Below are 103,688 nucleotides of genomic sequence, written 5' to 3'. Positions count from 1 at the left end.
GATGCGGGCTCTTTTTTGGTTCCATATGAACTTTAAAGTAGTTTTTTCCAATTCAGTGAAGAAAGTCATTGGTAGCTTGATGGGGATGGCATTGAGTCTGTAAATTACCTTGGGCAGTATGGCCATTTTCACGATATTGATTCTTCCTACCCATGAGTATGGAATGTTCTTCCATTTGTTTGTATCCTCTTTTATTTCCTTGAGCAGTGGTTTGTAGTTCTCTTTGAAGAGGTCCTTCACGTCCCTTGTAAGTTGGATTCCTAGGTATTTTATTCTCTTTGAAGCAATTGTGAATGGGAATTCACTCATGATTTGGCTCTCTGTTAGTCTGTTGTTGGTGTATAAGAATGCTTGTGATTTTGGTACATTGATTTTGTATCCTGAGACTTTGCTGAAGTTGCTTATCAGCTTAAGGAGATTTTGGGCTGAGACAATGGGGTTTTCTAGATATACAATCATGTTGTCTACAAAGAGGGACAATTTGACTTCCTCTTTTCCTAATTGAATACCCTTTATTTCCTTCTCCTGCCTAATTGCCCTGCTGAGAACTTCCAACACTATGTTGAATAGGAGTGGTGAAAGAGGGCATCCCTGTCTTGTGCCAGTTTTCAAAGGGGAATGCTTCCAGTTTTTGCCCATTCAGTATGATATTGGCTGTGGGTTTGTCATAGATAGCTCTTATTATTTTGAGATATGTCCCATCAATACCTAATTTATTGAGAGTTTTTAGCACGAAGGTTGTTGAGTTTTGTCAAAGGCCTTTTCTGCATCTATTGAGATAATCATGTGGTTTTTGTCTTTGGTTCTGTTTATATGCTGGATTACATTTATTGATTTGCGTATATTGAACCAGCCTTGCATCCCAGGGATGAAGCCCACTTGATCATGGTGGATAAGCTTTTTGATGTGCTGCTGGATTCTCTTTGCCAGTATTTTATTGAGGATTTTTGCATCAATGTTCATCAAGGATATTGGTCTAAAATTCTCTTTTTTGATTGTGTCTCTGCCCAGCTTTGGTATCAGGATGATGCTGGCCTCATAAAATGAGTTAGGGAGGATTCCCTCTTTTTCTATTGATTGGAATAGTTTCTGAAGGAATGGTACCAGTTCCTCCTTGTACCTCTGGTAGAATTCGGCTGTGAATCCATCTGGTCCTGGACTCTTTTTGGTTGGTAAGCTGTTGATTATTGCCACAATTTCAGAGCCTGTTACTGGTCTATTCAGAGATTCAACTTCTTCCTGGTTTTGTCTTGGGAGGGTGTATGTGTCAAGGAATTTATCCATTTCTTCTAGATTTTCTAGTTTATTTGCGTAGAGGTGTTTGTAATATTCTCTGATGGTAGTTTGTATTTCTGTGGCATCGGTGGTGATATCCCCTTCATCATTTTTTATTGCATCTATTTGATTCTTCTCTCTTTTTTTCTTTATTAATCTTGCTAGCGGTGTATCAATTTTGTTGATCCTTTCAAAAAACCAGCTCCTGGAGTCATTAATTTTTTGAAGGGTTTTTGTGTCCCTATTTCCTTCAGTTCTGCTCTGATTTTAGTTATTTCTTGCCTTCTGCTAGCTTTTGAATGTGTTTGCTCTTGCTTTTCTAGTTCTTTTAATTGTGATGTTAGGGTGTCAATTTTGGATCTTTCCTGCTTTCTCTTGTGGGCATTTAGTGCTATAAATTTCCCTCTACACACCTCTTTGAATGCATCCCAGAGATTCTGGTATGTTGTGTCTTGGTTCTCATTGGTTTCAAAGAACATCTTTATTTCTGCCTTCATTTCGTTATGTACCCAGTAGTCATTCAGGAGCAGGTTGTTCAGTTTCCATGTAGTTGAGTGGTTTTGAGTGAGATTCTTAATGCTGAGTTCTAGCTTGATTGCACTGTGATCTGAGAGATAGTTTGTTATAATTTCTGTTCTTTTACATTTACTGAGGAGAGCTTTACTTCCAAGTATGTGGTCAATTTTGGAATAGGTGTGGTGTGGTGCTGAAAAAAATGTATATTCTGTTGATTTGGGGTGGAGAGTTCTGTAGATGTCTATTAGGTCTGCTTGGTGCAGAGCTGAGTTCAATTCCTGGGTATCCTTGTTAACTTTCTGTCTCATTTATCTGTCTAATGTTGACAGTGGGGTGTTAAATTCTCCTATTATTAATGTGTGGGAGTCTAAGTCTCTTTGTAGGTCACTCAGGACTTGCTTTATGAATCTGGTTGCTCCTGTATTGGGTGCATATATATTTAGGATAGTTAGCTCTTATTATTGAATCGATCCCTTTACCATTATGTAATGGCCTTCTTTGTCTCTTTTGATCTTTGTTGGTTTAAAGTCTGTTTTATCAGAGACTAGGATTGAAACCCCTGCCTTTTTTTGCTATCCATTTGCTTGGTAGATCTTCCTCCATCCTTTTATTTTGAGCCTATGTGTATCTCTGCATATGAGATGGGTTTCCTGAATACAGCACACTGATGGGTCTTGAGTCTTTATCCAATTTGCCAGTCTGTGTCTTTTAATTGGACCTTTTAGTCAATTTACATTTAAAGTTAATATTGTTATGTGTGAATTTGATCCTGTCAGTATGATGTTAGCTGGTTATTTTGCTCGTTAGTTGATGCAGTCTCTTCCTAGTCACGATGGTCTTTACATTTTGCCATGATTTTGCAGCGGCTGGTACCAGTTGTTCCTTTCCATGTTTAGCACTTCCTTCAGGAGCTCTTTTAGGGCAGGCGTGGTGGTGACAAAATCTCTCAGCATTTGATTGTTTGTAAAGTATTTTATTTCTCCTTCACTTATGAAGCTTAGTTTGGCTGGATATGAAATGCTGGGTTGAAAATTCTTTTCTTTAAGAATGTTGAATATTGGCCCCCACTTTCTTCTGGCTTGTAGAGTTTGTGCTGCGAGATCCACTGTTAGTCTGATGGGCTTCCCTTTGAGGGTAACCTGACCTTTCTCTCTGGCTGCCCTTAACATTTTTTCCTTCATTTCAAATTTGGTGAATCTGACAATTATGTGTCTTGGAGTTGCTCTTCTTGAGGAGTATCTTTGTGGCGTTCTCTGTATTTGCTGATTCTCAATGTTGGCCTGCCTTGCTAGATTGGGGACGTTCACCTGGATAATATCCTGCAAAGTGTTTTCCAACTTGGTTCCATTCTCCCTGTCACTTTCAGGTACACCAATCAGACGTAGATTTGGGCTTTTCACATAGTCCCATATTTCTTGGAGGCTTTGCTCATTTCTTTTTATTCTTTTTTCTCTAAACTTCCCTTCTTGCTTCATTTCATTGATTTCATCTTCCATCACTGATACCCTTTCTTCCAGTTGATCACATCAGCTCCTGAGGCTTCCGCATTCTTCACGTAGTTCTTGAGCCTTGGTTTTCAGCTCCATCAGCTCCTTTAAGCACTTCTCTGTATTGGTTATTCTAGTTATACATTCTTCTAAATTTTTTCAATGTTTTCAACTTCTTTGTATTTGGTTTGAATATCCTCCCATAGCTCAGAGTAATTTGATCATCTGAAGCCTTCTTCTCTCAGCTCGTCAAAGTCATTCTCTGTCCAGCTTTGTTTCATTGCTGGTGAGGAACTGCGTTCCTTTGGAGGAGGAGAGGCGCTCTGCTTTTTAGAGTTTCCAGTTTTTCTGTTCTGTTTTTTCCCCATCTTTGTGGTTTTATCTGCTTTTAGTCTTTGATGAGGGTGATGTACAGATGGGTTTTTGGTGTGGATGTCCTTTCTGTTTGTTAGTTTTCCTTCTATCAGACAGGACCCTCAGCTGCAGGTCTGTTGGAGTACCTGGCCGGCAGTATGAGGTGTCAGTCTGCCCCTGCTGGGGGGTGCCTCCTAGTTAGGCTGCTCAGGGGTCAGGCGTCAGGGACCCACTTGAGGAGGCAGTCTGCCCATTCTCAGATCTCCAGCTGCATGCTGGGAGAACCACTGCTCTCTTCAAAGCTGTCAGACAGGGACATTTAAGTCTGCAGAGGTTACTGCTGTCTTTTTGTTTGTCTCCGCCATGCCCCCAGAGGTGGAGCCTACAGAGGCAGGCAGGCCTCCTTGAGCTCTGGTGGGCTCCACCCAGTTCGAGCTTCCAGGCTGCTTTGTTTACCTAAGCAAGCCTGGATAGTGGCGGGCGCCCCTCCCCCAGCCTCGCTGCCGCCTTGCAGTTTGATCTCAGACTGCTGTGCCAGCAGTCAGCGAGACTCCGTGGGCATAGGACCCTCTGAGCAAGGTGCCGGATATAATCTGCTGGTGTGCCATTTTTTAAGCCCATCTGAAAAGCGCAGTATTCGAGTGGGAGTGACCCAATTTTCCAGGTGCTGTCTGTCACCCCTTTCTTTGACTAGGAAAGGGAACTCCCTGACCCCTTGTGTTTCCCAAGTGAGGCAATGCCTCGCCCTTCTCCGGCTTGCGCACGGTGCGTGCATCCACTGACCTGTGCCCACTGTCTGGCACTCCCTAGTGAGATGAACCCGGTACCTCAGATGGAAATGCAGAAATCGCCTGACTTCTGCATCGCTCACGCTGGGAGCTGTAGACTGGAGCTGTTCCTATTTGGCCATCTTGGCTCCCACCTCTCGTGCAATCACTGCTCTGTGTTTTATTTCTGAATCAATCTTCCCTCCCTCCCAAATATTTTCAATGTGACTTCTGGAAACCTCATTAGAGGACATTGACTCCATTTCTTTGCTTTAATTAGTGTTTAGGTATCTCTATGGGGACATTGCTTCCCTTGACATGTGCACCACTGAAGGCTAGTCATTTTCCCAAAGGCTAAGGTGTCATAGAATTTATTTAGTAGAAGTCGGTTGGCATAATTTTAGCTCCATATTTCCTATTCCCAAGCACTATTCCTCTATTTTAATACAAAAGCCCCTTCTTTACTGTCTATCCATCTAACTATAATGTCTTCTAACTATAATGTCTTCTAACAACTGCCACATTTATTCCAGAACTTCCTCTCCACCCAAGCAACATCATTTTCTCATTTGGCCTCCCTTTCACACTCATGTGGTTGACTCATTTAACACCTTAACCTCATAGGTTCTTTGTTTCCTCAGCTCTGAGACTTTTTCTTGAATTCAGCCTTCCACTGCCTATGTATTAGACATTTTTTTAATGGCCTCAACTGTTCCATGTAAATAACTATAAGCTTAAATATCCATATTCTCTTACCCTTATTTTGATCTTTTAAAATACTTGTTGAGTATCCCTTATTGAAAATGCGTGGGACCAGAAGTATTTTGGATTTTGGATATTTTTCGGATTTTGGAATATATGCATTATACTTACCAGTTGAGTATCCTTAATTTGAAAATCTGAAATCTGAAATGCTCCAATGAACATTTCCTTTGAGCATCATGTAAGTGCTCTAAAACTTTCAGATTTTGAAGCATTTCAGATTCAGTAACAGTGTGCAGTTGTGATAAACAAATTATATATGGAACTGACATGATCATACAACATAAACTCTTTGAGAACTGAGGCTGTGTATTTTTTAGATTAGTAGATACTTGGCAATTTTTTTTAATGGAGTCTCACTCTTCTGCCCAGGCTGGAGTGCAGTGGCATTGTCTCAGCTCACTGCAACCTCTGCCTCCTGGGTTCAAGTGATTCTCCTGCCTCAGTCTCCCGAGTACCTGGGATTACAGGCATGCGCTACCATGCCTGAATATTTTTTGTATTTTTAGTAGAGCCAGGGTTTCACCATGTTGATGATGCTGGTCTCGAAATCCTGACCTCAAGTGATCTGCCTGCCTCAGTCTCCCAAAGTGCTGGGATTACAGGCATGAGCCACCTCGCCTGGCAATCTTCTTTCAACTTAATCAGCCCTTATACACTCAAAGAGTTGCTTGGGTGCATGCTTTCTCATTATCTATTTTCCTCATTGCATATATCTGAGGAAGGATAATGAGACTCTACTATCAGTAGAAGGATGCTTGGATTATCAAGTGCAACACTTTATAGCCTATCTTGACTTTTCTCCCAAACTTCATAGAAGAAAAGATGAGATTTTCTGACTCTTTTTAACTTCCTAGGACTAGAGAGCCAGGAAGGCAGAAAAAAGGGGCAAAAGGGGCCTTACTTTTAACTTGGTACAAAGTTTATAATGGGGACATAATAGCTCCAGAAAGCAGAATAGAAGAATCTTATTAAAGAAACCAAGACAGGGAGCTTCATTAACATTCTGCTCTTGAACTCATGCTTTTATTATATACTTATGTTTAGGGCCATTCTGAGGACCTACTATTCATTTTTTTCAAATAATTCATAGTTTAATGTATTTAGATAAGTAATTTACATGACATTATTTTTAGAAATCACGACCTATTTCAACCTGTCATTGTTATCTATGGCTTAATTTCTGTGAAAAGCAATGAAGTCTGTCTGCAATATAGCTATGATGATCTCTAATTTTGTAGTTCTCTAATTTGTTCACACATTTAGAATGACCTTTTATGCCTTTTCAACTATGGCATCTTCTATTGTTATATGATTTGGGTTCAAATGTTCACCAATATATAGTGCTTGAAATGCGTATTAAAAAAAGTATGAACAAGGGAGAATAGAAGTTGATACAGAAGCAATAATACACAGTGTTCTCAAACAATCCACCTAAGTTGCCATTTCTAGTTTCATATCTCATAATTCAAAATCCTGGGGAGCTGCCACTGAATCATTTCTTCTCCTAATCATAAATACCTAGACCCAATACACCAGGGAATACCAGGATCTTGAAAAAGATGAAAGAATGGAATAAAAAATTGGCCTCAGGAAAGCAGCCTAAATATATTTGAAGATGACAGGTTGGTAGGTAGGTAGGTAGAGGTAGGTAGGTAGATAGTTACCTAGATAGATAGATAGACAGAGAGACAGATAGATAGATAGATATTCCAAGACTATAAAACTATGAACCAATTTTTAAAATCATATAATCTTCTAATATTATGCTGAGCTGTGATCATCTGCTTATATAAAATTCAAGACACATTCGAAGAGATCCTTCAGTGATAATTTTTTAATCAGAAGGAAAAAGTTTTAGATGCTACTTGAGAAAAGGACAAAGTATAGGTGGAGTTTCTCTTTTTTGCCAGTTGTTATTACTTAATTACACTATCTTTCTGGCCATAAAATGAACAAAAGGATTCACTCACTTGTCTCATTAGGTATTAAGCTTCAGTTGTCGATTCATTCATTTCATGCATTTCACTAGTGACACTGAATACTGCAGAGCCAAAGATGAAAGGGGAAGCAATTCACAGGCCGATGAGAAGATGCACGATTGCCATTCAGGTACTGAGGGCTGCAACGGAGGAAGGGTGGTGACAGCACTAATGAATTCTTGCTATGTTCTGGTCATTGTCTCATCCTAATAACAGCTCCCTGGAAAAGGTACTATTAATCCCTAAAGAAACTAAAATTCAGAGAGATTAAATGACTTTCCCAAAATCACAAAACCAATATGCAATAGAGCCATAAATCCAATTCAGGCCTGTCTCATATCACAATTATTTTCTATCTGCTACACCAAGTGGCATCCTTGAGTTTTGCAAGATGCCCTCAGTGCCAAGGCATGAGCCCTTACCAGGGAAACTTTCTTTCTTTCTTTCTCTCTTTCTTTCTTTTTTTGATGGAGTCTCACTCTGTAGCCCAAGGTGGAGTGCAGTGGTGCAGTCTTGGCTCACTGCAACCTCTGCCTCCCAGGCTCAAGTAATTCTCCTGCCTCAGCCTCCAGAGCAGCTGGAATTACAGTCATGTGCCACCATACCTGGTGAGTTTTTTGCATTTTAGTAAAGATGGGGTTTCACCATGTTGCCCAGGGCAGTCTCGAACTCCTGAGCTCAGGCGATCCACCTGCCTCGGCCTCCCAAAGTGCTGAGATTCAGAGAAATTTTCATGGAGAGGGGACAGATGGAGTCAATTCTTGTGGGGTGAACATGAGTACCACAGGTAGATTGAGGTTGGGAAAGATTTTCCAGACAATTGGAAGAGCATGTGAAAGACACAGATTTTGAGAAATGTCAAGTCTAGGGAACTGCAAGCCTTTTGGCACAAGAAAGCCACTGTGGACTATAGAGGCAGGATGCCTAGATTCAAATCCCAACTGCTACACTTCTAAGCTTTGTAATTTTGGCAAGATTTACCCTCTATTTTCTTATCTATAAAATATAGATTATATATATATAGATATAGATATATAGATAGATAATAATTGTACCTGCCTAATAAAGTTGTCAAAGATTAAATGTTATATGTGAAGTATTTTGTACAGTGATAGGAACCCAGGAAAGGCCCTATGAATATTATATATTATTACTATTATAAAGTAGCTGGAATACAATTCTCAAAGGAGATAGTGGCAGGAGATAAGTTTGAATTGAAAGATTGAGGCCAGAACATAAAGTGCCTCCTATATTATATTTTATATAATTGGAACATCATTGAAAGATTTAAGTATTATTTATGTGTGTATGTGTGTTTTATATAATTAATTCTAGTTCATCATTTTAAAATATCTTTCTGATGTCACTGTGAACAACAGATGAGAAGAAGTGAATCCTGAGTTAAGGAGACCAGCTCTCTGATTACTGCAATAACCCAAGGAGGGTACCATAAGGATTTCAACTGGAAGTGAGTCCATCATGATGGAGAGGAAGGACAGGGCTGAAAAATACTTAGGAAGCAGTATCAGTAGGACTTGGTTAAGAGAGAGCAGAGGCAGGCTACAGGGGTTGGAGGTGGCAATCACAGAGATAGGGAAAATGGGAGGAGAAGCAGGCTTTGAAAAAGTGGCTTGTCTTGTAAAATTATATCCTGTTAAAACAGTAAAAGAAATTAATATATTCAATCCCAAAATACAGGTACAATTCTTTCTGAAAGAGTTACCCAGATAATCTTGCTTGAAGTTTTCAGTTAAAGAAATTTCTTGTTAACAAGTAATGTAGTCATAGAAGAAAACACTTAAAACTTTATTGAATAAAGCTAATAAATCATTTAATATAATTTATAGGAAACTGTTACATAACACACACATTCAATACTTTTTGCTAAAGTATAAATTAATGGAAGGAGAGCACACACACACAGGTTGAATTATGTTTATGACTTTATTAGTCAAGAATACAAAATTGAGTAGCTACATCAAGCATAAGCACATGCTTTACAATCCAGCACAGAATCCCTTGACTTCCAAACTCCCGAAACAGACACATAAATACAGATGACATTGTCAGAATGAAATAGGGTCTCACCAGACCTGTAATGTTCTTTTCTTGATATAAATATGCACATGAATTGCATACGGTCATATGGTGCCAATTACCATTATTTCCTCTGGGCTTAGCTATCCATATAAGGAGAATTTACACCAACACTGTACTTCTACTTGCAAGAATATATGAAAGCATAGTTAACTTCTGGCTTAGGACCCCAACTCAGGATCAACAAAGCAATCCTCTTGGGGGAAGCCCATTTTGCTACAATTTAAAGTCATTATAAGCATTAAATAAAAGCTACATACTTGTAATCAAGTGTGTTATAATGCAGTTAGGGAATTAGATTTCAAGTGTTTATTTTTAACACAAATCCATTAATTCTGATGCCTAAGGCAAATGCTAGTCAACATGAATGGAGAAACTTTTGATTAGTGGTATATGTTTTCAGATTTCTGGAACATTCATAGACTCTTCAATGTCTTATGTACTGAAATTTTTTAAACCATTGTTTTCTCTAGAAACTAATGAAACTCATCATAAACTCATTTTTCAATATTAAAACATAGTCATAAGTAGAATATTAATCTTATATTAATTAAGATGTTAACATATGTGAAATTTAATACTTCCTTTAAGGTATGAACACTTATCCAATTCATAATTTCAATGAAAGGAAATGTCTAAAAGAAACTGTTTTAATTCTTCAACCGCAAGGACTACACAGAGCAGTTTCAGCACCAGGGATAGTTTTCTTCCTGGATAACAGCGAATGCTCTAGTACTGATGAGTAAATCCCGTGTGTCTAACTTCAAATTAATTGTTAGGCTTATATGAATGAGTATAACATGATAGTTAGGAGCATAGGCACAAAGGAAACATTCAAATTTGTTGTTGTTGTTCTTGCTATTATTCTTGTTGTATGTGAGGCTGACATGATAAAAGATACTGATTTAGGTCAAATACACATATTACTTGTGGCAAATTAATAACTCTAATTAAATATTTCTTGTTTCATACACATTAATTTTAAATACAGCCCAACAATGGACCACTATTTCTCAATACAAGAAAGTAATACATAAAAATCATGAAGTTCTTCAATCAAACTTAAATAATGCTTATTGCAAACATAAAACATAAAAAAACACATTTTTAAAGAAATATTATCTTTCCAAACATAGCCATATAATTCCTCTGTATTAGAATTTTTCACAGGAATTTTAACTAGTATATTTTTTGTACATGCTTTAAAGAATAAAAAAATTTGAACTGTTGACCAAATGTGATATATTATATACTGTTGTGTGTATTTTAAAGTGAGGGTAAAAAAAGACACCAAAGCCTCTGGGAAGTTAAACTATAAATTAACTTACAGAATTAATTAATTAGGAAGTTAAACTATAATTAACTTACAGAAGTTACCAAGAAGTGTTAATGCCTACCCTAGGAATGACTATAAATCTATTAGTTAGAATTTCCATATATCTCAATTTTTAATATGTAATTGTTTTGAAAAATTTGGCCAATTTGAAAAAAACCATTAATATGTAAATAAATATATCTACATTAATACTTATTCTTTATTAATTCTTTATTAGATACTAATCTGGGTTCTGCACAATTTTGTATCTGGCCATTTATTTGTTTTATATGCCAGTAACAAATATACAATTTTTTGAAACCACCAATACCAATATATTTTTAATGGATGGAGCCATCTCTATGCTGATATATCACGGTTACTACACCGATTTATAGTTAAGAGATATCTGAATGTGATGTTGGACCTAGGAAACTAGTACTTATAAACCCAATCACCAGGAATGCATCGCTGAATGGCCAAAATTCAGGAAACGTACAGGTGGATAAACCAATAGATCCATTAACCTAACAGTATAATGGTTCCCAGGAACCAAGGGGAACAAAATTGGTTGGAGAAGAAATATATGATACTTGCAGGAAAAAAAACAACTTGCTGCTAAGGCCAGGTTCCTTACTGGCATGCCACCCCTCCATCCTGGGGGTGGCCAGTTTTGAGTGAGCCTGGACTGAGGTCCGCTGGTAATCACTACACATGTCTAACTAGTGGCATTCCTTGGTCAGTTTTGAATGTAGAGATAGAAAGCAAACAAACAGTTACCTAAAGACAGTAATATCTCTCCCATCCACAGGAGGGTTTTGCCTAGCATTCAATGCATGTTGCTACAATACAATTGATTCATTAATTAACTTTAGCCAATTACTTAGTAAACTCAGGTCAACAAGAAAGGAGGCAATGCTTTCATTCCTAGCTGAGACCATACATACTGAGGATCTAATAATGAGTGCATACATCGACGATTGAGTATTTTTACTTTCAAAATACTTTGTGGTATCATGGAAACATGGCATAAGTCCCAAGGGAAATTTGTCTAGAGATTTGATGAAGTTTTATCTTGCTGTCCAATTAGAAAATGGATGACTGGAAAGATTCTTCTAAAAACTGGCTAAGATATTTATTGCCAGAATTTTCTTGAGGAGAAAGTGTTGGTTCAGCTCCACCTACATTCCCTTACCTCAGTCATGTAATTCTGAGCACCTGCTCCTCAAGAGTCAATGCTTTCCTTCAAAGGATCCTTATACATACACTGGAGCTGATGCACAAAACTGCCTTGCTGCATTTTTGAAGATCTCAAATTTGGCCTCTTGTTTACATTATCCTTCGTTTTGTTCATCACATTTCCAGATTCCTGACTGTTTACCAAACTTTATATTGCCTTCCTATTCTGTTCTTGAGGATCCATGGTCACTGCAACTGTCTTTTCAGGTTTGCCCCAACTGTGACTTGTGTGACTAGTTTTGATTCCTTGCCATTTGATTCCTGACCACTAGCTCTGGGCGTGGAATCTTCCTAGCTCTGATTTTTTTTTTGAGACGGAGTCTTGCTCTGTTGTCCAGGCCAGAGTGCAGTGGCCACTGCAACCTCTGCCTCCCAGGTTCAAGCGATTCACCTGCCTCAGCCTCCTGAGTAGCTGGGACTGCAGGCATGCACCACCACACCCGGCTTATTTTTGTATTTTTAGTAGAGACGGGATATCCCCATGTTGGCCAGGCTGGTCTCGAACTTCCTACCTCAGTTGATCCGCCCGCCTCGGCCTCCCAAAGTGCTGGGATTATGGGTGTGAGCCACCATGCCTGGCCCTGCCTAGCTCCTTTTAACATCCCCCACAACTTGTCACACACTTTATCCAAACCAGTTCCCTGCTCTGAGTCTACAGCCATGACTCACTACTGCCTGTATTTCCAGATGACTGGAATTACTACTCCATTCCAGACTGCTGCCAGAATTAATGCTATTGCTTCTCTGTAATACTTTGTACTTTTCAAAGGATCATCATTTATCTCATTTGTGCTTACAACCCCTTTCTACAATGAGAGCTGTTCATTCCTATGCTCTCATTCCTATTTCATTGGTAAGAAAATCAAGACTCCAAGAGGCCAAATAATTTACTTAACACAACAATGATGGTTTAATACTTTGAATGCTAGTTTTGAGGACCATATTACTCCCCCAAAATCATGTTTTAGGGAATTTAACAGTCCTTTAGAGGAATGATTTTATTCTGACTTTAAAACTTTTTGTTTTTCTTCCTTTAATATGTGGCATTGCCTTGTAAGGTAAGTAATCTGTATCAAACTATTGAATGTATTGAATTTTTAGAATTTTTACCTTTATTTCCTCTTTTCTTTCCTTAATTGAGACATTTATCAAGTATTTACCATGTATCAATCAATGAGCATAGCTTATTGCTGAAGAGTTTATTTATAAGCTATAGTCCCTGCCTTCAAGTAGTGCTAAGGTAGTCAGGAAAAAATTGTATAACAAATTACTACAAGACTATATTTTTTTCATAGAAATAAATACCATAAAAAGTATCATTTTCTGAAATCATATTATTTATATACATTTTACTAGTTTATTGTCTGTGACCTGTATTAGAACATAAGCTATATGAGGACAGGGACTTTGTTTCATTTACAGCTATATTTCCTGTACCTTGAAACCACACATGGCTTGCAAAATACATTAATAGATACGTGTAGTAAGGAATAAAATGTTAGTTCTCCTTTAGGCTTTTAAGGGCACCTGTAGTCCCAGCTACTCGGGAGGCTGAGGCAGGAGAATGGCGTGAACCCCGGGGGGCGGAGCCTGCAGAGAGCCGAGATCGCGCCACTGCACTCCAGCCTGGGCGACAGAGCGAGACTCCGTCTCAAAAAAAAAAAAAAAAAAAAAAAAAAAAAAAAAAAAAAATTCTCTTATGTTTCTAGTGAATGAAGACTATTTATTAGATACCACTCATTGCATGACTGGCACTCATTGCATAATCGGTCAGTAGATTTACTTTTACATCTATCTTTTGAGTGGTCCCAGCAATAATTAGTGAAACATAGTGTAAGAACCAACCATTACCCTTGTTTTATAAATGACGAAACATACTCCAAGATTATGTGAATGGAAAAGGAAACATGGGAAAATCATATTTCTCAACATGATTTGTACAATTATAGGTTTTCCTTTAGGAAGACTCACTATTAAATGTGTGTGAGTGTGTGTGTGCCTGTGTGTGTATGTTTTTATTATAATAGTATATGTGCTCATTGCAAATCATTTAAAAATATATGTGAAGAAGAAACGGAAAGTCGCCAGTAATCTCATTGCTCCACGGTCACTTTGTAAACATTTGACATTTGTTAAATCTATTATTTATGTCCTGTATTCAAAGTAGTGTGGAGGTAGGCAAGATCACTGGACTAGTCAGGAAATTTGAATGTTCTACCTGTCTGTTACCTTAGTTTTTGACCTTGGTGTAGGGATACCATGATTACCAACATTTAATTTTTAAAATTATTTCTTACCTTACCTTCTTCTCCAGTTTCTACTGTTATTTCTACTAAGTAAATATGACTTTGTTTTCCAGTCAGATAACTAGATTAACAACATTGCCTTTATAGTCAGTGAAGAATAAAAGATGATGTTTCACATAGCTCATGTAGTTCTAGGTCTCAAGAATATGATATGTGATACTTTTTGAAATATTAAAAGTCATTTAAATAGTATCCATTTGGCTCTACAAAAGCCTAGCTAGGCTCTCCACGAAGGGAGCAATTCAAATAGATGGTTTGTAACATCTTTTTCAGTTTTAAAATATGGATACTCTGATTCCTTTGCACATTGATATATGAACCCACTCTTCCTTATTATTATTCCCCAAGTGGTAATTATTTTGCTTCTAGACCAGCAAGCTAATATATCAAAAACTCTTACATGTAAATGTAGTTGTTTAAAAATATTTATGGAGAGGAGCCAAGATGGCCAAATAGGAACAGCTCCGGTCTACAGCTCCCAGCGTGAGCAACGCAGAAGACAGGTGATTTCTGCATTTCCATCTGAGGTACCGGGTTCATCTCACTAGGGAGTGCCAGACAGTGGGCGCAGGTCAGTGGATGCATGCACCGTGCGCCAGCCAAAGAAGGGCGAGGCATTGCCTCACTCGGGAAGCGCAAGGGGTCAGGGAGTTCCCTTTCCTAGTCAAAGAAAGGGGTGACAGATGGCACCTGGAAAATCGGGACACTCCCACCCAAATACTGCGCTTTTTGGACGGGCTTAAGAAACTAAGAAACGGCGCACCAGGAGATTGTATCTCGCACCTGGCTCAGACGGCCCTATGCCCACGGAGTCTCACTGATAGCTAGCACAGCAGTCTGAGATGAAACTGCAAGGTGGCAGCAAGGCTGGGGGAGGGGCGCCCGCCATTGCCCAGGCTTGCTTAGGTAAACAAAGCAGCTGGGAAGCTCGAACTGGGTGGAGCCCACCAGAGCTCAAGGAGGCCTGCCTGCCTCTGTAGGCTCCACCTCTGGGGGCAGGGCACAGACAAACAAAAAGACAGAGTAACCTCTGCAGACTTAAATGTCCCTGTCTGACAGCTTTGAAGAGAGCAGTGGTTCTCCCAGCACGCAGCTGGAGATCTGAGAATGGGCAGACTGCCTCCTCAAGTGGGTCCCTGACCCCTGACCCCCGAGCAGCCTAACTGGGAGGCACCCCCCAGCAGCGGCAGACTGACACCTCATACTGCTGGCCAGGTACTCCAACAGACCTGCAGCTGAGGGTCCTGTCTGTTAGAAGGAAAACTAACAAACAGAAAGGACATCCACACCAAAAACCCATCTGTACATCACCCTCATCAAAGACCAAAAGTAGATAAAACCACAAAGATGGGGAAAAGACAGAGCAGAAAAACTGGAAACTCTAAAAAGCAGAGCACCTCTCCTCCTCCAAAGGAACGCAGTTCCTCACCAGCAACGGATCAAAGCTAGATGGAGAATGACTTTGACGAGCTGAGAGAAGAAGGCTTCAGACTATCAAATTACTCCGAGCTATGGGAGGATATTCAAACCAAAGGCAAAGAAGTTGAAAACTTTGAAAAAAATTTAGAAGAATATATAACTAGAATAACCAATACAGAGAAGTGTTTAAAGGAGCTCATGGAGCTGAAAACCAAGGCTCGAGAACTACGTGAAGAATGCAGAAGCCTCAGGAGCTGATGCGATCAAATGGAAGAAACGGTATCAGCCCTGGAAGATGAAATGAATGAAATGAAGTGAGAAGGGAAGTTTAGAGAAAAAAGAATAAAAAGAAATGAGCAAAGCCTCCAAGAAATATGGGACTATGTGAAAAGACCAAATCTACGTCTGATTGGTGTACCTGAAAGTGACAGGGAGAATGGAACCAAGTTGGAAAACACTCTGCAGGATATTATCCAGGAGAACTTCCCCAATCTAGCAAGGCAGGACAACATTCAGATTCAGGAAATACAGAGAACGCCACAAAGATACTCCTCGAGAAGAGCAACTCCAAGACACATAATTGTCAGATTCACCAAAGTTGAAATGAAGGAAAAAATGTTAAGGGCAGCCAGAGAGAAAGGTCGGGTTACCCACAAAGGGAAGCCCATCAGACTAACAGTGGATCTCTCGGCAGAAACTCTACAAGCCAGAAGAGAGTAGGGGCCAATATTCAACATTCTTAAAGAAAAGAATTTTCAACCCAGCATTTCATATCCAGCCAAACTAAGCTTCATAAGTGAAGGAGAAATAAAATACTTTACAGACAAGCAAATGCTGAGAGACTTTGTCACCACCAGGCCTGCCCTAAAAGAGCTCCTGAAGGAAATGATAAACATGGAAAGGCACAACCGGTACCAGCCGCTGCAAAATCATGCCAAAATGTAAAGACCATCAAGACTAAGAAGAGACTGCATCAACTAATGAGCAAAATAACCAGCTAACATCATAATGACAGGATCAAATTCACACATAACAATATTAACTTTAAATGTAAATGGACTAAATGCTCCAATTAAAAGACACAGACTGGCAAATTGGATAAAGAGTCAAGATCCATCAGTGTGCTGTATTCAGGAAACCCATCTCACGTGCAGAGACACACATAGGCTCAAAATAAAAGGATGGAGGAAGATCTACCAAGCAAATGGAAAACAAAAAAAGGCAGGGGTCGCAATCCTAGTCTCTGATAAAACAGACTTTAAACCAACAAAGATCAAAAGAGACAAAATAGGCCATTACATAATGGTAAAGGGATCAATTCAACAAGAAGAGCTAACTATCCTAAATATATATGCACCCAATACAGGAGCACCCAGATTCATAAAGCAAGTCCCGAGTGACCTACAAAGAGACTTAGACTCCCACACATTAATAATGGGAGACTTTAACACCCCACTGTCAAGATGAGACAGATCAACGAGACAGAAAGTCAACAAGGATACCCAGGAATTGAACTCAGCTCTGCACCAAGTGGACCTAATAGATATCTACAGAACTCTCCACCCCAAATCAACAGAATATACATTTTTTTCAGCACCACACCACACCTATTCCAAAATTGACCACATAGTTGGAAGTAAAGCTCTCCTCAATAAACGTAAAAGAACAGAAATTATAACAAACTATCTCTCAGATCACAGTGCAATCAAGCTAGAACTCAGCATTAAGAATCTCACTCAAAACCACTCAAGTACATGGAAACTGAACAACCTGCTCCTGAATGACTACTGGGTACATAACGAAATGAAGGCAGAAATAAAGATGTTCTTTGAAACCAACGAGAACCAAGACACAACATACCAGAATCTCTGGGATGCATTCAAAGCAGTGTGTAGAGGGAAATTTATAGCACTAAATGCCCACAAGAGAAAGCAGGAAAGATCCAAAATTGACACCCTAACGTCACAATTAAAAGAACTAGAAAAGCAAGAGCAAATGCATTCGAAAGCTAGCAGAAGGCAAGAAATAACTAAAATCAGAGCAGAACTGAAGGAAATAGAGACACAAAGAAACCTTCAAAAAGTTAATGAATCCAGGAGCTGGTTTTTTGAAAGGATCAACAAAATTGATACACCGCTAGCAAGACTAATAAAGAAAAAAAGAGAGAAGAATCAAATAGATGCAATAAAAAATGGTAAAGGAGATATCACCACCGATCCCACAGAAATACCAACTACCATCAGAGAATACTACAAACACCTCTATGCAAATAAACTAGAAAATCTAGAAGAAATGGATAAATTCCTCGACACATACACCCTCCCAAGACAAAACCAGGAAGAAGTTGAATCTCTGAATAGACCAGTAACAGGCTCTGAAATTGTGGCAATAATCAATAGCCTACCAACCAAAAAGAGTCCAGGACCAGATGGATTCACAGCCAAATTCTACCAGAGGTACAAGGAGGAACTGGTACCATTCCTTCAGAAACTATTCCAATCAATAGAAAAAGAGGGAATCCTCCCTAACTCATTTTATGAGGCCAGCATCATCCTGATACCAAAGCTGGGCAGAGACACAACTGAAAAAGAGAATTTTAGGCCAATATCCTTGATGAGTATTGATGCAAAAATCCTCAATAAAATACTGGCAAACCAAATCCAGCAGCACATCAAAAAGCTTATCCACCATGATCAAGTGGGCTTCATCCCTGGGATGCAAGGCTGGTTCAATATACACAAATCAATAAATGTAATCCAGCATATAAACAGAACCAAAAACAAAAACCACATGATTATCTCAATAGATGCAGAAAAGGCCTTTGACTAAGTTCAACAACACTTCATGCTAAAAACTCTCAATAAATTAGGTATTGATGGGACGTATCTCAAAATAGTAAGAGCTATCTATGACAAACCCACAGCAATATCATACTGAATGGGCAAAAACTGGAAGCATTCCCTTTGAAAACTGGCACAAGACAGGAATGCCCTCTCTCACCACTCCTATTCAACATAGTGTTGGAAGTTCTCGGCAGGGCAATTAGGCAGGAGAAGGAAATAAAGGGTATTCAATTAGGAAAAGAGGAAGTCAAATTGTCCCTGTTTGCAGATGACATGATTGTATATCTAGAAAACCTCATCGTCTCAGCCCAAAATCTCCTTAAGCTGATAAGCAACTTCAGCAAAGTTTCAGGATACAAAATCAATGTACCAAAATCACAAGCATTCTTATACACCAACAACAGACAAACAGAGAGCCAAATCATGAGTGAACTCCCATTCACAATTGCTTCAAAGAGAATAAAATACCTAGGAATCCAACTTACAAGGGACGTGAAGGACCTCTTCAAAGAGAACTACAAACCACTGCTCAAGGAAATAAAAGAGGATACAAACAAATGGAAGAACATTCCATGCTCATGGGTAGGAAGAATCAATATCGTGAAAATGGCCATACTGCCCAAGGTAATTTACAGACTCAATGCCATCCCCATCAAGCTACCAATGACTTTCTTCACAGAATTGGAAAAAACTACTTTAAAGTTCATATGGAATGAAAAAAGAGCCCGCATCACCAAGTCAATCCTAAGCCAAAAGAACAAAGCTGGAGGCATCACACTACCTGACTTCAAACTATACTACAAGGCAAAACAGCATGGTACTGGTACCAAAACAGAGACATAGATCAATGGAACAGAACAGAGCCCTCAGAAATAATGCCGCATATCTACAACTATCTGATCTTTGACAAACCTGACAAAAATAAGCAATGGGGAAAGGATTCCCTATTTAATAAATGGTGCTGGGAAAACTGGCTAGCCATATGTAGAAAGCTGAAACTGGATTCCTTCCTTACACCTTATACAAAAATCAATTCAAGATGTATTAAAGACTTAAACGTTAGACCTAAAACCATAAAAACCCTAGAAGAAAACATTGGCATTACCATTCAGGACATAGGCATGGGCAAGGACTTCATGTCTAAAACACCAAAAGCAATGGCAACAAAAGCCAAAATTGACAAATGGGATCTAATTAAACTGAAGAGCTTCTGCACAGCAAAAGAAACTACCATCAGAGTGAACAGGCAACCTACAAATTGGGAGAAAACTTTCTCAACCTGCTCATCTGACAAAGGGCTAATATCCAGAATCTACAATGAACTCCAACAAATTTACAAGAAAAAAACAAAAAAACCCGTCAAAAAGTAGGTGAGGGACATGAACAGACACTTCTCAAAAGAAGACATTTATGCAGCCAAAAAACACATGATAAAATGCTCACCATCACTGGCCATCAGGGAAATGCAAATCAAAACCACAATGAGATACCATCTCACACCAGTTAGAATGGCAATCATTAAAAAGTCAGGAAACAACAGGTGCTGGAGAGGATGTGGAGAAATAGGAACACTTTTACACTGTTGGTGGGACTGTAAACTAGTTCAACCCTTCTGGAAGTCAGTGTGGTGATTCCTCAGGGATCTAGAACTAGAAATTGCATTTGACCCAGCTATCCCATTACTAGGTATATACCCAAAGGACTATAAATCATGCTGCTATAAAGACACATGCACACGTATGTTTATTGCGGCATTATTCACAATAGCAAAGACTTGGAACCAACCCAAATGTCCAACAATGATAGACTGGATTAAGAAAATGTGACACATATACACCATGGAATACTATGAAGCCAGAATAAATGATGAGTTCATGTCCTTTGTAGGGACATGGATGAAATTGGAAATCATCATTCTCCATAAACTATCACAAGAATAAAAAACCAAACACCACATATTCTCACTCATAGGTGGAAATTGAACAATGAGAACACATGGACACAGGAAGGGGATCATCACACTCTGGGGACTGTTGTGAGGTGGGAGGAGGGGGGAGGGATAGCATTGGGAGATATACCTAATGCTAGATGACGAGTTAGTGGGTGCAGTGCACCAGCATGGCACATGTATACATATGTAACTAACCTGCACATTGCGCACCTGTACCCTATAACCTAAAGTATAATAATGATAAATAAATAAAATAAAAAAAGAGGAAAAAAAATACTTATGCTGTGTAATATCAGTAATTTATGAGTTATAGGCATGATATCCATTATATTTTTGCCTAATAATTCATTTTTAGGAAAAACTAAGAATAAAGTTATTCTTTGTATTTTTACAAATCTTTTCCCAACCAAGTGTTACTGAAACTGTAATCCCAAAATCTTTTTACCTTTTAAGGTTCTCACTTTTGAGCCTGAGAACTATGAAGCTAGTATTCAAATTTGCATTCATTGTTGTAATTTCTGGCAGCATGTCAAATTTATTTCTACTGTTAGGTGCTTGTTTATCGTACTTATGAAGAACTAAGAAGGATTTTCTAGTAGCCCAGAGTTATGTTATTTTTTGCTTAGTGACAATTTTTACAAGAGACCTTATTGTAATGAAACCAATGAAATGCATCACAGTATCTTTTTCAGAGTGCCATTGGCTTATGAGATATTTTTTGATGTAAACTTGTTAAAGCCATGTAACTAACCAAACTTATATCCTTACTGTAGAACTGCAGACATATTATATATATTTATAACAAACAAAATTGGTGTAAGAATCCTTCATTTGTTCTATTTTTTGGTCAGTCAATAAATATATTTTTAAAAATTTGTGTCTGTGGCTGGTTTTGGTAACAGGGTAATAGTGGCCTCATAGAATGAGTTTGGAAGTATTCCTTACTCCTCTATTTGGAAGTATGCCCTTATCCTCTATTTTTCAGAATAGTTTGAGTGGGATTAATATTAGTTCTTTAAATGTTTGGTTAGAATTCAGCAGTGAAGCTATCATTTCCAAGACCTTTCTTTACTGGGAGACTTTTATTACAACTTCAGTCTTGTAACTTGTTATTAGTCTGTTCAGGTTTTGGATTTCTTCCTGGTTCAATCTTGGTAGTTGTATGTGTGTAGCAATTCATAAATTTCTTCTAGATTTTCCAATTAATTTGCGTGTAGTTGCCCACAGTAGCCGCTAATGATCCTTTGAATTTTTGCAGTATCAGTTGTAATGTCTCCTTTTTTATTTCTGATTTTCTTTATTTGGATCCTCTCTCTTAGTCTGGCTAAAGATTTGTCAATTTTGGTTAGCTTTCCAAAAAATAAACTTTTCATTTCTTCGATCTTTTGTTTTTTTTATTTCAATTTTATTTATTTCTGCTCTGATCTTTATTATTTCTTTTCTTCTGTTAATTTTGGATTTGGTGTGCTCTTAATCATTCAGTTCGTTAAGATGCAGCATTTGATTGTTTATTTGTTATTTTTCCTCTTTTTTGATATTGGCACTTATAAACATCCCTCTTAGTACAACTGTTGTTGTATCCCATAGATTTTGGTATGTTGTGTTTCTATTATTATTTGTTTCAAGAAATTTTTCAATTTCCTGCTTAATTTCTTCATTGACCCACTTGTCATTCAGGAGCATATTGTTTGATTTCCATGTATTTGTATAGTTTCTGAAATTTCTCTTGGTATTTCTAGTTTTATTCCATTGTTGTCAGAGAAGATGCTTTATATTATTTCATTTTTTTGGAATGTTTCAAGATTTGTTTTGTGACCTAACATATGGTCTGTCTTTTCAACTGATCCATGTGCTAAGGAAAATAATGTGTATTCTGCAGCTTCTGGATGAATTGTTCTGTAAATATCTATTAGCTCAATTTGGTCAGTAGTTTAGATTAATTCTGATGTTTCTTTGTTTTCTTTGTGGAAGATGTGTCCAATGCTGAAAGTGAGGTTTTGAAGTCTGAAGATATTATGGAGCCTATAGCTGTCTTTAGCTGTAATAATATTTCCTTTGTATATCTGGGTGCTCCAGTGTTGGGTGCATATATATTGAAATTATTATATCCTCTTGCTTAATTGACCCCCTTATCTTTATATAGTGACCTTCTTTGTCTCTTTTTATAGTTAGTTTTGGTCTTGAAATTTCTTTTGTCTGATATAAGTATAGTGACTTCTCCTCTTTTTTTGGTTTTCTTTGGCATGGGATATCTTTTTCCATCTTTTTTTTTCAGTCTTTTTGTGTCTCTATAGGTGAAGTGTGTTTCTTTTAGGCAACAGATCTATAGGTCTTGTTTTTTCATCCATTTAGTTAGTCTGTGTCTTTTGATTGGAGAGTTTAGTGTATTTACATTCACTGTTATTATTAAGTAAGGATCTACTCTTGCCATTTTGTTTTTGGTTTTCTGGTCTTCTTTCTTGCATTCTTGTGTTCCTCTAGTGAAGATGATTTTCTCTGGTGATTTAGTTTCTTGATTTTTAATTTTTTTTGTGTCCATTGTATGTTTTTTGGTTTGAGGTTACCATGAGCCTTGCAAATGCTATCTTACCGCTCGTTATTTTAACCTGATAACATGACACTATTTGCATAAGCAAACAAGCAAAAAGAAAGCTAGTAAAAACTTGCCTTAACCTCATTTCCTTGCTTTTTAACTTTTCATTGTTTCTGTTTATACCTTATTATACTGCCTATGTCTTGAAAAGTTGTTGCAGTTATTATTGTTGTTTAATTCATCATTTAGTCTTTCTACCTAGAATAAGAGTAGTTTGCAAACCACAGTAACAGTGTTTATAATATTCTGTATTTTTCTGTGTACTTATATTACCATTGAATTTTGTATTTTCAGGTGATCATTTATTGCTCATTAATGCCCTTTTCTTTCTGATTGAAGTAACCCCTTTAGCATTTCTTGTAGGACAGGTCTGGTGTTGCTGAAATCCCTTAGTTTTATTTGGTTGGGAAAGTCTTTATTTCCTTTTCATGGTCAAATGGTATTTTCACTGGATATACTATTCTAGGGTAAAAGATTTTTTCCCTCAGCAATTTAAATATGTCATGCCACTGTCTCCTGGCATATAAGGTTTACACTGAAAAGTCTGCTGCCAGATGTATTGGGGCTCCTTTTTATGTTATTGTTTCTTTTCTCTTGCAGCTTTTAGGATTCTTATTTATTTCTTGACCTTTGGGTGTTTGATTATTAAATGTCTTGAGGTAGTCTTCTTTGGGTTAAATCTGCTTGGTATTCTATAACCTTCTTGTACTTGGATATTTTCTCTAGGTTTTGGGTAGTTCTCTGTTATTTGAAGGTTTACTCAAACTTTCTAACCCTGTTATCTACCTCTTTTTCAAGGCCAATACCTCTTAGATTTGCCCTTTTGAGGCTATTCCCTAGATCGTGTAAGCGTGTGTCATTGGTTTTTATTCTTTTTTCTCCTCTGCGTGTTTTCAAATAGCCTTTCTACAGAAGCTCATTAATTCTTTCCTCTGCTTGATCCAGTTTGCTCTTGAAGGACTTGATGCATTCTTAAGTATGCCAATTGCATTTTTGAGCTCCAGAATTTCTGCTGGAGTTTTAAAAATTATTTCAATATCTTTGTTAAATTTATCTGATAGGATTCTGAATCCCTTCTCTGTGTTATCTTGAATTTCTTTGAGTTTCCTCAACACAGCTATTTTGAATTCTCCATGCGAAAGTTCACATATCTTTGTTTCTCGAGGATTGATTCTTGGTGCCTTATTTAGTTCATTTTGTGAGGTCATGTTTTTCTGGATGGTGTTAATGCTAGTAGATGTTCCTTGGGGCTTGAGCAGTGAAGAGTTAGGTATTTATTGTACTCTTCATTGCCTGAGCTTATTTGTAGCCATCCTTCTTGGGAAGGCTTTCTAGTGACACTGTGGTTCTTGTAGACTTGTAGAGGTACTGCCTTGATGACATTGGATAAGATCTGGAATAATTCTCTAGATTACCAGGCAGAGTCTCTTTTTCCCTTCCCTTACTTTCTCCTAAGCACACACAGTCTCTTTCTCTGTTCTGAGATACCTAAAGCTAGGGCTGGTATGATGTATGATACAAGCACCCCTATGACCACCACCACCATGACTGTGCTGGGTCACACCTGAAGCAAGCACAGTGCTGGGTCTTTCCCAAGGCCTGCCTTAATCATTCCTTGGCTATAGCCTATGTTCACTCAAGGCCCTGGGGCTCTACAATTAGCAGGTAGCAAAGTCAGCTGGGCCTGTGTACTTCTCTTCAGGGTGGCAAAATCCCCCTGGCCACCAGTGGGTCCAGAGATGCCATACAGGAGTCAGGGACTAGAGTCAAAAACCTTAGAAATCTACCTGGCACTATGTTGCATTGTGGCTGAGCTGGCACTCAAACCACAAGACACAATCCTTCCCACTCTTTCCACTTTTTCCCCTTTCCAAAAGCTGAGAAGCCTCACCCTGTAGCCACCGCCACTCCTGGCAATGAGGAGTACTGCCAAAGTACCACCAATGTTCCCTTAAGGATCAAGGGCTCTTATATCAGCTTGTGGTGATATACTGCCTGGCCTGGGAGTCACCCGCCAGGGCAGTGGGCTCCCCTTTGGCCCAGGGGAGGTCTAGAAATACTGTCCAAGAGTCAAGTCCTAGAATTGGGGACCCCAAGAGCCCACTTGGTGCTCTACCCCACTGTGGTGGTGTTGGTACCTAAGACGCAAGACAAAGTCTCCTTTACTCTTCCTTGTCTTTTTAGCAAGCAGAAGGAGTTTTGCCCCATAGCCACCACAGCTGGTAATGTGCATAGTCTCACCTGAAGCCAACAAGTCTCAGAAGCTCACCAAGGCCCTCAACATAGTACCTGGGTATCACTGCTGGTTATTCAGGACCCAAGGTCTCTTCAGTTAGCAGATGATGAATGCTGCCAGGACTGAGTCCTTTCCTTCAAGGCAGTGGGTTTCCTTCTGGCCCAGGGTGTATCTAGAAATGTCATCCCAGAGCTAGATCCTGGAACAAGGGCCTCATGACCTCAAGGTGCCCTGTCCTTCTGTGGCAGAGCTGATAAGCAAGATGCAAGACAAACTCCTCCCAACTCTTCCGTCTCCTCTTCTCAAGTGGAAGGAAGGGGTTTCTTTTGGATCCACAAGCTGTGCAGTCTGGGGTTAGGGGAGAGGTGATGCCAGCATTCCCTTAGCTGCCCCAGCTGGTATCTCAATATGTCCCATGCCACTTTAATCCATTGTCTTTGGGCCTAGTTCAGCACTAGGACTCACCTATGAGGTGCAATCCGTATGGCCTAGACTACCTTTCAAGTTTACTTAGACAACAAGAGCACTGTGGCCTTTGGTACTGAGGTTTGTGGGCAGTCAGGTTTGGACCGCTGGTATCAGTTATTGCACTCTGGCTAAGGCTGGTTGAGATGCCCTCTTTTGGGTGGACTTCAGCTTAGTTTGGTCAGCTTTTCCTTTTTGCTGCAACAAAACGGCACTGAGTTCAGTGCTTCACAATTGCTCTGTTCTCCCTTCACCAGCGCCCAGAGATGCTCTTGGCACCAAGCCATGCTGCTGGGGTCTGGGAGGGGTGGTGTCAGAGACTCAGAACTGTTTTCCTTTCTTTTCAGTGTCTCAGTGATACGAGGTTAAAACCAGGTACTGTGAGTGCTCACCTGATTTTTAGCTCTTATGAAGATGCTTTTTTCTGTGTAGTTGTTTGATAACTTAGTATCCTTATGGTAGGGGTAGGGGGATGATCTGTGGAGTTTTCTGTTCCACCATCTTGTCTCACCTCCCTCCTAAAATAATATTCTGAAATAAGGTTGTAATGTTTGTATGAACTTGCATGAAGCCAGACTTCTTGTGCTTGGATCCTGGGTCTCTTACCCGTTTTGTAATGTTCTTCAACATACTTACAACTCTGTGCCTATGATTCCTTCTCTGTAAAATGAAGATAATAATAGTGTCATAATGGGTGTAAAATCTTTAAAACAGTACTAAATGCCATGTAAGTTTAGGTGGTGGTATTATTACTATTTATCTTATTTATATCATATTCTGTGGTGATCTGTCAGTATTTGTGAATACCTTTCAGTGTTAGGAAATTAATTCTACTTCTTGATCCTAATTCTACTCCCTGTCTGTTCCTAATCTTGTTTTTCCTTGGCTTCCTCTTTTCTCATCTACTCATATTTTATGCCTTCCTTCATGCTTTATGTAACTTGTAGCCACCTTCAGTGCTGTTTTGGAATCAAGTAGTGTATGCATACATACATATAAATCTTTGTTCCTAGAATTTAGCACTGTTAGGGCATGATATTTATCTTGGATGTTCATATATTCTAGTTCCCAAAACAGTAACTTCTAGACTTTAATAAATTATTTATTGAATGAACAAAGGAATTAATGACTTCAAATTTGTGAGGTGTTGTATATGATTATTATTTTATTCCTAAATCTTATCACTCTTTAGGCCAAAAGGATATCCAGTTTGACAGTGTTCTTTTTTAAGAATGATGCTTATTCTCCATCCAGTTTTGTTCCGTTGCTGGTGAGGAACTGCTTTCCTTTGGAGGAGGAGAGGCGCTCTGCTTTTTAGAGTTTCCAGTTTTTCTGCTCTGTTTTTTCCCCATCTTTGTGGTTTTATCTACTTTTGGTCTTTGATGATGGTGATGTACAGATGGGTTTTTGGTGTGGATGTCCTTTCTGTTTGTTAGTTTTCCTTCTAACAGACAGGACCCTCAGCTGCCGGTCTGTTGGACTTTGATGAGTTGAGAGAAGAAGGCTTCAGAAGATCAAACTACTCCGAGCTACAGAAGGAAATTCAAACCAAAGGCAAAGAAGTTGAAAACTTTGAAAAAAATTTAGATGAATGTATAACTAGAATAACCAATACAGAGAAGTGCTTAAAGGAGCTCATGGAGCTGAAAGCCAAGGCTTGAGAACTACATGAAGAATGCAGAAGCCTCAGGAGCCCATGCGATCAAATGGAAGAAAGGGTATCAGTGATGGAAGATGGAATGAATGAAATGAAGTGAGAAGGGAAGTTTAGACAAAAAAGAATAAAAAGAAATGAACAAAGCCTCCAAGAAATATGGGACTATGTGAAAAGACCAAATCTACATCTGATTGGTGTACCTGAAAGTGACGGGGAGAATGGAACCAAGTTGGAAAACACTCTGCAGGATATTATCCAGGAGAACTTCCCCAATCTAGCAAGGCAGGCCAACATTCAGATTCAGGAAATACAGAGAACGCCACAAAGATACTCCTCAAGAAGAGCAACTCCAAGACACATAATTATGAGATTCACCAAAGCTGAAATGAAGGAAAAAATGTTAAGGGCATCCAGAGAGAAAGGTCGGGTTACCATCAAAGGGAAGCCCATCAGACTAACAGTGGATCTCTCAGCAGAAACTCTACAAGCCAGAAGAGAGTGGGGGCCAATAGTCAACATTCTTAAAGAAAAGAATTTTCAACCCAGCATTTCATATACAGCCAAACTAAGCTTCATAAGTGAAGGAGAAATAAAATACTTTACAGCCAAGCAAATACTGAGAGATTTTGTCACCACCCGGCCTGCCCTAAAAGAGCTCCTGAAGTAAGCAATAAACATGGAAAGGCACAACCAGTACCAGCCACTGCAAAATCATGGCAAAATGTAAAGACCATCAAGACTAGGAGGAGACTGCATCAACTAATGAGCAAAATAACCAGCTAACATCATAATGACAGGATCAAATTCACACATAACAATATTAACTTTAAATGTAAATGGACTAAGTGCTCCAATTAAAGGACACAGACTGGCAAATTGGATAAAGACTCAAGACCCATCAATGTGCTGTATTCAGGAAACCCATCTCACGTGCAGAGACACACATAGGCTCAAAATAAAAGGATGGAGGAAGATCTACCAAGCAAATGGAAAACAAAAAATGGCAGGGGTTGCAATCCTAGTCTCTGATAAAACAGGGTTTAAACCAACAAAGATCAAAAGAGACAAGGAAGGCCATTATATAATGGTAAAGGGATCAATTCAACAAGAAGAGCTAACTATCCTAAATATATATGCACCCAATACAGGAGCACCCAGATTCATAAAACAAGTCCTGAGTGACCTACAAAGAGACTTAGACTCCCACACATTAATAATGGGAGACTTTAACACCCCACTGTCAACATTAGACAGATCAACGAGACAGAAAGTCAACAAGGATACCCAGGAATTGAACTCAGCTCTGCACCAAGCAGACCTAATAGACATCTACAGAACTCTCCACCCCAAATCAACAGAATATACATTCTTTTCAGCACCACACCACACCTATTCCAAAATTGACCACATAGTTGGAAGTAAAGCTCTCCTCAGTAAATGTAAAAGAACAGAAATTATAACAAACTATCTCTCAGATCACAGTGCAATCAAGCTAGAACTCAGCATTAAGAATCTCACTCAAAATCACTCAAGTACATGGAAACTGAACAACCTGCTCCTGAATGACTACTGGGTACATAACGAAATGAAGGCAGAAATAAAGATGTTCTTTGAAACCAACGAGAACCAAGACACAACATACCAGAATCTCTGGGATGCATTCAAAGCAGTGTGTAGAGGGAAATTTATAGCACTAAATGCCCACAAGAGAAAGCAGGAAAGATCCAAAATTGACACCCTAACATCACAATTAAAAGAACTAGAAAAGCAAGAGCAAACACATTCAAAAGCTAGCAGAAGGCAAGAAATAACTAAAATCAGAGCAGAACTGAAGGAAATAGACACACAAAAAACCCTTCAAAAAATTAATGAATCCAGGAGCTGGCTTTTTGAAAGGATCAACAAAATTGATAGACCACTAGCAAGATTAATAAAGAAAAAAAGAGAGAAGAATCAAATAGATGCAATAAAGAATGATAAAGGGGATATCACCACTGATCCCACAGAAATACAAACTACCATCAGAGAATACTACAAACACCTCTATGCAAATAAACTAGAAAATCTAGAAGAAATGGATAAATTCCTCGACACATACACACTCCCAAGACAAAACCAGGAAGAAGTTGAATCTCTGAATAGACCAGTAACAGGCTCTGAAATTGTGGCAATAATCAATAGCTTACCAACCAAAAAGAGTCCAGGACCAGATGGATTCACAGCCGAATTCTACCAGAGGTACAAGGAGGAACTGGTACCATTCCTTCAGAAACTATTCCAATCAATAGAAAAAGAGGGAATCCTCCCTAACTCATTTTATGAGGCCAGCATCATCCTGATACCAAAGCTGGGCAGAGACACAACTGAAAAAGAGAAGTTTAGACCAATCTCCTTGATGAATATTGATGCAAAAATCCTCAATAAAATACTGGCAAACCGAATCCAGCAGCACATCAAAAAGCTTATCCACCATGATCAAGTGGGCTTCATCCCTGGGATGCAAGGCTGGTTCAATATACACAAATCAATAAATGTAATCCAGCATATAAACAGAACCAAAGACAAAAACCACATGATTATCTCAATAGATGCAGAAAAGGCCTTTGACTAAATTCAACAACACTTCATGCTAAAAACTCTCAATAAATTAGGTATTGATGGGACATACCTCAAAATAATAAGAGCTATCTATGACAAACCCACAGCCAACATCATACTGAATGGGCAAAAACTGGAAGCATTCCCTCTGAAAACTGGCACAAGACAGGGATGCCCTCTCTCACCACTCCTATTCAACATTGTGTTGGAAGTTCTGGCCAGGGCAATTAGACAGGAGAAGGAAATAAAGGGTATTCAATTAGGAAAAGAGGAAGTCAAATTGTCCTTGTTTGCAGATGACATGACTGTATATCTAGAAAACCCCATTGTCTCAGCCCAAAATCTCCTTAAGCTGATAAGCAACTTCAGCAAAGTCTCAGGATACAAAATCAATGCACAAAAATCACAAGCATTCTTATACACAAATTACAGACCAACAGAGAGCCAAATCATGAGTGAACTCCCATTCACAATTGCTTCAAAGAGAATAAAATACTTAGGAATCCAACTTACAAGGGATGTAAAGGACCTCTTCAAGGAGAACTACAAACAACTGCTTAATGAAATAAAAGAGGATACAAACAAATGGAAGAACATTCCATGCTCATGGGTAGGAAGAATCAATATCGTGAAAATGGCCATACTGCCCAAGGTAATTTACAGATTCAATGCCATCCCTATCAAGCTACCAATGACTTTCTTCACAGAATTGGAAAAAACTACTTTAAAGTTCATATGGAATCAAAAAAGAGCCTACATTGCCAAGTCAATCCTAAGCCAAAAGAACAAAGCTGGAGGCATCACGCTACCTGACTTCAAACTATACTACAAGGCTACAGTAACCAAAACAGCATGGTAGTGGTACCAAAACAGAGATATAGATCAATGGAACAGAACAGAGCCCTCAGAAATAACACTGCATATCTAAAACTATCTGATCTTTGACAAACCTGAAAAAAATAAGCAATGGGGAAAGGATTCCCTATTTAATAAATGGTGCTGGGAAAACTGGCTAGCCATATGTAGAAAGCTGAAACTGGATCCCTTCCTTACACCTTATACAAAAATTAATTCAGGATGGATTAAAGACTTAAACATTAGACCTAAAACCATAGAAACCCTAGAAGAAAACCTAGGCATTGCCATTCAGGACATAGGCATGGGCAAGGACTTCATGTCTAAAACACCAAAAGCAATGGCAACAAAAGCCAAAATTGACAAATGGGATCTAATTAAACTAAAGAGCTTCTGCACAGCAAAAGAAACTACCATCAGAGTGAACAGGCAACCTACAAAATGGGAGAAAATTTTCACAACCTACTCATCTGACAAAGGGCTAATATCCAGAATCTACAATGAACTGAAACAAATTTACCAGAAAAAAACAAACAACCCCATCAAAAAGTGGGCGAAGGATATGAACAGATGCTTCTGAAAAGAAGACATTTATATAGCCAAAAGAGACATGAAAAAATGCTCATCATCACTGGCCATCAGAGAAATGCAAATCAAAACCACAATGAGATACCATCTCACACCAGTTAGAATGGCAATCATTAAAAAGTCAGGAAACAACAGGTGCTGGAGAGGATGTGGAGAAATAGGAACACTTTTACACTGTTGGTGGGACTGTGAACCAGTTCAACCCTTGTGGAAGTCAGTGTGGCGATTCCTCAGGGATCTAGAACTAGAAATACCATTTGACCCAGCCATCCCATTACTGGGTATATACCCAAAGGACTATAAATCATGCTGCTATAAAGACACATGCACATGTATGTTTATTGCAGCATTATTCACAATAGCAAAGACTTGGAACCAACCCAAATGTCCAACAGTGATAGACTGGATGAAGAAAATGTGGCACATATACACCATGGAATACTATGCAGCCATAAAAAATGACGAGTTCATGTCCTTTGTAGGGACATGGATGAAATTGGAAATCATCATTCTCAGTAAACTATCGCAAGGACAAAAAACCAAATACTGTATGTTCTCACTCATAGATGGGAATTGAACAATGAGAACACATGGACACAGGAAGGGGAACATCACATTCTGGGGACTGTTGTGGGGTGGGGGTATGGGGGAGGGATAGCATTAGGAGATATACCTAATGCTAAATGATGAGTTAATGGGTGCAGCACACCAACATGGCACATGTATACATATGTAACTAACCTGCACATTGTGCACATGTACCCTAAAACTTAAAGTATAATAAAAAAAAGAATGATGCTTATAACTGAATATAATAGTTACTATGGGATTCGATGAACAGAGAGTAACAGAGTATTATTATGTTATTTTATTCTGTATTTGTCTATTAGTGTACTTAAAATACCAAACGGGAGGGGCAGTATGACTTTGGTCTCATTTGCCATAATGCTGAAGTCAAATGTGTTGCTGTTAAATCAGCTTTCTTTACCGAATTCAGATTTGTGCTTAAAAGAAAAAAAAGCATTACAAGACCTTACATATTTCTGTTCAACTTATTTTTAACATTCATTTCATTATTGCAACATTTATTGTAAGTTGTATCAGTTTCATATTTCTTCATCTTCTATATATGGAGATTATGTCCCAGTTACATCTCTTTATCTGTAAGACTAGTAATATCAAAAAAGAAAATTAATTTCGTGTCTTAAAATTTATCCTTAGTAAATTCTATATTTTCTGTTGATTATCACTTTTAATGGCCAAACCCTCTTTTTAGGAATTTTTCCTGAATCCCACCCAGGAATCACATGCTGTAGTTTGCTCTGATTTACTAGATTTGAAATCACCGTTTCCCATTTATGTGAAAATTAGATTTCTGTTAGTAGGGAAAAGAGAGATAAGACTGTTACTGTGTCTATGTAGAAAGGGAACACATAAGAAATTCCATTTTGACCTGTACCTTGAACATTGCTTCGTTGAGATGCTGTTAATTTGTAACTTTGCCCCAGCCACTTTGCCCCAACATTGAGCTCACGAAAACATGTGTTGTATGGAATCAAGGTTTAAGGGATCTAGGGCTGTGCAGGACATGCCTTGTTAACAAAATGTTCACAAGCAGTATGCTTGGTAAAAGTCATCGCCATTCTCTAGTCTTGATAAACAAGGGACACAGTGCACTGCGGAAAGCCACAGGGACCTCAGCCCTGGAAAGCCGGGTATTGTCCAAGTTTTCTCCCTATGTGATAGTCTGAAATATGGCCTCATGGGATGAGAAAGACCTGACCGTCCCCCAGCCTGACACCCGTGTATGGTCTGTGCTGAGGTGGATCAGTAAAAGAGGAAAGCCTCTTGCAGTTGAGACAGAGGAAGGCCATTGTCTCCTGCCTGCCCCTGGGAACTGAGTGTCTCGATATAAAACTCTATTGTACATTTGTTCAGTTCCGAGATAGGAGAAAAACTGCCCTATGGCAGGAGGCGAGACACGTTGGCAGCAATGCTGCCTTGTTATTCTTTACTCCACTGAGATGTTTGGGCAGAGAGAAACATAAATCTGGCCTATGTGCACATCCAGGCATAGTACCTCCCCTTGAACTTAATTATGACATAGATTCTTTTGCTTACATTTTTTTTGTTGACCTTCTCCTTATTATCACCCTGCTCTCCTACCACATTCCTCTTGCTGAGATAATGAAAATAATAATCAATAAAAACTGAGGGAACTCAGAGACCGGTGCCGGTGCAGGTCCTTGGTATGCTGAGTGCTGGTCTCCTGGGCCCACTGTTGTTTCTCTATGCTTTGTCTCTGTGTCTTATTTCTTTTCTCAGTCTCTCGTCCCACCTGATGAGATATCCCACAGGTGTAGAGGGGCAGGCCACCCCTTCAGTGTTCACTAGTTTCAATGCTTACAATGCCTGTCATTTATCTGTAGCTCTTATACTTTTTATAAAAAATAATTTTATACCAAAAGCCTTGAAATTTTTTTAGAGTAGTAGCTTTGAATTCTTGTTATTATTTTATTCTACTGTTATCAGTAACCTCCCATGTTAACACTATTGTTTCTTTCTGTTTACTTTCAGCTGGTTGGCGGATGATTTGAACTGGAGATGAACTTTATTATCCAGGATGCTGAGAGTATAACATGCATGACAGAACTTTTAGAGCACAGTGATGTAACATGTCAAGCAGAAATAGGGAGCATGTTTACAGCCATTCTATGAAAAATTGTTCAGAATGTGCAGACTAGCACAGAAGCTGGGCTAATTGAACAAGTATTGCTGAAAATGAGTGCTGTAGATGACATGATAGCAGGTATGGGGTTGTCTGTCAGGAAAGTATAACTTAAATGTTTATAAAGTTTCACATACTTCTCTTTATATTCTGTAGGTAATGTAGATTTGTTGACACTGCTTTGATTTAAAATAAATGGAAATGTATGGAAATTTTACTTTTTATATTAATGGAAAACCTGAAAAGTGAAAGAAGAAAAACAATTACTATAGTAGACAAACATAATTACTAAAGTTGTTTTCTAAATTTTAGAAAATCTTAGTACCACGGAGTGCTATGAAATCTATCAGAAAAATAAACAGTATATTTTTATGTAGTATTTCATTAAGCTTTTACATAATTAAAATGCCACAATAGGTATTACAGTTCTGTATAATGAGCATTTTACCAAATTCCCCTAGTTCTGTGCCCCTCAGTCTGGTGTATATGCAACTATGACAGGAGGTACTAAAAGCCTTAGATAAGCATGGTGTATCTTTTTTTTTTCCCATGTATATTTTTGTTGTTTTTTGTTTTTTTCTGTAAAATATCGCAGTTCTTCCATAACTTACAAACATGATTTATACCTAGGAAATGGGAAAGTGGATGGGGCAGGGTGGACTGACCAGGGATGGGGAAGCTCCTTTCGCTGCCCCCTCGGGGTGGGCCCAGGCCCTTTGGAGGATGGGGATGCCAGGACACTCCTCTCTGAGGTTGTCTGGCCACCTCTGCCCCTGGTGCTCAGAATCCTGCGTGCCCCTCAATTCCAGAATCCCTCCCGGGACCCCAGGCCCACTGGGCACGCTGCCCCTGGTACTCAGAATCCCGAAGCGCCATTCGGTTCCAGAATCCCCTCCTCAGCTGCTGGGGTGGCGGGGTCCCTCCTTTCCGATGCCCCCCCCGACCCCCGAGGGGGGAGGGAAGGGAGGGGGGCTCAGGTCTCCCCTCTGTGGCAGGGGGAGGTGGAGGTGGAGGTGGAATCAGAAGGGTGTGGAAGGCAGGGGCCAGGAGGGCTCAGACGATGGTGAGGCCAAAGCCACACTGGAACTTGTTCTTGCAGTGATTCAGGAAGGCCCCAAGGGCCAGTGTCAGGAGCAGGGGCGGGAGCTTCTTCTCCAGCGTGGCACCCATGATCCAGTTGCTATCCACAGAGCCTTTGGCCATGGGCAGGTCCAGCTGGTATCCAAAGGAGACGCTGGTGTCCTGCATCCTTGTGCTAGTCTCAAAATCCACACCCACCTGCAGCTGGTCACTGGCTTTGTGGTAGTATGTTGCGTGCATGCCCGCCTGGCCCAACGTTACCATTGCCAACCAGTTGTTCAATGTATATTTCCCAGCTAGAGACGTGACAGTGCCCTCCTCTCCAGGCTGCTGGTGGTAGACCAGCTCTCTGCCCAGGGCCAGGCAAGGCGTGATACTCTGGAGGTAGTGGGCTACGAGGATTCCTGAACCCACGAGGACGTCTGAGTTCCCCAGGGTGATGGCTGCTGTGAGTCAGAGCCCCAATACTCCCTGTCCACCTGCCAGTTCACAAACTTTGACTGCTGGGTCTGGATGGCCATCTTGGACCTGAGACCGGGGCCCAGCTGGTGAATGACCTGAGCGTTGAGACTGCCGCTGTTGTCCATGTCACCCACCAGTACGGAGAACGCCTCTGTGGGACTCAGCTGCTTTGTCCCCACATACGTGACCCCGAAGTGGTATTTGGACTCCCTGATTGTGCTGAGGGCTACTGTGTGGTTCACCTGGAAATGGTTACTCAACCCTTTGTTGACTGTGAGCTTGACACCCTCCATCTGAATGGGAAACAGCTCCTTGCACTTCCGGTGTCACTCCTCGAATGTGCTCGGGTTGGGCAGGCAGCCGCAGGCCCCATCCTCGGCTGCCCCTGAGGCGCTGGCCGTTGCAGCCCCGGAGGTCGGTTCCGAACCTCGACTCGTACTGGTGCCGGCGCCCAGGCCGCCTCCCAGCGGCCGCAGCGTGAAGCCCGGCGGCGAGGACGGAGGTGGCGGCACAGGCGGCGGTGGCGGCCCTGCAGGCGGCGAGCTGGCAGCCAACACGTTCCCCATGGTCGCTGGCGGCGGCGCCTTCTCCCGGCCTGGGCTCCGCTCCCACCCCGTGCCCCACGCGCAACCGAACCCGCTGCCGCCGCCGCCACCACCGTCGCCAGCATGGTGTATCTTTTGGACATGTCCATTTTGGAAGAAATTTTGTGTTAATATAAACTAATATATTATGGGCTAGAACATAAAATTCACCAAGAATTTCAAGATAAAAATACTAATGTTTTGCTTGTTTGGGTTATTTCAAACAATAACTTTGAAATCTATAATTTTTTCACCACCAACCCTTTACCTCCTTACATGCTCATTCTCCCGTGTGGCTAGATGCATTTCAGAAAAGTGTTTTGAATATTATTCCAGAGCAAGTATCATTCCAGAAAATAAGTTTAAAATTTGAAATGTTTACTTTTTGTAACCCATGAATCTTCAGCTTAAGTATCTTCTGACCTAAAAGCATTTTCATAATTATAAAAGTGCTGATATTACTCTCCACAGTATTATATCTGATCCTGCAAAGTAATTCAGATACCAGAGAATACTCTTAAACATTTTGACTTATGCATTTAATTATTTTTAAAATTTATGGAACAAGACATTAAATGAGAAAGAATGGAATGAAAAATGGGTTAAAAGAATGCAAAATTGCAAAAAGAATGCTTTGAATTTAAATATTTCCAAAAATTTGATTTTCTGAGAAAATATATTAAAAATCATATCCAATTACCTTCAGGGTGGCATGTGCCTTTTTTTTTTTTTTTTGCTAATTTTTTTTTTTCTTCTTCTTCTTCTTCTTCTTATTATACTTTAGGCTCTATGGTACATGTGCACAACGTGCAGGTAAGTTACATATGTATACATGTGCCATGCTGGTGCGCTGCACCCACCAACTCGTCATCTAGCATTAGGTATATCTCCCAGTGCTCTCCCTCCCCCCTCCCCCCACCCCACAACAGTCCCCGAAGTGTGATGTTCCCCTTCCTGTGTCCATGTGTTCTCATTGTTCAATTCCCACCTATGAGTGAGAATATGCGGTGTTCGGTTTTTTGTTCTTGCGATAGTTTACTGAGAATGATGATTTCCAATTTCATCCATGTCCCTACAAAGGACGTGAACTCATCATTTTTTATGGCTGCATAGTATTCCATGGTGTATATGTGCCACATTTTCTTAATCCAGTCTATCATTGTTGGACATTTGGGTTGGTTCCAAGTCTTTGCTATTGTGAATAATGCCGCAATAAACATACGTGTGCATGTGTCTTTATAGCAGCATGATTTATAGTCCTTTGGGTATATACCCAGTAATGGGATGGCTGGGTCAAATGGAATTTCTAGTTCTAGATCCCTGAGGAATCGCCACACTGACTTCCACAAGGGTTGAACTAGTTTACAGTCCCACCAACAGTGTAAAAGTGTTCCTATTTCTCCACATCCTCTCCAGCACCTGTTGTTTCCTGACTTTTTAATGATTGCCATTCTAACTGGTGTGAGATGGTATCTCATTGTGGTTTTGATTTGCATTTCTCTGATGGCCAGTGATGGTGAGCATTTTTTCATGTGTTTTTTGGCTACATAAACGTCTTCTTTTGAGAAGTGTCTGTTCATGTCCTTTGACCACTTTTTGATGGGATTGTTTGTTTTTTTCTTGTAAATTTGTTGGAGTTCATTGTAGATTCTGGATATTAGCCCTTTGTCAGATGAGTAGTTTGCGAAAATTTTCTCCCATTTTGTAGGTTGCCTGTTCACTCTGATGGTAGTTTCCTTTGCTGTGCAGAAGCTCTTTAGTTTAATTAGATCCCATTTGTCAATTTTGGCTTTTGTTGCCATTGCTTTTGGTGTTTTAGACATGAAGTCCTTGCCCATGCGTATGTCCTGAATGGTATTGCCTAGGTTTTCTTCTAGGGTTTTTATGGTTTTAGGTCTAACATTTAAGTCTTTAATCCATCTTGAATTGATTTTTGCATAAGGTGTAAGGAAGGGATCCAGTTTCAGCTTTCTACATATGGCTAGCCAGTTTTCCCAGCACCATTTATTAAATAGGGAATCCTTTCCCCATTGCTTGTTTTTCTCAGGTTTGTCAAAGATCAGATAGTTGTAGATATGTGGCATTATTTCTGATGGCTCTGTTCTGTTCCATTGATCTATGTCTCTGTTTTGGTACCAGTACCATGCTGTTTTGGTTACTGTAGCCTTGTAGTATAGTTTGAAGTCAGGTAGCATGATGCCTCCAGCTTTGTTCTTTTGGCTTAGGATTGACTTGGTGATGCGGGCTCTTTTTTGGTTCCATATGAACTTTAAAGTAGTTTTTTCCAATTCTGTGAAGAAAGTCATTGGTAACTTGATGGGGATGGCATTGAATCTGTAAATTACCTTGGGAAGGATGGCCATTTTCATGATATTGATTCTTCCTACCCGTGAGCATGGATGTTCTTCCATTTGTTTGTATCCTCTTTTATTTCCTTGAGCAGTGGTTTGTAGTTCTCCTTGAAGAGGTCCTTCACATCCCTTGTAAGTTGGATTCCTAGGTATTTTATTCTCTTTGAAGCAATTGTGAATGGGAGTTCATTCATGATTTGGCTCTCTGTTTGTCTGTTATTGATGTATAAGAATGCTTGTGATTTTGGTACATTGATTTTGTATCCTGAGACTTTGCTGAAGTTGCTTATCAGCTTAAGGAGATTTTGGGCTGAGACAATGGGGTTTTCTAGATATACTATCATGTCATCTGCAAACAGGGACAATTTGACTTCCTCTTTTCCTAATTGAATACCCTTGATTTCCTTCTCTTGCCTAATTGCCCTGGCCAGAACTTCCAACACTATGTTGAATAGAAGTGGTGAGAGAGGGCATCCCTGTCTTGTGCCCGTTTTCAAAGGGAATGCTTCCAGTTTTTGCCCATTCAGTATGATATTGGCTGTGGGTTTGTCATAAATAGCTCTTATTATTTTGAGATACAACCCATCAATACCTAATTTGTTGAGAGTTTTTAGCATGAAGTGTTGTTGAATTTCGTCAAAGACCTTTTCTGCATCTATTGAGATAATCATGTGGTTTTTGACTTTGGTTCTGTTTATATGCTGGATTACATTTATTGATTTGCGTATATTGAACCAGCCTTGCATCCCAGGGATGAAGCCCACTTGATCATGGTGGATAAGCTTTTTGATGTGCTGCTGGATTCGGTTTGCCAGTATTTTATTGAGGATTTTTGCATCAATGTTCATCAAGGATATTGGTCTAAAATTCTCTTTTTTTGTTGTGTCTCTGCCAGGCTTTAGTATCAGGATGATGCTGGCCTCATAAAATGAGTTAGGGAGGATTCCCTCTTTTTCTATTGATTGGAATAGTTTCTGAAGGAATGGTACCAGCTCCTCCTTGTACCTCTGGTAGAATTCGGCTGTGAACCCATCTGGTCCTGGACTCTTTTTGGTTGGTAAGCTATTGATTATTGCCACAATTCCAGCTCCTGTTATTGGTCTATTCAGAGATTCAACTTCTTCCTGGTTTAGTCTTGGGAGGGTGTATGTGTTGAGGAATTTATCCATTTCTTCTAGATTTTCTAGTTTATTTGCGTAGAGGTGTTTGTAATATTCTCTGATGGTAGTTTGTATTTCTGTGGGATCGGTGGTGATATCCCCTTTATCATTTTTTATTGCATCTATTTGATTCTTCTCTCTTTTTTTCTTTATTAATCTTGCTAGTGGTGTATCAATTTTGTTGATCCTTTCAAAAAACCAGCTCCTGGATTCATTAATTTTTTGAAGGGTTTTTTGTGTCTCTATTTCCTTCAGTTCTGCTCTGATTTTAGTTATTTCTTGCCTTCTGCTAGCTTTCGAATGTGTTTGCTCTTGCTTTTCTAGTTCTTTTAATTGTGATGTTAGGGTGTCAATTTTGGATCTTTCCTGCTTTCTCTTGTGGGCATTTAGTGCTATAAATTTCCCTCTACACACTGCTTTGAATGCATCCCAGAGATTCTGGTATGTTGTGTCTTGGTTCTCGTTGGTTTCAAAGAACATCTTTATTTCTGCCTTCATTTCGTTATGTACCCAGTAGTCATTCAGGAGCAGGTTGTTCAGTTTCCATGTAGTTGAGCGGTTTTGAGTGAGATTCTTAATCCTGAGTTCTAGCTTGATTGCACTGTGATCTGAGAGATAGTTTGTTATAATTTCTGTTCTTTTACATTTATTGAGGAGAGCTTTACTTCCAAGTATATGGTCAATTTTGGAATAGGTGTGGTGTGGTGCTGAAAAAAATGTATATTCTGTTGATTTGGGGTGGAGAGTTCTGTAGATGTCTATTAGGTCTGCTTGGTGCAGAGCTGAGTTCAATTCCTGGGTATCCTTGTTGATTTCCTGTTTCGTTGATCTGTCTAATGTTGACAGTGGGGTGTTAAAGTCTCCCATTATTAATGTGTGGGAGTCTAAGTCTCTTTGTAGGTCACGCAGGACTTGCTTTATGAATCTGGGTGCTCCTGTATTGGGTGCATATATATTTAGGATAGGTATCTCTTCTTGTTGAATTAATCCCTTTACCATTATGTAATGGCCTTCTTTGTCTCTTTTGATCTTTGTTGGTTTAAAGTCTGTTTTATCAGAGACTAGGATTGCAACCCCTGCCTTTTTTTGTTTTCCATTTGCTTGGTAGATCTTCCTCCATCCTTTTATTTTGAGCCTATGTGTGTCTCTGCACGTGAGATGGGTTTCCTGAATACAGCACACTGATGGGTCTTGAGTCTTTATCCAATTTGCCAGTTTGTGTCTTTTAATTGGAGCATTTAGTCCATTTACATTTAAAGTTAATATTCTTATGTGTGAGTCTGATCCTGTCATTATGATGTTAGCTGGTTATTTTGCTCGTTAGTTGATGCAGTCTCTTCCTAGTCTCGGTGGTCTTTAGATTTCGGTATGATTTTGCAGTGGCTGGTACCAGTTGTGCCTTTCCATGTTTAGCACTTCCTTCAGGAGCTCTTTTAGGGCAGGCCTGGTGGTGACAAAATCCGTCAGCATTTGCTTGTCTGTAAAGTATTTTATTTCTCCTTCACTTATGAAGCTTAGTTTGGCAGGATATGAAATTCTGGGTTGAAAATTCTTTTCTTTAAGAATGTTGAATATTGGCCCCCACTCTCTTCTGGCTTGTAGGGTTTCTGCTGAGAGATCCGCTGTTAGTCTGATGGGCTTCCCTTTGATGGTAACCCGACCTTTCTCTCTGGCTGCCCTTAACATTTTTTCCTTCATTTCAACTTTGGTGAATCTGACAATTATGTGTCTTGGAGTTGCTCTTCTCGAGGAGTATCTTTGTGGCGTTCTCTGTATTTCCTGAATCTGAATGTTGTTGGCCTGCCTTGCTAGATTGGGGAGGTTCTCCTGGATAATATCCTGCAGAGTGTTTTCCAACTTGTTTCCATTCTCCCCGTCACTTTCAGGTACACCAATCAGACATAGATTTGGTCTTTTCACATAGTCCCACATTTCTTGGAGGCTTTGCTCGTTTCTTTTTATTCTTTTTTCTCTAAACTTCCCTTCTTGCTTCATATCATTCATTTCATCTTCCAGGGCTGATACCCTTTCTTCCATTTGATCGCATGGGCTCCTGAGGCTTCTGCATTCTTCATGTAGTTCTCGAGCCTTGGTTTTCAGCTCCATCAGCTCCTTTAGGCACTTCTCTGTATTGGTTATTCTAGTTATACATTCTTCTAAATTTTTTTCAAAGTTTTCAACTTCTTTGCCTTTGGTTTGAATATCCTCCCATAGCTCGGAGTAATTTGATTGTCTGAAGCCTTCTTCTCTCAGCTCATCAAAGTCATTCTCCATCCAGCTTTGTTCCATTGCCGGTGAGGAACTGCGTTCCTTTGGAGGAGGAGAGGTACTCTGCTTTTTAGAGTTTCCAGTTTTTCTGCTCTGTTTTTTCCCCATCTTTGTGGTTTTATCTACTTTTGATCTTTGATGATGGTGATGTACAGATGGGTTTTTGGTGTGGATGTCCTTTCTGTTAGTTTTCCTTCTAACAGACAGGACCCTCAGCTGCAGGTCTGTTGGAGTACCTGGCCGGCCGTGTGAGGTGTCAGTCTGCCCCTGCTGGGGGGTGCCTCCCAGTTAGGCTGCTCGGGGGTCAGGGGTCAGGGACCCACTTGCGGAGGCAGTCAGCCTGTTCTCAGATCTCCAGTTGCGTGCTGGGAGAACCACTGCTCTCCTCAAAGCTGTCAGACAGGGACATTTAAGTCTGCAGAGGTTACTGCTGTCTTTTTGTTTGTCTGTGCCCTGCCCCCAGAGGTGGAGCCTACAGAGGCAGGCAGGCCTCCTTGAGCTGTGGTGGGCTCCACCCAGTTCAAGCTTCCAGGCTGCTTTGTTTACTTAAGCGAGCCTGGGCAATGGCGGGCGCCCCTCCCCCAGCCTCGCTTCCGACTTGCTGTTTGACCTCAGACTTCTGTGCTAGCAATCAGCGAGACTCCGTGGGCGTAGGACCCTCTGAGCTAGGTGCGGGCTATACTCTCCTGGGGCACCATTTCCTAAGCCCGTCGGAAAAGCACAGTATTTGGGTGGGAGTGGCCCGATTTTCCAGGTGCAGTCTGTCACCCCTGGAAAGGGAACTCCCTGACCCCTTGCACTTCCTGAGTGAGGCAATGCCTCGCCCCTGCTTTGGCTGGCACACGGTGCACTCACCCACTGACCTGCACCCACGGTGTGGCACTCCCTAGTGAGATGAACACGGTACCTCAGATGGAAATGCAGAAAGCACCCATCTTCTGCATCGCTCACGCTGGGAGCTGTAGACCGGAGCTGTTCCTATTCGGCCATCTTGGCTCCTCCCCCCGTCTCTTTTTTATAATGACCTAGCACCCCTGTATTGGGGACTGATGGCTAACTTGGTGAAAAATGAGATTCAGAAATCTATTTCTTAAAATACCTTTTTAATACAGATATGTTAATAGTAGCATTTCTATAAATTCTGGAGTTACTTGATAGGAATTTATTAATATAGACTTATGTGTACACATGTTTTATAGAACATCATATGATCCTTCAATTCTTATATCTGAGTTTAAGCTCTTAATTTTTTTTTTTTTTGTAAATTGCCTGCTGCTCTATGGAGTGCAGTTTAGAAAATGAGCCAAAATTACATGCATCGTAGTTTACTGGTACATAATTCATCAACACTGAAATGTAAAAGTCACAGTAAGGGTGATTGTACCATAGAAGTTCATATTTTGACATTGCTATTATATAAAGCTTCTTAATTCTCCTATCTTTTTCTCAGTAATAATATTAATAACACAAAATTTTTCACTTTTTGTAATTTCTAGTATTTCCCTTCAAAAGAGCTTGATGATGGAAGGATATGAGAAGGGAATAAATGTCAGAAAAATACCTCTGTCTTGCTTTTTAACAGAGAAATTAAACTTTAAATATTATACTAAGGAAGAACCAGTAGCCACCAAAACACTACTAACTGTTCACATCTGAATGTATTGTAGTATGTTAAGTTCAATGGGGTACTTTTTATTTAATAATGTAGTAAGTGTGTCACTACAAGGTGGCTAAATTAAACATTTATAGCAAATTGATAAGAAAAGTTATATTGGTTGATAATAAAATGCTATTTATATTGTATGATAATAAAACTGCCTGAACTAGTTGCTTACACACAAAAATCTGAAAGGTTAACATAGGGTTTAGCTCATTTGAAATAGTGTGTATGTGTGCACGCACGTGTATGTGCGTGTGTATGTGTATTTTTTTTCATGGCAAGCACTTAGAATTCTTTGACTACTTTGAAATTATTTATTGGCCACCTACAGAGTATTTTCTATATCTTCAGCCATTACGTTTGGAGTAGATTACATTCCTTACTCTTGAAGAACTCTGATGGCTAGGCATGCAAATACAGCTTGTTTTATAAATGATACTGTAGATTTAGGTACTCAAAACTATGGGGACACAATTGAAAAGAGAAACCAAGCTAGGTTGAAGTCCAGAAAAGCTTCACAGATGAGGAACATATTAGTCTGCTATTAAAGAATAATTGAGATTTTGTTGGAAGGAAGAATGATTTGGATAGAAGCAACGTGATGTATAGGAAGAGGAACTGTAAAAGAACAAGTGGAATAGCTGGTATATTTAGATGTACTTTGGAATGTGGGGTTGGGTACTAGAGGAGGATAAAATCGAAAGGGTTTGTTGGAGCCATAGCATGCGGGAAGTCTTGTATAACCTGAAGAAATTAAAATTTTATTCTGAATGCAGAAGATTTTTGACATGGAAGGTCCATGTTGTATTTGAGAAAGGCCATTATCAGCAACGTGAAGGATCTGTTTGGGGAACAGATTAATTTTAAAGTCATAATGGGTAATTATCTTTCATGTAGAATTTGGATAAAGTCTAGGAAGATAAATAAATCCATTCAGATGTTTCTTGAAGTCAGGTGAAATAATCAGCTACTTTCTCATTTATTTCTTAGAAAGGCTACATTTTATTTGATTGCTATTTTCAAGGGAGTCCTATATTATTCCTTTTCTGCTTATGAATGGATTTAAATCTTTTTGGTTATAAATATCAGTGGTTATGTTTCTGAGTAATAAATGTCATGTTTTGCCTTTCTTGGTTTCAATGTTGTTAACATTATGAACATTATCTCTTAATGCTTGCATTTCTTCAATATTGATTCCATTAACTTTCTCTAGCTCAGTCATTTTTGACTTTAAATATTCAATCTCCTTTAACCAAATGGATTACTACTGAAAACCACTACAATGAGTTGATCAACTTAACAATGTGTTGATCTGTAAGGATTGAAACCTCGGTAATTTTAGTATGCCAGTAATGCACAGTACTGCATACTTACCAATAAAAACATCAAACATTCATTGATTGCCATTCTATATGCTAGGCATTGTAAGTGTTTATATGCATGAACTCATTTAATACTTGCAATACTCTGAAATAAGACTGCCTGTGTTCAAGTTCTGGCTTCACCACCTACTATTCACCTTGTACTTTTGGAGTCTTCAACTATAAAATGAGGATAGGAATAGTGCCTATCCCATAGGATTTAATGAGAGAATCATATTTAAAGCCCTTTTATAATGGCTGGGTCAGAAATGTGAGCACAGAAATATGTGAGCTATTACTATCTTTTAAGCTCTATTATAAAATATTATATATGGATAATAAGAGAGCAAGTTTTAAATAAGCAGCTGAACTTCCAAACATAAATGGGGTTGAACTTCAAAGTGGTCATTTTGGGAGATTATACATTAATTTCAGTGGTACCTTCATTTTTCAATGATTACACATTTTTCTACCCCATGATTAAATTTACAGCTAAGGGGAATGCTCCTGTAGAAGAAAAAAACTATATTTCATAGTTATATCTTTTTAATTTTTTAAACTAAAAATGTACTGCTTCGCTCGATCAACTGCGGTATTTATCAAACTTGACTATGACCAAGTTTTTTTTTTTTCTTTTTTCTTTTTAATTTGTACGCTATTTTCAAAGGTATACCAGAATTAGAGAGCAGCTTGTTATTTAAAATGTGAACTTTGTATAAATGTGTTCTGTATTTGCTGATTGCAAATGGTCCTTAAAGGTAGATAAAGTCTACTTGGTGGTAGGCTTTTGTTGGCAATTAATTTGTTTTTATGTATTTCTGAGATTTTAGATTGAAATACTAAGAGCTTCCATAGTCTTTTATTTCCTAGTTTAAATTTCTTATATTTACTTATAACTAAACCTTTTATATTTTTGTTTAGTTTTTATTTGACACATATTAAACTCCTTCTACCATACAGGGAAATAACTTTTATTTTTATAAGAATGTTTAATAACCATTAGGTGTTTAGTTCTTTTTATCAGAGGATATTATACTATTCTCAGTTGTCTTTACAGTTTTCATACTAGTAAAGGAGTTGGTTACTCTGCTCATTTTGTTGGCAACTGTTTTATAGTCACATCACTGAAGTCCAAAGGAAAATGTTTTCAGCATTGTGTGAAATATGATTTTCAACCATGTAAGGTAGGTAAAAGTAAATATTTTGATAACTCACTTGTTATGACAGAATTCTTAACTGTCCTTTTATGACCTGTGTAGTATTCTCTTTCACTGGATTTCCTATGCTTTTAATGGTTTTCTCTTATCCTTGTTTGCATTTTCTTTTTACTTTTATGTCTAATTTTTGTCTTCTATAAGATCAGTGCTTTGATCTCTTGTGGTGTATTTCTCTTACATTCTCTCATTATCTCAGCCTGATCTGTTCTATGGCATTCTTTCAATAGATAAACTTATTATTTACTGAGTATTGGACACCATTGAAGGCACTAGGGACTTATAAATCTTTGCCTCTTTTTTAAAAAAGTTAAATGTTAAACCCCCAGATTAAGCAATGCACAGATACTTTTCTTGTGGGAGATTCACCTAATCCTAGTAGTTCTGAATCTTGTTTCCTAAGATTGGAGGTTTTGTTAATTTCTGATGCTTTAATAATGCTGGCTTCAAGGAGTGGAATGTTGCTGTACTGTTAGTTTTGGCTCATGAAATATGTCTTTACTTAATATCCCAAATAATAGCAAAAACAAGGTCAAAACATATTTTAAAAACTGCTGTAAAGAGAAAATGCAGAGAAATATGCAACTGTATAATTAGAATTATAAGAGATAATTCATTCACAATCAGGTGGCATTTTCTAGAGAGATTTTCCTGCCTGCGTACCAGACTCCATCTTTGTGTCAGAGTAGCAAACCATCTGAAAGTCCAGATGAAAGAAAACAAGGACAGAGTGAATAGCAGTTCCCATCACACATGTTTAAGGCTTTTTTTCCCCTTCCAGGTTCAGGGTTCTTTCTTGGGTATATGACAGTGAGATTTTCAATGTTTTTTAGGGCACACTGCCTCCTCCTAACAGAAATATCGCCTTACCCTTTGTGACTAATGGTACAATCATAATAGATATGATGAATCCAAATGTGGTGAGGGGGAGGTCTTTATATCTTTTTCATATCTTTTTTGTTTGTTTTCTTGTTGCTTATATGATCTGATGTGTGTCTTGTCATATACAGAAAAAAATATTTTGGGTGATATTTTCAAAAATTTGTTTAGATTTTATATAATTCTAATGACAATATTTGTTTTATATTTAATGTCAGTAATTGTGGTTTCTATTAAAGAATATCAATTTAACAATAATTCATCAATATATACTTAGAAAACAGTTTAAAAAGCAATGATCTGAATAAATATATTCATTCATTATAATGGTGTATTCTTTCTTTTTCAATACAAATTGATTACTTTAATACCAATCATATTGCCTTTGCTCTGGAAATTCTGTTTTATTAAAACTAAGATAAGACCAAGATAGATTGCTAAAATTGCCAAATTATTCTGAATTTCAGTGGAATTGATTAGAAGTACAGATTGTTGGTATTATAATTTTTCATGTTAGGATTGTGTGTTTTTAATGAATATTCTAGGTAACTTTCTCATCAGACAGTTTTAGGAAACACTGGTTTAAAGAATATACATGCAAACAATTAGAGTGAAGTTATAACCAAATGAAATTGTCATTAACCAATAAAAAGCACTTTAACCCATTTGTTCTCACTTTTTCTGTTTTGTGTTTTCTTCACTGTTTACTTGTGGAAAACACATTCTCCTTTGTAAAGCTCTCAGTATGCAATGATTCTAAGGGGTCTCATTAGGAGCAGGGCCAGAGAATGATGATGTGGATTTTAAAAAGTCTTCTGTGAAGATTCTCACAAACCTTGAAAAGTCATAATTATTTGCTTTTATTGTGTTTCATTTTTCAAAACAAATTTATTCTCTTATTTCTTCCTTTCTTTAATTTCCCAAAAATGCCCTAGCTAAGTATTTGTTATCCTTCCTAATAAGAGATTTACTGGCCTTTCAAAAAGAAATCTTTACATTAAAACTTTTGCTTTCCCAGATGCACCACTTACAGCTGTTAGAACTTGTGAAAATGGATATAAACCATTAGCATGTTACCTAATGGTAATATGTGCTCTAGACATATTAGCTACTATTGATATCACCTGTACTTTTTTATCTTCAATTTATTTCCCTATCTTCAATTTGTAATATATATCTTGCAGATTCTTAATATGGATCTTTTTTTTTTCCTTATTCCTGGATGTGTCCTTCTTTTATAAATTTCTTTTTGAGTCTCAAACTAAATGCAGACTTCACTAAATATACATAATATCACTATGCACAGGTAGTTTCCAAGTTTATTTTTATTTTCTTTAGTTAACATATATCAGGTCAAAAGTTAGGCATTTTTTAACCATTGAAAAACTCACTTGTGTCTGTTATCTGTAGAGTACAGTTTGATGTACCAAGGAAAGAGAAAATTTACTTTTCTTATATATAAGTACTATGGTCTTAACAGATCAGTTCATTAATTCATCAGTGCATTCATTTATTCATTCATTTAATTTTATCATGTATTATTGTTACAGCCAAAAGCAAACCTTGATAAACTCCAAATCTGATTAATTTTCCTGTATTAATGATCTTAAATTAATGGTACCCTTACCCATCTAAGTGAAAATTGGAAGCCATCTTAGACTCCCCTGTTGTATGTTAACACGTCCTATCAGTTCTGTTAGTTAATTCCCATCCTCATTTTAAAATTACTAATGACTTTGTCTTAGTTCAGTGGCTTATGGTGTCTTACCTAAACCTTTGCAGTGGTTTTTCAGTTTTATCTTTGTCCACACTTGCCTACCTATCTCACCTCCACATTGCTGCCAGGTATTTTCCTTAACTATGAAGCTGATCATTTAACTTTCCTGCTCAAAATTATTTAGTTATACCACATTATGCAAAAAACAAAGGCCAGTTTCCTAAAGGTCTGTTTACAATCTGGTCTTTGCCTGTTTTTGTTTTTGTTTTTTCCTGCTAAACCTACACACTGAAGAAAGTTTTGTCAAGCATCTGTGCTGTATCATATTAAGATTCCACCTGGAATGTTTTTTTTACACCTGTCTACTGAACTATTCCTTTTCATCCTTCAAGCATAGTCTTATGGTTCATTTTATTCTTTTAGTGAATACTTCTATGATAGTCTTTCTTCTCTATTTGTCTTTCCTTCCCTGTTACTTATAGTAATTACTTTTATTACTCTCAAATCTGTATTTTAGCTATTCTCTATTGTTCTCATACTGTTTCTTTAGTGAAACTTCCTTGAGTGTGTGGATGTTGTCTGTCTTTATATATCCATCATCCAAGGTTGGGACAGGGCACTTGGCATAAAGTAGGCTCTTAGTGCATTTTTTTGAATGAATGAATGACTCTGAAAGGTAAATAATAATCAATTTTAGCATAAATGAACCTCATCATGAGGACATAGTAGATAAAATCAAAGTAGTAGTTTAGTTGATGGTATGTTATTTATGAGTGCCAAATACATTGGGAACTTTTCTTCATAGTTTTCATACATTATCTGTTTATAATATTCAGAAGGAATCCACAAAGTAGGCACTATTATTCCCCTTTTTCAGAGATGAAAATAGTTTCAGAGATGCTAAGTAATTTGCCAAAAGCCATAGAGCTAGTAATTTGGGAACCCAATTCATGTCTTTAGGAAGTAAAATTTATGCTGCCCAGTACATTAAGTTATCTGAAGTAGTAAGAACTCAGTAAGTATTGTTTGAATGAGTACTTTTTTTATTGTAAGTACATCAATAAGTATGATAATACATCTAGTATTTATCTTAAAATTGTCTTTGGGCAGGAAATCTTTGCCTATATATAGGTATTTATTTGTGTCTCTTCTCTTTAGAAATGTAAAGTTTTTACACATTTTACTCCAGAATATAAAGATTGTGTCTTCTGTGTTATTTAGATAGCATTCTGGTTGGGTAGTTTCAAACTCAGTGAAGGTAATATGTGCAAACTTTAATTCTTATACATGTAAAATTCTATAAGATTTTCCTTAAATTTATTTGAAGCTCTTTTTTTATGGTTTCTTCTTGATAATTTTGTAATATTTAGAAACAGTGGTTAACTGACTACATTAAAGATTTTCTCTTCTAATTTTAATCAGGGCTAACATATATGTCAGTTTCGAATCAAGTGAAAGACTTAGTTTGCAATAAATTAATGATTACCTGGAATGAAAACCTTAAAAAAGGGTGTGCATTTTAGACAGTTAAATGTCTGGACCTGACCTTGCTTTTATAGAAGCACATTGTTGTTTTGTATTACTGACTTTTTTGAGTTGTTTAACACACTATTTTTTTTCTTTTTCTTTTACTTGTTCTTTTTCCTTTTTTTTTTTTTTTTGAGACAGAGTCTTGCTCTGTCGCCCAGGCTGGAGTGCAGTGGTGCAGTCTTGGCTCACTGCAACCTCTGCCTCCCAGGTTCAAGTGATTCTTGTGCCTCAGCCTCCCGAGTAGCTGGGATTACAGGCAGATGCCACCACGCCTGGCTAATTTTCTGTATTTTTAGTAGAGACGGGATTACACCATGTTGGCCAGGCTGGTCTCAAACTTCTGACATCAGTTGATCTGTGCACTTTGGCCTCCCAAAGTGCTGGAATTACAGGCAAGAGCCACCGTTCCCAGCCTATTTTTATTTTCTAAATTGAAATGAACAAAATTGAATTTTGCTCAAAGTATTTTAGATACCTTGAAATGACTAATATTTTAGTGATTAAGGATTATTATAACTTTTTATTTCTCAAAATATATATGAAATAATTGAATAGTGCATTCAAGTAATCTGTAGAACAATGTTTGTATTTTATATTTTGGTGGGAGGGAGAAACCAGTTAATTTTCCCCTCTTAACTTCAGAAAGCATAGTTGTTCAAATGTTTATAAATCATTTGTATTTTTCTATGCTTTAGAAAAAAATATTTCTATATTCTCTATTTTAGGATATTAACTCTCAAGAGACTAAAGATTGTTTCAGAAATCAAACCATCCATATCAAAATAGATACTTAAAATGCTATTTGACAGCAGTAACTATAAAATGGGCACTTAATATGAACTCATTCATTGATTCTTAATAAACACACATTATTAAGTTATTAAATATAGAATTATCACTGGATTTACTAAATCTTAATTGTGAAATTGAAACTACCTAAATCATATTATAAATGCTAAAATGTTGTTTCTTTGACAGATGTTTCCTGACCATGCAATCCAAAGTAGAATCCTAGTTTATTCTTTTTCAGTTTATACTGTTCTTTTTCTCCTCACTGTAATCACCATGATTTATAATTCTACATTTGTTTAATTGTGTCATATATATTTCTTTTTTAGCTCATAAATTCTAGGAGAACTGGACAGCCTTGGGTATCTGCAGTGCCTGGCACAGTGTAAATTTTAAATGAATGAACACAAATGAATTGTATTTCTGCAATTTTGAATCTTGGTATAGTGGAAAGAATATCATTCTGGAGGTCAAGGGGCTGTAGTTCTTGTCTTCTCCATGAATATTCTTTATGTGCCACTTCTACCATCTGTGAAATGAGAGATGGGAGGGGGAACTTGAGGAAGTGGTATTAGATGATCATTAATAGTCCTGTCAGCATATTCTTGTAGGGTTTTATGAATGTTATAATTGCATTTTAGACCATAATAACCAAACATTACATATTGATATATTTAATTTTTTTATTTAAGTGGCACATGATCAGCATTGTCCACATTTACAATCGATGGAGGAACAGTGAAATTCAGTGTTATATTAATGGACAACTGGTATCTTATGGTGATATGGTTTGACATGTTAACACAAATGATGTAAGTCTTTATTTTTCTGTCTGTGTTTTAATTTGTTTGAGAGTATGATCTATCATTACAAAATGAACTGAATAATAAAATAGTTTGGTAGAAACTTAAAACTTTGAAAGTTTATTCCTTTTATTAAATAAATCTCTCATTGTTAAATTTAGTATAAGAAAATTGCTAAAAGACATGATTACTGATACAAAAACAGGAACATTTGGCCAAAGTTTTTAAGTTTTTTAGATAAAAAACCATGAATCCCGTATTATATTTATTCCAGCATCAAGCACTAAAAAATGTGGTTTACCCCTTATTTAGATATAGAAAGAAGACCCTAAACAGAAGTGTAACATATAGTCACTATTATTAATTACACAGTGATGAATGCTATGGAGAAAATAAATTGGGGCTACAGAAAGTGTAGTTGTAGGGAAGGGAGGAGCCGGATGGTCCAGAGATGATTTTAGCAGGAAGAGTTGAGCAAGAGAGGTATGTGGGGGAACTTCTATTCAGTGGGAACTGTGAGTGCAAAAGCTTTGAGGCAGAATAGGAAAGTTCAAGGAAAAGGCAATTTGTCTGGAGCAGAGGTAGGTAGAAGCAGAATAATATTAAGAGACGAGGTTAGGCAGAAATCATTTTGGCCTTCATAAGCAAATATAAGGCCTGGGCTTTTGCATCTTACTCAGCTTAAAAATCCTTGGAAGGTTTTCAGCAGACAAGTGATGTGTGCTTATATTTTAAAAGCATCAGTCTGCCTGCAGTATTGAGAATATTTTGAAGGGAAATTACAGAAGCAGGAAGATCACTTAAATGGCTTATTGCAATAAAACAAAGAGATTATATTAGTTTCTACCAGTATGTTAGCAGTGGAAGAAGTGACACAGTTGGATTCTAGGTAGAGAACAACTCGAATTAAAACCTCAAGGGTCCTTACGGTTTCTCTACTTTGGGCTTTCCATTGTCTATATTCCGGCCTGTCAGAGCCAAAGTAAAAGGTTTGTTTTAATGCTGAAAGTACCTCCAAGCTCAATAATATACAACCCTTCAAGCATACCTGGTTTTATAAGAACTTACCTCTGAAACACAATTCATTTCTCAGTTTTGTTTGCATGTCTATAGGCTTTAATCTCCCGAAGGGCAGGGATTTGCTTATCCTGTCTTGTATTCTTTTAACTAGCACTGCGTGTATGGTCCATAGGTTGTCCCCTAGATCGGGGCTTGGCAGACTACACCCTATGAGCCAAATCTGACCCTCTCCCTGTTTCTGGTTTTGTGTAAGCTAAGGGCTAAGACTCTTGGCTTTTAATTTTTAAAGGTTTTTTGTTTGTTTGTTTGTTTTCTTGAGACACAAACAAAATCAAAGAAGAATGGGACAGCAACCAGGTGTGGCAAGCAAAGTTTAAAATGCTTTCTGTCTGTCCCTTTATAGAAAAATTTGCTTTTCCCTGCCATAGAAACTCATGGTTGTGCCACAACCAATAAATATTTAATGGAATGTTGTTTTCAGAATTAGAATACACAGATGAAATTCTGCTTTTTATCTTCTCTCCAGAGGAGATCTTCTCTCCAGAGTCTTTTTATTATAGAGTGGGAGAAATCCCAGTGGTCTTCTTGACTCATTCAATGATAAGACAGTATCTTGGAAAGAAAAGACTTAGTTTTTTGGTTATTCATAATAGTGCCCTAAGAAGTGGAGAGTTCTAGATAATAACACATATATGCATAGTTTATGCAGTTAAAGTTTAAGTTCCTATACTTCTAATTAAAGATTGGGTATTTAATGACGACAGTTCTTTTTGCCTTTGTATGCATTCACAATTTATTTTTGTTACTTTATCGGAGTACCAAAAGTACTTCTTACATATATAATTCTTGCTTATTCATTCTAAGGTGTGAAATAGCCTTTGGGGATAGGTGAAGGGAACTGAGCCATGACTGGTTTCCCTGGTTTGGGTGGGTGGGTTGTAAGAAGTAAAGGCTGGAAAGATCTTGTTAAGCTTTTGGCTTCTTCAGTGCTGAATTCCTCAATGTGGAGAGCACTGTACCATCCGCATTAAGCAGTAGATTTTAGTCTTATTGTTTATTTGATTCTGTGTAGTTCCTACTCATATATGAGAGGGGATTTATTTTCTTTGTGTCTTTTACTAAATATGGAGGAATAGAGGAATAGATTCATAATTTCAAAAATAAAGTAGAATAAAAAAATTAGACCCTATGTGTTCATGATTACATTTTGGAACAGTCATTCCCTTGATTCAGATCAATCTCTCTATATATGGATAATTATACATCATTACAGTTTTAAATTATTTTAATGTTTGTAAATAAATAATTGTAAGCTCTTTTGCCTTTAACTATAATATTTGAAAAGTGGCAAGTCGGAAGATTGAGTAGGTAGCTATTGTTTGTTTGCTTAAACATAAGTGTAAAACATGTAATTGATCATTTTTCCCAAAAAACTTGACTGGCATTTATTATTTAAATAATAAAGTCTTAATTGATGCTTTCTTCTATTATTATTGTTATATTTTAAAATATTTATTAAGGCTGATTTAAGGATTTTAACCTTTTCATCATTAAAAATGATGCATTTTTTAATGACTTTTAAAAATGGAGCTATGACAAGTGCTTTCTTGGATCATCAGAAACTGCTGATGCAAATAGGGTATTCTGTGGTCAACTTGGTGCCATGTATGTGTTCAGTGAAGCACTCAACCCAGCACAGATATTTGCAATTCATCAGTTAGGACCTAGATATAAGGTAGTAATAACTGTAATTTTATAAATTCTATGGCATGTTCTAGATGTAAAATGTGATGTAATATAATTTTTAGTGAAAATCTTTCTTTAATACAGTTTGAGTCATTTCTATTTTTGGAATGTAGTCAGTTTTTATTATGTGTTTCTTTTCGGTTCAAAGATGCTTTTTTTCTCAACTGTTTTCTCTTTATAAACTTTTTTATTCTTCAGAATATTTCCTAATATTGATAGCATGCCTTTTGTTAAAAATTCTGAAATAATAAATCTTATAAAACTATTTTGCTTAATGTAGTATTTAAAATACAAAAATTTGAAATATATATATTACATAATGAACATAATAAATAACTTGTTAATATTACTGGTAACTTGGAAAGAAGAGTTAAAGATTTAGAAGGAATCTAAGATAATATACTTCATGGGCCTGAAATTATTTAATTTTAGTTTATATTTTTGCTTTAATTGCAGTGAGGAAGTAGGTACAGTAGTGAGTAAACTAATTTAGCAAAACTAATTATTTAATGTAATTTATCATATTCTTTCTGTTTTTTAAGCTTTAAGAACAAAGAATCTAGGTAAGATATAGCACGCACATATATGAGTTAGTTTTAAATGTGCAGTACACCTGGCTAGGAGAATATATAAAGGTTCTGTTTAAATCACATTGGGAATTGTGAAGTCTCAAACTACTTGGAGTTGAAGGAGAATTACACATTATAGTCAAAGTGTTTATAATTCTGAAGGAGTACTTGTCTTGTATGGAAGCGTGGTTTATTTATTGAACTCAATTTAAATAATTAATGTGAAGATTGTGTTATGGAAAGGAAAAACATTTAAAAAATTCCCTCTTTGGCCTTTGTATTTTTGCATTGGTATTTCTCTTTTTATTTTTATGTCATACACACACACACACACACACACACACACACATATATAGAGAGAGAGGAAAGTTTGAATTTACCTATATTAAAAGATCTTTTTTTTCTGTGACTTTAATAACCATAATAATATTGAAGAGTAATAATGTTATTATTTTTATGTCAAGGTAACAATACTTGCTATCATATATTTTCCACATCATTTTTGTTTTTGTCTTACTGGCTCTAGAAATGAATTTGTGCTTGTCCAGCTACTTCTTCTTTCATGTGTCTTTTTGTTGGGTTTGCATCCTGGTTCTGCCATTGTCGATCTTGCATAGGAATATTTTTGTAATTCACATTTTTTATTAATATGCTGCCTGCTTTTCTTTCCTACTTCTTTGAGTTGTTTCATAAAATACTTGCAGTGTCTTTTTAAGCTCTAGTAGAATGATATTAAATAGAGTGACAAGCAAACAAATGAAATATAAAAAGGTAGAATATCAAGAAAATACAAATCCAATATGATTGCTAATGTGAAATTTCAGAATTGATGGGAGCTTCCTGGCAACATCAAGGAAAAAGGCCGAATATAAGCAATTTTGTAATTCTATTCACAAAGAAGCAAACTTTGTCGTGAACACCTTTGCAAACTCTGTAGTTTGTAGTACTCTTTTCACACGTCTTTCTTGTCATTCTTTTTAACAACAGTGATAATGAGCAGTAACCCGGTCATCATGTGTGCACAGCTCATGTGACATAGAGTATCCTTAGTATCCTAACACACAGTAGAGTACCTAAAATCAGAACTTTTAAGAGATATACCTGTAAATTTGGGCATTACATCAGATAGCATTTTATTAAGTTTTGAAAGTTCTCAGCTTACTGCACTCTTGTTGTTAGTGGGGGTTGCTGATAAATCCACAGGTACATGCATTTTCCCAATTTGTAAATATTATAAGTACAATTGCACCATGACAGGCATCAGCAAATTTTTTTATATTAAAAAGCTTTTTTTTTTTTTAGAAATTCAGAGAACATGGAGAAGGAGGAATGCAAATGATCAGACTGTGTTTTGACAGAAAAGCTGAGTAGTTCACACATCATAGTCACAATTATCTAAGTAAAGTCACTCTCTGTGAGAGAAGGGGTAGAGGGCTACAGTGGAATTTTTAAGGTGTAGAGAATATAATAATTAATGGACATTTGGATAAATCACAAATGGAGTTTAAATTACTTAGTGTTGTATAATAACATAGTATTTATATTTAGTGCCTTAAGTTATATGGAACTTTCTTTCATTGTAATGGTCAGACAAAATTTATGATTCTGAGCTTAGTGTGGATAGCATGTCAACATATGGGCTTTGAAGTTAATAAAATAAGTTAATTCTACCTTCAAATAATGTCATCAAACTATATATTCAATAGAGCCTCTCACAAATGATTTTGACCTGTTTGTCACTGTAGTGCTAGGTAAATTTTTTTCTGTCGAATATTTGGTTTTGAGCATTGCAGCTTATCAGTAAATATTCTGTACTTGGTTATTTTCTGGAAATGGTAAATAAGTTAGGGTATCACTTATTAACTAAATAAACCATTCAGTTTGGAAAATACAGAAATACAGAAAATATTTAAAATACAGAAAATCTCACTGTAGATTTGTCTAGTATAGTAAAATTTACTACCAGATAAGTTTACTGTGGATCTCTATTTGGGGTTATTTAATGTCTTCAAGATTCTGTATGAGGTGGCCCTTTGACATAAGCTTGCAAATCAGATATTAACAAAGTTTGTATATTTTATAATTATTACTAGACATTTTCTCATTGTTCTGTTAATCCCTTGTAGCAAGCAGTTAGTCTTCATGGCCAGATATTTGAAAATTTAGCTTTGAGTTCTCTCTTTCATTTATGAATATGATAGCATAATGGTTTTTATAATTTGCTATATCATAATAAAGTTCTAACTGATAAGAGAAAAAGTATAACACAACCTCCAATATTAAAAATCACTTCAGAGGATTTCCAATACTTGTGTGGAGGGGTGAGCTCCTAACAAACTGATCTTCTCACAAATAACCATTTGTAAACTCTGCACATAATATAGATAACATCTATCTGAGGGTTGTGGAGATTGAATAAAATCAGGCAAGCTTTGGAGGGTAGTCAAAATATGGAAGAGTCAGTCTACATGGACTGATATCCCCATTTTTTGCTTTATAGGAAACTTTCTGGCCAGAAAGTTTCTCCATAATATTGTACAGAGTAATAGTCACACTATTTAGCATATAATCCAAAAGTACTTATTCTAAAAATGGTCAGGAAAATGTGACTTATTCTCAAGGGAAGAGAAAATCATCATATACCAACTCTAAGATAACCCACATGTTGGAAATATCACATGAGGTCTATTGTAACTAGCGAGGTAGAGAAAAGTTTACTTATAATGAATTAAAAGACAGAAAGTATCAGCCATGAAATAAAACAAAATCAGATGGCAATTCTAGAACTGAAAAATATATCAGAATTAAAAATAAGCTGTATGGGCTTATTAGCAGAATTAATATTATAGAGAAGTAAATGAACTTGAATATAGATTGATAGAAAATCTGAAGAGAGTTATGAAAGATTGGGGTGAAAAAATAGAACCCCAGAGATGTATGGGGGCAGTTTTGAAAGGTCTAATAGGCACAGTGTAAGAGAAAGAGCCAGAAGAATATTTGAATAAATGATGATAAAAAACTTCTCAGATTTGGTAAAAGGATTACATTTATAGATTGAAGAAACTCTGAAAACTCCAACCAAAATAAATGCAAAGAGAACCAAAGTAGGCACATTACAGTCAAAGTGTGGAAAACCAAAGATAAAGAGAAAATCTTGATAGCAGGCAGAGGAAAACTAGATACTGATAAGGGAACAATAATTTGAATTTCTGTACACATCTCATCAGAAAGCAGGGAAGCCGTAGAGGTGGAACAAAATCTTTAAAGTTCTGAAAGGAAGAAAAAAATCTGTCAACCTAGAATTTTTTATCCAGTGAAAATATTCTTTAAGTCTTTTGAAAGAAAATTTAAAAAATTTGTTGTTATTTGACTCTCATTACTGACTGAAGAAGAAAACCTGGAAGATTCAGAGTATATACATGTAATACATATGATAACAGAAAGATTTGGGGAGAGGCTATACATGCACCTATGTAGTTGAAAAGTTATGTATTTTGCAATGTGTCTTGATAGAATGATGTTGACTACAATTCAATGGCTAAAACAAAATTATCAAAGTCAAAATTGCGTGTCTTTTCTGGAATGATATGTATGTATCCAGTATTTCATTTACCCACAGCATATGCTGTAGACCCCTCTTTCAAATTAAAGATAACAACAGCCCAGTTGAAAGAAAAAACAAAATAAATCAATGCTAACTAAATACAAATAATTAGCCTTCACTAATTCATCCATTCATTCTTTTATTAAACAGTTGGGCACTGTTCTAGATGCTAGGGACATAACAATTAAACAAAACCAACAAAAACCCCATGTCTGTATTTTGGAGAAGTAGGGTTTGCAGTATCATGGGAGAAGACATAACAAAACAAAAGAAAAATATATAGTGTCTATATGGTGATAAGAGCTATGAGACACACAAAGCAGGTAAAAAAGATGGAAGTTGATGCTAGCCAAGTGGATATCCGGGGAAGAGCTTTAGGGGTAAATGCCAGAGCAAGAATGAAGGCCATTAGCAGAAGCTTACTTCACAGATTAAAGAACACTGTGACTACGTTTTCCTGTGACTGTCACAGAAGGAGCAAGGCAGAGAGTCAAAGAAGATTAATTCAGAGAACAACTATATGCTTCCAGAGGATTGTTATGACTTTATTTTTGCGCTTGAGTGAGAGGGACAGCCATTGAAAAGTTTTGAGTGTCCTGGCCTGATACCAATTTGAAAAGGATCACTCTGGTTACTATGGTAAATAGGGAGAAAAGATGGAAATAGGCAGACTAGTTAGGGGGCTGTTGCAGTTATTTAGTGAAAGAGCTCTGGAAAGTATTGAGACTTGATTAGATTTTTGATAAAGCATATCTAAAATATCTAAGACTCTAAAAGGTCAGCTTTTGGATATACTTTGGAGGTAGTGCCAGTAGGATTTTCTGTCACTGTGAACATGGGGTAAGGGAGCAAGAGAGGATTGAGAAGAGCAAGTAACCCCATGAATTTCAGCCTGAACAACTGAGCTGATGGAGTTGTCATTTACTGACATGGGAGGACTATGAAGAAATAAGTTTTGGCAGAGAAGATCAAATATTAGGTTGTGGACATAGGTTATGGGCATAGTTGTTTGAGATGCCCGATAAACATCTAAATGGAAAAATGAAGTAAGTCTGGAGTTTAGAGGTGACATCTAGGTTGGAGATAGAAATTTGGCATTGGCAGGATATGGACAGGATTTAAAGGTAAAGGACTGGATTTAGGTGCCAATGAAGTGAGTTCAGAGAAAAAGATAACTGAGAAATGAGTCCTTGGGAAAGCCAGCGTTTGTAGGTTGAGGAGATGCAGAGGAACCAGCAAAGGAGAAAGAAGAGAGCAAAGGAATAAGGAGAAAAAGCAGGAGAGTGTGGTGTTTTAACTTGACCTACTTGAAGTTAAATCTCCTTTCTTCATTGAGGAGACTGACTGTCAAATACACACAGGATAATAGATTAGAAAATCCCATAATTATACACAAAGAACAGCCTCAGAATAATAATACCAATAATGCCCAATTGTTAAATTACTGAAAATACAGTTAATTTGTTTTTTTATGTGTTCTCTTCATTCTCCCTCTTGCCATTTTTAAAATGATTGAGGCATGTTACAAGGTAAATTATGTTCCCCTACAATTCATTAAAATTCTCACCCTCAGTAGCCTGAAATGTGACTGTTTTTGGAGACGGGTCTTTAAAGAGGTAATTAAGATTAAGTGAGGTCATTTTGGTTATTGGGTCCTAATCCAGTATAACTGTATCCTTATAAAGAGGAGGAAATTAGGACTCAGACACATGCAAAAGAAAGACCATGTGAAGACACAGGGAAGAAAATGTAGTTAGGCTGTCTTCAAACCAAGGAGAGAGCCTTCAGAAGAAAACCCTGCTTACACCCATATGTTAGACTTACAGCCTCCAGAACTATGAGAAAATAAACAACTTTTATTTAAGCCATCCAGACTCTGGTACTTTGTCATAGCAGACCCAGCAAGCTAATACAAGGTCTTATCTACATTGTGAGCACACACAGTTATTACATACCATTCTCTCTTAACTCTTATTTAATCATAGTCCTATAAGTACCTGTGTGTTTAAGGCTTATATTATTTCCTTATATTGATGTGTTTTAGCTGCATTTTAGCTCTTTCTGTAGTAGATTCCTCAGGAAGAGTTCAGGGAAACAGTATTTCTTGAGAAATGCATTTTGATACTTGTTTGTAAGGTGCTTTATATTTTTTACTTGAAAGTCATTTTGCCTGGCTACAAAACCCTTGACTTTTCTTTCTCTCTTTGGATGTCTTAAATATGCTACTAATTTTTCCCTGGCATGAGGTATTAGTATTGAAAGTCTGTTGACAATGTAATATCTTCTCCATTACAAGACACTCAGTCTTATTAGATGTTCAAAGGACTTTTTTTTCTTTTTCCTTAAATCTAGTAATTTTGGTAGATATGTCTTGGTGTTGGTCATTCTGAGTTAATTTCTCAGGTATGTGGTGGGCACTTTCATATGTAGTTTGCATCTTTTCATATTTTAAGAAATTGTTCTTATACTATACTTTTAGAATTTCTTCTATTTCCTTGCTTTGGTTTTCTTCTCCAGAGACTTGACTATGCATGTTTATTTACTTTGCTTATCTTTAACATTTCTCTTAAATCACTTATTTTATTTCACTTTCTCTTAAATCTTTATCTCCTTCTTTATTTCTCTCTCATTTTTAAATTTAAAAGTAAAATAAAAATTACGGAAAAGCTACAAGCACTATGCCAGTCAGTTTTTTTCCTGAACTATGAGAGTAACTACTGACATGATGATCCATCATTCCTGAATGTCATGTTCCTACAAACAAGAACATTCTTTCACAAATTATTCTGTAACATAAAATCAAGAGATTAGCAATGATTTGTTACTACCATTTAATTCTCAGACTCCATTAAAATTTTGCTAATTGTTGTATATTTTATAGTAAAAAGATCCAATTTACTGCATTTACATTATAATGCATCAAACAGCTTCTCAGTCTTTCCTGCATTTTCCATATGGATGCCCTCTTCACCTGAGGCAGGTGTTGGCTTCTTTTCTGGTTACCTTCCATCATGGATGCCCTCTTAAACCTTCCTCAGTTCTAGCACAATACACTGAGCTAGGCTGTTGAGCTGATGCCTTCCCTATATCCTTCTGGAGCCCCAGGTTTCTTTACCTCCTGCTGGGAAGCCCTCTTATTCAGATGCTACCCTCTCTCTAGAACTATTGACACCCCATCCTGGCTTACTCCTTTAGGCAATGTGCTCCCTGCCCTGCTGGTGTTGTGCCTTCCCTTGCCTGGTTGCTTCCCTTTATGCATATTTTCTCATCTTCTTCAGGCTACAACAAACTGAGCCAGGCAACCCCCTGTGAGGATGCCCTTCTCTGGCTGCCCAGACTCCAATATGTCAAGCCACACACCAAATGAATGATTTTCAACCCCCACTCTAGGTTCAGCTGCCTCCCATGGTTTGCCCTCTCCTCTCAGGCAGATGCCTTCTCACCCTTTTCAGGCTCTGACTCTCTACACAGAGAAGCCCTTAGTGTGCCTAACCTTCCTTACCTTGCACATACTCAGAAACTTTATGTCAAGGCACAACCCACTTGCCTCTTCCTTATTGTTTCAGGTAGATGCCTTATCACTTTTTTGGAATTCTGACTTCATGAACTGGGCAGCTCTCCTACCTACCCTTCTTACCCTTCTTATGCTCTGACATCCTGCAACAAATTGCACTATGTTGTTGGCTGTAGGTTTTTTATAGATGCTTTTTTTTTGGTAGTTAGAAGTTCCATTCTATTCCTAGTTTGTTCAATGCTTCTTATAAAAAGTGTTAGATTCTGTCAAATAGGTTTTGTGTATCTGTTGAGATAATAATATTAATATGTTAATCAGTCTAGGTACAGGCTTGTTAGTAGTGTTGATCTTTTCAAAGAACTGGCTTTTGATTTTATTGTGTTTTCACAGTTGTTTTCTTATTCTCTATTTCATTAAGTTCTTCTATAATTCTTTTTATTTTTTTCTTTCTGCTTGTTTTATGTTTAGTTTGCTTTTTTGCTTCCAGGGTCATAAGGTGGGAGGTTTAGTTGTTGATTTGAAATCCTCTTTTTAAATAAAAACATTTACATGTATAAGTTTCTAAGTGCCTTAACTGCTTATATTTTGGTATTTGTGCCTTTATTCATCTCAAAATATTTTGTAATTTCCCTTTTGATTATTTCTTCTTTGACACATTGGTTATTTAGGAATGTGTTTATTTCCACATATTTGTGAATTCCTCAAATTCCTGTTTATTATTGGTTTCTAACATTCCAGTTTGGACAGATAATATACTTTGTATTATATCTGTCTTCATAAATTTATTGAGGTTTGTTTTATGACCTGAGTTTGGTCTATCCAGGAGAATGTTTTGTGTGTATGTATTTTTTGGAAACAGGGTCTCTCCTTCTGTCACCTAAGCTGGAGTGCAGTGGTGCAGTCCTAGCACACTGGAGCCTTAGACTCCTGGGCTCAAGTGATCCTCCTGCCTCAGCCTCCTGAGTAGCTGGGACTATAGGCACAAGCCACTGTGTCTGACTAATTTTTCAGTTTTTTATAGAGACAGGGTCTTGCTAGTTCAGGCTAGTTTTGAACTCCTGGCCTCAAGTGATCTTCCTACCTCAGCCTCCCAAAGTGTTGGGATTACAGGCATAAGCCACTTAGCCCAGCTATGTGTACTTTAGAAGAATGTGTATTCTGCTGCTTTGGGATGGTGTGTTCTAGAGTTGACTGTTAGTTCTGTTTGGTTTTTGTTCAAATCTTCAGTTTCTTTCTTGATTTTATGAATGGAAAGTTGAGTATTGAGGTGCCCAACTATTATTGTTAACTTCTTTTCTCCATTTCTCCCTTCATTTCTCCAGATGTTTCTTCATGTATTTTGACACTCTGCTGTTAGGTGCGTATATGTTTACAATTGCTATATCCTCCTCATGATTGGCCCTTTTATCATTATCCAATGTCTTTTTAATATCTAGTAATATATCTTGTTTTAAAGTCTGTTTTGTCTGATATTAGCACAGCCATTCCAGCTTTCTTGTGATTTATTTTTTTCCCATTTACTTTAAATATGTTCTTATCTTTGAATATTCTATAAACAGTATGTTATTGAATCTTACTTTATTATCCAGTCTGACAATCTCTGCCTTTTGATTGGATTGGTTATTTCATTCATCTTTAATGTGATTATTGATAGGTTTCCATGTGTCATTTTACTTTTTGTTAGCTATGTGTCTCATGTTCTTTTTATTTCTTTATTTCTTCTTTACAGCTTTCTTTGGATTATGTGCTTATTTTCTTATATAGCATTTTCAATTTTTAAATAATTTTTTTCACTTAAAAAAACATTTCCTTAGTGATTGCACTAAGGCTTACCATATACATCTTAACTCACTGGAATCAGCCTCAGATTTATACTAATTTTATCCTAGTGAGTTATATAAATGTCACTTCTATATAGCTCTATTTGTTTTCTGTTTTTTGTGACATTATTGTTGTACATATAGTATCTGTATATGTTACAAACCCAACATGACATAATTATTACTTCATATAATTGTGTATTTTAAAGAAGCTGAGAGAAGAAAGGAGATACAGTATATGTTTGTAGATTTTATTATATTGATCTTCTGATTTATCATTTATGAATCCCTTCATTTGTTTCTGTGGATTCAGTTACCACTTGGAATCGTTTCCTTAGCTCAGTATAACTTTGCTTCCACCCACCTTCTTTGTTATGCTGAAGTGATCCGTATTGAAAAGCATGCATAATACTCTATTCATTTGAGTATAATTGGTACAAAATATATTCATACCTTCTTTTCTTCTTTTAAAATAATTATAACAGTTTTATTGAAGTGTAATTTACATGCCATACAACTCATTAATGTTAAGTGTACAAGTCAATTATTTTTTATAAACTTACAAAGTTGTGCACACATCACTACAATTTAATTTTAGAACATTTCTATCACCCCAGATGGATCCTACCTGCCTATTTGCAGTCACTCCTCATTCTCATCCATGTCCTGTTCATACAGTTTTATATAACAATTCTTCCTCTGAAAATCCTTCTGAAAGAAATAATACAATAAATATTGATATTTATATAAAGGCTTATACTTTTATGTAAAATTTTTTCTTTTTAAATTTTTTTTAGAGTCAGGGTCTCACTGTGTCACTGAGGGTGGAGTGCAGTGGTATGATCATGGCTCATTGTGGCCTCAAAATCCTGGGCTCAGTGATCCTTCCACTTCACCTCCTGAAAAGCTGGGACTACAGGCATGTGACACCACACTCGGCTAATTTTTAATTTTTTGGTAGAGATGGGGTCTTTCTCTGTGTTGCCCAGGTTGATCTCAAACTCCTGGCCTCAAGTGATCCTCCCACCTTGGCCTCTCAAAGTGCTAAGATTACAGGTGTGAGCCATTGCCCATGTCTGCCTTTATATATAAATTTAAAGACATAGAAATAACCTAATACTACAAATAAGGGAAGATAAGAAAATTATCTTTATTTAATGGATTCTATGTTTATATTTAAATTACATTATACACTTTTTTTAACCCAAAAGTGTTAGATTTAATTACATAAACTTGTTTTCCTCCTACAAACCAAAATAGGGTATGGTATGTGTCATGGACTCAGAAAAACTAAGACCAATGTATTTCCAAATAAGAATAGGTTTTATTAGACATCTTACATTTCCACAAAAGTATTTCAAATCTTTTAAGATAATATATTAAAACTTAATTCCAGTGTAAGCAATATGAACAAAATGAAAGCAAGAGTTTTGTTCTAGACAATGGGATGTACAAATGTTTCAGCAGTGGTAAAATGCAGACACGGAAAGCTGATTTAGTGTTTAACAACATATCTTGTGTGTTTTAATTCAGTCATTGTTTTTTTGAATGCAGATATGCTTTCTTAAGCATTCTAGTGATAACACTACCCTCCTCATTCAAAAAAAAGTATTATCAATGAAATACTTCAGACTACAGCCTACACGAATTTTTAATTATTCATGTTGCTCTTGTCTTGACACATGCCTAATAATTAATAGTTTGCATCCAGTTTTGTATTAGTCTCTACACACTAGTCCAGAAGTAAAAACTGACATGATTGGTCTTCACAGTGTTAAAATGTTTGAATTAAATTTTAAAATATAGAGCTTTTAGATAAAAATTCGGATTTCATGTTTCTCTTGAAAAATATGGAAGAATTAGCAACATTGAACAATTGACTTGAGCTGAGGAGTAGGGGCCACTTTTAGAAAGGACATTCTCTAGTTTGAGGAAGTCCCCATCTGGCCAAATTCACTTACATGCGTATCTGTGTGCCTCCTGTGAGAACTTGAGTTTGGGACATTTGATTTAACCTTATTATAACATTGAGTGAGAAAATTGGAGCCACATCAGCTAAATGACTTCCTAAGCTTGAAAAAGATAATTAGTGGCAGAGTCAGGATTTTAAGATGATTTCACTAGCGATACATTGAATATGGACTATAAATCAGAAGACTTAGAATTACATGCTGGCCCCTTCCCTTCTACATCTTAATTTCTTAACATTAAGCTTTCATAGTTGTAAGTTGAAAGTAATAGTAATATTGATATGTGATTATTGCAAAGGTTAAATATCATTTATCATTATTAGACTCCTATCTGCAGAGCAATTTTAACCACGTCTAACAATACCTTTCTTGTTATCGATGGCATATGTTTAGTTGTCTTTCATAAAAAGTAATAACATGTTTTAACAAACTTCTCTTCTGAGTTTAGCATGTATATTGTGATATTATTGTCGAGTAGCATTGGTATTTCATAGGTTGATTTGCTTTTGAGTAAAGATATGAATATTTTTGCATATTAACTTTTTATAGCCTCAAATGATAGTCATTTTTATAAGTAATTCATGTGTCAGGCACTGTTTATTTACATAAATACTTTTTAAAGTGTTAACAAGAAAAATTAAACTTATGCTATGATATAGTCAAGTAAAATCCTATTATATATAATATCAGGTTTGATATTTTTTTCTAATGAAATGATTTTGCCAGTAATCAAAAACTTTAAATTAGAAAATGAAGATCTGAGCATCTTTATTGGCATAATAAAACTTAACTCTCATTAAATTGAAGTGACAATAACAAAGTAACACCACTGAATAGTCCCTGACACATGAAAGGTACACAAGTACTTTCTTATTGCAAATGTTTCTCTGCTTTAAAACTTTTGTGTTTTAATTGTTGCTTTTAAAAAGAGTGTTTACCTTAGTTTTATTTTTTCAGAGTACCTTCAAGTTTAAATCTGAGAGTGATATTCATTTGGCAGAACATCATAAACAGGTTTTATACGATGGGAAACTTTCAAGTAGCATTGTCTTTACATATAATGCTAAGGCCACTGATGCTCAACTCTGCCTGGAATCATCACCAAAAGAGGATGCATCAATTTTTGTGCATTCCCAACATGCTCTAATGCTTCACGTGGGTGAATCGTGGCTTTGTTTTCATGTTGTTGTCAGAATTTAACAGTATCTTTATTTTATATATCAAACATTGCTCATCTATAAATCTGTGACTTTTTGTTTCTTTTTGGCTTTTGCAGATCTTTTAAGTGAAACTTTAAAGAATGTCTATCTTTTCTGTAGCAATATGCTTTACCCTGGCCTTGTCTCCTTAGTAGGAAATCTGTCATATCTATTATCTTACATATTATACAGCCTTTCAAATTAAATCAATTAACTGAATAAGTTAGTTGTTAGATATAAAAATATACTTTGCTTTAAGATTGTATTACTAATATTCTGTAACATTAAAATTACTTGTCTTTAAATCCATCAATAGTATTTCTGATTTTAAAATAATATTTGATTTTAACTTCATATTTTTAGTGTAAAAATGTCTCAACCTAAGATTTGAAATTTAAAAGTGATTAGCAAAGGTACTCACTTTTTTGTCTTATATGTGTATAAAAATTATAATTGAAGCCTTAAAAAATGTCCAACTATGTTATTTAATTCCCTTATAAAGGTATTTGGACCAAGGAAATAGTGATGAAAATCATTCTATAGAAGTTTAATAAACATTTTTGGTTTTAGACATAGGATGTGAAAGGGATAGTAACACATTCAATTCATAGTGCAATTCATTCAATTGGACAGATTCAAGTGCTTTTTCCACTGTTTCCCCAATTGGATAGTTGGCAGCTCAATGACAGTCAAGTGGAAACAACTGTCTGGTAAGTTTTCTTTACATGTGCAATTGCTGGTATTTTATACACACTTAGACTATGCATGATGTACTCATGCTGTGTAAATGTATTACAGTATTTGGGTTCTGCCCTTAAAGTGCTAATAAATTTTTTAGAACTAATGCAGATAGATATTTATACAATAAATAAAGAAAACCCTGACACTTAGGTTGTTATATCATAAAGGAATGCCGTTTGTGACAATAAATAGAAAATTCTTAACAAAGATAGCATAGTGATTATAATATGTAGTTGAGGGAAAATATGAATCCTGACCTTACATTTGCATATACTCATGGTTCAAATTGTCCATGAAACTCTGTCAGGTTGAAGAAAATTACTAGGGTAAAATTATTCAGAAGAATAATATTTATTAGCAATTACATAATTTATATCTTAAAGAGTGGTATTATTTTATGATGCTTTTGTCGTGGCATAAGTCTAGCATAATATTAATTGACATCAACCCTTATTTATATATAGTTTATGTTTGAGGACTCAAATCTAACTAGTGGCAAATCCAAGTTTATGTAAAAATTAAATCTCTTCTAATGAGTGTAATTTCATGTGCACTTTTATAGTTTCTCTTTTATTTAAAAAAACCTTATGTGCCAGACTCTAATTTACTGTTATATCTTAGAATTATATATACAAGAATTTAAAAATAAATTCTAGTAGCTATTTTGACTATACCCATTGCCATGCTTGGGGATTTTAATGGGCAAGTTATATAGATAAGCATTAATTTTTATTCCAAAAGTAACATAGTAGTGCTTCATACATGAGCTCCTTCATGGGTTATCTAATTTTGAATTGATGGTGAATCTAGTGAATGAAGGTATGGGAAAAATTTAAGGTACAATGAAGTGTAATACATGCTTTTCCTCATAAGTATTATCTAAATTAGCTATTAATGAAATTCAATTTTAGTATTTCTAATAATATTATTTCTGTTTTGGGAACATCTTTATGTAAAGTATAAATCTAAATATAGATAAGAGATTCGTACATTTATAACATTACCTCCCGTCTATGGGTCTTGCTGCCTTTTATATCAATATAGTGTAAAGGTTGGAGTTTTGAAAGTAAAAAACTTTGAAGTGAAAAGGAATCCTGAGGTTATGTCCTGCTGTGATACTATTTTGTTTGTGAGATCTTAAATAATCTAATTGGAAGGTAGCTCAGCTTAGTGGAAAAATCAAACTTAAAATTTCTGTCCTTTATTTAAATTCAAAATGTTTTGCTATTTATCATCTCAGTGAACTAAGACACATTATGATCAGTAATTTAAAATCTAGTCAGTACTATGAAAAGAAGTGGGAGATGAAGTAGCCACTAGAAAAATCCACGTATAATTTAAATATTTCTTATGAAATATGAAATACATATAATCAAATCTTATTAGAAAAATCCATGTATAAATATTTCTTATGAAATAATATGAAATACATATATTATCAAATCTTACTGCTAAAACCATATGTAATAGGTTATCTGGTTCATTAATACAAGATGCATGGTTACTTTTTACTGACCTTCCTCAAAACTCATTTAATATGTATATCATATCTTGGTATTTAAATTGTATTTATTTCATCATGGAGATAAAAGTGTGAGGAGTCAGCATACTTATTTTCATTTTGATTTTAGTTCTTTTATATCATTCATCCTAATATTCCCTGTATTAACTAATTCCAACTTTTTCAGTGATGCCTATTATGTCTTTAGTTTCTTTCTTTATTTATTTAAGATGGACTCTTACTCTGTCGTCCAGGCTGGAGTGCAGTGCTGTGATCTCTTGACTCACCGCAACCTCGGTTTCCCAGACTCAAGCAATTCTCCTGACTCAGCCTCCCAAGTAGCTGGTGAGGCACCTGGGGCAGAGAAAAAAAAAAAAAAAACGCGCGTGCACAGAAGTGGGGCCTGGGTCCCCCACAGACGAAAGTGCCTTCCCATCAGCCCCTTGGCTGGGCCCAGTGGACCCTGGCGTCCCTGTTTCAACCCCAGGGTGCGCCTCAGGCCCCTAGGGGTACCTCAAGGCGGACAAACGGCCCATGAAGGGAAGGTGAGTTTTGAGGGAGGATAGGTGAGGCACCTGTGGCAGAAAAAAAAAAAAAAAAGCGCCACGGAGAAGGGGGGCCTGGGTCCCCCACGGACGAAAATGCCTTCCCATCAGCCCTTGCGCTGGGCCCCGTGGACCCTGGCAACACTGGTTCGAGCACAGGGTGTGCCTCCGGCCTGATAGGGGTACCCCAAGGAGGGCAGAAAGCCCATGAGGGGAAGGTGAGGCACCTGGGGCAGAGAAAAAAAAAAGCGCGCCGTGGAGAAGCGGGGCCTGGGTCCCCCACGGACGAAATTGCCTTCGCATCATGCCCTGCGCTTGGCCCTGTGGACCCTGGCGTCCCTGGTTTGAGACCAGGGTGAGCCTTGGGCCGCAAGGTGGACCCCAAAGCGGGCAGAAGGCCCATGAGGGGAAGGTGAGGCACCTGGGGCAGAGAAAAAAAAAAAAAGCGCCGCTAAGCGGTGTCTGGGTCATCCAGGGACGAAAGTGTCTTCCCATCAGCCCTTGCGCTGGGCCCCAGGGACCCTGGCATCCCTGGTTCGCGCCCAGGGTGCGCCTCGGGCCACCAGGGGTACCCCAACTTGGACAGAAGGCCCATGAGGGGAAGTTGAAGTTTGTGGGAGGAGAGGTGAGACACCAGCGGCAGGAAAAAAAAAAAAAAAAAAAAACAGGACCGCGCCTCAGAGAAGCGGGGCCTGGGTCCCCCACGGATGAAAGTGCCTTCCCATCAGGCCCTACGCTGGGCCCGGTGGAACCTGGCGACCCTGGTTCGAGCCCAGGGTGCGCCTCGGGACCGCTTGGGGTACCACAAAGCGAACAAAAGGTCCATGAGGGGAAGGTGAGGCACCTGAGGCAGAAAGAAAAAAAAACGCGCTGCCGAGAAGCGGTGCCTGGGTCCCCCACGGATGAAAGTGTCATCCCATCAGCCCCTTCGCTGGGCCCTGGGGACCCTGGCGTCCTTGGTTTGACCCCAGGGTATGCCTCGGGCCACTAGGGGTACCCCAAGGTGGGCAGAAAGCCCCTAAGGGGAAGGTGCGGCACCTGGGGCAGAGAAAAAAAAAATACTTCGCCGCCGAGAAGCGCGGCCTGGGTCCCCCACGGACGAAAGTGTCTTCCCATCAGTCCCTGCACTGGGACCTGGGGACCCTGGTGTCCCTGGTTCGAGCTCAGGGTGCGCCTCAGCTGCTAAGTGCACCCCAAGGGTGGCTTTGGGGGCACAAAGCCCATGAGGGGAAGGTGAGTTTTGAGGGAGGAGAGGTGAGGCACCTGTCACAGAAAAAGAAAAAAAAAAAAAACCCGCGCCACGGAGAAGCGGGGCCTGGGTCCCCCACGGACGAAAGCGCCTTCCCATCAGCCCCTGCACTGGACCCTGTGGACCCTGGTGACACTGGTTCGAGCCCCGGGTGCGCCTTGGGTCTGCTAGGAGTGCCCAAAGGCGGGCGGAAAACCCATGAGGGGAAGGTGAGTTTTGAGGGAGGAGAGGTGAAGCACTTGTCACAGAAAAAGAAAAAAAAACGAGCCACAGAGAAGTGGGGCCTGGGTCCCCCACGGACGAAAGTGCCTTCCCATCAGCCCCTGCACTGGGCCCCATGGACCCTGGCGACCCTGATTCGAGCCCCAGGTGCGCCTCGGGCCCGCTAGGGGTACCCAGAAGCCGGCAGAAGGCCCACCAGGGGAAGGTGAGGCACCTGGGGCAGAGGAAAAAAAACCGCGCTGCAGAAAAGCGGGACCTGGGTCCTCCACGGACGAAGGTGCCTTCCCATCAGCCCCCGCGCTGGGCCCCGGGGAACCTGGGGTCCCTGGTTTGAGCCCAGGGAGAGCCTCGGGCCGCTAGGGGTACCCTAACGCCGGTGGAAAGCCCGTGAGAGGAAGGTGAGCTGTGAGGGAGGAGAGGTGAGGCACTTGTGGCAGAAAAAAAAAAAAAAAACCAAAAACCGTGCCACGGAGAAGCGGGGCCTGGGTCTCCCACGGAAAAAAGTGCCTTCCCATCAGCCCCTGCGCTGGGCCCCGTGGACCTAGGCGACCCTGGTTCTAGGCCTGGGTGCGCCTCGGGCCCGCTAGGTGTACCCCAAAGCTGGCAGAAGGCCCATGAGGGGAAGGTGAGGTTTGAGGGATGAGAGGTGAGGCACCTGCGGCAGGAAAAAAAAAACAAAAAACAAAAACCGTGCCGAGGAGAAGCGGGGCCTGGGTCCCCCACGGACTAAAGTGCCTTCTCATCAGCCCCTGCACTGGGCCCCCTGGACCCTGGCGACCCTGGTTCAAGGGCCAGAAGGGACTCCGGCACGCTAGGGGTACCCTGAGGAAGCCAGAAATCCCATGAGGGGAAGGTGAGGTTTGAGGGAGGAGAGGTGAGTCACCTGTGGCAGAAAAAAAAAATATATCAGCGCCTCGGAGAAGCCGGGCCTGGGTCCCCACCGACGAAAGTGCCTTCCCATCAGCTCCTGCGCTAGCCCCGAGAACCTGGCGACCCTAGTTCGAGACCCGGGAGCGCCTCGGGCCTGCTCGTGGTACCCCAAAGCAGGCAGAAGGCCAATGAGGGGAAGGTGAGGCACCTGGGGCGGAGAAAAAAAAAACGCACCTTTGAGAAGCGGGGCCTGGGTACCCACGGACGAAGGTACCTTCCCATCAGCCCCTGCGCTGGGCCCCGGCGACCCTAGTGTCCATGGTTCGAGTCCAGGGAGCGCCTTGGGCTGCTAGGGATACCCCAAGTCGGGCAGAAAGCCCGTGATGGGAAGTTGACGTTTGAGGGAGGAGAGGTGAGGCACCTGTGGCAGAAAAAAAAAAAACAACAAAAAAACAAGCCGCGCCTAGGAGAAGCTGGGCCTGGGTACCCCACGGAGGAAAATGCCTTCCCATCAGCCCCTGCGCTGGGCCCTGTGGACCCTGGAGACCCTGGTTCGAGCCCCGGGAACGCCTCGGGCCCACTAGGGGTACCCCAAGGCGGGCAGAAATCCCATGAGGGACAGTTGAGGTTTGAGGAAGGAGAGGTGAGGCACCTGTGGCAGAAACAAAACAAAACAAAACAAAACACCGCACCACGGAGAAGCGGAGCCTGAGTCCCCAACAGACGAAAGTGTCTTCCCATTAGCCCTTGCGCTGGTCCCAGGGGACCCTGGCGTTCCTGGTTCGAGACCAGGGTGCGCTTCAGGCCGCTAGGGGTACCCGAAAGCGGGCAGAAGGCCCATGAGGGGAAGGTGACGCACCTGGGGCAGAGAAAAAAAAAAAACAACCGCGCCGCAGATAAGCGGGGCCTGGGTCCCCCACAGAAGAAACTGTCTTCCCGTCAGCGCTTGCGCTGCCTCCCGGGGACCCTGGTATCCCTGGCTCGAGCCCAGGGTGCGCCTCGGCCTGCTAGGGGTACCCCAAGGCAGACAGAAGGCCCATGAGGGAAAGGTGAGACACCTGGGGCAGAGAAAAAAATAAAAAACTGCGCCGCCCAGAAGTGGCGCCTGGGACCCCACGGACGAACGTCCCTACCCATCAGCCCTTCACTGGGCGCCGGAGACCCTAGCGTCCCTGGCTCGAATCCAGGGTGCGCCTCTGGCCTGCTAGGGGTAACCCAAAGCGGGCAAAGGCCCATGAGGGGAAGGTGAGTCACCTGGGGCAGAGAAAAAAAAAAACAAAAAAAAACGCGCTGCGGAGAAGCGGGGCCTGGGTCCCCCTCGGGTGAAAGTGTCTTCCCATCAACCCTTGCGCTGTGCCCTGGGGACCCTGGCGATCCTTATTCGAGCCCAACGTGTGCCTGAGGCCGTTAGGGGTACGCCAAAGTGGGCAGAAGGCCCATGAGGGGAAGGTGACCCACCTGGGGCAGAGGAAAAAAAAAAAAACGCGCCTCGGAGAAGCGGGGCCTGGGTCCCCCACGGAAGAAAGTGTCTCCCCATCAGCCCTTGCGCTGCGCCCTGGGGACCCTGGCATCCCTGGTTCGAGCCCAGGGTGCGCCTCGGGCCGCTAGGGGTACCCCAAGGTGGACAGAACGCCCATGAGGGGAAGGTGAGGCACCTGGGGCAGAGAAAAAAAAAACAACTGCGCCGCCGAGAAGCGGGGACTGGGTTCCCCACGGACGAAAGTGTATTCCCATGAACCCTTGCGCTGAGCCCCAGGGAACCTGGCATCCCTGGTTCGAGTCCAGTGTGCGCCTAGGGTGGCTAGGGGTACCCCAAGTTGGACAGAAGGCCCATGAGGGGAAGTGAGGTTTCAGGGAGTAGAGGTGAGGTACCATCTGTAAACTGTTTATGCATGTGAGCCCTGATGTCCACCAGGGGCTGGATGTCCCCCTGGGGCTAGATGTTCGCCTGGAGCCTGGTGTCTACCTGGGGCCCGATATCCAGGAGAGGCTTAGTTATCCACCTATGGCCATCTGGAGCCAGATGCCCACCTGAGGTTTGGTGTACACCTAAGGCCTGATATCTACCTGGGGCTTGGATGTTCATGTGGGGCCTGATGTCCACCTAAGACTATGTGTTCACCTGGACCCTGGGTGACCATCTGGGTTATGATGTTCAGCTGGGGCCCAGAGTTCAGCTGGGGACTGGGTCAACCTTCTGCCTGATGCACACCTGGGGACTAGGTACCCACCGGGGCTCCCATGTTCACTGGAGCCTGATGTCTACCTGGGGTCTTGTATTTACCTAGGACCAATTCATCCACCTGGGGTCTGAGTGCCCTCATGGAGCCTGGAGTTTTCCTGGGGCCTGGGGTCTGCCTTAGGCTTAAGTGTACATCTGTGGCCTGATGTCCACCTTGGGATGGATGTCCACCTGGGGATGGATATTCAGTAGGGGCCTGAGTGTCCACCTGGTTTGTGATGTCTACCTGGGGCCTGGTTTTCATCTGAGGTTTGATATCCACCTGGGGCCTGGATAATTACCTGGAACCTGATGTACAGCTGGTGCCTGAAGTTCATCTATGCCTGGTGTCCCCCTGGGTCCAGGTAGTCAACACGAGGCCTGAAGACCTTCTAGAGTTCAGTGTTCACCTGGGGCCTGAAGTCCACCTAGGGCTTGGGTATCCAAATAGGGCCTGGTGTCAGCTTGAGATTTGTGTATTTACCTAGGGCCTGGTTGTCCACTTGGGGCTTGATTTTTTACTTGTTTTTTGTGTTAATCTGGGGTCTAGTGTCCACCTGGGGCCTAGGTATCCACCTAGGGACTATTGTCTAGCTGGAGACTAATGACTACCTATGGCCTGGTAATCACCTAAGGCTTTGTTTCACTTAGGTACTTGGTGCCAGACTGTTGCCTGCTGTTCACCTGGGCTATGGTGTCCACCTAGGGCATATTGTCCACCTGGGGTCTGGATGTCAGCCTAGGGCTTGTTGTATACCTGTATCTTAGATATCCAGATAGGAGAATGTTTTCTGCTTAGGTGCAGCAGTCCATCTGGTGCTTGAGTGTCAACCTAAGGCCTGATGTCTATGTTGGACCTAGGGTTCACCTGAGGCCTGATATCCACCTGGGGCCTCAATGTCCAAATGGGGCCTGATGCCCATCTGGGCCCTGGGTGTCCACCTGCAGCATGGATGTCCACTGGTACTTTATGTCCACCAGGGGCCTAATGTCCACCTAAGACCTGGTGTTCACCTGGGGTCTGATGTTCAGCTGAAGACCGGGTGTCCACCTGGAGCCAAGGAATCCACCCAGGGACTGGTGTTGATCTGGGGTCTGATGACCACCTGGGGACAAGGTATACACCAGGCTTGATGTCCACCTGTCACCAGATGTCCACCTTAGTCCTGATGTCCATCTTGATCCTGGGTGTCCACATTAGGCCTGATGTCCAGCTGGGGCCTAGGTACCCACTGGGGGCTTCCTGTTAACTTGGGGACTGGTGTCATTCTGGGGCCTAATGACCACCTGGGTTGTATTATTCACCTAGGGCCTGGTGTCCACCTGGGGCTTGAGTGTAACCCTGGACCTGGCATCCACATAAGACTTGGGTATCAAACTGGCCCCATGGTGTCCAGTTAAGACATCATGTAAACCTGGCGCCTCAGTGTCCACATGGGGCCAAATGACTACTGGGGGCCTGAATGTCAACCTAGGCTCTGAGGTTTACTAGGGGCCTAGGTATCCACCTGGGGCCTAATGTCCACCTGAGCCTGGGTGTCAACCTGGGGCCTGATGTAAACCTCTAGTTCAGTGTCCACCTTGGGCTTGATGTCAACCTGGAGCCTGATGTCCACCTGAGTACTAATGTTCACCTTTGACCTGATGTCCACCTGTGGACTGTTTACCACACATGGCCTGATGTTCACCTGGGGATGAATGTCCAACTGTGACCTGTTGTGCACCTGGAACCTAGGCATCCACCTGCGGCCTGATGTTCAGCTGGGCTGGGACCCGGAGTTCACCTGAGGCACGATGTCCACCTGAAGCTTGATGTTCAGCTGGGGGCTGGGTGTCCACTTGGGGCCCAATATCCACCTGGAGACTAGGTACCCACCTGGGATCTGGTGTTCACTCAAGATTGGTGTTCAGCTGTGGCCTAATGACCACCTGGGTCATGGTGTCTACCTTGGACTGGGTGTTCACCTGGAGCCAGTGTTCACTGGGGGCCTAGTGTGCACCTGAGACTGGGGGATGCACCTGAGGTCTGGTGTCTACCTGGTGCCTAGGTATCCACTTGGGGCCTAATGTTCATCTGGAATCTGATATCCACCTGGGGCCTTGTAATTACCTGAGGTCTGGGCATCCACCTAGGGCTTGAGTATCCTCCTGGGGCCTTGAGTATCCTCCTGGGGCCTTGAGTTTTACTGGGGACTCGTGTCTGCCTTGGACCTGGGTGTACATCTGTTGCCTAATGTACACCTTGACAGTGATGTCAACCTGGGGACGGATGTCCTCTTGGGGTCTGAGTGTGCACCTGGTGCCTGATGTCTGCCTGGGGACTTGTGTTCACCTGAGACCTGATATCCACCTGGGGCCTGGGCATCCACAAGGGGCTGATGTTCAGCTGGAGACTGGATATTCACCTGGGGCTTAGGGATCCATCCAGAAACTGATGTCAAACTGGGGCCTGATGTCTACTTGGGGACTAGGTATCCATATGAGGCTTGATGTTCATCCGCGGCCAGACGTCCATCTGATGCTTGATGTCCACCTTAGTCCTGGGTGTCTACTGGAGACCACATGTCCAACTAGAGCTTAGGAACCTACTGGGAGCCTCGTGTAAACCTGGGGACTGGTATGCAGCTGGGTCCTAATGATCCCCTGGGTCATATTATTCACCTAGAGCCTGGTGTCCACTTAGGGCTTGAGTGTCAACCTTAGGTCTTGTGTTCATCTTTGACCTGGTGTCCACCTGGGATTTGGGTATCAACCTGAGGACTTGGTGTCCAATTGAGGTGTCATGACCACCTGGGGACTAAATGTCAATCTGGGGCCTGATGTAAACCTCTAGTTCAGTATACACCTGGGCCTGGTCTTCACTTGGGGCCTGCTGTCTACCTGGGCCTTGCTGTCAACCTGGGGCCTGATGTAAACCTCTAGTTCAGTATCCACCTGGGGCCAGATGTCTTCCTAGAGACTTATATTCACTTTTGACCTGATGTCCACCTGGGGACTTGCTATCCATCCATGGTCTGATATTCACCTGGGGACAGATGTTCAACTGTGGCCAGAAGTGCACCTGGGGTCTGGGCTTCCACCTAGAGCCTGATGTTTAGCTGGGGCTAGAGTTTACATGGAGAATGATGTCCACCTGAAGTTTGATGTTTACCTGGGGCCTGATACCTTCCTGGTGCCCAAGTGTTCTCATGTGCCTAATGTCCACTAGTTGGCCTGGTGTTCATCTGAGAGCTTGGTGTCAACCAGTGGCTTTATACACCTGGATTCTAGTGTCCTCCTGGGGCCTTATACCTACCAGGAGTCTGGTGTATCCCAGGGGTCTAGTATCCACCTGGAGTCTGGGTGTCCACCTGGAGCCTAATGTTGAGCTTAGACTGAGTGTCAGCCTGAGGCCTGATGTCTACTTAGGGCATAGGTATTCACCTGGGGCTTGTTGTTTACCTGGGGACTAATGTCAACCTTGAGCCTAGGTATCCACCTGGGGAATAGTGTCCAGCTGCAGCCAGATGTCTACCTATGGCCTGAAGCATGGTTGTTATCCTAAGGCCTTGTATTAGTCCATTTTCACACTATTATAAAAAGCTACCTGATTTTGGGCAACTTATGAGGAAAAGAGGTTTAACTGACCCACAGTTCTTCAGGCTTAATAGGGAGCATGACTGGGTGGGCTTGGGACACTTACAATCATGATGTAAAGCCAAGAGGAAGCAAGCCCTTTTTACCATGGGGGAGGAGGAGGGAGAGAGAAGGGGGATGTGCTACACACTTTCAAATAACCAGATCTCATAAGAACTCTATCATGAGAACAGCAAATGAATCTGCCCCCATGATTCAATCACCTCTCACCAGGCCCCTTCTTCAACCCATGTGGATTACAATTCAACATGAGATTTGGGTGGAGATATAGAGCCAATATCAGGCCTGATGCCCACCTGGAGTCGTGTCTACCTGAGGCCTAGTGTAGACATGAGGCCTGGGCATCCACCTAGGACCTCATGTTAAGATAGGGGCTGGAGTTCTTTTGGTGTCTAGTGTATACCTGGGGCCCAGATGTATAACTAGAGCCTGATGTTTCAGATGGAAACCTGGGCCCCAGGTGCTCATCAGATCCTAGGTGAAAACTCAGGCTTCAGGTGCACATCAGACTCCAAGTGGAGTCTGGGGCCAAGTAGGCCCCAGGTTGACACCAAGATTTCAGGTAGACTCTGGGTCACAAAAAAACACCCCGCCCTAGGTGGACAGCTGAACCTGAGTAGACATCAGGTCTCAGATCGACATCTGGCCCCAGGTAGATTCCTAGGCCCAAGGTGAATACTCAGTCTCCAGCCCTAGGGGAATTCAGTCTTAGGTGACTAAGGACTGGTGTTCCTCTGGGGCCTCATGTCTACCTGGGCCCTGGGAGTGCACATGGAGCCAGATGTCTATAAAGGGCCTGGGTGTCCACTAGGGCCTGAGGTTCACCAGGAGCATAGACATCAACCTAGGACCTCGTGTCCACCTAAAACCTGGTGTTCACCTGGAGCCTGGGTGACAACCTGGGATCTGATGTTCACCTGAGGCCCAGAGTTCAGCTGGTGCCTATGTCAGCCTGGCACCTGATGCACATGAGAGGACCGGGTGCACACCTGAGGACTGGTGTTCATGGGGAACTGGTGTTCAGCTGTGGATTGATGACCAACTGGGTCCTGGTGTCTTCCTGGCACCTGATATCCACCTGGGACTGCATGCTTACCTAGGGCCTGGTGTTCCCCTGGGGCCTGGTGTGCCCCTGAGACCTGGGGTCCGCCTGGGCCTAGTATCCACTTGGGGCCTCATATCCATCTGGAACATCATGTCCACTTGGGGCCTTGTAGTTACCTAGGGACTGGGTGTCCTTCTGGTGCTTGAGTGTCCTCCTGGGGCCTGGGTGTACATCTCTGGCCTGATGTCCATCTTGGGATGGATGTCCACCTGGGGACAGACGTTCACTTGTGGCCTGAATGTCCATCTTGTGTCTAATGTCTACCTGGGGCCTGGTGTTTGCCTGAGGCCTTGTATACACCTGGGGCCTGGGCATCCATTTGAGGCCTGATGTCTACCTAAGACCAGGTGTTTAACTGGGGCACAGACTTCTTCCTGGAGCCCGATGTTCATCTGGAGCCTGAAGTTCACCTCGGCCTATTGTCTACCTGAGGCCTATGTGTCAACGTAGGGCCTGATGACAACCCTGAGTTCAGTGTTCACCTGGGGCCTGACATCTGCCTGGAGTCTGGGTGTCCACATAGGGCCTGATGTCGGCTTGGGACCAAAGTATTTACCTAGGGCCTGGGTGTCTACTTAGAGCCTGACTTCTACATGGTTCATTGATGTCAACCTGGGGCCTGATGTCCACTTAGGGCCTAGGTAAGCTCCTTATGACTAAAGTCCACATGGAGGCTGAAACCATCTCAGACCTTGTGTTAACCTAGGGCTTAGTGTCCATCTGAGGCCTGCCTGGGACCTGGTGACCCCCTGGGGTCAAGGTATCCACCCTGGGCCTGATGACCAATTGGGGCCTAGGGATCTACCTAGAGACTGGTGTCAACCTGGAACCTGATGTCCACTTGGGGTCTGGTGTACACCTTGGGCCTGATGCCCACCTGGGCATGGGTGTACACTTTGGGCCTAGTGTGTACCTGAAGCCTGGATGTCAACCCGGGTCTTGATGCACACCTTTAGTCAAGTGTTTAACTCGGACCTGATGAAATACTGGAGCCTGATTTACACCTGTGTACTGGGTCTCCACATGGGGCCTGATGTCCACCTGCAGCCAGATATCCACCTGGCACCAGATGTCTACGAAGAATCTGGGTGTCCACCTTGAAAATGATGTATTCCAAGAGACTAGGCATGTACATTGGGCCTGGGGTCCACCTGGGTCCTGATGTCTACCTGAGGCTGGTATTGAACTGGTGCCTGTGTGTTCACTTGGAGCCTGATGTTCATTTGGAACCTGGTGTTCACCTAGGACATGGGTATCCACCTGGATCCTGATTTTCAGGTGGGGAGTGGATACAGACCTGGGACCTGACGGCCACCTATGGTATAAGTAACCCAACCACCTGGGGCCTGGTGTTCACCTGCAGCCTGATATCCACCTGGTACCTATGTGTCAATCTAGTGCCTGGTGTCCACTTGAGGACTAGGTAGACATCTGGGGCTTGGTGTTCACCAGGGGCCTGGTGTTCATCTTGCACCCAGTGTCCACCTGGACCCTGTGTATCAACCTGTGGCCTAGGTGGCCACTTGGAGCTTTATGTGCACCTGGGGCCTGAGAGTTTCCTAGGATCTGATGACCACTGAGGCCCAGGTATCCACCTGGGACATCAGGCTCCAATTGTACACCTAGGCTCCATGTGGACACCAGGCCAGGAGAACTCCAGCCCTTATCTGAACATCAGGTCCTAGATGGATGCCCAGGCCCCATGTGTACATCAGGCCCCAGGTATACACTGGACTGCAGGTGGACACCACCACTCAATTGGATACACACACTCAAGGTGGACACCAGGCTCCACATGAATTCCTACACTCCAGGTGAACATCAGGTCCCAAGTGGATACCTGGACTCCAGATGGATACCAGTCTCTAAATTAATACCAGGCCTCAGATGGTCCTTAGGAGCCATGTGGACGTTAGTCATCAGGAAGTTACCTAGGCCCAAAGTGGACATCAGGCCCCATGTTGACACAAGATCTAGTTGGAAGTCAGGCCCCAGGTGGACACCCAGGCCCTAGGTAAATACTTAGGTTCCAAGTTGACAGCAGGCCCTATGTAAACACTCAGAACTCAGGTGGACATCAGGCCTCAGGTAGACATCTGAGTTCATCTGGGACCTCCTGTTACAGGCCCCATGTAAACACCAGGCCTTAGGTAGATACCAAATCTCTAGGTGGACATCAGAGCTCAGATTGACACAAAGACTCCAGTAGACATAATGTACCAATGAATATCCAGGACCCCGGTAAATACCCAGGCCCCAGATTGATACCAGAGTCTATGTGGACAGACAGGCCCCGGGTAGAAAACAGGCCCAAGGTGGACACTGGACTGGACATCAGGTCCTAGGTTGACAACTATGCTTCAAGTTGACCAGGCCCCAAGTGAATATCTGGCCCCAGCTGGACACTAGTCCTCTGGTGAATACCTAGTCTCAAGGTTGACATCAGGCCCCATGTGAACACTAGACCCCAGATAAACACTTATGCCCTAAGTGGACATCAGGCCTCAGGTGGTTACCCAGTCCCAAGGTTAACATCAGGACCCCAATGGGCACCAGTTATGAAGTGGATTCCTAGCCCTAGGTGGATACCAGACCCCAGGTGGATACCAGCATCCTGGTAGACATCAGGTCCAAAGAGGACACTAGAACCCAGGAGTACATTAGGCCACAGGTTAACACGAAGGCCCCAGATGAATACCAGGCCAACTTGTGGACATCAGGCCTGAGAAGGGTCCTTGGGCTCCAGGTGGATATCAGGCCCCAGGTGAACATCCAGCACTCAGATGAACATTAAGCTTCAGGTAGACATCACGCCTCCGGTGAACTCCAGGCCCCAGCTGAGCATCAGGCCCTGGGTGGATGCCCAGGTTCCGGATGCACATCTGGCCACAGTTGGACATTCAACCCCAGGTGACCATCAGGCCGTGGGTGAATACACTGTTTCCAGGTAAACATCAGATCGAAGGTAAACATCAGTCCCCCAGTGGACATCAGGCCCAAGGTGGACACTGAACTAGAGGTTTACATCAGGCCACATGTTGACACCTAGTCCCAGATGGACATCAGACCCCAGGTGGATACCTAGGCCTCCAGTGAATTTCAGACACCAGGTTGACATTCAGGCCCCCAGTGGTCATCTGGCCTCATGAGAACACTCAGACCCCAGGTGCAAATGATGTCTCAACTGGACACCAAACCCCTAGTTTGATACCCAAGGCCCAGGTGGACACCGGGTCCAAGGCTGACACTCAAGCCCTAAGTGAATACCAAGCTCTAGGTGAATAATTCAACCCAGGTTGTCATTAGGACCCAGATGGATACCAGTCCCCAGGTTAACACAAGGCCCCCAGTGGACACCTAGGCACCAGCTGGACATCAGGCCCTATGTAAACACCCGGGTCTCAGGTGAACACCATGCCCCAGGTAGACATCAGGCCCTAGGTGGACTCAGGGCCACAGGTGGACATCTAGCCCCTGGGCAACATCCAGCCCCAGGCGGACATAACCATTTCTATGGATAAACCATTCCCAGGTGGATATCAGGCCTCAAGAGGATGGCAGTCACCAGGTAGACATCAGGCCTCAGTAGACACCAAGGTCCCAGATGTACAGCAGGCCCCAACCGAACCCCAGACTCGTGTGGACATCAGGCCACAGGTAGACACCAAGACTTACATAGATACCTAACTTCAGGTAGACATCAGACCCAAGGTGGACACCCAGTCCCCAGATGGACAATCAGGCCCCAGGCACACATCAGGCCTTAAGTGGACACCCAGGCCCCAGGTTGATATCCAGCTCCCAGGGGATCACCAAGCCCCAGGTAGACACCAGGCCGTAGGTGAGCAACAGGATGCAGTAGGCCATCAGGCCACAGCTGGATACGAGTCCCCGGTGAACACAAGGCCCCAGTGGGACATAGATCTAAGGCAGACATCAGGCCCCAGGTGGACATACAGGCCTGAGGTGGAATTCACCCTGAGGGGGACATTTGGCCCCAGGTATGCATCAGGCCTCAGGTGAATAACCAGTCCCCAGGTGGACATTAGCCCGCAAGTCAACCACAGTCCCCAGGCTGATAACTGGTCCCCAGGTAGCTACCCAATCTGCAGGGTAACATTAGGCCCCTGTAGGATCCCAGGCCCCAAGTGGATTCCTAGGCCCCTGATGAACATCACGTGCAGGTGTCCAAACAGGCCCTGGGTGGACATAACTGTATACAGGTAAGGAGTTGGCCTGTGGGGAAGGTGAGCAGTCAGCAGCCCACTGGGGTCCTGAGTAGGTCTTCTGGAAGGAGGAGGCCGAGGGGATGGAACCTTAAAGAAGTGACCTCACTTCCTTGGCAACAGACCCTAAGAGAACTTAGAAATCTGGTAACCAGGCCAGGCACAGTGGCTCACACCTGTAATGCCAGCACTTTGGGAGGCTGAGGCAGGAGGATCATGAAATCAGGAGATCGAGACCAGCCTGACCAATATGGTAAAACCACATGTCTACTAAAAATACAAAAAACAAACAAGGCAGGAGATCGAGACCATCCTGGCTAACAAAGTGAAACCCCGTCTCTACTAAAAATACAAAAATTAGCCGGGCGTAGTGGTGGGCTCCTGTAGTCCCAGCTACTCGGGAGGCTGACGCAGGAGAATGGCATGAACCCGGGACACGGAGCTTGCAGTGAGCCAAGTTCGCGCCATTGCACTCCATCCAGCCTGGGCAAGAGAGCGAGACTCTGTCTTAAAAACAACAACAACAACAACAACAACAACAACAAAAACCATCACAAAAAAACTAGTCAGGTGTGGTGGTACATGTCTCATGCCTGTAATCCCAGCTACTCAGGAGACTGAGGCAGGAGAATTGATTGAACCCAGTAGGCAGATGTTGCAGTGAGCCGAGATCATGCCACTGCACTCCAGTCTGGCCAACAGAATGAGACTATGTCTCAAAAAAAAAAAAAAATGAATTCCGATAACCAGGCACCCACATCCTAGAGTTAGCCCCATAGCCAGCTCACTTGGCGGGAGATGCTCAAGAGAGCCAGATGTTCTTGTGCTGCATCCCCACATCTCAAGGCTCCTGCTTCAGGAATGGCGGGAGTGAGAGCCTTTCTTTTCCAATGATGCCCTTGTAGGCTCATCCCTCACCCCAGATGCCTCTGGCCATTTGGCAGAAGGCCCCCCAGGTACCACAGCACAGGAGTCACCAGGTAGACACCAGGCCCCAGATGGAGCTACCAGGCCAGGCCTCACCAGTGATCCCACCAGGGCCACATCTGCACATTGTCCTTGTCCAGCTGGAGCCTCTGGAGCTCATTGAGACACAGGCACATGGTGAGGTCACCTGCAGTCTGTAAGTCTTTCCAGGGACAATGTTTTCAGGCTGAAATTCCTTTAAATTCAGTGAGGTTGTTTTCATGTTTGGAAATTCCAGTGGAAAGTGAGTGATATTGGTGACCTCTCTCCTTTTTCAGCTCCTGCTTCAGGTGCAGAAATACAGCTATTTCCAGTGCCAGCTGTTGAGCCAGTGCCAGCACCAGGGGCAGAGCCCCCTCCAGGACAGTGCTGGAGCTAGAGGAATCTCCAGGGCCCTCCTGCCACTGCCCTGGGACTGCCCAGGACAAGCCCAGTGAGAAGCTGCCTGACTTCATGGCACCTCCTGTAGAGCCACCGGCCTCAGCCCTGGAGCTGAAAGTGTGGCTGGAGCTAGAGGTGGCAGAGAGGGGGTGACCAGCACAGCTCCAGCCAGCAGCTCCCACACTGCTCCCAGTCCTGGGCACAGTGGAAGATATGGAGGCAGAGACCAGGGTGTGCAACCTGGGCTCCTCTGCCTCACTGGAGAGGGACTTCTCTCACTGAGCAGAGCAGCAGTCCTGCTGCTGAAGGGCCTGCTGCTACTGCTGCTGGGGGTGTTTGCCTGCCTGCAGGAGGTGCTGGAGAGCAAGAAAAGGAGCCTGTGAGCAGGGGTTCCAGCAGGTCCTCCTGCTCCCAGAGGCGACCTCTTCCTCCAGGCATGGAAGTTTGCCCTCAGCTGGGCATCTGGGCAATTTGCCTCTAATGTGCTGCCCAGGATGGCCTCTTCTTGACAGGCAGACAGGGGTTGAGGGGGCCAGGGGGCATCTCCAAAGGAAGGTTTTAAACTCAGCAGCTGCACCCTAGAATCTCCATGCCTGCACCTGCCCAAGGATTTATTCATAGCTTAACTAAGAATTTCAAATTTCTACCGTAACACTGAAATAAAGTTTGATTTTTTGAAACTTCCATGACTTCTTTCACTCCCTAATATTGTAGATAGTGTTTTTGAGGTGGCATTGAAAACCTCTGATAGTTGTGTGTTTTGTTGTGGTTCTTTGTGTGATTAAATTACCATCTGATCAAGTGATATTGAAAACCCTTCAGGTATGGCTTTTAGAAGACTTTGACCTATTTTTGCTTGTGTTGACTCTCCCTCCAGCTTTGTGGAAAGAGGGATCATGTAGGTTCATTTGTCAGGCAGATCAGTCACCTTTTGCCATCAAAGTTTTAGCATCCATTTCCAAAATTGGGTGTAGAAGTTGATATTTTGGTGTTTTTAGTTAATCTGGGGTCAAAACAGAATGCCATAGATGAGGAAGCTTATGAACAAATTTGTTTCTCTCAGTTCTGGAGATGGCAAAATTCAAGGTCAAGTGGTTAGCAGATTCCATGTCTGGTGTGGGCTTGCTTTGTGGTTCATAGACAGCCATGTTTCTACCATGTCCTCACATGACAAAAGGGATGAGGGAGCTCTCCATGGTGCCTTCAACAGGGGCTACTAATCCCACTCATGTGGTCCCTGCCTTCATGATCTAATCATTGCCCAAGGCCCTACCTCCAAATATCATCACACAGGGAATTAGATTTCAACACTTGAATTTGAGGGGGACAATAACATTTGTTCTATAGCGTCAGGTTAGTCAGAGCCTTATGCATTCAGAGGAAATCCAAAATCTTCTATACATATTTGCTGGTCCCCTCTGGGCTTAGGGAAATCTTTAATTGCAGCTCTTGATTCAGCTTGGTCCAAGCTTAAATTCTACATTTGCCTGCATAACTTGTTCATGGGACAGAGGGAAGTTTAGAGGCAACTGACCATTTGGAGTTTTAGGACAATTGATGGAAGAGGGCTTGACATCTGGATGAGAAGTGGAGGGAGAATAGAACAAAGGCACAGAAGGAGAGAGCACAATAAGAAAGGGGAAGAGGGACATCTGGACATAAGGGCCAACTGGAGGGCAGGGAAGGTAATTTTCCTTGCATTTTAAACTCAGACCACATATCACATCAGAACCACCTGAGGGAGACATTTTCAATGCATAATCCTGGGGTTCTTCTCTTGGAAATTTTTATTTCTTAAATCTTGAGTTGTGCTGATTTACCCATATTTATCATAAGAATTTTGGATAACTCTTACTTTGAGAGGCCCAGGCAGTGGATCACTAGAGGTCAGGAATTCAAAACCAGCCTGGCCAACATGGTGAAACCTCATCTCTACTAAAAATACAAAAATTAGCCAGGCATGGTGGTGCACACCTGTAGTCCCAGCTACTTGGGAGGCTGAGGCAAGAGAATCACTTGAATCAGGGAGGCAGAGATGACAGTGAGCTGAGATCATGCCACTGCACTCCAGCCCGGGCAACAGTAAGACTCCATCTCAAAAAAAAAAAAAAAAAGAATTGTGGATAATTCTGATGCAATTAGAAAACAAAGCAGAGCTTGACAACCACTGGGTTGGGATGTATATCAGGAAGACATTTGATTATGTAAAATAACTGCAAAACAAACTGAAGGGGAGTTATTTTAAAATGCTTAAATATAATTATATAATTCAACTCTTCTTATGTATGTAGTTTGACCACATATTTAACATCTGCTATACTAAGATTGGAAATGTATAGAAGTTTTTTTAAAAATCAGGTAGAAGCACAGAAAATAGGAGTTGGAGAGAAAAGAAAACTAGCTATTGTCTGGTAACAAGAGAAGAGAAGGAAACAAAGTAGCATATTTTTGTTCATTGTTTGATGGCATCTAAATTATGATCCCAAATATTTTTTTTCTAAGAAATCCAATAATACAAGTATTCAGAGTGGAGTACCAACACTGATTTCCTGGGAAAGAGAAGTGTACTCTGTTTTGCTGCATAATGTTGAGGAAGAAGGAAAGGAAAATTAGTTGAGTAAACAAGTAAGAGACTGGTCCTCAGGGAAGCTGTCTGCCTGAAAAATCACAACTACTGCACCTACAGATAAGCCCTGAACAGATAAGGATGCAGGGTCCAGCACAGAGGCCTTCTGTCCTTTGTGTAATTGGAAGCTCCCAGGAAAAATTTTCCTCCCTTTTTCAGGCATGTACATGGTGGCCTCTGTGGGAACTTGCACAGGGAGGAGGGGGGCTTACCTAAAACAAACCCAGTTATAGAAACAAAAGAAGCCCACTTTGTGCTTGACTAGAGACATACACACAGCTGGACATAGAAAGGGAATTGTGCAGACAGTTTTATACATAGCTGAGAGGAGTTTCTTATAAAAGCTTTTTGATTCAACTGTAAAAATGGCAATCCACTCGGACCCCCTTGTCTGCTGCACAGAGCCTCCTCCTTTTGCTTATTTAACTTTCACTCCAACCTCACCCGTGTGTCCCTGTTCCTTAATCATCTTGGTGGTGAGATGAAGAACTCCAGGTGATACCTCACAAGACAGACTGCTACATTGTGGTACATTGGTGAGACTGCAACTTTAAGAAGTGTGACTTTTATTGCTGCTGAATTATTTTATCTCCTACCCAATTGAAAATAAAGGATATAAAGTGCTTAGGTTGAACACAAAAGTCCTCTGCTCTAGGTAAAATCTTCAGCAGCCACATTAGCAGAGGGATGGGTGGTAATTGTGGAGTAGATGTCTCTTTGCTTCTGACAGGGTGTCTGCTTATGTGTTAAACAAAATAGTATGGTATATATTTCATTAAGAAATCTGCTAAAAAATGAAGTAAAACAGGTTCATGTTCTTAAGAGGCACAGTATTTGCTACGGCAGCAAGACCAAAAGGCTTAAGTAACAAAAATGTCCATAGTAGTTACAAACATTTTCATATAAACAAAACGATGTGACCATCTGTATATGACAATAACTCATGCAAAAATTATTTAACTGAGATTGAAATCATTTTATACATAAAAAATGTTATCACTGTATTCTGAGGTAATATATTGTTTGTATATAGATGTTATAAATAATAACTTATTTAAGTTACTCACCATTTATACCACAAATAATTCCTTGGAATCTACAAAATGCTGGTTTTGTTCTAGGCACTGAATGTACAAATTGATTTAAAATATGTGTTCTTAGAGTGTGGTACATTAAAAAATTCAAAATAGGCCGGGCACAGTGGCTCACACCTGTTATCCCAGCACTTTGGGAGGCCAAGGCAGGTGGATAACCTGAGGTTAGGAGTTCGAGACCAGCCTGACCAACATGGTGAAACCCCATCTCTAACAAAATACAAAATTAGCCGAGGATGGTGGCACATGCCTGTAGTCCCAGCTACTCGGGAGGCAGAGGCAGAACAATCGCTTGAAACCGGGAGGTGGAAGTGCCAGTGAGCCGAGATTGCACCATTCCCCTCCAGCCTGGGCAACAAGAGCAAAACTCTGCCTAATATATATACATATATTATGTATATATCCATCCATACATATAGTATGTGTATATCCATCCATACATATAGTATGTGTACATCCATCCATACATATGGTATGTGTATATCCATCCATACGTATGGTATGGATATATCCATACCATACGTATGGTATGGATATATCCATCCATACATATGCGTATATATATAACATACACACATATGCGTATATATAACATACACACATATGCGTATAACATACATACATATGCGTATATATAACATACATACATATGCGTATATATAACATACATACATATGCGTGTATATATAACATACATACATATACGTGTATATATAACATATATACATACGCATATATATATAACATATATACATATGTGCGTATATATAACATATATACATATGTGTATATATACACATATGTATATGTAGAATATACATATATATCTGTCTAATATATACATATATACATGTTATATATATAATAAACTATATTATATATTATATATTCTATTATATTATATATTATATAATATATTATATAATATATAATATATTATATATTATTATAGGCTACATATATTATGTAATATATTATATATTATATATGTATATATAACACAGATATATATGTATATTATACATATACATATATGTATTTGCATATATAATGTATATATGTATATATACATATGTGTATATATGTTATATATACACATATGTATATAATATATGTTATATATAAATATATAATATATTTTATATATATAATACATATATAATATGTATATAATACATATATACATATGTATATAATACATATATACATATGTGTATATGTTTATGTATATAATATATTATATATGATATATAATATATAATTATTTATTATAATAAATTATAATAAATAAACATAATATATAAAATATATTTATAAATATATATAAATGTATAAATAAAATATATAAATATATACAAATGTATAAATAAAATATATAAATATATTTATAAATATATAAAATATATAAATATATTTATAAATATATAAAATATATAAATATATTTATAAATATATAAAATATAATAAACTATAATAAATAAATATGTAATATATTTATATATTATATGTTATATTATATATTATATAATATATAATCTATATAATATATATTATATAATATATAATCTATATAATATATATTATATATAATATATATATTATATATTATATATAATATATATAATATATAATATATTATAATACATATAATATGTAATAAATATAATATATATAATATATTATATATGATATATAATATATTATATATCATATATAAAATATTATATATATTATATATGATATTATATTATATATATTATATAAGAAATATATATAATATATAATATATAATAAATATTTATTATATATTATATATTATATGTCATACATGATATATAATATTATATGTATTATATGTATTATATATAATATTATATGTATTATATATAATATTATATGTATTATATATAATATATACTATTATATGTATTATATATACTATATACTATTATATGTATTATATATACTATATACTATTATATGTATTATATATACTATATACTATTATATGTATTATATATAATATATACTATTATATGTATTATATATACTATATACTATTATATGTATTATATATACTATATACTATTATATGTATTATATATACTATATACTATTATATGTATTATATATACTATATACTATTATATGTATTATATATACTATATACTATTATATGTATTATATATACTATATACTATTATATGTATTATATATACTATATACTATTATATAGTATATATAGTATCATATATAATATACATTATATATGATATATGATATATAATAATATATAAATATATAATATATGATATGTATAAATATATATAATATATAATATATAATGTATATTATATATGTATATGTGTATATATATACATATATTAAGTATATATACACATGTATATTAGAAGTTGTACTGATGAAAACAAGAGCTATTAATAAAAAAATTTCGGGAAAACTAGTGTGATTATTTTTAATAGAAATGGATATTTTAATACAAGTCTCTTGTTTTTTCTTGTGGAAATAAATGACAAGATGGAATTTCTGGATGTTTGGTATCTGAATATTTAAGTATAGCAGGTATGGTCAGTTTTTCAAAGGCATTTTACCATCTTACTTGTCCATCGGCAACTCACACAATATTTTGTGGAACAAACTCCCCTCCAACAACCTCTAGTATCAGTCTTTATAACGTTTCCCAATTAAATGGGTGTTTTTTTGTGTTTGTTTTTCTTTTTGAGACAGTCTCACCCTGTCACCCAGGCTGTAGTGCTGTGGCATGATCTTAGCTCACTGCAGTCTTTGCCTTCCAGGTTCATGTGATTCTCCTGCCTTGGCCTCTCAAGTAGCTGGGAGTACAGGTGCCCCCCACCACACCCAGCTAATTTTTGTATTTTTAGTAAAGACAATGTTTCACCATGTTGGCCAGGCTGTTCTCAATCCTGACCTCAGATGGTCCACCTGTCTCAGCCTCCAAAAGCGCTGGGATTACAGTCATGAGCCACCACACTTGGCTGGGTTTTCTTTTTCTTTATACATATATATATATATATATATATATACATACTTTAAGTTCTGGGATAAAATGTGCAGAACATGCAGGTTTGTTAAATAGGTATACATGTGTCATGGTGATTTGCTGCAAAATGGGTGTAGGTTTTTCAGGTAATTATTATATTATTAAAAGATAACAGAATACCTAGCTAAAAAAAAAATGTGAGGAGGCATTGATTGGCACATGTTTACTGAGCACATCCTGACTCCAGAATTAAAAATCCAATTTATGCCTCTGCAGTCCAATAAAATTTTTCCTTAAGAATCCAGAGATCAGACTTTCATTTCAGCAACCACTCCAATATGGTTTCTCACCTACTCACTCCAATGAAGCTGCTCGTATCAAAACATAAGTGCGATCCATATTGTTAAATTATAAATTGAACCATAACTCCTCAGCCTTTGTCTTAATTTATATATCAGCAGCATTTCACACAGTTGATCTCCACCTTCTCTTTGTAAAACTTTTTTTATAGAATTCCAGAACACTTAACCTACTTTCCCCCCACCACGTTTTTGATAATTACCCCTAGTCCTTTTTTGCAGGTTTCATCTTTACAATTTTTTAAATGTTAGAGGACCATTAGGCTCAGGACTTTGACTTCTTATCTTTCTTATCTTTGCTTTCTTACTAATTTTTGTGTCATTAATTTCCTGATATTTCATATTACACCTAAACACTGGACACTACACCCAACACTCCCTGACTTATCCACTTGGATGTCAGTTAGGAATCTCAGAATTAATATGTCTATATGGAGCCACTGAAACTCCCCAAATTTGCTCTTCCCCATTCTGTTTAATGGCAACTCCCATTTTATAGTTTCTCAGCTCAATATTCTTGGTGTCCCCTTTTAATTCTGTTTTTGTAGCTCTGTCACTCTCTTTCTGTATCTGTCTGATTCTCTGCCTCTCTCTCCTCTCTCTCTTGCTCACTCTCACTCTTGCTCTCTCTCCCTGCTTCACACACACACAAACACACACAGACACACACACACACATACACACCCACACATATTTTCAGATCTGATGTGTATGGAATTCCTGCCAGCTTTACCTTTAAAGTGTAGTAATTCCAAATGTTGTTTCAAATTCACCTTCCCACCGCCACCACTTGGTAACTATAGCGCTTCCCTCACAAGGCCAAGTGCAGAGATTTCTTGGGGAAATAATGAGAACTACTATACATTCTTATTTCAAGGACCCTTAAAATTATAGGATTGCCATATTTGATACTAATTTAAGCTTTTGTCATTGCCCTTTTTTCAATCCATTCTCCACACAGCTACCACAGTGTACGAGTAGAAGTCTCAGCCATATCACCACACTCCTGCTTTAATGTCCCTACTCCATTGCTTCTTTTCTCCTTCAGAAGAGTTTAAGCTTAATGAAGCTGGGCAACTTTACATATTTTTCCATGAGCTGGAGATCACTTGGTGTAAGGTAAATGATCAGTAAATATTTTCAAATAACAGAATCCACGAATAATAGTTTTGTTTCTTTGAGAGTACATTTACTTTTAAAAATCAAGAAAATAGATTGGTCAAGAGAATTCTGCTTGTTTTGATTTTGTTATCACTCGATTAGATTAACTGTGTTAGTATAAATGTCAGTGTGGAAAGCTATAAGCATTTTCTAAACTTTAAAATGAAAGGCATGGAATTTAAATATCTGCTCCCTTTATTCGAGCAACCAAAAAACACAACTTTTTAAATATATTTTATGTATGTATGAAATTTATTTTTCTCTCTTCATCCCTGAATACTTTTAAAAGTTATTCATGTCCTCATTATTTTTTAATCCACTTCAGTAACATTTTAAAATATATTTTTGACTTCATTAAGAATATCTTTGTGTTCCACTGAATAGCTTGCCAAATAATAAAACATTAGCAGTATAATTTCCTCATAAACATTATTTAATTTGTTTGGTTAAACATAGATTTCCTACTCTCAACTCATAATTTCATTCAAGTATAATATATTTGACTTGACCTTTGCGGGGTTTTCATACCATGCATTTGTCATTGAAATTGGTTTTTGTTATTTGAACCACTAGTTTATAATTGTATTGTTGGTTAGACTGGTCTGTAGAATCTTTCTTTGTTTTTATTCTGTGGTTTATTCATTATGCAGTAGCTGTGCTACTGTAAATTTTGAGGTCAAAATCTTAAAACATTTTATGTATTTTAAAACAAAGTGGATGGCATTTAAATATCTATTCCTTAAATTTTGGAAGAAAGGTTAACACCATATAAACCTAGAGCCTGTATTTTTAGATTAGTAGCATGTAGACATTTTAAATTTCTTCTAAAGTTGAAAACAATAAATATTTTGTATTCATAGAATGCTTGATAGCAGAAGGTAAATATTTAATTTTCACTTAAAAGAAATTTGGTTACATTGAAAGGAAATTTGGCTAATATAAGTTAGATATATTTCTAATTAAAACAATAATTTAAGATAAATAATGCTCAAAGAACAGTGGTCATTGCATTTATTCCAGAGAGAGGACATTTATCCTGATCTGGCTGTAATAACGTAGTAGGTAGAACTGCTGGCATGGACACCCAATCAAGGAAGGGAAGCTGGTGTTTCAAGGGGTCCCGCTGAGATGGAAAGGGGTCAGGGCCCAGACTGTTGATGTCACCTGGACTCAACCACCATGTCTCAGAAGAAGAAATGACCCTCCCCTCCTGGTGTTGCCCCAAACAAGGAGCTTAGCAGTGTTGCACACAGGATAGTCCTTGCAGGAGACATGTTTGACAAGTTGCTGAGGTGCCTGATGGGGACAGGCTCTTTTCATGAAATGAGTTTGCATCCTGAGGAAGACTTTTTATTGGAAACCTGTCAGGGATCCAATTTCCCCTTTGCCTTAACCACGTAGGAGCACAGTAGACAGGGAGGAGGTCACCCAGGTGGCTGTTCCTGCTTGGCCCTCACTTCCCAGACCATTCCAGGCAGGGAGAGCCACTGAGATCACTCCATGGGCTGCTCACATGGGGTCTGGACCCAGCCACCCTCCTGTGCCTGTCAGGCAGCCCCTGGGCCATCACAGGACCCATTGTGTGGTGATCAGTGGCCCACTGCCTGCCCTTGTGGTGGGTGCAGTTCACAGGTGATGCCCCAGGCCTGGCACACTGGCCTTCCCAGCCTGGCCCAGGATAGGGGACGTGAATGATCCTTGCCCATGCCCCTTTGGACCATGTGAGTTTGGACACTCACTGCAGAAGTCCCTCCAGGTCCCTTTTCAACTGAGTTCTGGGGGACTTGCTTAGTCCTCATGCCCAGGGTCAGGGGAGGGGTGCAGAGTCTGCACCCTAAATCCCCTAGGGCCTGAGGGAGGTCTCCCAGGTGACCTCTGTCCTCTCAAGTGACATGAGTCCTCCCAGATGGCCTCAGCCCTCTCAGGTGACATGCTTCCATGGTGACTCTGGCTCTTGCAGGAGGTGGGCTACCACAGGGACATGAGCTGCCTAACTGCCATCCTCCTCCTGTATCTGCCAGAGGAAGACACCTTCTGGGCACTGGATCAGCTAATGGCTGAGGAGAGGCACTCCCTGCAGGGTAGGTAGACAGCAACCCCCAGGGCCACACACAGCCAGGTCATGGGAAGGCCACCCTGGCTGGGTGATCCTGACATCCAGGCAAGGCACCTTCCTTGCATTCCAGCTTTTTAGGAGGCTTCAGGGCATCCCTGCTGAGGGTCCCACAGGAGCCCAGAGCTGAACAGGGACCCTTTCACTTCAAGGCAGACACCTTTCATCCCCAACAGCAGAGGGCACTGCAGCCTCCCCCTGGCCACCCTGTGTGTCCCAGAGCCACAGCCCTCTAGCCCTGAGTTCATGCAGGTGACTGTCACTTCCCCAAGAGTCCTCCTACTTCCCAGCTGGCCACATTCTCAGCTGCCCTCCCAGCCCACAGATGGGCCAATGAAGTCTAGATGGCAGTGTCTGCCCATCCCATGTCCCCCAGCCCGACCCCATGTCTAGGAGATGGCCATGTAGCCCCTCAGCACCCACCCCATTCCCTCCACTGGCAACTGCCTGCCTCAGCCCTGCCTCACAGCCTCAGGCAGGCCTGCCCTCCTGGCACCTCTACCCAGGATGCTGCTGTGCAGTGCCTCCAGCTAGGGCCCACCTCCCTAGAGCTGAGGCCACATGGTAGGGTCACCTGATGGAAGGGAGGAAGGCCTCAGGGTCACGGGTCCCCTGCCACTGCCCAGCTCTTCCAGCTGACGGCTCCACATCTAGAGGGCGGGCTCTGATGCATGATGGGTCAGGGGCTTCTCAGTTTTCTGCAGCCCAAATACTGCCCAGCTCCAGAGGCTCCTATCCCACCAGGAGCAGGTATAACACAAATCCTTCCCAAAGATCACGCGGTACCTGCTGAGCGGACGACACTCTCAACTCTTTCCCAGAGGCCCAGGGTCCCATGGGGCAGGGAAACAGGGAAAGATGGAGCTCCTCGAGGGGCTGACAAGAGGCTGAGTCTCAGTCAGGGCCTCACCCAAGATGGGGATTCTCCATGGGTTTGGAGTTGGGTTTTCTTTTCCTGCCCTGGAGGAGGAGGCAGAGGTACTAGGAGGAGGGCTGAGCTCCAGCTGAGCAGGGTTAAAGGAAGTGTGTCCACCAGGCATCTGTGCATGGGGGAGTTGTTGAGGAAGCACTGGCCACTGCCCAGTGTTCTGCCCCAGGGCAGCTCAGGGGGCCCTGCACACCTATGATCCAGGAAGGGCCATGCATTGAGGTTTGTTGTGTTGGCCCCTCTGGTGTTTCATTGATGGGGTAAGGAGGCAAATGGAGACCGCAGTGCAGGGACCTTCCTGTCCCACAGTGCCCAGCTCCCCCAGGAGGACCTGGCTTACCCCAAGCCCACAGGAAGCACAGGGAAGTTTCTTCATGGCACAGAAGCCAGGCCCTCCCCAAGAGGGGGCATCACAGGACAGGGGCCAGGCCTCAGGCCCACTGCTATTTTCACATTATTCATTTTATAAGGTGATATGGTTTGGCTGTGTTGCCACCCAAACCTCATCTTGAACTGTAATTTCCATAAGCCTCATGTGTCATGGGAGGGACCCAGTGAGAGGTAACTGAATCATGGCGGCAGTTTCCCCCATGCTGTTCTCATGATAGTAAGTGAGTTCTCATGTGATCTGATGGTTTTATAAGCATCTGGCATTTCCCTTGCTTGAGGTGATGAATGCCCCATTTACCCTGATGGGATTATTACACATTGCATGCCTGTGTCAAACTATCTCATGTACCCCATAAATATATACACCTACTATGTACTCATAGAAATTAAAAATAAAAATAAATTTAAAATAAAAAGTGTGAGTTTTTAAAGGTGAGGTTTGCCCTCCAGCGCTGGTCCCTGCCAGGTGTGACCTTCACGTCATCTTTCCACATGGTCCCGGCCCCCATCTGCAGAGGCCAATAGTTCCCAGAGTGACCTTCCTCAGAAAACAGGGTCTTGGAGAAGAGAGTCAGAGGAGGGAGCCTTGTCCTCCCCACTGCACAGCCCCTCATGGGGAATGGAAAGTGAGGGTCTCTGCCCACAAGTTGGCAGTCACCCTAAGCTGTTTTGTAGGAGGAAGCATAGGGAATATAGGTCAGTGCTGGGACAGCATTTTCTGAGCCTGACTTGGAGAAGGTATTAAAATCTTGACATACCCAACACCCCCTTTGTGAGAGCCCCTGCCCTGCAGGTCTCACAGGTTGTTGTGACGGTCACCTGTGGTGATGGGTTTGGAAGTGCTTTGTGAATGACACAGTGGGCCTTCCTATTCCTGTCATTGGCCTTTCGACCTTCAATACTAATTGCCTGGGGATCTCCAGGCCTCAAGGTCTAATCCTGGAAGGGTATGAGGTGTCCGTAGTGGAATATTCTACACTTCCTGGGAGGTCCCTCATTTCCACCTTCACCCAACATAACCCCTGCTCCTGTTCCCTCAGCCTGGAGAGCTTGCCCAGAGGCACAGGGTAGTACTGGACTGACCTCTTTGGAAAGGGTGATTACATCCTCATTTCAGCCCTCCCTCTTCCTAGCTTTCCACATGGAATTCTAGGGCTCCATGCGGCATTTGCTGGACATGAGAGGGAAAACTTTTAGGGCAGGGATCTGCCCTGGGTGGGGACAGAGGAGTATCCTGGAGTCTGGGTGTCAGGAGTGTGAGCCCTGCCCAGCTGGCCAGCCCCTGTCCCCATGCTGCTCGATGCATGATGTTTCCTGCACAAGCTTCCTTTAGAGGGAAGCTTCCAGAGTGACTGCAGTGAGGTCCATGCTGTTGTGGATGACAGAGCAGCCCTGGAGGTGGCCAAAGAGAAGCAGGCAGAGGAAGCTTCTCCAAGCAGGCTTCGAAAGAAATTTCCGCCTATCACTTACGTCACTCTTGCCACTAGAAGGACAATTTTTACCGTGGAGTGGAAGAAAACGACTATGCTGTGGGAGAGAATGGATCCATCCAGAAGAGCAAGGTGGGAGGGGGAAATGTGCCCATTGCCAGAATTTTGTGTCTTTTGAAGACATTTGCCAGAATTCTACTTTTGAAGGCTGCCCCTTTTGACAGTCAGTTACTGAGGAAGCTGTGGGACATTTTCAAAGCCTTTTATATGAAAAAAAAACCACACAACATTCTGCTGTGGGTCTGTGTGCAGGCACCACGAAGAGCACAGCTGCCACTATTCTGTGTCACAGATGCTATGGGAAGTGCCTTAACACACATGGATGTGCTTCATGCAACCCGGTGAGGAACATCTCTAAAACATTTTACAGTCAAGAAAATTCAGTGTCGAGGAGGTTGAATGCATTATCCAAGATCACACATATGTCCTGACAGATTCGGGGTTCAATGAAGAATTATGTATCATGAATTATAGGGCTGTATTTTAATTTTGCATTTTAAATTTCTGCAGTTTTCTTCCATCACTTTTCACCATGTTTTCTATACTTGGAATTACTTTTTTTGGCTTCTTGATCTTCTTTACTTGTATGTTATTGATTTTCTACAAGTTTTAACATATATGATTAAAGAATATTTCTTAATGTTTTAATAATTACCCTAGAATAAAATATATTTACTTTGATAGATGTATGCATTGGATATTACAGTGTATTGTGTACATTTTCAAACACATTGTGTTATACCAGAGCATTATTCAACAGTGGTCTTTTTTTTACCTGAACTATGTTCAGAAAATCTTTCCACCACAGTACAAAGAGATCAATTTCATTTTGTTAACAGATGGATGTGCCATAGTGCAATTAACTGTTTAATTTTCCTGTTATCCTGTTGTGGATATTTAAGTTCAAACAATGCAGTAATAAATATGCAAGAGGGCTTTTAGACATTAAAGAATATGGCTCTAAATTAGGGACCTAGTGCCTGTAATCCCAGCACTTTGGGAGGTTGAGGTGGGTGGATCACCTGAGGTCAGAAGTTTGAGACCAGCCTGGCCAACATGGCAAAACCCTGTTTCTATAAAAAATACAAAAATTAGCTGGGTACGGTGATGCGCACTTGTAGCCCCAGCTACTCAGGAGGCTGAGGTAGGACAATTGCCTGAACCCATGAGGCAGAGGTTGCAGTGAGCTGAGATCATGTCACTGCATTCCAGTCTGGGGGACAGAGTGAGACTCTGTCCCAATAATAAATAAATAAATAAATAACTAAATAAATAACTAACTAAATAAATAAATAAACAAACTAGAAGTACAATTGCTTGGCCAAATTGCTTATGCATTTTGAATGATAAAAGTTGCTGCCTAATTTCTGTTACAAAGGCTATGGTAATTTACACTCAGAACACAGAACTGGTTGGTTGTTGTTACATATGGAGTCTTACTGTTGCCCAGACTGGAGTGCAGTGGTGTAATCCTAGCTCATTGTAGCCTCCAACCCCTAGGCTCAAGCAATCCTCCCACCTCAGCCTCCCTCCCAAGTAACTAGGATTACAGGTGCATGCCACCACACCTGGCTAATTTTATTTTTAGATATGGGATCTTGCTATGTTGCCCAGGCTGGTCTTGAAATCCTGGCCTCAGGGCAACCTCAGCCTCCAGTGTAGCTGACATTACAGGGGTGAGACACTGTACCTGGCTGAATGAGCGCCTCTATCCTGGCACTTGTGTCCCCACGGGATCCTGCAGAGTTCAGGACCCTGTCCACACAGGGGAAAGCTCTCTGTTGCGGTCCTGATGACTGAGGAGGGAGCTTACCCATGGCTCTCCTGGTCATTTTTATTTAACAGTGAGTGCAGAACTTCACATTTTCTGGAATGTTCCCATATGATTTTGTGAGAGAAAAGAGAATAGAGACACCAACCCCAAGCTCACTGTGTCAAAGGGAAAATTAATCTTGGGAATGAGTTATGCAATAGTGCCTTCCTTGTTCTCAAACATAGAGCTATAACTTCACAACCCTGTGTCATAGCCTCATCCATAAGCCAGGTTCCCACAGTGACAGAAGGCTGCATGTCTCCTCAGATGTCCTCCCTCACAATTTGCTGTGAGCCCCTAAATCTTTCAGAATGCACATCCCACCTATAAACTATCCCTAAAAGTGAATGGGCTCAATTTCACACTGACAATCTCAATTACCAGCTTATTTTCATAGTTCTGGGACAAGGTCAGGACCAGAAATCATCCCTCTGCCTATCCTGAGATGAATGAATCATTGACTTTTCCTCTACTCCACTCCCTCTATTCACATGCTTACTTTACCTTATGTAAAATGAAGATTTACTGAATGCGAGATGAACGCATAATTGTTTCCCCTGCTCCCTCCTTTCCTATGTAAAATGTAGATATCCTGATGCTAATCAGAGCCACACAAGAATGCAAGCATTTGCTTCACTGCCTACCTGCCCTCCTTTTTCCTCCTGCTTGTTCTTCCTCCTTTAAATAGCGAGTTCCCAAAACCTTCTTTGGAAACCACAAGTCACAGATGCTCCTGTGGCTTGTGTTTTACTCAGGCACATCCTCAAACTTGGCTAAATAAACCTCTATCAATTGAGACACCTTCCTCAATCTGGTTAAAAAATTGAGATTTGGGAGTACATGTGAAGGTTTGTTACATGGCTATGTTATGTGATGCTGAGGTTTGGGCTTCTCTTGATCCCATCACCCAAATAGTGAACATAGTACACAGTAGGTAATTTTCAATCCTTACCTCCCCTCCTCCCTCCCCCCCCCCCACTTTTGAAGTCCCCAGAGTCTATTGCTTCCATCTTTATGTCCACGTCTACCCAGTGTTTAGTTCCCACTTATTAGTCAGAACGTGTGGTATTTGGTTTTCTGTTTCTGTGTTAATTCGCTTAGGATAATGGCCTCCAGCTACATCCATGTTGCTGCAAAGGACATGCTTTTATTCTTTTATATAGCTGCATAGTGTTCTGGTATTCCATGGTGTATATGGCCCATATTTTCCTTATCCAATCCACCAATGATGGGCACTGAGTTTGATTCCATTTCTTTGCTATTGTGAATAGTACTGAGATAAACATACAAGTGCATGCGTGTTTTTGGTAGAAAAATTAATTTTCTTTTGGGCATATAGTCAGTAATGGGATTGCTGGGTCAAATTGTAGTTCTATTTTTAGTTGTTTCAAAAATCTCCAAACTGTTTTCCACAGGATTCAGACTAATTTACTTTCCTACCAACAGTGCATTCCTTTTTTCCCACAATCTCATAAATATCTGTTATTTTTTGACTTTTTAATGATAGCTATTCTGTCTGGTGTGAGAAGGTATCTAAGTGTGGTTTTGATTTGAATTTCTGTGATGATTAGTGATGTGGAACATTTTTCCATGTTTGTTGGCTGCTTGTATGTCTTCCTTTGAGAAATATCTGTTCATGTCCTTTGTTCACTTTTTAATGCGGTTCCTTTTTGCTTGTTGATTTAAGTTCCTTACAGATGCTGGATATTAGTCCTTTGTCAGATGCATAGTTTGCTGAGAATTTCTCCCATTCTGTAGGTTGTCTGCTTACTCTGGTGATAGTGTCTTTTGCTGTGCAGAAACCCTCCCATTTGACCAGGTCCCAATTGTCTATTTTGTTTCTGTTGAAACTGCTTTTGAGCACTTAGTCATAAATTTTTTCCCAAGGCTGATGTCCAGTAGAGTATTTCCTAGGTTTTCTTTGAGGATTTTTATAGTTGGAGGTCTCACATATAAGTCTTTAATCCATCCTGAGTTCATTTTTGTATATGGTGAGGGGTAGAGGTCCAATTTCATTCTTCTGGGTGTGGCTAGCCAGTTTTCCCAGCACCATTTATTGAATAGGGAGTACGTTCTCCATTGTTTATTTTTGTCACCTTTGTCAAAGATCAGTTGATTGTAGGTGTGAGGCTTTATTTCTGGATTCTCTATTCTGTCCCAATGGTCTATGTGTCTATTTTGTACCGGTAACATACTTTGGTTACTGTGGCCTTGCAGCATAGTTTGAAGTTGGGCGATGTGATGTCTTTGGCTTTGTTCTTTTTTCTTAGGATTGCTCTAGCTATTCAGCCTCTGTTTTGGTTCCCTATGAATTTTAGAATTTTTTTTTAATTCTATGAAAATGACATGGGTAATTTGTCTGATAGGAATTATGTTAAATCTGTAAATTACTTTGGGCAGTATGGACATTTTAATGATACTGATTCTTCCAATCCATGAGCCTGGAATGTTTTTCCATTCATGTCCTCTATGATTCCTTTCATCAGTGTTTTGTAGTTCTTCTGATAAAAGATCTTTCACCTCCTTGGTTAGATGTATTCCTAGGTATTTAAATTTTTGTGGCTATTGTAAATGGTATTTCATTCTTCATTGATTTATCAGCTTGTGTATAGAAATGCAACTGATTTTTCTATGTCAATTTTGTGTTCTGAAACTTACTGAAGTCAGGTCTAGGAATCTTTTGGAAGAATCTTTGCAGTTTTCTAGGAATAGAATTATATCATCAGTGGAGAGAGATAATTTGACCTTGTCTTTTCCTATCTGGATGCTTTTTATTTCTTTCTCCTGCCTAATTTCTCTGGCTAGGACTTCTAGTACTATGTTGAATAGGAGTGGTGAGAGTGGACATCCTTGTCTTGTTCCAGTTCTTAGGAAGAATGCTTCCAACTTTTGCTCATTCAGTATGACATAGGCTGTGGGTTTGTTGTAGATGGCTCTTATTATTTTGAGATATGTTTCTTTTGTGCCTAGTTTTTAAGGGTTTTTATCATAAAGAGATGTTGAATTTTATTGAATACTTTTCTATATCTATTGAGATCATCATATGATTTTTGTTTTAAATTCTGTTTATGTGGTGAATCACAATTATGGACTTGCATATGTTGAACCATCCTTGCATTCTTGGAATGAAACCCACCTGATCATGATGAATTATCTTTCTAGTGTGCTGCTGGATTCAGTTTGCTAATATTTTATTGATGATTTTTGCATCTATGTTCATCAGTGATATTGGCCTGTAGTTTTCTTTGTTGTTGTCTCTTTGCCAGATTTTCACATCAGGCTGATTCTGGTTTCACAGAATGAGTTGAGGAGGAATCCTTCCTCCCTGATTTTATGGAATAGCTTCAGTAGAATTGGTACTGGCTCTTCTTTGTACATTTGGTAGAATTCAGCTGTTGGTAGTTTTTTTTTTTTTTTTTTTGATTACTGATTTAAAGTTGTATCTTGTCATTGATCTGTTTAGAGTTTCAATTTCTTCCTGGTTCAATCTTGGGAGGTTGTGTGTTTCCAGAAATTATTCCACTTCCTTTAGATTTTCTAGTTCATGTGCATAGGGATGATCATTGTAGTCTCTGAGGATCTTTTGTATTTCTGTGGGATTGGTTGTGTTGTCACCTTTTGTCATTTCTGATTATGCTTATTTAGATTTCTCTCTTTCTTATTTGTGAATGTGGTTAGTGGTCTATCAATCTTGTT

The 103,688-nt window shown here is 40.1% G+C and overlaps 1 long non-coding RNA gene and 2 pseudogenes across 1 annotated transcript; 2 read left to right on the top strand and 1 right to left on the bottom strand.

Moving 5' to 3' along the window:
- The first annotated feature begins 7,290 nt into the window (after window positions 1-7,290).
- On the top strand, window positions 7,291-34,417 carry LOC134737670 (uncharacterized). The gene is made up of 2 exons (XR_010122779.1): window positions 7,291-8,611; window positions 33,883-34,417. It is a non-coding gene; the product is annotated as an uncharacterized LOC134737670 (long non-coding RNA).
- A 477-nt stretch (window positions 34,418-34,894) lies between these two features.
- Window positions 34,895-36,847, bottom strand: LOC134737669 (mitochondrial import receptor subunit TOM40 homolog; annotated as a pseudogene).
- A 32,832-nt stretch (window positions 36,848-69,679) lies between these two features.
- On the top strand, window positions 69,680-85,477 carry LOC129011342 (uncharacterized protein C2orf27A-like; annotated as a pseudogene).
- Window positions 85,478-103,688: the final 18,211 nt, after the last annotated feature.

The sequence above is a fragment of the Pongo pygmaeus genome, chromosome 11 (genome assembly GCF_028885625.2).
Source record: "Pongo pygmaeus isolate AG05252 chromosome 11, NHGRI_mPonPyg2-v2.0_pri, whole genome shotgun sequence".
In the NCBI taxonomy this organism is placed as follows: Eukaryota; Metazoa; Chordata; class Mammalia; order Primates; family Hominidae; genus Pongo; species Pongo pygmaeus.
This window is presented reverse-complemented; position numbering and strand designations above follow the sequence as displayed.